The sequence below is a fragment of the Dermacentor silvarum genome, chromosome 9, assembly GCF_013339745.2.
Source record: "Dermacentor silvarum isolate Dsil-2018 chromosome 9, BIME_Dsil_1.4, whole genome shotgun sequence".
Taxonomy (NCBI): Eukaryota; Metazoa; Arthropoda; class Arachnida; order Ixodida; family Ixodidae; genus Dermacentor; species Dermacentor silvarum.
In genome coordinates, this window is record NC_051162.1 from 60,730,148 (window position 1) to 60,844,142 (window position 113,995).

Below are 113,995 nucleotides of genomic sequence, written 5' to 3' on the forward strand. Positions count from 1 at the left end.
CGGACTGTCTTCAGCGTGCATCTAAGTCGAAGTACACGTGCATTTTCGCATTTCCTCCCGAAGAAGTGTAGCTGCCGTGGTCGGGATCAAACCCTGGACGTCAAGTCACGCCATTGGGCAAAACTACCTGGTGGATACACAAACATTTATTTCATGGAAGGTCACTTCCGTAGTGTCGCCGAGACGCTGCGGTGCTTTAGTGCGGCTTTGATTCCACTATCGTTCGTCAGTTGTCCACTTCACAAACTAAACGGTGTTTATGTTTCAGATTTAGCAGAAACTTACCGAAGCGTTCAGAGACAGGAATAGAGTGGTGTGAATCAGAGTAAACGGTGATAGGGGATATTATAGTGCACACTACGAGAAAAAAAAATAAAGCTGAGCAGCCCATGTAATACGAAGGGTAAATAATAGGTGGACCATTAAATTACAGAACGGGTTCGAAATAAAGAGAAGCGCAGTCGAGAATGCCATAAAATTAGGTGGGGTGATGAAATAAGGAAATTTGCAGGCGCAAGTTGTAATCAGCTAGCGCAAAACAAGGGTAATTAAAGATCGCTGGCCGCGAGAGAGAGAGATCGCGAGAATGAACAACTTTATTAAGTCAATGCTGCTTTGGAGAGGTATCCTCTTCCTAGAATGCTTTGATCTCGGGCTTTGTCCTGAGCCCTTGCGATAAGCTGTTGGAGAAGGCCTTCGTCCTGAAGTGGACATAAAGATAGGCTGATGATGATGGTGATGATGCCCATACCGTAAATTGGGTATAAATTTACCCAGTTTTTCAGTAACTGCTGCTATGGCTTGCAGTAGCAATTTCTTGCTTTCTTACGCCTCTTCCCTCTCCCGCTCTCTCCCCATACATGCGAGCTACCGCGAGCGAAAAGTGGCAAGGCTGTTATAGTCACTCGTTTCCTGACTAAGTCGGTTCTAACCCATTCTTTGGCCTTCACTGTCTACCTCATATCCACTATTCTATCTGCCTCCCCTTTGAACTGTGCGGCACGTTAGCTCGAAGGCAAGCGTTGGAGCTTCTGCAATGTTTTTCTGGGTGCCCACAGGTAAATGCAGCAGTTTAAATGATATTCTGGCGATGCCCAGGGTGCTCAAGAGGACCGTGTCGCGACGCGATGGAAAGGTCGAAACGATATCCTCGCGTCGGCTTCGGTCTCTGCCGTGATGCTGCAATGTATACAATTAACGTCAACCGATTGTAGCCTAAGCTGGACGCCGCCGCTGAATGCCAGGAGCAAAGGCAGCTCCGTACACGTGAATCAAGTGGGGTGGTGTGATAAACTTTTAGTGCATGTAAAAATGAATCACTGCATGTTATCCCTACATGTGCCTGAGATCTCCAAACGAATGATGAATATACCCCTGCCACACAGGTATTGCGGATTGCAATCAAGTCCCATTCAGATCGGGTGCTTCTACGCAGACACTTTTCATCATGATTTTGCACAATCCGCATAAGTTGATCGTGATCGTAGGCTGCTGTCACTACCGTCATGCTGAGTGAACTCAACTCAATACGGAATGCTGGATTCGGCAGCATGGACAATTCTTGGTCGCAATCCAAACATTTGATCCTGACCGGGCTTGATCGCTATCGAAAGTGCCCGTGTTGCACTGGTAATATATAACGACCGCAAGCCAAAGCGATTAGAACCGCCATTGCCTTCCTCTCGATGCCCAATCCTCGCAGTCAATATGTCGCACAATACGGTGCGCTTTATTAACGGCACAGCTGTTTAAGCCGGGCGTAAAGTGTCCGCTGAATCTAAAAAATGGCAGTCAATCCTGGCCCAATGGCACATACCCCTGTGAACTGGCGAAGCTAAGCCTGGTTAAGTCTAGCTAAGCATGTTTGGGACTACTTAAGGTTAGTCAGTCATCGATAGGCAATTGATAGCCAATCAATAGCTAATCGTTAATCCATCAATAATCAACAACTTCCGGAAAAAGCTGGGGATGACTCGGTAGTGCTTAGCCGAGCCCAAATACGTGGTCAATGCCTTGAGATAGCCAATCATAGCTAATCGATATTCGATCAATAATAAATAAATTTCGGAAAATGCTGGGGATGACTTGGTAGTTCTTATCCGTGCCTGCCTGCGTTGCTTTTCGTACTATTTACCCGGGAAACTGCAGAACATGACAGACAGATATCGAATAACGACAGGATCTGCTTGTACACCGGCCTGGTTATTTAAGACGGGGGAATCCTTCGAACTGTACGGCAAGCGACGAGACAGGAGACACTGAGCACTTTTTGTGGTCCTGCCAGAAACTCCAAGATGAAAGGGACGCTCTCCTGAAGAACCTACAAAAAAAAGGACCTTCCGCATGCTTGCCTGCAAAACCTTATATTTCCCGAATGATCAGTTATAGCCCACAAAGAAACTTCACGCCTCCCATAGAATTCTTAAGAGGGCCTGGTATGGTGGACATATGGTGAAACCTTTGAGCGGCATTGTAAGAGACGCTCGGGCGGAGCAATTGCCGGCCTTGATCACCAGGTTAAACCTGCCTGTTGATACAATTCACCACCACAAGTTTAAAGTCCTAAAAGAACAAAGTAGCATTACATTTCAAAGAGAATAAACAAACCTAATAAACTGAATGATTATTTAGAGCGAAAAAGTGGCAGTTTAGACACTGATAGGTACTAGTGACTCCATAGCTAGCGCAAGATTACACCTACTAGTCTTGCATTGTTTTGTGTGGTATTGGTTGGAATAGATATTTATTTTTATCTATTTATTTATTTGAATACCCCGCTCCCCCTCGGGCCCAAGTGGCGTTACAGATGGAGTGGGTACATTCTGTTTATACAATTGCAATAATGTACACAACAACTTTGTTATATATGGACAAAATAAAAAAATATTACAGAGTAGGGTATTCTAACAGGTCAATACCAAAGGCCTTGAATGACAATACCGTAAGCAACATAACTGTACATGTAAAATAGAAAAATTATTAAATTAACAAATAGCTGCGCAGGTTATTCTGAGAAGTGGTCAACAACTGCGGCCTTGAATGACTGTACACCTTCAATGCTGGTGATGGCACTGGGTAGGTGGTTCCAGTTTGAGCTAGTCTTTGGTATAAATGAATCAAGAAACAGGTTAGTATGGCAATAAGCAATGGCGACATTATATAGGTGATAAGTACGGGCTGAAAAAAACGATGGGTGTGATAACAGTTCGCGTTTCCAGTGACTAGTTCAAGAAAAAAAAACAAATTAAGAGCCTGCTCGGAAAGCAAAGATTAGATTTCACCAGCGAAACACTGGCAGTACGGGTGTAGTTTGAAACGATAGATCGAGCTGAGCGATTCTGAACAGACTCTATTGCATCTGCAAGGTTACGTATGCCTGGATCCCAGATAGCCGACGCATGCTTGAGTTAAGGTCTAATTAGCGTTTAATATAGTATTAATCTTAAATGGCTCGGTGCTCCAGCAGAATTGTGGCACAGGTATCCTATGACGTAATTAACCTGATGACCTGATGACGTAATTAACGTGAGTATGGCATGAGAGGGCATCCGTTATGTATACACCAGGACACTTATAGTAGGTTAATTGCTCTAATAATGTGCCTTAGATTTCATTTTCAAATTTCATTATTCGCAGACGTACTCAGTCAATGTGCTTTGGGGACAAATATTGAAATTTCATTCAGTGTCGACACCTAATTTTCTCTCTTGTGAAGGTGGCCTACTTGGCGATGGAATGACACTGGTTATTTTCTTGTATTCTCTATACTACGCTTGCTTCATTGTAAACACCGGCTTAGTTTAAAATATTTCATCTCGGCTTTGGTTTAAATATGTGATATGGAGCGTAGCCTTAACCAACCACAGTTCTCGAAGCTAGCGCAGATCACTTTAAGCTATCGCAGATAACTTTAAGCTAGGGACGCGCGGCCGTGCTCAGTGGCTCCATACACAGCCGCCGCTGACGTAAAAGCCCCCTCCCCCACCCCCACTCCCCTGGTGCCGTGTGCGCAATGGAAGACGGTGCACGTCTTCCCCGCCTTCCTCCCTTGCGTTCGCGAGATCAAGCCACGATTTCCGGCTCAACGTCAAACGTTTTCACAGGCATCCACAGCATACGGCGCATGGCCGCGATGTTATCGCACTCGAACTCTATACGGAACATCACGGCGACGCCAAGGCTGAAATGCATCTGTAATATCCATATGATTGCTATGGCAATCAAATTGCTATTACAGGCTATTCGATTCATATTACATGTGAATCGAACGACCTTCAACAAGTGAGAATAAAAGGTCACCGAGCAAAAAAAAAAAAACAACAAAAAAGAAAACAAATGTGATACTGTAATTCAACATTTTCATTCATTTAAAACGACGAATCCATTATGTGCAGCAACTGTGTGCAATCCTTTGCAATGAACACATTATAATTGTACTGTAAATGTCTCGGATAACATGCAGGACCACTTTTGAGTGTGGTTTCTCTCAATTTGTAGGTTTGCATATATCTTTCCTTGACTTTTCGCACTGGTGCACTGTTCCTTCTTTTAAAATTTTAATTCGGCTATTAATATCTTGCAATACAGATATGACGACTTGTGCCATGTACGTTCGTGGAGTACTTAATGATACAATGCCCCCAGATAATTGCCAAATCGCATTCCAAGTGCTCTGCTTCTTCTCAAATATTTACCAACCATACAACCGAAATTGCTCCGCAAATAAATAGAAGCTTCACCCATATGGGAGTAAGTCGATAATTCCGAATAAACCTTCTTATTTATCATCCTACCTCCTGTCCACTTGTTCACGATTTATATGAATCTAATGAGCCAGACACTAATTCATGATCATGATGATGATGCACATGGTTTAATGGCACAAGGGCCTGACACCGAATTCTCAAAGCTTCTTGGTGGTAAGTGATTTTCGGCAATGGGCGGCCGCCCTCGCAAATCGTGTATGCAGCACTAGAGCACTGCACGGGCTCGGGCTTACCCGAAAGCCCGAGCCCGGGCCGGCCCACGGGCCGGGCCGGGTCGGGTAGAACATTTTTTTCACGGGCTCGGGCCGGGCTCGGGCATGACGTGTGCTTTTTGACCAGGGCCCGGGCCGGGCTCGGGTTTTTTGACGCGGGCCCGCGCCGGGCTCGGGCTTTCTGGAGGTGTGCATGTAACGTGCAGCGAGTTATTCTCGGGCGTCTCAACTTTGAAAAACATTATTTTGCGGTCTCGGGCCGGGTTCTGGCCGGTTTCGAGTCGGGCTCGGGCCGGGCTCGGGCCTAAGGTAAAGGGGTGGCGGGCCGGGCCGGGCGGGTAACGTAGATTATTTCCGGGCCCGGGCCGGGCCCGGGTCTCACCATAAAAGTTTTGGTCGGGCTCGGGCGGGCCGCCCAACGTAAAAACGGGCCCGGGCCGGACCCGAGCTGAAAAAATCGGCCCGTGCAGTGCTCTATGCAGCACCCGCCGTGGTTGCTCAATGGGCTGCTGAGCACGAGGTCGCGAGATCGAATCCCGGCCACGGCGGCTGCTTTTAGATGGGGCCGAAATGCGAAAACACCCGTGTACTTAGATTTAGGTGCACGTTAAAGAAACCCAGATGGTCCAAATTTCCGGAGTCTCCCACTACAGCGTGCCTCATAATCAGATCGTGGTTTTGGCACGTAAAACCACATAATTTCTTTAATCGTGTACCCAGCACCATGTCTGGCTTAAGTTTTTTCTTACGAATAATTTTGTGTAACATCTCTTTGCCAATATACGCCCAAGTCCGGCCAAAGAGTGCCAACTGATTTTCATGAATGATGATGATTGTTGGGTTTAGTGGCGCAAGGACCAGGTATGGCCAAAGAGCGTCATGACAGTATTAGTTCGCAGTGAAGTGATGAATTGAGAGAAGTAGATGTGACGTGGCTGTAAAGGGGCCTAAAATAATCGCTGTAAAGTGCGTAAAATCTACATGGAATAAGATAATGGCAATGACAAGTGACGTCTACTATGAAGGTAAAAGATGCATTGCTAAACAATGACATGATATACAAGATATGTCAGATATAAAAATTGTCAAAAAACACTACTGCCTAAACAGAGCCCTTGAAACACAAGGGGCTGGAGGCATGCGCTGATACAAAACTATCACAGCGGCATCCTCTGAGGCGAGGATGCGCTACGAATTTGTTGGGCTTATAACACGCAGGACCACTTCGTTTAAGAAACCGAGGACTGCTTTGGTGTTAAACAGCGGTTCTTCACCAATAAACATCATAGGATGAAGAGGGATATGATAGTGGTATGCTACAGGGAAATGTTTCATTCTCTCTACTTCGGCTTCCCGACAGTCCAGGAGGACATGGAGGACGGTCAGCCTCTCACCACATCTACCACAGGTTGGTGGTTCATCACCTGTCAACAAAAAACTGTGGGTTCCGTACGAGTGTCCTATTCTCAGCCGACTGAATAGGACGTCAGTTCGCCGTGTTTTCGTTACAGGGGGCCAGAAACCTAAGTGTGGTTTAATCAAGTGAAGCTTATTACTTGTTTCAGCCTCCCACAAGCGTTGCCAGTGGCTTCGCAGTTTCTTTCGCAAGAAAGGTTTCAGATATGTTAAAGGGACAGCAGCTGTAGGGTTAATAGCGTGTGATGTTATTGACGTAGCCATTCGGTCAGCTAGCACATTACCCTCAATGCTTCTATGGCTAGGCACCCAGCATATAATGACATGCTGGTTACATAAATACGCTTGACAGAGGACGGAATAGAGCTCAGTAAGCACAGGATTTTTGTGTTTACCGAGTGGCATCAATGCTTTTACGACGCTTAGGGAGTCCGTGAATATAATTGCCTTTTGAAATTTTGATTTCCTTATATGCTTCACAGCCGACAACAGTGCATGGGCCTCAGCCATAAAAATACTCGTTTCCGGCTGGAGTACACCGGATTCCGAGAAGGATGGGCCAACGGCTGCTTAAGACACCCCGGCATGTGACTTGGAAGCGTCAGTGTAAAGCTCTGTACACGAGTACTTGTATTGAAGCTCTAAGAAATGCATTTTAATGTGTGCCTCTGGCGCGTGTTTAGTGACCACTACTAACGATGTATCGCAATCTATGAGTTGCCACTGCCACGGCGGTAACAGTTTCACTGGAGCCATAGGACGATGATCAAGCAACGGAACACCCATTTCCTCACTGAGGTTCCTCACACGCAAGGAGAATGGCTTTCTCGCTGCAGGTCGATTATGGAAGAGTGTGGCAGCGGTGACGTCATTTATGGTTGAATAAGAAGGATGTTCATTGTTTGCTTGTACTTTCAGAAAATATGCTAAACTGCCATATGAACGCTGCAGATGGAGTGACCACTGGTTAGACTCTACATAGAGGCTTTGGATCGGACTTGTTCGGAAAGTACCGGTCGCGAGGCGGATACCCAGATGGTGAACGGGTACTAGTATTTTTAATGCACTTTGCGTTGCAGAATTATAAATTATAGACCAGTAAACAAGCCGTGAGAGGACAAGACTGTTATACAAGTTAAGCAAACACTTTCGATCACTGCCCCATGTTGTGCGCGACAGAAGTTTTAGAACGTTCATTGTCTTCAGGCATTTTGCCCTCAGATACTTAATATGAGGAATAAATGTAAGCTTGGAATCTAAAATGATTCCTAGAAACTTATGCTCGCTGCTCACAGAGAGCGCATCTCCTTTGATTTGTATACTTGTGACAGGCGTTACGCCTCTCTTGTTTGTAAAGGGCATGCAAGTGCTCTTCTGAGCCTTAACTTTAAAACCATTCTCCTCCGCCCATTTGGACAATCTGTTTATTCTCAGCTGTACCTGTCGTTCGCAGATGGAAATATTACATGACTTAAAGGCTATCTGCACATCGTCGACATAAACCGAATAAAACATTGTGCGTGGGATGACTGTACGCAGGGAATTCATTTTTACAATAAATAGTGTGCAGCTAAGCACACCACCCTGCGGCACACCAGTTTCTTGTGTGAATGACCTAGACAAAGCTCTGCCCACCCTTACGCGAAATGTGCGATTAGTGAGGTAACTTTCGATTGTGTTAAGCATATTGCCACGAACACCCATCGCCGAAAGATCTCGGAGAATTCCGAAGCGCCATGTGGTGTCGTAAGCTTTATCTAGGTCTAGAAATACAGACAGACAGAACGGCTTATGTATGAAAGCATCTCTAATATATGCCTCAATGCGGACAAGGTGGTCTGTTGTAGACATACCTTCTCGAAAACCACACTGGAAGGTGTCCAGAATTTTGTTATTTTCTAGGAAGCATATTAGGCACCCGTTTATCATTTTATCATACAGCTTGCACAGGCAGCTTGTTAGAGCTATTGGCCTGTAGCTGCTGGCCAGGGACGGGTCTTTGCCTTGTTTAAGTATAGGTATCACTATGGCTTCTTTCCATGAAGACGGAATACACCCAGCCGCCCACATGGCATTAAAAAGAGACAAGAGTGTTTTCAGTGTTTCGGGGTGAAAGTACCTAATCATTTCGTACATTATACGATCCCCACCTGGCGCTGAGTTGTTCCAACAAGCGAGAGATGCTTTAAGCTCAGCTAAAGTAAATGGGGAATTGTAGGCCTCACTCGATGAGCTTTTGCGATTTAGGGGTCGCCACTCTTCGTGTTCTTTGATTCTCAGGAATGTTTCGGTATAGTGCGATTCACTTGACACATATTCAAAATGTTCGCCTAGACAATCCGCCTGATCTTCCAGGCTATCACCTTGTGTACTTACTAAGGGCAGGGGATGCGACTCCCGACCTGTTAGTTTATTTACCCGATTCCAGACTTTTCTTTCATCGGTGTAAGAATTTATACTGGTGATGTACCTGTCCCAACTTTCCCTCTTTGCACGTCGACCTGTTCTCCTGCCTTGTGATTTGATCTGTTTGAAATTAATGAGGTTTTCAGCGGTTGGAGAATTGCGAAGCAATCTCCAAGCTTTGCTTTGATTTTTGCGCGCTTTCCGACATTCGTCGTTCCACCATGGAATGCGACGCTTATTAGCTAATCCGCTAGTTTGCCTAATACATTTAGCTGCAGCGCTAATAATGAAACCTGTTAGGTATGCTACAGCGTCCTCTACATCAAAAAAGTTGTCGCAATTTCACCTGAAAGGCGAAGCATCAATTGCGATAGCAAATTTGTAGAGAGCTATACGGAGTAATGATAGTAGCTTTATCAGCTGTATAAACTTGGACATGCAGCAGCACCGGCAACACGCAGAACTGTTGTCGACGCCCTCGGCGTTTTGCCCGCGTTCGCACGAAATGCGTGCGGCGTTGGTGACTGTTGCCGGAGCCTCTGATATAAATAGGCACTTGGTGCCGCAGATAAACGTCGCCTCCCTTCCCTCCCCCTCCCCCCACGGCCTTTCGTGCGTCAGAAGAAGGCGCGTTTGCTCTACATATATGGTGATGGTAAACGAGGAAACAGACGCGTACTTCTGCAGCCCTTAAGGGAGCACGGCACAGAACGCGCGTTTGTTCTCCGCCGTGCGTTCACTCCCCGTGAAAGCGCGCGTCCCTCGCGCCCTTTCACTCGGATATACAGCGTTCGGCGGCGCGCGGCGACGATTTCATCTCCACTGACGTCATATGGAACCTCACGGCGACGGCGACGACGACGGCAGAAATCTGCTTTGGAGTGTCCATATAATTGCTATCGCAATAAAATAGCAAGTTCATCTCCACCTAAGTACGTAAGCTCTCGGAACATTTCCCAGTTGGCCGAGTCCATGTTCCATCGAGCAAAATGTGGCAAGCATGTATCTTGTTTTGTTAAGTTTAGCATAACTGGGAAATGGTCGCTCCCAAAAGGGTTCCTGAGAACAGACCATTCCAGATACGGAATTAGAGTACTCGATACTGTACTTAAATCAATGGCTGAGTATGTGTTATGTGTAACGCTGTAATAAGTTGGCTTTTTCTTGTTAAGTATAGATGCGCCTGAAGAAAACAGAAAAGTTTCTATAAGGCGTCCTCGCGCATCTAAACGAGAGTCGCCCCATAAGGGGCTATGAGCGTTCACATCACCAACAACTATGTATGGCGGAGGAAGTTCATCAATGAAGCTTTGAAACTGTGTCTTGGAAAGTTGATACCAAGTAGGGACGTAAATCGAACTAATTGTGACTAGCTTACCTAACAGTATTGCTCGGACAGCAACTGCCTCAAGGGAAGTTCGGAGGTTTAACTGCCGACAGGCAACACCTTTATCTACTATTATAGCGACACCGCCCGACGAGGCGGTAGCGTCGTGACGGTCCTTGCGAAAAATGGCATATTGCCTTAAAAATTTTGTGTTCTCTGCTTTTAGATGCGTCTCCTGGACACACAGCACCCTCGGACTATATTTAAGAAGGAGCTCTTTGACATCATCAAGGCTATGAAGGAGATCCCTAACGTTCCATTGTAATATTTGCGTGTTCATATTGAAAAGGAGTTTGTGCTGTGCGTTCAGAAGATGAAGACTAGCTCACGGTGCCCTTTCCAGGCGCCGTGACGCGAGGTTTCTCTTTTCTGGAGCGGTCGAGAGATTCCCGCCGCTCCTTAGGCGCTGGCGGCGCCGTCTGGCCGGTTGTTGTATCCATCGCCTCTTGCGAGGCGCTGGACACGCGCTCTTGCGAGCGGTTAGTGTGTCGTGACGGCCTCGTCTCGTGGGACGAGACCCTTGAGGCCACCAGCCCGGAGGTTGATGGCCCCTTGTTCTGAGATGGCGGAGCAGCACTAGCTGCAGCCGCCGAGGGGGCGGATGGCGTCACCGCCGGCTCACTGTGTGTGGGCCTGACCGCCACCGGAGGCCGTTGTGGCGCTGCCCCCTGACCCGCCACTTCGGCAAAACTATTCTTCGGCAGGTAGGACACCCGCCTTCGCGCTTCTCTGAATGATATGTTCTCTTTGACTTTGATCGTTACTATTTCTTTCTCCTTCCAAGATGGACAGGAACGCGAATACGCGGCGTGCTCCCCATAACAATTCACACAGTGTGGCGCGTTCTCACAAGATTCAGATGGATGTTCATCGGCACATTTGGCACAGGTTATTCGGTCTCGGCAGTTCTGAGAACTGTGGCCAAACCTCTGGCATTTGAAGCAGCGGAGGGGATTCGCGATATAGGGCCTGACTCGGATCTTTACATAGCCTGTCTCGATAATCTCGGGAAGTACACTTGAGCCGAATGTTAGGATTAGATGCTTGGTTTGAATCTCTTTACCATCACGCCTCATCTTAATTCTTTTCACATTGATGACATTCTGGTCACTCCATCCCTCCAAAAGTTCAGTCTCAGTTAGCGCCATTAGATCATCATCGGAAATGACACCACGAATGGTGTTCACAGAACGGTGTGGGGTGACACTCACTGGAATGGCCCCGAAAGACACAAGATTGGGTAGCTTTTCGTATTGCAATTTATCACGGAGTTCAAGAAGTAGATCACCGCTTGCCAACTTGGAAACTTTGTAGCCTGGGCCAAAAGCCTCTATCAGTGATTTCGCAACCAGAAAAGGTGAGACGATTCTTGCTGACTTTTCTGCTTTCTCAAAATGTATAACATGAAATCTTGGGAAATTATCAACTTGGCGGCCAAAAAACTTAAAATCTTCTTCCGGTGCGCCCTCGTTTATGAGGGCGATCAGGGAGTCGGGGGAATGACGAAAAAGCCATAAAGGTAACGATGATTTCGGCAGCTATGCCAGCCGCCCACCACCGAGCCCAACAAGGGGACGCTACGAGACCCGAAGGAGACGCAGACGCCAGCTGTACATAGCCACTATAACCTAATAGACCCAAGGTTGGATAGATTACACCAGGTTAACCCTTGCTGCCTGGAAAATTGGAAGTAAAACGAAGCGAAGAGAAGACAGGGGAGATGGCAAGTGAGAGAGAAAGACGAATGTTGGAGGGAGAGAGAGACAGGAAAAGGCAACTACCGATTTCCCTCGGGTGGGTCAGCCCGGGGGTGCCATCTACGCGAAGCCGAGGCCAAAGGGGTGTGTTGCCTCCACCGAGGGGCCATAAAGGTCCAAGCACTCAGCATTGGCTCAACCCCCAGGATCCCCTTTTCCCCGGACACAGCTAAGCCACGCACGGTTAAGCATGGGAGGGTCCGACCCCCATGTGCTCGAGTCCGTAGTGTCGCAACCCACCAAACGCCTGCTTACGCAGGCGCCCCTGCGGGGGATTTTCATGAATTTAGTGGGTGTAACATAAATTTATCCGAGACGAATACGTTCGCTGCAACGTTCCCGCAATATATATGTATTTGAACCATGGCAATGCTACGGGAGGTGAAACTTTTGCATAAAATATGCGCTACGAAAATACTATATACGTAAAAGATATCTGCGCCAGTAGCAGTAGTGCCTCACCAGGACCCTTCAACGGACGGGCCTGGAGGCAATTGCTATATACAGCGTGGTTGGATGGATGGATGCGATGAGCGTCACGTGTGAAACGCTGCGACGGGTTCAGCTAACGAGGACTGGCTCTCATTTTGCGCAATGTACTACCTAGCCATAGTGGTAACAGCTTCACTAGAGCGATGAGGTAATTAGTAAGAAACGGGACATCAACTTTTACAGCGTAAGCTGTTATGGGCTCATTCCAATTGCGGTTTCGGTTCGCGATGGTGTCCGCCGCTAACTCCACTGCCGCCGTTGGTGACCGTAACAGCTATCACCAGAAATGCGAAAAAAGTACCCTGTTTCCCGCGGGGATAGAACCCGCGCCCGCTGCGTGGGAACCAGATACTTTTCCACTAAGCCACGCAAGCGCTTGCAATCGGGCAGCGGAAAAATGCCCTATAAACGCTCCCTGGGCAGGCGCACAGGCGCAGACGACCCAAGCCTCCGCCAGTATGGTGGTGCCATCTAGGTAAGGCGCCTGCAAACGCAGCGTGCCCGACATGTAAGTTGCATATAGCAATTGCCTGCTGCATGTAACTGGACCTGGTTCACTCAAGCAGGCTAGGTTACTATTTGTCACCAGCCTGTTTTGAAAGTTCCAATAAACAGTCATGATCATCAACATCATCAACAGCAACGACGTACCATGCCACGGGTCAAGGGATGTGAGATTTGCGCCACGTATTCTGGATACCCCTTCGGTACACGCTATGGTGTTTCCTCGCAAGGTACGAATCGCTGCTGAAGAAGCGAATTGTAGAACGACGTGCGCAACTACAAGCAGGCTTGAGTGGGCTCAGCAGATTTATGTGCAGAGAGCATTACAAGCAGCCGCTCGCCGTCGACTCCAGGTGGACAGTTCAGATAGTTCAAATCATAGGCAGTGGTACAAGCTAAATTTTTGAAAAAGAAAGATAATGAGAGGGTATACAAAAATGCTAGATAAGGAACATGTGTAGTATACCTGATTAAATCAAGCAGGCTAGGTGACTATTTGTCGCCACCCCGTTTCAAAGGGGATGCTAATAAATCATCATCAATCATCATCATCATCATCATCATCGTCAAAACGAGGCGATAACAATTTGCTGCGAAGACCCTGTTGTGCGTTGTGCAGAAATTGGAACTACTCTTGAGCCGCTCCACCAGCTTACGCTGTGACTGTGCTGCGTGTGCCGCGCAGGCCTGTGACTTTTTTCAATTATTTTCCTTACGCACAGCCAGAAAGAATTTATCATTGTAGGACAAATATAAAATGGTGTGGTAGCCGATCGTATTTTTTACGGTTGCTAAAAATAATAAGTTAACGCTTTGCATTTACTTTCAGAAAATATGCGTAGGTGAACGTGCCACTACACTACGTTGTGATGGATGAAATTTAAGAAAGTTTATTGCTATTTAGGTATTTGATCTTCTGATGGGAGTTGAAATGCTTTCGTTTACAAGGTGCGAACAAAACGGATGTGTTATTGCGATGACATGGCCTCTGTGGCGATAAGGAAAAAAAAAGCACAGCCAGCGGTCAGACATTGTCAGAATCCCTGATTTTCTCTGACGGCTGCAAGTCATCGTGAGTGACGACCCAGGGAGGTCAATGCGGGCCATTGCAAAAAAGATTCAAGTCACATAGTCGACTGTCAGGCTCGCTGTGCACGAGGACTTGAGGTACCACTCCTACGTCATGAGGAGGGGGCAATCCATGTCCGATAAAACTCGGGAGAATCGTCTGCTCCGGCCCAAGCGCTTCCTAAGCAGACTGAAGAGACCCGAGGAGCCTGGAAGGCTCCGTGTTTTTTTTTTCAGATAAAGATAACTTTGACCAAGACCAAAAAGTTAACCGCCGTAACAACAGGTGGCTTTGCACATGTGCTGATGAGGTGCCTACAGTGATGCACACAAAATTTCCATCGGCTGTGATGGTGTTAGCCGTCGTAAACAGGAAGGGCTAACTGATATATTTCCAGCTAATGGCAAACTTACCAATGACCATCTCACAGAGCTGTTTCCCTTCCTAAAACACGAATCTGAGCTGTTTTTTTTTCGATGCACAGTGTAGATGCGGTGTGGATTTATATAGAATTACTGATATGCTTGGCTGAAGTTACAGTACCTGCTTATTATGATCCTCACTACTTTTATCTTTCGTATTTTGACTCGAAATCATCACAAAGAAATAGTAGTGGCGATGAATGAACATGGCTAAAAGGTGAGAAATTGAACTTTCCTAGATCTTCAAAATTGTTCCTTCCGCAAACTGTATGTATGGATCTAAACTGGAGTAAAAAATACATTTAGTTAAGACACGTTTTAACATTTATAGGACAGTGAATTCAAGGTGGGCTTAGGTTTTTCTATTTAGACTTGTTGTAAGTGATCATCGTCATATGAGCACCACATAAAGTACATGTCTTAGTTGTGCGTACATGCAGCCCTGCTATCACTTTTGTGTTCACGTTTCCAGTTTACGTGCCCTAAGAGATTCAGACAAGTCAGTACCAGGCCACCAGGCTATAGCTCTTTAGGAGGGACATAATAAAAGTACAGGACATATCCAAGTTCCTCTTCTTCTGCTCTTTTTATATGCTACACTGATGTGTTTACACAAAGACAAGTCAATAGCGCACAGGAGACCCACATATTCAGGCACCACCCTTGTAGTAAGCAATTTTTAAGGTACTGTCACGCACTGGTTGAATTGCTACAGTGGTTATAAAAGAAAGGAACAAATGAAAATAAAGCAGAAGCTTTATTTTGGCAAGCTTGTGCCCACACGGAAAGCCAAGATCGATTCAGGAGTAGTCAGGACAGCAAGTGTACTCGGCTGTCATATGAAATCCCATAGGCTTCCGCTGTCGTTATTTATCTCTGCATCATCACACTTTCAGAAACAGTGCCAGTGATGGAGTAAATTCCAGAACATGACACAATCATATCCGAGCTTGGACATAAAATGATATAACGGGGCCGCTTCCCTTGAAAGAACGAGAGTACTGAAGACATGTGCACGATCTAAGTTCACTAGTGCATCATCAAACGACAGCACACACCAGATAACAAAGCGGCACTGCGAAGGCTACTGATCAGTACTGGAAAGAAACACGTGCAGCAATATGCATTTTTCGAGTGGAGTAACGTGCCTGGACATTGCATAATATCGGCGTTACACAAGCTAGAGCCCATGTGCCACGTGTCACCCACATGGAATAGTATATGAGCACAATGTTTAAAGTAATGTGGGCAATGGAGGACGGAACGGCATGCCGCCAACTATGTCAAGACATAATTTAATAGCAATATGATGCGGCAATTAATTGATTAGCAGTTGAAGAACAAAGCTGAGGGAAGTTCTCGGCAGCGCATGATATGAGATACATGCAAAATGCGAGTTATTTCAGTTACAGGACATATTTTGAGCAATGAGAAAGAAACCTGCCCCTACAGAGTCAACCAGGTATTACTGATATAAAACAAAGTTAAATTCAAAGTAAACCACAACATCCTCACAACTTATATCTTCTAGAAGTTGAATAGAGTAAATTACTCTGGAAATAAGTCTGTAGCTGGCTTTTTGTCTCAGACTACCGTCAAAGCTGAGGTTCAGCACAATTCCAGAAAACCAGTTATTGGTAATATTCAATTTTTAGATGGAACAGCTTATCTGAAGTGAGTAGTAAAAAATAATGCATTTTTATTACCTCATGAACCATTGCTTATTAGCGAGATGAGGTTAGAAAGCTAACACACCTTCAAAATACACCGAAATAAAGCTGACAGGTAATTATATGCTGCCATTTGAAGCAGGAAGTGCGAAATGTAACTGCAGTGAGAAAATAGAATGGACATAATAATTATTAGCAGCATTCTTATTAAATGTGCTATCGCCTCTTGACAACAGAGAGAACTTGAACTTTCAAAGGTTTGCCCTACATAATTCAGGAAAAGTTACCATAAAGTGGGGCTGTTTATTGTCGACTTGAACTTAGTTCGACATTTTCGATTTTCATAGATTACTAGGAACTAGGTATGACAAGGTCTCTGCCCAGCCGTAAGCGATATAACTTAATGATATATGAGAAATGCAAAATTTTTATCACTTATGCTTTAGCGAAATATATAAACTTTTTTTTCAAAAGGTTCGTTCTCCTACAATGAGATATAAGAAATTTCAATCATCATCTATGCTTCACCGAGATGTCTTCTCTTTTTTCAAGAGACAAACCGTTGACCACAGAGGTTGAATATAGTAAATTTAAAAAAAGAAGCCAATGAAATCAATTTTCGCACAGCGTGGTACAAAATGATGGGACTCAGTATCAGTAATAGGGGCATCATTCACGAGTGAAATAGAGAAGTCTAGCACATATGTTTGTAGATGAAACGGCAAGAGTATATAGAACGAAGGCGACTTGTGATACAAAATTCCATAAGAGACACTAAATTCACAACACGAATCAATGGGACATAAGGTGGGAAAGACCATGGCAAGAACTGCCTCTCCCCTATATCCTCCTTCACTATCTGTTTATGGTTACCCGATATTACGGACCAAGTATTTTCATCAAAACGTAGCTGAAGAGGTAGCGGTTATGCAGCAGGCCAATTTCAGGATATAGGCTCTATTACACAATAATTAAGGTCAGATTTTAAAGAAATGGTAGCACCACCTGCTCTGCGATGTCTTGCAAGCCGTCTTGACCACATTACAAATGGGTAATACTTCCTCGGCATCTATACTATCATGCAAGTTGCACAAAGCAAGCGGCTAGCTTTAAAATTTAAGACGTGGAGCTCCAAGCCAAGTTGAGGGTTCTTTGAAGCGGTAACATTCATTGTCAACAAATACGTAATCAGAAGACATGTGAGCAGTACCGCTGTTATTGAATTTTACACTAAATATTTACGTCTGCGCACATCATGCGCTTCCACAGAATGATTTCATCAACGATACAGACGTTGAAGAAATTGGCTCCGTTGCGTAGTTTCTTCTAATGACATATGGACACATGCTTTAGAATGCAGAGGAGAGTCTCAATTTTTCAGCACCTTACCTCATCATGGAAATGAAGAACTTGATCACCACAGGATATGAGAATCCAAATTTCTAGAGCTTGCATCTGGCATTCCTGCAAAAAATAATGCTTCTAAAGGAATGTCGCAGTTTCGCCCGCAAGGCGAAGCATCAATTGGATAGCAAATTAGTAGAGAGCTATAAGGAGTAGGGATAGTAGTTTTATCGGCTGCATAAACTTGACACATTCGCATACTAACTGAATTAAAAAGCGTGGTGTCAGCGCGCACAAGGAAACATGAATAGATTCGATGACCGCAGACAACCACTGTCAAAACGCGGGCGTGGAGAAGCGCGGCCGCCGCAGCGAGCGACGGTTCGTGCGGTCTATCGCTTCAACGGAAACTGAGCGGCGTACGCACAGCCCATACAAAGGTTAGAGCCGTGTGGAGATCGCTTTCTAGATACGGTGCGCGCGACAACACCGACACTCGGCACAGGCGCAAAGTAAAAGAACGCATTTGTTGGCAGATTAGAAGCCGCCCCCCCCTCCCTCCCCCTCTCCTGCTGCTTTCCCGCTTTGCTTATTTCGCATGGGAGATTGTGTCGCCGGTTACCCTTGCGCCCGGTTGCCAGATAGGCATTTGGTGCCGCAGCACCTAAAATAAACCTTGTTAGCTTGATCAGGTAGAGAGCAATTTAAATTGTTAGTTTAGTGACACTATTTAAGGGACCTTTGAGAGAACTACCCTGAGAGCAGTGATGCGATTCCAGCACCTCAAATGAGCATTAACAGGCTAGTCTACGAAGAAATGTATAAAGAACTTGAAAATCGTTCAACACACTGCGTATACCATTCCCCTTGGATTACAAGAACACCATCAACAAATGTTAACATGCCCCTTAAACTCGTTACAAGAACACTATCAACAAATTTTAACATGACCCTATGGTATTCGAAATGAAGTTGGGCGCGTTAGCAACTACAAAAAATTTTGGTGGCCTGGTCTGTCACAGCGGCCATAATTTTCACACCCTATTTGCGACTTCAGTGAAGCTCAGGCACCATCATCAAACAAAGGACGCGTACGTTTCATTGTTTGAAATTCCTGCTTTCTTCTCCCAGCCCAGACCGCAGCAGCAAGACGCAGCCGCTACACATGATGCCAGGATATCACACCACACGTGCAGGAAAAAATCAAGGAAATGCTAACCTCTCTATACTCTCTGAAGAGCGCAATGTATGCGCAAAACAACGGGCTGTTGCCGGTGCTAGCATGTCGCCGGCATGAAGGAGGCGGCGTCGCTGAAGGCGGTGTTGAGATGACCTGGCTGTGCACCGAGGCACAGACCATGTCCCTAGTCGCAAGGGGCGTAAAACCAAATCACCTAGACGGATCTAGGGAGCGTGGCTCGGCGATTGGGCGAAAAAGTACCTTGAAGCGTGGTATGCGCTAGCGAAGCATGGCGGTGCAGCGGTCGAGCACCGGACTTGGGCGCAAATAGAAACACGCCATGCGCGGGATGGCATGCGGAGGCTAGAGTTAAGCAGCTTCGCTATAAAAAAAACACCGCGAGCCCAGTCTTCTCTTTCAAGAGTTTATCTGATGCTTGCTGATTTTATAAACAGATGTTTCAAGCGCAGGTGACTGCGCAATAGGCTACACAATGTAGCGCCATATGATGTTAGGGACAGATAGTACATTAAAATGAAGTAGAGAAACAGAATGTGCTTCTCAGCAACACTTTGTGTAGGCGACGGTGCCAGATTTAGGTAAGGAAAAAGCCAAACTTAAGTCAGCAAATAAAAAAAAAAGAAATTCATGCGCTTTAAGCTTCCGAAAAAGTAAACCCCATTACTCTGTTTCACATTTTTTTTCTGAAAAGGTGTAACAGACAAGAAAAGAACAGGTGATTCTCCAAAAACAATGACTTCATACGTCTTATGAGTTGCCACCCTGGATCTATGTAGTGTGTTCTTCGGTTATACGACATTGTTTTAAACTCGTGCACCGCGCGCGCTTGAACAGACATCCTCGCCTTTTCAGCTATCTGGAAGAAAGAGCATATGCGTCTGTATCTACCCGCAGTCGCTTCTACGTGCAACGTGGTCAAGCCGACCAATTGCGACCGTTTGTGCTGTTGCAGTGTCTTATTATCTTATGGCATTGTTTTCGTGAAAGGAAGTAGGGAGGGATCTCTCTTTTTTTGTGTCAGGTTTCCAGTTGATAAGCATGGTACGAGCAGTGAAACAAACCCCGAAGGCGACAAGAAATCTCTCATTGCCGCATGCTGATTTTTGACAGCTGTACAAAGCAAGAAAAGTCACAATAATATTGTATAGCTGAATGCATAAAAAGAAGAAGAAACTGCGTAGCGAGCAAGCTCATTGTGCGTGTTCTGCGCATAGAAGAAGGAAACTCCAAACTAGTATATACAGACCAGTTGCATCTAATATGGAGAATTTAGCTTCTAAGTTAGTAGACTGGACACGCCTTACCCTCTTGATAATTTGCTGTTCCTACTGTGGAGGTAACTATATGAAAACCTACTCTTATGATAAAAGCCTCAACTTTCTAAAGGTAAGCACAGTGTTTTGATATTACTTGCTCAGCTTGTCTTTGCTGCAGAAGCTCATACTGGGGGTTGGAACAAACTGCTGCAGTTGTCTTCAGCCTCCTTCGCACACTATGGGAGAATAATTGCTTATTGCATATTTTGTTCAAGGTAACCCCACGCGATTATGGGCAAAAAAAAATAATTTTACGCGATTGAACAAGAAATGTCAGCAAGTCATAATTTTGTGTGAAACGTGTCTGAAACCAGTCGCAGTATTTGATCTTCACCAGGGAATGCCGGTTCAACAGTGATATCACATAAACCTTTATTACGAATATGGCGCACATTTTCTAAACACACATGTTTTTTTGGTGAGGGTGTCGAAGGCATGTTGATGAGAAAACGTGATAGAGAGCTGTAGCAAGCGTATATTTCAAATCGTGGATAAATGCGCATTCGCGTTCAATATGAGCTGCAACACGGTGCCCGGGGTCGAAGGAACCCAAAGACTGCACTGTGGCGCCCATATACCAAACATTGGAGCATGACAAATACTCTAATTACTGGCATTCATTGAACCAATATTTTGTGTATTGGCGCCACCAATTATTAGTATTAGTATGACTTGGAGCTCTTCCGGCTGCGGGCACAGTAATGCAGCTCATATTCAACGGCACCGTGCCTCACCGAAAAACGGGAACACTGAATGTTTAGCATGGAAGATTGCCAGGTTGATCGAAACTCAGATGTTTCGAGATGGTAAAGCAGGTATTATGTGTTCAGTTTACTTAGGATCTCAATACAAAATCTGATTCATTCAGTGGATCTATTGAAGCAACATTCATTGGTAGCAATAATATTGGCAATTATGCTCTCGCAATATAAAACGCTGCATGTTCTATCGTTTGCGTTATAACAGCGCAAACGCAATGCGGAGAAAAGGAACAAAAACGCAACAACACGGCGCTGACTCACAACGAATATTCTATTAATGAAGCTCATACGTATACAGGGTATCCCAGCTATTATGCACCAAGATTAAAACATATGGAAATGCCACGTATCCGGACAGAACCAAAGTAATGCTGTTGGCTGTCGCTTGAAGATACTCAGGTTATGCATTGCATCGCGCCTAATTACATAATTAGTTTCAAATTAATTATTAAACTTCTCCAGTATTATAATTAGATGAAAAGTATTAATCAGAAAAGCGTAGAGAAACATGAAAAACCCCCGATACGGCTTCCTGATGCTCCATACGTGCTACATAAAACTATTTTTCCTAGCGTGAAAGAAGCGCGAAAATACACGCAAAGTGCCTCGAGCGGCCAGTCACGCGGCTATCTGTCTAAATTAGTTCAGTCGCTATTCTTTTGACATACTATTACCTGGGCCCGCACTGTATTATCGCCTTCATCACCCTGGGAAACCGCTCCCTGCACTTTGTGCTCAAACAAAGCGTTCCTACGTTTCTTGATTTTATTAGCATGGTGAATAGTTGTTTCGCGAGCATACGTGTCCGTAGATGCATTTGTCATTTATGCAGTCGCACCGTTTGCATTTTATTGACAAAGAAAGGCTCAATTTTGTGCCCATGACACCAATGCCAATAGCTACACTAGCGGACAGATTCGAACGTTCTGAGTCGCGGTGTCATGATGTAGTGACCGCACGCCCGTTTGCAACATACCTGGCGTAGTGCAAACGGTGACAAACAGTACCACACTTGCTGCTCTCTGTAAACTTTTAACGATCGGAAATGTTTACCTTGTCACGCGACAAGCCTCGTACACAGTATTGTTCTGGCCTCGAGAAGACAAAATGTATAAACACGCCCGTAAAGCATTACAAGCTTTCTGAAAATTCGCAGAGGACGCAATCGATAAGTTGGACTCAGAGTCAAACTAAATAAGTTTCTTTTCGAATGAATGTATTCGTCCGTGTCTCGTGGTAAATTACAGGGCCATTATTTGCACAGCGAGCAGGCTCTGTAAGCTTCGTAGTACCTGGCGCAACCACTCGATGCTGGCACTTGCCTGGATGAAGTGTGATAGGCGACGAACCCAAGAAACCACTGAGCCGTGCTGTCATCATGTACAGTAATATTGCAAGAAAAAAGCACAGACAAGAACGGAAAAAGCAAAATCATCTCGTTCACAGAGTTCGTTTTACTATCAATGGTAGGCTTTCTATAAACTTCCAAATTGGGAGTTCCGCGCCTGTCCCGTTGCTTATTTCACTCTAGCCGGTGCCTTTTGTGAGTTGTTATTTAAAGTGAAGGCAAATGAACTCACCAAATGTCAGTGCTGTTAAAATTCAGTCTTGGATATTTGAGGTTATTCGATCTTTTTAAAACGCTCTACGAGAGATAGCATTCGGGACAATAGAAAGGGCAAGTATCACGGATATATTTTGTGATTAGTAGCCGTGATGTGCGCGTTTGTAATCGCTACTCCCATAAACGACTCCACTAGTAGTATACACAACCATCATTTGCGCGTAGTTATGTATAAACATAGTCTCGCTTGTCATAACCGCTTCCAATTCTCTGCGCTAATGGTACGCAACATTCGCTTAAACCACAATCGTTCATGATTACTGATAAATATACTGTTCCCGCCTAATTACAAGCAAGAAGAGAAGAAGGGGAAAGAGAAAGGCAGAAGGTAGGGAGGTTAACCAGAATAACGTCCGGTTGGCTACCCTACACCGGGGAATGGGAAAGGGGAACACAAAGATGACAAAGAGAGAGAGGAGGGAAGGAAAGACGGGAAATGAGCATTGAGTTCAATGACGCGTGTGTTATTGCACTCATGTCACAGATGTTCACACAAGCCCATCGACCTCAAGAAGCACAAAAGTGCCTTCACCGCTTTATGGGCCGACGAGCGAATGGAGCGGTGTTCCAGCAGCACCTGCACGGAAAGCGTTCGATTGTCTAGTTTTTTTTAGCGAGTTAGCAAGTTCTTGGCTTTCTGAGGCATACCGTGGACCGTGGCACAGCAGGTGGTTGATAGTTTCGTCGGTGCCGCAGACCTCACATGCTGCACTGTCGGTCACTCCAATTAATGTAGAGTGTGCCTTTGTGAAGGCCATGTGTGCACGTGGCCTAACCAAAGGCGACAGACAAGCGAAGCTTCGCGTCGAGAAAGTCAAAATGGAGGTCGGAGTTGCAGTGAGGGGTTTAATCGATGCAGTCGTGTAAGTCTTAAGTTTGGCGAGTTCCAATCGGTCAGTGAGTGACTGCGTGCCAGGTGTCAAGCTGCCTTGCGGCGTCTGTCCTCGAAAGCGGAATTGGAACGCTGTGCTCTTCTTGGTGTGATGTGCGAGCAGCGTTATCTGCGAAGTCATTGCCACTGATTCCACAATGACCAGGTATCCATTGAAAGACAACCTCGTGGCCTTTTTGCTGCACGTGATGGTAAAGCTTCACGGTTTCGTATGTCAGCTGTTCAGGACATCCGCGCCGGAGAACTGACTGCGTGCACTGTAATGCCGGTTTTGAGTCACAAAACAGAGCCCATTTCTAGGTCTTTCTGAATCAATGAATCCCACTGCACGACGCAGAGCCCTTAGTTCTGCCGCCGTTGAGCTCGTGACATGCGATTTCTTGAACCGCTGTGTTATTCCTCGCGTTGGTATAACTACCGCACCACCATCATTGGACGACGTAGTCCATCCATCGGTATAGATGTGCACGTGGTTGCTGTACTTTTCATGCAAGAGGAGTAAACTCAGTTGTTTTAGAGCAGGGGCCGGTAGCCGCTTTGCCTTAAGATGGTGTATCTCTATCGGTAGATGCAACTCTTCGTGATGCTCTTTGATGGCGATGTCGTCGTCGCCTGAGAGTAGCGGCAGCCTCTCTGTGTGTAGAATGGTCCCGTACCATATGTTTGAGTACCGCTCGCTCGTTCCTGACCCGCGGGCAATCCTTGAATGAGGCCTCATGGGTACCATGGCAGTTAGGGAACTTTAACACAGTTGCGCGGCAGGCTTCTTCTGAATCAGATTCAGAGCACCGTGGGCACACGAGATTGTTCCTACAGACACCTTTTACGTGTCCCATCTTGCAGCATTTGCAGTATTGCAGGGGCTTCGGTACGGATTGGCGGACTGAATGGCGGACGTGGCCAACTTTGACGTGTGAGGGAAGGCTGTCTCCCTCGAACACAAGCGTCAGGCGACGTGTGTTGCCAAGTCTTGTGATGTGCGTGATAAGAGCTCCTTCTGTCGTTGGCTTTGTTAACATTGGCAAGTCGTCCGTTGGTATAGAAATACCGACATCATAAATGACCCCGACAGTGCTATTGCAGCCTGTAGGAATCATGGATCGCACTTTCACTTTGTCGATCTCCGTTACGTGCCGCAGGCTTTGCAGCGCACTATGGTGTAAAACGTCTACTGCGAGGACATTCTTCCGTGCGTTTATTATCACGTCTTTGATCTCGTTTGGTGCGATCCCCTCAAGAAACGCAGAAAGGACTTGCCTGTTTAGCAGTCGCAGATTGGACACAGAGTCCACGGGCATGAAGAGCATAGTGTTCGGCCAGCGCTGTGGCGTTGTCTTCACGGTGGAGACACTTGCCGATGAGGACCTCCGTAGCAGTCTTCTTTTTGTAGTTCGGCTCATGACTAGCATGAAATCGTAGTCCGACGAGTCGATGCTGTCTGAGTACGAGTAAAACTCAGTTGCCTCGCTGTCCGTATCACTTGACGCCTTTCCACGTTTCCTGGACGCGACCCGACGTAATGGTTGGGCGCCAGGAAGGTCCTCGAGGGTTTCTTCATCCATTGCCGCAACATATTTTCAACAACAGTGGTAAGCTGCCAGTAAGGATTTGGTAATGCCTGCAGCATGCACTCCAACGAATTTTCGTTATTCCACGAATTCCCTTCTCCTGATCACTATCGCTTTGAGTAATTTCCCTAGGTTAACGTATTTCTGCACCGGCTCTAGAGGCTGACGGGCGATCCTCAACTTTTGTTCCCTTGCCAGGCTATTGAACATTACAATCTCTACCTCCTGCATAAAAATCGTCAACGGTATTCTTATACTTTCTCGGTGTAGGCCCTAGTGAGGTTGCTTATAGAACCAATGAATTTATTGAAGCAATTACACGCTGTGGGGCTGTTGTATTTAAATATTATTTTGCATTGCTGATAATCACGATGCTCTCCTAACTGTTGTTCGAGAGTGTACCTCATGCGCAGGAGTGCACCTATATATGTCACTTCTGTCGTCTCTCGTCTTTTGCGGCGCCACCATTCTGGGAATTATTGTCTGTCTGCTCTCGCGCCCGGTACGTACGGTGCTCCTTTTTTATCAACATGACACTACTAAGTTCGTCGCGACGGATGAGACTTGTCAGCTTGCGTGTCTGCACACATCCGCGTCGCACGAAAACTCCAAGGCGGACTATTACGCATGATATTCACCTGTTGTCACCCTTATGGCCTAGTTAAGTTGTGGACTCGTATCTCTGCTATGCATACAGTCAATTTTCTATTTCTCTCTCTTTCGGACTGCTACATCGAAGCCGGGCTTGTGCCATAACCTTCTGGCAAACAATAATAGGCCGTACGTTGTGCTTCCCCGGTTTGTAAAGTGTTCCAGATTCTCGCGTGCCTCATAACAAGTGGCCGGCTTTGCTTAGAACAGGCAACACATGTGTCCGGTTGAGGTCATACACACAAAGACAGGCCGGTTGACTCACGCCGAGCTTTGTCGGCTTGGGGATATATGCTCCATCAACGTGCATAAGAAAACGAAACATAAAAACACGCGCAGGTGCAATAATGGAACGAAGTCTGGAAATTGCTCTGTGCCCATTTTCTCTTCGAACCCTTCAAGGCCTTAAGAAATATTGTCCCGCGCTCAGAAGACTACTTTAATTTCTAAGCGAAGGTGCAGAGCACAGCAATTACATTTTGAATTCTTTTAGGTATCGAGCGTTAAGAAAAGTGAGTGCGTAAGCCATGTGGCAGCAGATGCTAAACAATGTCAAGTCTTCTAAGTAAAACTGCACGTAAAGGCCACACCTAATGTATCTTTCGACTGCCTATCTAGCGCATAAGTGACGCATAACGCCAGTTGGCGCCTCTCAAATGGCCTGTTGAACAATGGCCACTTCGCATCCTTCCGGGGCCTTCACCAGAATTCGTAAAATTTATGCATTTCTGTGCTCCTCGTTTATGTGTCTCTAAATATTAAGATATGTATGGAAAAACTTCAGTGAACATAGCCTGCTCTGTTTCTAGAACACGAAAACTTGACGTCTAAAGCAGATCTACAGAAGAACACATCTAAACTTTTGTACTAAGCGCCAAAATGTCCATTTGAATTGCAAGCATTTTTTGCCATCGTTGGTAAGAAGCGATTGAAACGCGAAGAGGTGAAGAAGGCGGGGTTTGAGGAATAAAAAAACGTGAAAATAAATGGAATGATGAAGGGTAAATAGGGAAGTTCCCATCAGCTATATCTCCAATATATTTATATGCCTCTGTGCCACACCGCACCTTTAAAGCATCGCACACTCACGGCCAAAATAATCTCAACAAGAGCCGTTCTAACAGCCGTTTGTATGCTCAGCGTAGTGGTAGCAAGTGCGGAAATGCAAACAAAAAGATTAATGTCGAACACGTAGGGCAGCGCACAAAGGTTTACTTTGTGCGGCCAGGTGCTGCAGAATAAGAATGGGTTCGCCAAGATTTATAACTTGCAAGACCTGCGTTAGCCACCTCATAGCAGGTGCCTGCCTTTCCTGAGCAGCGGATCTCACTTCACGAGCAGAAACAACCAATGCGTACGGCACAGCAGCGCCTCTGGCAGCGGCTTACCGAAAGAGCTTGAAGCTCCTCTGTGAACTTGCGCGCCGCATTCGGCCATTTTCTAGGCGTTCTCGGTCACTTTACTTGCGTGTGGGCACAAATTGAAGAGCACCAGGCCTTAGCAATTGAGATTGGCAGCGTTAAATCTAGATGACATCGTGGAAATTTTTGGTGCGTTCTGCCGAGGCAGTGAATCAACTGACGGTAAAAATAACTTGTTTCCCGCTCATTAAAAACACACACACACAGCGGGCCGAGTTCACAAAGCTTCTTGTTCGTTGTGCTCTTTGGCTTTGGCCTACTGTCTTCACTAATAGTATGTCGAGCAAGTGGATTGGCAGCAATTTCCTCTTGCGAACAAATCTACCGCGACAAGATTTTGTAAATATGGCCCTGGAAGTATTTGAAGACCAGCCGCCCCTATTCACGAAAAAAAAAACGTATCATGCTAGAATGGTTCCTAAGAGAAAATTCCAGCCAATCGTAATGTTGGACGCATCACCGAAGATGGCTTACCACTGGCAGAGAACATGTACGAACAAGAAGTCTTGTGAATTCAGCCCCAGATTTGGATCGATATAGAGGACTAAATCAGCAGTGGATGACTAATTATTAAGCTTCCAGTAGTAGTAGTGTAAGCGTTATTTATCTTAGTGGTTTTGGGTGGTGGGTGGGTCCCTCAGTCCAGGGCTCCTCTGGTCCCTGCGGCTCCCTGGGCTTGATCCAGAAGAGCTCTCTTGCTCTCTAGATGTTCGCTACCAAGTCAAACCTCGCACTTCCTGTTACTTGGCACTTGCGCCGTAAGGGCGAATTGGAATTTGGAATCCGTAGTCTACACGTCCACATTAAGTGGGCAAGGGTTGGCTGCTCCCCGCTCCAAGGACATGTATCTTCATAGAGAGCAGGGTGTATCTTTCTGAATATTTGGCGGTGTGGGTATGTGTTTGTCTGTATACGGCGCCACTCCGTGACATGTTCTACCGCAAGGTCGGGGTGTGGATGGCTCAATTTTTGTCTCTCTTTTCTTTGGTTTTCGAGGATATCGTGCGGCTGAATGAGGGGTTCCTCGAAAGGAGCGACTAGTGCTCGGATGCTCATTCCTCGAGCATTTCGGTACGTCTTCCCGTTTACCCCAGAGTCCAGAGTGCGCCGGGCACCACATTATCGCTTCGTGCAATTCTATGACGGTGCGTAGCATTCTGTAGATTTTTGGGGGGATGGTAACCATCATAAACGAACGGCACCATGCTGCCTGGTTATCCGTCATGACCAATCATCATCGTTCTTTTGCCTCTGCATCTCGAAGGGCCAGTGCTATGACTGCTGCCTCCGCGGTGCAGGTCGCAGGGGTCCGAATGGAGGCCGTTGCACGTAACCCGCGTTCACGAAGTGAACATGACTTATTCTTAAGCCTTGTCCTGATGTTGATTACGTTCGCAGCATACTCTGCGCGACCGATGCAACGGACAGAGCGCAGATACATCGTATGCCCACGTTTGTCACGTGCGCACGCAGGTGTGCCGCAGTGCAGTATATGCCCTCATTCTAGTAGACCCTCCGCCTGGCGCAAGTGCTTTATTGAACTTATTCAGTTTCTCAAAGTAAAGTGCTTCACAAAATTCGTAAAGTACGACATACACAAAACCTGTAGATATGATAGCATCGGACTGTAATTTCATCATACTAACAACATATTTCTTTTACGCGGAAAATCAAAACTACACTAGCTTAGGAGACGAAATGTTTCTCTGTCGACGCGACGGGGCACACGCACAGACGCAGAAAATTTGCCGGGGTAGCCATATAGGCGTATAGCTTCGCTGTAATATTTCGAGCCTACCCGTAGAATCGTTCGGAAAGCTTGGGAAGCGAAGGCTGGCGCCGCGCCTGATATTTCTAAGGGTAAACAGGCAATCATATACCGAGTGTGAAGTCTAAAAAATACCATCAAATTTGAGAATTCCACAAACGTAAGCTGAGTAACCATCAGCAATGTTGCTTTGCGAATTCTTATACTCATATCACTGAGTCGGAGGAAAAAGTTCTATTCAAATGTTTTGTTCAACCCTTAGCGTGAACGTGCGGTTGTGAATTTTGAGTATGTTCGTAATAATTACTACGCATCTCAATGACATGGCCTAGAGCAATCAGCTTTTGCCGTTGAAGAAAGCGAAATAAAAACTGGATTTCCTAGTGCCATATGGCACATGCGGTAATAAATGAAGCAGAAAAAAGAGAGTGTCTGTGAAGTCAGGATGTGAGCTCGAACATTCAAGCATTCTAAGTTTGGTACGATGTACTCAGTTCTAAGACGAGCAGAAGAAGGCAATGCCATAAATATAAAGATATTAGTGAACATATACCTGAACTAGTTCGGAAGCAGAGAATGCAAGAAAATTTTGGGCAACCTCGACTTCTCAAGGCGTCACATTTGCGCGCTGAAACCTGGTACGGGCTCCGTCAGAGAGAACATGCCGGTGCGTGAATTATGATGCAGTGCTTCGCAGTCGGCATTTGTGCCATCATTTAACACTTCTAGGATCATTATAAGCATTTCTGAAGAGTGTATATCTGGCCATTAAACCCACAATGTTGAAGCACTGTTGGTTGGATGTAGAAATTTGGACCCAAATTTGTTGTCAATGATGCCTCGCAACGAAGTTGGCAGAGTGGAAATGGGTTACTCATTTCCAAGACGTCTCCGGGTAACCCGACTGAAATATATTTTGATGTGCTTTGCAGCAGAGTCGTTTATAGGCACTTCAGCTCGGCTTTGATAGGTGCACATCAAAACGCAAACGGTGCATACTTGATGGTCTATAACCGGCTGCGTGTTCATGTCCACAACGGTGTCTCAGTTTGAAGTTATTTTAGTTCTGACAGTAGCCATGATGTTCCCACGGGGTGGGGCACTGATTTTCCCTTGAAGGACTATGAAATTGACAGGATGCAAACATTTTTCTTTAGTGGTTCTGATTGATCTATTGACAAAGTAATGTATTTAAATGCACGTGAATCACTGCGCTGTTATTGCTCAGAAAGTGCACTTCACAAGTTAAAGTCGCTAGCGCACAGTTGAGGATGTAATGTGGATATAATAACAATGATAATGTTTAAGATGTGCAATGAGCACACTCTCAGAATTGTTGGTAGAGTGTTATGGAGAAGCGGCTCCATAAGAACTTAATTTTTATTGCGATAGCAATTATATGGACACTCAAAAGCAGATTTCTGCCGTCGGCGTCGCCGTCGCCGTCGCCGTGAGGTTCCGTATGACGTCAATGAAGATGAAATCGTCGCCGCGCGCCGAACGCTGTATATGTGCGAGTGAAAGGGCGAGAGGGGCGCGGGCTTTCACGGGGAATGAACGCACGGCGGAGAACAAACGCGCGTTCTGCGCCGTGCTTCCTTAAGGGCTGCAAAAGTAGGCGTCTCTTTCCTCCTTTACAATCACCATATATGTAGAGCAAACGCGCCTTCTTCCGATGCGCGAGAGGCCGTGGGGAGGGGGGAGGGGGAGGGAAGGGAGGCGACGTTTAGCTGCGGCACCAAGTGCCTATTTATATCAGAGGCTCCGGCAACAGTCACCAACGCCGCACGCATTTTGAGCGAAAGCGGGCAAAACGCCGACGGCGTCGACAACAGTTCTGCGCGTTGCCGGTGCTGCTGCATGTCCAAGTTTATACAGCTGATAAAGCTAACATCATCACTCTGTATAGCTCTCTACAAATTTGCTATCGCAATTGATGCTTCACCTTTCAGGTGAAACTGCGACAACTTTTTTTTTTGCACCAAGCCCTACACGGTCTTCACGGCGAAGTTTTTTCGCGTCGTTTTCACGAGATCGATTTGAACGTTGCGAAAGTGGATGTCATGCGAAGCTGTTGAAAACTACTCCTGCAATTGCTGATGGCGGTATGGTTTAAAATAATGCTTTCTTGGTTTAAAATAATGGTAGTAATGGTAGTATTGGGAGTAATGGTAATTTTGGCAGCATGCCGCCGCTGGTTGTACTGCCGTTTCTTTGGCCTTTGCCGCTTTTCGTATTCACGCTACTCCTCGGGAGTCCCGACTATGCGTTGCGTACCAATAGCGGTGCTACATTCTTTACATTCTGCTACGTTCTATTCTACGTTCTGCTACGTTACATTCTGCTACGTTCTTTTATATACGAAATGCTAGAGATGTTACTCCAAACGCCGCAAGGTGCCGTCGCCGAGGCAGCTTGCGCAAAAGTAAGCTTTACCGATAACGGTATGCGGGGAACGCTTCGTGCTTCCCATTGTTATCAGCAGCGCCTTATCATCAATTATGTGGTTCAGATGCTTGTGTTGTGCAAGTTCTTTCTTGAAATGAATGCTGTTCGGTATGTTGCATTCATGATTCCAAAGAATGCATGCACTTTTCGCGTCACTTTGAAGAGTGCTTGAAGCGTCTGCCTACAGGGGGTACGAGACACTGCTGCAGCCCCGCCCGCCGTCGGGATCGGGCCACATTTTTAATCAGGGACGCGGACACGAAAACTGCCGACCACCGAGAGGCTAAAAGCTTCTCCGTAAATTGATAGGTTGCCAATAAATTAGAACGAGCCGCTACCCTTTACAGCACTAACTAATCAGCGAATGTCGTACGCGGACACAGACAGGGAGCAGTGTGACATTTGCTGTAATTGATGTCGCAGAACATGATAAATTTGAAGCACATATTAGGTCTTTGAGGTAACGCCTTGATGTAGTATTTACACAAGTTATGAGCGCATAAAAAAGCTAGCCCATATTTTTTATTTGAAATAGCGCTTTTTAAGCATCTGATGCAAGTAATCGGTGGCAGTTTATGGTTAATGTTATCGAGCCTTATATATCATTTAATTCTTACCTAGCACTTACCATTCCTCTCTTCTGTGCAGGTACTCAACACATCGGAACCACTGTTCTTGTTTCTCTGGAAGCCTAAAATTCCTCCAAACAGAACATGCAAAGGTTATGACTGCATGAATCGCACTGTAACCTGTGAGCACATGCGAAAAATGGAGCTGGACAAATATGAATACAATCATACTGTGTCGAAGCTTACAACAAATGGGACTTGGTAACGACCTTCTATTTAAATGCAACCAGCTTTAGTGACTCAGTCGCTACCGTTCTGTGTTGCTTGCTCTCCGCGCTGGGGTGGGTCTACTTCGAAAACGGCAGCACGCAAAATGACTTTTGACCATACAATTAGGAATAATTTTACAGAGCCTAAGGTGGCCTAAAGAAATCGCATCGCGAAGTCATAGCGTATGCCTTAGCAGCCGCTTGGGACAGAACGTGAAATCATTGACAAGTTGTCTTCTCGTTGTACATTTTTGCACAATTGCACCTAAAGCTGGGACTGACAATATTTGTGATAATATCAGTTGAGGATATAATGTGGATATAAGAACAAGGATAATGTTTAAGATCTATAATGAGGACACTAGCAGAATTGTTGGTAGAGCGTTATGTGAAAAAAAGGAAGTCATGCAGCACAGTCACAGCGTAAGCTGGAGAAGCGGCTCCATAAGAGCTTCATTTTTTGCATCAAGCACTACACGGTCTTCACGGCGAAGTCTTTTCGCGTCGTTTTCACGAGATCGATTTGAACGTTGCGAACGTGGATGTCATGCGAAGCTGCTGAAAACGACCCCTGCAACTGCTGATGGGGGTATGCAAGGGCTTCTTGGTTTAAAATGATGGTAGTAATTTTAATTTAGAGTAATGGTAGTATTGGGAGTAATGGTAATTTTGGCAGCATGCCACCGCTGGTCGTATTGCCGTTTCTTGAAATGAAATGAAGTGAAAAAAATATATGATGCATTTCCATGTCAACTATTTTACAAGAAATGACCTGCACCATGTATTCGTGCCAGCGTCTTCTTAATTATACATGTCATTAAAAAAACAGTAACCTACAGTACTCAGCTTGTCTGGGCTTTTAACCATTCACTCGGTTAAAAAGATTATGCAAGAAGGACAAAGTACATCCGTTAAGGAGACCGATTAGTCACTGCAGCACCTCTATATCATTATGCAGCAATAATTTACGCAGGCTGTCTACCAGTTTCAGGAGGTATCTCCACATAAGTGGACGCCACCTACTTTCACCAGTTCTGTACACTGATAAAACTGAGTTGCTGGTGGATTGGACTCCATGTACACCTAATTTGCTTTATTTCACTTCACCGAGCTGCGATTTATTACATACAACTACTTTTCTGAAGGCACCACCTTGTTTGACAGGACATTCGATGTGCATCGCTGCATGATTGAAAAACTGTTCTTGATATGAGAGCAGTTTTTCTTCCCTCGTAACGTAAGCAATCAATAATAGTTGTTGCTGGATTAGGCGGACCATAAGAACTACGGCCACCTAGCGAAAAACGAGAATATTAAGAGGAGGAAGGGACAAGGTCCTTTCCTCCAGCACCATTTTGTCCCTTCCTGTCCTTATTTTGGCAATTTGTGCTGAGTGGCCATAGGACATATGGGCCGTAATACAGGAAGCAATCAATAATTAAAATTTTCATTTACTATGAGCATAAGATTGAATTATTTTCATGCAAGACTCCAGCGTAACTTACTGCACAATGAATACGCAATTTTTATTTTGTAATTATTCTGACTCGTTAGAAAATGCACACCTACACCTTGTCTTTATTGTAATGACATGTCGGACACTTTGGATTAAGTTTTTGTAAATTTAACGCATTTTATCGCACAGTTTACCATAATTAGGGGCTCAGGGGTTTGAAACACTCTTTGAGGCAGAGAATCGGCAGCTAATTCAGCCGTGGCATCAGACGGCCTAGTGTTTGTACAAGTAGGTCTTTCTTTTAGGAAGTCATAAGCTGGTAATGATAATACCGTTTGATAAGGGGTGACGGCCACTACAGAGGGAAAGGGGCCAATTCCTACGACTGCAGACACACTGCGACAATGTTTTTGTTTTGAAAGCAACGCTTGCGTTGCCTAGTATCCCGTAGTTTGACCTAAGTTTCTCGGTCAGTCGGTGGCTGGTCGGATTCTCGCCGAGTAAATTCCTTCTCACTTAAAAAAGAAGCACGTACGGCTGTGGCCAAGTGGGGCACCCCGAGTGCAGCAGCCTAATTCTCTAACCAGTAGGCCACAATGGCAGATTTACTTTTATCGTGCCAACACCAACAAAGTCTTCGAGATGGTCGCGGCATGTTGGCGATGATTAAGATTTTCATACTATGGCACAAACGCACAGCAGGGGATCGGCCTAGAAGCGCGTTCAGGAGCTGATTTCGATGACAATTTCCATTCGTTGGCACATGCCCACAATGTAAGATAATAATATAATATAATATGCCGCAATTACAACGACATTAAGACATAATATTTTAACAACGAAAGCGAGAGGTAAAATATCTATTTACAGGAGCCTATATACAGTGTGTTTCAGCGAACACTTTCAAAAATTCTTAAAGGTTGCCTGTGGCAAATAGCACAATTCTAGTTCATGAGCTGTTCTACTCAAAGAGGCCGACATTACATGCGCAAGAAATTGAAATGCATAATCGAGGAATTAACAGAAATCCAGTAATTAAGTTTTTTAAGTAATTACCTGATGGCCCATATTGCAATTTACAAACTGTAGCCGTGGAGTTCGCAAGGCGGATCCACTTGGAACGAATTCTCGGGATGACACCAGTTTCGAGATATTAATTCCCGAACTTTGCGGAGAAATGCATTGGCGTTCCAGTTAGGTTCTTAACAAAACGTCGCTTTATGCATTGAAGCACAAAATTAACTGGAACGCCAGTTCGGTTTGCGACAAGGACGCTGGATTGAAATGGGCAAATTTACAGCATTTAAATAACCGCTTGATGAAACCTTCACTTAACATAAGGTTTAAAATGTCCGTTGCATCAGCATAGTTTTTCCTTTCCACTCGTCGTGAATTCCACTTTTTTTTTCACTGCGATGATATGCAATTCTACTGATTACCTCCTTAGCTTAGTAGTATAAAAAGGTGTTGAGCTCTAATGAACGGGGTCACCGGCCCCCACCACTAGGGTGGTTATAAGTGTCAGTGGGTCTAAGCCCTGATTCCTGTCTTTTAGTGACTTGTAACTTGCTAAGCATACTTCAGAAATGAGATAAAATGGAGAGAAGCGTTTATTTTACCAAATTTCAAAAAGTTGGCAAGCACACAAAGAGCCCAATCTACTTGATTCTCCAAACCATTCGTTTGAAACATTGACTTTCCCAAAGTCCCTCGACCAAAGAAAGAACTTGGTGATATAATCTGTGCTCAGTGAACTAATCAGATTTCTTATTGCTGTTAGCATTGGGAGCATACTTCGCTCACTTTCCGGTATCTTTATATCTAGGCCGGTCTCCAACTGTTTTGTCGCCAACTTGGGTCACTCGGTAGTCCATGGTAGTCTATATTAATGAGTAGAGCTTCGGGGTGACGTGATGAGGGAGCCGGATTTGAAACTAATCGTCAGGTCACCTTGGATGACTGGCTTCACATTGTGACACTGGGTACGTTCCTTTCTTCAATGAAAATCTTTGACGCATTTTTGGGTTACTAGGTATGTGCTACTGAGCGCGTGACAAAAAAATGTGGTTGATCGCTCCTTTATAAGAACCGGAAGGACACGAAAACAATTACACCATCTTCCCGTAGGGGAACCCTGAGTAGTATGCGAAGCAGCCATGGGGTCGACTCAAGTTCCCATTAGTTTTCAGATCGGCCTGTCGCCGCTGCCGTTTCGTGGCAGCGGCTCGAGCCCTCTTCTCCACGGCGCTGACACTGGCGTTGACGCTGGCGCTGTCCATGGCACTCATCGCGGCGTTGCGGGAGGAGAATGAGAGGACGAAGTGAATGATGATGAGTGGGCGAAGCACACGGGGATCATTCGGGCAAAACGCCGGAAGCGTTCTCCAGAAGCCGGAAGCTGGCTTCCGGAACCGGAAGTGGAACCGGAAGTGGACGTCGCACGGCAGAGGGAGGGAGGGAGAGAGTGACATAGCCCCGAGCATAAGATGCTTCGCATCTAAAAGAAATGTGTCTTCACAAAAGCTGTTGCATATTTGCTTCCTGAAATCACGGTCTGCTGCAGCGAAAGGCGCAGAATTTGTGGGCCGGCGACAATGTTGCAGGTTTGTTGGCGCGCGGCGTACTGTGGGCGAGCGCCGTTCAGCTGGCGAGTGGTCGAGTACGTACCGTGCGCCGCGAACGCTCTAAGGTGTTCTGATTCACGCTGGAGTGTCTCTCGCCGGAGCAAAGCGAGATTCGCCCGGCGACATCGGTGCTTGTCTGCGCCGCTTAGCGCAGCAGTTGTCTCGCATCTACTGCATCGCAAGCGAAGCAGTAAGCGATGCACTGCTGATGCACGTTGAAGCCGCAATCCATAGGCGATGAGGCGCCATAGACTAATCCGACGCGAAAGCGAAACCACACAACACCTATATGGCCAAACAATGTGCGGGAACTGCCTATAGGGGGCCACCTATTCTGGCGTTGCAATCGTTTAGCCACCATGGGATTGATGGGAGGTACAGAGATTTGTCTGATCTTTTTGCTTGTGGATTTAGACTTGTGACTGTTTACTGCGCTTCATATGCCTTCATTATCGTAAAGTTTCGAGCAATTTATACTTTTCGAAGTGCAGAAGACGCTGAGAACACGCAGGATCGCTACTAATTACAACGGTTCAGCTTGGCGAGGTGGCCAAATTGAAACGCGCAAAGCGTCTCAATGCACTGGCTTGCCCGTGATAAATTCAAAAGGGCGTTTTGTGGCGCGTGTCGCGGCGTTCTCGTATAAATGTGCAAAAAATTCACAGAGTTTTTGCAGTGTTCATTTGGGCATCAGAATGGCAGAGATGTAGCCGTAAGCGAGTCAAAGACGGGGGCCTAGGCCTGTCACATCTTTTCGTTAAACAGCTGGGGAACAGGGTGCTATGCAGGATGCACCGAGTTTCTCGTTCGCAAGAGTTTTACCCGAGTTTGCTCGATGGCAGTCAGTGAACGGGGACAGCAAGGAACGTGCAATAACAGCAGGCAAAAAGAAATGTCGAGATAAAGCCGCGTATGACAACATGAGCGCACCCTGCGCTGCACAGTGCTTCCGCGCTTCAATCACAGAAGACTGCGCAACAAAACGCGCCAGCGCCGCGTATTGTTATCAACGTATTATCGCAATTTAGCAATACCGTCACTGTCCCGCTGTCTTTCTGCACACTTGCCGTGAGCTGCTTGCCACGCCTTTCTCGGGCGCGTCAAGGGCGTGCCTCCTCTTTCGGGCATTATCTTTCTATCCTCCGTCGAATGTGAACAGGGCACATGTGGTGCATTCTTGCACCTACACTTTCCCTCAACCGAATGCATTGAAATACAGCAAATAAAATAACAAACATTTTATTTCCTAAAGTGTCGGTTTTTCGTTTTGAATGCTATAGATTTCTGATGACAAATAGACATCGAGTGAATTATTAAATTTTGCACTTTTTTTGCCGCGAGTGGCGACAGTGCGGCGAAAGCTTACAAGCGGATACATTCTAGAGGGTCGCACGCACGAGGGAGTTCATACGGGGAGCAGTCGCCAGGGGCGCTGCAGTGCTATTCACGATAAAATGTATGCAATAATGACGCATAAAGTCAGTCATGCCAATGAACTGTCCATTCCCTGTCTATTATAGGGAATGGCAACGTAGCGCTGCGGTATGGCTGCTTACCTCAGGTGCTTTCACTGAGGCGGCTATTAAGGCCGCCGCTTTACCAACTGAAACGACACTCTAGCCATAGAGACGGAGGCAACGGCTGTCGCTGCAAAATTGCTGTGCGGTATTGTAGGGTCCGTAGTGACGCAGCACAGTGAAAATGCACCAGTTTATCTGCGTGCGCGAAGTCTCCGCGATGCATTGCGAAGAAGAGCGTGCTGCCCAGCGACACAATTCATCGCTTGTCACCGCTTGCTCAGTGCCTCCGTCCGCATGTACGCAGAATTTGAGTGTGTTGTTCACTCCAATGTGCTTGCCGATTGCCTCTGATGCTGAGCTAACAGCGATCGCAAATGGATATCGTAACGACAGCGCAGTTATCGCATTTTGGCGGGTGAGGGATCTTGTATGCAGTTAGGAAATTAGACTTCGAATGCAAGAAAGTGTTGCAATTGTTTAGTGTACCGTGCTTGTGACGAAGAAATGCCATCGCACTGGGTGCGTTTGAGCGGACCGCTGACCGTGTTTGCGACACTGCGGGTCCGATACATCACTGATGACAGAGCCGCCATCTCAAATGACCGGTGCGATACGTTGTCGTTGGAAAACACTACGCACTGCTCAGCATCGTCATCCACCGCGGCGCATCGACGCCTTGCAAGCAGCTACAGTGACTTGCCGATAATTATTTGCTGTGCGCTACGTCACCACAATGCAGGCAATGAATCGGTTTGTGGGGCCATCACGGCCCAAGATTTAAGCATAAGCCCGCGAAAGTCGACGCTTTTTTTTTATAGTGGTGCTCAGTACATCACCAACGACAGTGCGTTGTGCGTGTTTTATTTCGCCGGTCAAGATTGTTAATGCCTCTCAGTTCCGCACCACGTCGCTGTTGCCGAAAAATAAGTTGGGCGTGGCCCAACCGTGGTGGGCGCGCACAAGAGTTACATGCCTCGCGCGGGGCGTGACCTATGGTTTTGATTGACAGGCGAACTCGTGCCAAACTCGTACATCGCGAAACCCCCGTCGAGTTGAACTCGTGAACATGGCGGTGGCAGCAGCAGCCTGTGTCATCGCATCCAGCGGCAGCAAGCGTCCAGCAAGCGGCAGCAAGCAAGCAATTTGACCGTCTGAACCCGTTCACCTGCATGACCGACGTAGAGTTTCGCGTCATTTTTGCCTTTCTAAAACGTCAGTGCGCTGGCTGTGTGACGAGTTAGGAGAAAGCCGTCGTCTGCGGAGACAACGTGGCGGGCAAATTGTGCTTTCCGAGCGCAGAGTGGTGTGACTAGGCTGTGGAGGAAAAGTTCGTGCGATCGCTTCAGCTTTCTCCTGTTTCAAGCACTGCTCGTCCACCGCGCCCCAGCCCCAGGCCAAGTCCAGCATCGTCATCGGAGTACTGGGGCACCTGCGAGCACCTGGGGTTCTACCCGGACCAACCAACCGGCGCAGGCGAAGTGGTCACATTATATTGGAAGGCTCAGAATGGACGCCGGGCTGCCTTCCGGTGCCACAGCTGCCGAAATCAGTTTTCGCAGTTACACGGTACCGCTGCACTGCATGAGCAGAGAGGTGAAGTAAGTTACTTCACCAACACGGACCGCCTCGGCCGTCCGAACGACCACCTTTCCAGGCGGCAAATGATTTGGCTCACGTACTGCCTGAGCCAAAGCGTAGACATATGGCTGTTGAAGGAGATGGCCGGAGACTTGTTTCCTCTATCGGCGCACGCCATCGCCGACTAGAGGAACTACCCCCGTAAGTTCGTGAGGGATGAGCTGCTGGCGCAACCTCCACTCGGTGTCCCCGGGGAGATAGCGCAAATTGACGAGTGCCTTCTTCACGGCGAGCAAAAGTGCAATCGAGGCTGCCTAATGTCGGGCGACAACATTCCGCCGAGCCGCCAAAATTACGGCGGTGTTAAAGATGGTGGTTCATGGGTCTTCGGCATGTTCTGCGCGACCAAAGGGGTGCTGCGACTTTCACGGTCGACCGACGAAAGGCGGCGATGCTAGGCGCCATTATTGCCGCCAATGTTCAACCGGGGACCATTATTTATAGTTATGAATTGGCCGCATACAAATATATCACAAATTTAGTGGATGCTAACGAGGCTATGCCTGAATCTCCAATGGAAGATAGTCTACTACAGCGTGAACTGTGCTGACCCCATCATGGGCGTTCACACGCAAAAAATATACAAAGTTATTGTCAAAAAGTGATGCGCCACCTCGTCAGCGATGGGCACCGGGTAACTGCACCGTTGCTGGAGTCCCACTTGGGATGGATGTGGTGGCACTCAACGGCCACGTGCGCTGCAGAGACCCTCTCTTGCGTTTGTTCGAAGCCACGGATCGCTCGGGCTACCCAGTATAAAGACTCTTTCCTGCGGTTGTTTTAAGCCATCGCTCGACGCGTGCCAGTATGAAGGTGCATCGCAAAGAAAAAGAAAATAAAGCGTAGGTTTCTGACCCTTGTATGAGTGCTTTCCGGCGTACCTGAGGGCTTACACGGTAAGCGCGCGGCAAACCACTTCTGCGCTAGCCGACGCTCACTTCGTCTCGCAGCCTTACTTTAGCGCGAGCAACGAGCGATCTGTTAAAAGCCCAGTGTGAAAACCAAGCGCACACCAATCTGTGCTCGGAAATGCTAGCGCATGTACGTAGCGAGCCGCACCAATCCAATCGAGAGGAAAGAGAAGAGCAACGAGCGATCTGTTGAACCCCAGTGAGAAAAACAAGCGCACACCAATCGGTGCTCGGAAATGCTAGCGCAAGTACGTAGCGAGCCGCGCCAATCCAAGCCAGAGAAAAAAGAAAGAGGAAGATGAGTGTCCCCTCGTGGTATAACGCGAAACCTATTATACTACAAATTAGTGCACATTCAGTGCACATCTGGTAAACTTTAAAATGCTTATAACCCACATTAATGTGACTAATATTATTGTACTAAATGCATTTATTTTGTAACTTGTTTGTGCCTGTAATGCACTCGGTGGAACGACAAACAAGTGAAAGAATGCACGACCATGCACCGACGGTATGATCACGTGAGCCTCAGTTTGTCGACCGCCCATATGGCAACGCCCAAGGGTTGATAGCCACCCAGAGTGAATATGGATAAACCAATGAAACTGGAGGCGTGCCAACAGACAAACTTTGTCTTGTTGCCATTAGTTCTTTCATCTTGGGGCGTCACCAGAGCTCGTGAAGATCCCGAGTTTCGCCAAACTCGGCGCATCCTGCATAGCACCCCAGGTTTACATTCTTTCGAGACGTGCGTGACCCCTTTCTGCGCACAATGTGCCAGTTGCGACTGAGCAACCATCTGCCGGCTTGTGTGGTAAGCAATTTAAGTATGCCTGGTGCTCTTCGAGGGTACCTAAAGGACGTAGTTGACAGTGTCCGTTTGCTGTCCGTACGTTTTTCTAATGATTACCTTTTTTGGTGTCACGGAAGAAATTATACAGCGATACACTTGACATGATCGTACCGGTTCCTATGTACAGATCCATAAACAGTGGAGGACAGGGACATGACGTTTTAAAGCGTGTTAAAAAAATGCAGATGCAGCCAGGTAGAAAACATTTTCTTTAAGTTACATACCGTGACTTTGCCGGTATGGGCCTTTTCACAAGAAAAGGGTTTTTATTTACCTTGGGGAGCTAACTGCCTTATACGTAAACAACTTGAAACGATTGATCACGTTTTTTGTGCATTGTTGGGAAGGGGTTTATTTTTGGGATGTTCCTCAAAGAACACTACAGAAATAATTGCGCTTAAATTCATTAGGTATGAGATTTTTACCTCTAAAAAATGAGGGCGGAGTGCCTTTGGACCTCATTATGCTAATGGGCCTGCACTGTTTGTGGCGGGCTCGAATGGCCGGTTTTTCTTGTGAGGCTGACCGAAGGCCTGCGCGACCACTCTTCCCGGGAGGGCGTTTCCAAATTCATCGACGTAATTAAAGATCAGGAATGCCCCCCCCCCCCCCCCCCCGGATTGGCTGACGAGGATTGAGCCCCTCGCAACTTGAAAAGAATTTTATATCTGACATGACAGTGCCAGCTAAAATGTGGCTGACCGCACAACATGTATGTGTGCAAGTTTGAAAGTATGTGTATATGCATAATCATGTATTGTTTTCTTTGGCAAAATTGTTGCAATTGGTGTCAAAAAAGTAGAAGTTCCGGCAATAAAGAAAAAAAGCGGCGTTCGTCCGTCGCGAAATGGTTTCAACATCGGGCTTCTCTTCCAGAGTTCCTGTGTTGGAATCCTGGCGTCGGACAATATTAATAATGTTTTTTTTATTGTATGATTGTTTATTGTATAATTATTGTATGAAACTATGCACGATAGAATACTCGGTTGTTTATTCAATGGCTACACCGCGTTGGACCCTCCGCTGTGCTCTAAGTACCGAAGCGCACCCTGTCGGCGCTCGTTAGTGTCACAATGCAGTGCTTCCCTTCACCGCTCCTAGATGGCGACTATCACATCCGTTACATCCGTTGCCGGAAATCAGTCGTGAAACCCAGGATAAAACACTTTCATGTCACAAAAATTTTTAAACATTTACCGGAGCTCGGCGAATGAACTCAGACAAACAATATGTATTCGCCCACGCGCCGCGCGCGGGCATCATGGTTGCGCCACTGGATGGCGCCACCACGATGTCGAGATGGTTGCCTGAGGACAAAAATATTCCGGAGCAAATAATCGCAGCATGGTCAGGCACGTGTACGATGCAGCAGAAATCCGGTGACAGCTCATCAAATCCTAATAGAATGCGAAGGTATTCAGCCAGCGATACCTGTAGGAAACGTCCATCTTTCAGATGCGCTGGGATTCATAATGAATGGAAGCATTAAATGGTCAGTGGTCGAGGTAAGCTAGAGAAAGAGTATTGATGTCAAAAAAGCCAAAACGAAATTGACAGGGCCGGTTATCGTACAGGTATAGGTAACTATAGAAGGTAGAGATAGATGTCTCAAAAAGGAGAGAAAAGATTAAAGAGATATAGAGAAAATGCTAGTGCCAAATACCTATAGATTACTTCCTTAGCTCAAACAGGCTAGGTGAGTATTTGTCGTCGCTATGACATTGACTTGTATAGCCCCACTAGCTCTCGGCGATATATATATATATATTTTTTTGCTGGTGTCAGACGCCACTCCATGTCTGAAATGTAGTGGACTCGAGGAGGATTCGAACTCAAGGAGAGAGAGCGAGAGAGAGAAAAATACGAAGAGGGAAAGGTAGGGAGGTTAACCAAGGACGTGCCCGGTTGGCTACCCTACACATGGGGAGGGGGAAAGGGGAAGAATAGATAAAGAGAGAAAAGAAAAAAAAAGAACTCAAGGAGAATTCGAAGCTGGGTGTTATAGCTCTGCTTCACGCCGCCACGTTAAGCGCACTGTAGAGTTGCGCAATTATATTGCCCCTGGCAAACCAATAAAGGCAGTCAACTAAAGCGACTACATATTGCCCAGAGAAAGTAAAAATGCATACTGCAACCATTTACGATTTCGTCATCACATTGCGGACTCGTTAAAAATTCAATTTGATAAAGTTCTCCTAAAGCATGCGCCAATCGTAGGCACCCAGTTTAGCTACGTGACTTTATATTGCAATGATTAACGAGAAACGGGTGTACAAAGTGGGTCGCTTGGTTGTTTCATTTTCTGTTTACTCTATACTGTTGCATTTCAATGTTAGTGATAACAGGGAAATTCAAAATGGCCACATTTTCCTGTGTCGTTCGCGTAATTTGTCCTAGACTTTTGGTATGTTAATGCATGCTGAATAATCTATAGTCGGATACAACTTTAGACGGCAGCGTCATTTTCCCCTCAAAGGTGGATGCACATGAGCATCCACCAATGGGTGCAAACTCTAGACTGACGTCATGAGCCGGGCGGCCGGTGACCCCGACGACGGAGAGCATGCAGCTGCGCTTGGAGCGGGACCGAGTCGCGTCAGCGGGACTATTTCTTTAGTCGCGAAGGCAATCGGCTACAGCGTTTCGGTCATCTGGGCGGGGCCTCTCCTATCTCCTTAAGTTGTACCCGACTATAAAATTGGAACGTTGTTCTACATTACTGTATTTTTAGGGCAGTGTCGACTTTTTATTATCGCGACGGGCGTGTGGTATGAAGAGATATAAAGTAGCTATCAAGCGAGTTTGCTGAAACAAACGCTTAGATTTTTAATGCGATTGCAATTCATTGAGTGCTTCACCTAGCTTCCTGGCATATCTGTCTGTCCGTGTGTTCGTATGTCCGTTTATCCTCATCTAACCTATTTCACGCCAAAGTGGGTCACTGAGCAAGTGCACTAGTTGAATGGGTAGCGCATCGGGCTGCTGTGCTGAGAGAACCGGGTTTGAAGACTACCGTCGGACCAACTTAGGTCACTGCGTAGGTGACACATGCCACGTTTCGCTCGTCAGTGAAGATCTTTCACGCCAGTGTGGGTCGCTGGCTATGTGGCACAGGATATGTGTCATTCTTCAACGTAATTCTTTCACGCTAACTTAGGCGAATGGTATATGCCACATGGTGTGTGCCGTGCTTCAATGAACGTGCTTGGTGGTCATTGGTTATGTAGGTATGTTTCCAGAGTGATGCGCGAGATATCTAGAGTACACACCTCATACCTGACGTATTTCGGCGGTGGCAACGCGGTGTGTGATGAACAAATATGAGTCAGCCGATATGGCATGGGTTCTACCGTATTTACTCGCATAATGAGAGCACTTTTTGTTTCGAAAAGTATGCGCAAAGTTGGGGAGTGCGTTTATTATGCGGGGTAAAATTTTCAGCCATTTTTTTTTCGTGGCCACCTCTAAAGAAGTCGCACTTTCGTCCGAAAGGCGAACCACCGATTGCGATAGCGAATGCGTAGACAGCTTTACTAAGTAAGGATAGTAGTTTTGTTGGCCTTATAAACTTGTAAAGTAATTTAACCAGCATGGTGTCAGCGCGCACAGGCAAACATGAACAAATCACACTCGATGACCGCAACCACTCGCTCTCATGACGCTGGCAGTGAGGAAGCGCGGCAGCAAAAGCGACCGATGTGACCTTCGTGCCGTGTATCGCTTCAAAGCGAACTGATAGGCGATTACCGAACACGCACAAAGGTATAAGCCGCCGTCGCACCTAGACACAGCTCCCGACGCAGATCGCTTTCGAGATAGGGAGCGCGCGGCCGCGCAATGCGCAGTTGCTGCGCCACCCTCCCCTTCCCCCGGTGCCAGGCGTGCGACGAAATACGGCGCGTTTCCTCCCCGTTTTCCTCCCTCGAACGCGCGTAAAGCCGCGATCGTCGGCGCAGACGGAACAAATGCGCCTGGAGTATCCATGTGATTGCTAGTAGGAGACACATGGTACGATTCTGCGTCTGATACGGCGTCCAATACAATCGTACCCGCCGGACGCCATATCAGACGCCGAATTTTGCCATGCCTCTCCTACCTCCCGGCAGCAAGTTCAGGGTGCGTTTATTAAGCGGGAGAAAAAAAATGTGGTTGATCCCTCTTATATAGGAATCGGTATAGAACACGAAAGTGAAACGTGTCTTCACAGAAGTAGTGTAATGCTTATTGCACATTGATATATAATGTCTATTGGTGTTTTGTGGCTAAAGCGCCCTTAGGCGTTGATGCACCCACGCTGACGCCTGGTGGCACGTCTCCTCCATCACGACTACCAACGTCGATGACCATGAGCAACCGTCGTGCATATGGAAGCTGCACTACGCTGCACACGCTAGCACAACGCGAAAGACGAAGCACGTAACTGACACACTAATACAACGCGCAAGACAAAGCACGTAACTGAATCGTCACCGAGTCAAATCAGCGCGTACAGCGCGTCGTAATTGCAGCCTCCGCGATCAACTTCAGAAACATTTTCAGAGCTAATTGCGGAGGCCACGCTCCGCTGTGCTGAGTACGGTGAACGCCACCTAGGTGGCGTTGGTAGTGCTTCTTGATGCCAGCGTCCCTTCGAATGCTGGCATCGAGGCGTCGTAGTGCTGAGACCACCGAAGCGTTCACTGTCGGTGCGCGTTAGTGTCATAATGCAGTACTTCTCTTTTCTGCTCGTAGGCGGCGGCACCGCCCCGAGCAAGAGCGCGGGTACACGGAGGAGTGTTAGATATATAAGGCGCGTCTGTGTAGCTCTCTGCAAATGCGTTTGTGGCGCAATGGGTTAAACGCTCGGCGATCTATCGTCGCGGACCGAGAGGTCGTGGGTTCGATTTCCAAATTTTGCATGTTTGTGGAACTTTTCCTTCTGGTTTCTTTCTTTGTATTATGTTCTATGACGTATTTCCGTGACGGAAATACGTCAGTGAAGTCTTGGTGGACCCCGGCATAAAACACTTTCGTGTTAAAAAAACAAACCAGCCCTTCCCTTGTCGAGAAAATGGGGGTAAGCGAAGCTTGTGCGTGTATCTGACCTTCGGCAGGGTAACGTTCGGAAGCCCTCGCCTCGGGATCATGGGCTCTTTGCTGATGCTGAGCCTCGGCAACGAAAGCTCTCACGCTAAAATCAGCACGTTGACGACGAGACCTTTCCCGAGCGAGTTCACACCGCCGTCCATCAAACGCAGCTTGCTCCTTTGCACAACGCACCACGCATGGCCTTCCCATCTGTTCGTAGAGACTGATCTGAGGTGAGGGAAGCTCGGAGGAGCGCGACGCCAGCCCGATTTCCTTCCATGTCCCTCCTCGAGACACACCAAAGTAATCTGATTGGTCGCACATGTGACACGTGATCCACGTGTCACCTGATCCCGCGTGTAGCATATCCAATGCGGGTGTGCGCCACACGTGATTTCTTTCTTTCTCTATTTCTTTCTGTCTTCCTTCCTTTCTTTCTTTCCTTCTTTCTTTTGCCTGGTATGTACCATTGAGTTTGAACCCTTTCTGCACTATCGCCAGAATCGGCTCTCTTGTCGGCGTGACACCACCACCACCACTGACGACACTTGGGAGCCTATAAAGCTTCGCTTTAAAAATCCAAAATTTCATGACTAAAGTTCAGGGTGCGTTCATTATGCTAGTGCGTTCATTATGCGAGTAAATACGGTATAATGCTTCAATGGTGCATAAAGCATTATTCGGTCTTTTCAGCGCGATATATATATGTATATATAAATCTGCAATCTACTTTATTGAAATTATTATACCAGATGCCGCTACACCGGCACAAAATTTATTAAGTGATTAGTATTACTGAAAAATTATTCCTCTTTCGCCATCCTGCGGCGGTCGCAAATGAAGCTATGGCGTTGTATGTCTATGCCACTTTCAAAGTTTGATGACTGACAACAGCGACCACAATTCGCTTGATGCTGAACAAAAAACGACCTGACTGACGCGATCTTGTTGTTCGTTACAAAAAGCCGTGGGCGTGAAAGTATGTAGAAAAATTCATTAAGGCTCCTGCTAGCTCTTTTCTTAGCGCGCTACGCCCCGCAATTGCCTCAGTCTATTTTGGAATCGTTTTCTCTACACGTGCGTGCAGCTCCCACAAGGTATAATCGCCTTTTGTTATTTTTTTTAGGTTGTGCACATATTATTACACCAAACTGAACCACTGCGCTTTTGTTTTGACCTTCCAGGTTCAGCGAAGCTTTAAACGGAAGATTTGTGGGGTACACTGGGTCACCCACTAAAATGAATGTCTACAACGCTACGCGTAAGTGTAGCCCCTCTTCGATCGAATTTCCGTTTTAGCCCTGTGGAAAACTTCAGTGCATGTGGTAATATACGCTAAGCAAGCTGTCGCAACAGAACTGCAGATGGACATCCAGAGGATGTTGTATTGCAACACTATTTTGGTTGTAAAAAATGGCATCGATAGAATTCTAATAATAATTGCGAGGAAATGGAAAAGTTATGTAACAGACATGTTTAAAATAAATTATTCGTAAAGGAGAAATCACAAGTATGATGAAGGTCTACATATAACACCAAAAATGTTATACAGGTTTAACAAAAATGTGAATTTCGTTTTTGAATATAATCTCTGGGGACGAATTTTATATCGTGTCCACGTACAAGGGCTCCCATAATGAGTTTTGGAACAATAATTAAATGGCTATTAGTGAAAAGAAAGCAAACATTCGCGGAAAAGAAATGGGGACAGTTTTTCTACCCCTAATGAGGAAGGAGGTACAGTTCTGGCGTTAAGAGTGATTAAAACGTGAATCTTTAATAGTAGTAATTTTCAAATAGGCTCCAGCTGTTGAACACGAGCTACTTACGTCGTGCAAAAGTGCGAAACCTGTCCCACCACGTTGCAAACTGTAGTTGGTGATAACTTCACCGATCAGCTATTGTTCTTCTGACTTGGACCAATGTCCCAAGTGAAACTACTGTTCCTTCTTAAGACGTAGCCATGTGTACACGCCTCACCAATACAAAAGGGAACACTTCATAAGCATTCAGACAGTGCTTCTCAAAACGTGCTACTGCACATGCTGCTATCTGTTATGCTCTTCACGTGTTGAAGGTTCCCCGCGCATGCAACGTTAACATCGTAAGCAGTTATGGGCTCATTCCAATACCCACATTTCGGTTGGCGCTGTTGTCCGCCGCCCCCGCCGGTGTCCGTCGCCACTATTGCGAGGAAGGAGAAAGGAAATACGCCGGGAATGAATCCGGGCCCTCGGCGCGTAATCAGCTACGCTACCACTGCGTCACGCCGGCGCTTGCTATCTGCAGCGGAAAACTGCCCTAAACACGCGTCTTAGCGCACGAGGAGTCACGTGATGTGAGATGCGCGCCGCGTTGCGTCGATACGTGCCCAGTTTGCATTGCAGTTGCATGTTATTACACCAGCCAGCACGCCACGCAACAGTTGCATCGTATCATGGCACTTGTCACGCGATATGGGATGCGTGCCAGGTATCGTCGATACGGCAAACCTTTGATTTCATTTCACTTGCATTCTACCAGGTGTCACGACATGTAGCAGTTCTTATCCTTTCGTGCCGCGATATATACAACACATTGCGATCCTATCGGGCGCCGTGTAAAAGGGATGTGACATGTTCGTTGTCGTGAAAACGCAAATAGACGATCTCCAATGGAGCCGCTCCTCCAGCGTACGTTGTGACTGTGATGTGTGTTTAGCCAGAAAATGTTGGCATCATTGCTTGCTGAGGCAAAAATTTAGGTCAGAACTGTAGTATGGTGCTTCTGCACAATGAGCGTAGTTCGCGTTTGATGCAAGTGACATCAAGCCATGCGCCACAATATTGCACTTAGTGTAGTAAACCACCTGTTTTCATTGGTTACCAAATACTTCTTCAAATTGAACCTTCAGCATATAGTATTCAGTTACAACTTCCACGCATTTCAAGAGTGCAGAAAGTCAAGTAAAGAGCAAGACCACATAAAGACGTGGCACCGTTTGTGAAATCTTACGCTTGAAGATGCACCAGCGGTGCACACTTATAATTTATAATGCTTATTGAAAGCAAGCGATCTGACCACAGAAAGATGCCATAAAGTGTAAAATGTCAAGTGTAAAGTTCATTAGTGCAAAGGGCAAGACGACATAGGCGTAAACAATTTAGGTAATGCACAGATAACCGCGTTCGCACGCAGGTGTCCGGGCCAATACTATAGGAACAATTTTCTATTATCTTCATCATTAACATCATCCTAGTTCTGTACACTCCTGGCCAATGCCCTCTTCTAGCGATTTCAGACTTCTCTTCCATCCTCTCCCACTATTTTCCAGTTCTCTCCCTTCCGCGACTCGACGACCCTTCTTATAGCCCCCATTCTGTAACTCCAATACATGACCACTTGTCTGCTGCGCACATTACCTGGCCTGCAAAGTCAAATTTCTGCCTTCGAATGTAAACTAGAATAAAGCCTACTCTAATTCCATCTGTAATCGACACTACTGTTTTCATGCATCTGTACTCGCCGTGGTGGCCTAGCGGCTAGGGCATTGCGCTGTGAAGCTCGTGGTCGCAGGATCAAATCACGGCTGCAGCCGCCGCATTGCAATGGAGGCGAAAAGTAAAAACACCCACGTTCTGTGCTTTGGGTGCACGTTACAGTTCCCCAGGCGGCCAAAACATTGCGGCGTCCCCCGCTACGGCGTGCCTCGCAACCAGATCGTGGTTTTGGCGCGTAAAACCTTAGAATACATTTTGAATGTCTCTGTACATTAGGCCTAAAAGTAAGGGCGGGTGCGAGAGAGTAAATGTAGGGGCTTTTGCTCATTGAATATCTAACTTTGCCTAGGTACTGCGAAGTGGTGGCGAGGAGCAGAGGTAGAACACCCGGCTTCTAATCTGAAGGTCGTAAATTCGAATCCTCCTCCAGTCCGCTACATTTTCAGGCATGGAGTGGCGCCTGACACCGGCAAAAAAATATCGCCGAAATCTAGTGGGGCTATACTATTCCCGGTGCAACCAAATTAGGAAGGCCCACTAAGCTTTAACTAAGTCACTCCCTCACCAGAACAGGAATTGGCCTCCCTGGCACAGTACTCGGCCACTACCTCTTCCACGACTCCTACAATTATTTGTAGGCGCAAGTTGTAATCAGCTAGCGCAAGACAGGGGTAATTGGAGGTCACAGGGGAAGGCCTTCGTCCTGCAGTTAAGATATATCTCTATATATATATATAGGCTGATGATGATGATGATTATGATGTACTACGGAGGAGAAGCTTTCTTGTCCGTTTTGTATGCGTTTGTCCCCTAGTAGGCGTGCCGGCATTGCGGAGTGAGGTAGACTTTGTTCACTCTCGCGCGCTGGTTGCCGGCGCGGTGAACCAGGTGAAGCAGTGAGCACTTACGCCCCATTTGTGTGATCACTGTGTCTAAAGGTACGTGGGACGTACGCAAATCCCTGAAGTTAAAAGTACGTCGAAAAGACTTTCTCGCGCCTGCGGCGCGAATGCTTAGTCAGTCGTGCCGGGTTATGCATTTCCCGTGCCTTACGGCGCTCTACCTTCAAAATAACATCCCTATTTTCCCGGGGGAGCAGTTGGGGCCGTAGTATAGACCGGTCCTGCTTTCCTGAAGCAGTATCTTTGCTCGTGCCAGTCTTTCCGTATGCTGCCCTTGTGACTTTTCAAAAGAATTTTTAAAAAGTCTGGCCGGAGTTCTCTTTCAAAAGAGTTTTGGAAAAGTCGGCCCCTACTACGGCCTCCACTGCTCCCCTAGGAAAATCGGTGATGCCATTGTGAATGTAGAGCGCCGGAAGGCGCGGGGTAGGTATAATTCGGCATGACTGACTCAGCACGACCGCCGGAGGCGCTTGAAAGTCTGTCCTTCGTACCTTTAACTTCTGGGATTCGCGTACGTCCGAAGTACCTTTAGACACAGCGACCACCAAATTGGGCGTCAGTGCACACTGCTTTACCTGGTTCACCACGCCGAAGTGTAAACAACCTCGCGAATGGGCGCGGTCAGCGCACAACCTCACCCCACAATGCCGCCACGCCTAGAACAAAAGCACACAAAACGAGCAAACAAACTTCTCCGTAGTACCGAGGTTCCATAGTACCGCGCTCCCCGGTTGGCGGATTGACGCAAAAAAAAAATATTTTCACGCCGTGACCATAATCTGCGTTTACATGCATGCGACAGCAGCGCTTCGCTGTACATGTACGCTTTCCCTGCAGTTACCTTGCAACCTCCTTAGCAAGTAGTACGGGCGAATGCCCTTACAAGTGTTCACCTGCGCCACAGCGTCTGCTCGATGTGTACATGGAGTTCTACCGTCATCAAGTACCATGCTAGAGCGGGGTAGTAAATTAATGATTTAGTGAACAATTAGGCTTTTACAGCGTTCCGCGCCGTCAGAACATCACCCATGCTGATGCTGTGGTGCCTCACAAGCAAGAAATTGGACGTAGCCACTGCCTCTATAGTGCTGAAGGGGACTGAGTGTTTTTCAAGACGCAAAAGGCAGTTCGAGGACACAGTCAGGATGCAGTCAGCAGCGATACACGTGCGTCCATAGAGGTATCACGGCTGTGTCACGGGAAGTCGTCTTTCAACGCGAGAACTGAGGGTCACTATGAGTCACGGTCACGACGTAAACTAAGGTCATGACGTATGTGTAGTCGGCGGCAGGAAGAGGCTGTGGAGTATATCCGTTCTTACTTTCCACATAGAGTACATTAAGGGACGACAGAATGTGGGCGCAGATTACATGAGTAGGGCGATGGACTGACTAAGCAGTGACAACATAACGCGGACAAAACAAGTGTACATATGTGAAGTGGTGCGAACAATGATCTCGTGAGTGCTGTAAGCACGGCCAGCGGCCACACAAATGCCAAGTAGCGGGACCCGGCCGATGAATGAGAGGATGGCTCATCGGGAAGCGTGGACGAAAGTGTCGCATTCAGGGACCTCTGGCCACCAGTCGAGGAACAGGAAAACAAGTCATGACCACGAGGTGGGTTAGGTGGTGGACAAATCATCGAATCAGCGTGGAAAGTGGTAGTCTATGGCGGCACAAAAGCCGGCTTTGAAGGTGCCGGACTTGAATTTGCATTCTTACCGTGGTCGCTGCCTGTCCTTGTTGGTAAAAGAAATACCGTTAGTTCGTCTACATGCTCGCAAATATCAGAAAGAAGCAGGCGGAGAGGAACCAGTAGTTTGTGATCGACCTCCAGAAGCAGGCTGGAACTCTGTAACCAGTCAAAGCAACCGAGCGTAGGGGCGCTATAACGTAAAATGATTCCAAATTGCTTTGATTCCAATTTCTGCAATGAGCCTCCCCAATTGGCCAAAACATTTTCGGGCCACTCCCAACTTCGACTGTCTGTCACGCGACGGCACGAAAACCGCGATAGCTTCCCATCTGATATAACGTGTACACATAAATTATGCGTGATTAAACCGCACAAAAGAAAAATAATCATTCCTGATTCGATGCCTTGCTGACTTCGCCTGTCTGTCACGCGACCTCACAAAACCGCGAAAACTCACCAAATCAAAGTGACGTGTACGCGAAAAAAGTGGATTAATATGCCGCATAAAAGTGAAAATATTTTGAATAGCCACAGACTGCCCCGTTCCGAAAGGAATAGAAGATGGCTGCCCGCCGATTGCTCAGGCCCTCGCTACTCGCACCTCGCGGTGAGCATGTATTTATTTGCGCATGATAAACCTTTTTGCATGGCAGTAAAACGTTATCGAGCCCTTTCGGCATGCATACGACATCGCTCTGCCAACTCTTCATTGCTGAGGATCCTTTTTAGCGGCATTCTTATCCCTCCGTTGCATGGCGCCGCCATTTTCGACCAGCCACCGCAGGCTACGTAAGGCGAAGTGGACCAATCGGAGAAGCTGGCACCACCCTCTTCATGCGGTTATCTATTTTCACTGTGCTGGCTCGGCCCCATCGATACCCTCTCCACTAGAGCGTGCTCCTCGCCTCTTGTCGGCCAATTAGATAAAAAACCGCTGAGTGTAGACAATGTTATTGGTTTTGAAAGCAAATAGAGGTGACCCCCTAGAAACGAGGAGAGTTTTTGATTGGGTTCTTCAGACAACGCTGCGGGTCACCGCCCTATGCTTGCGTCGGTGGTTACGTAAATTTGACGTCAGGAGATTGGAATCCAAACAGTTTGGAATCATTTTACGTTATATCGCCCCAGCTCGCGATAAGGCTGCGGGCAGGAGGACTGCATGTGAAAGAAGTGGAGTATCTTCCGGTTGCGCCGTGATTACGCTTTCGAGTTCTAGGATAGCGTCGAGCTGCGCGAACTATCCTCCACGCTTTGGTCGAAATGGTGAAGCAGACGGGAAGAGCAGCGGAATGTCGAAGGTAGTGGGACACTCGGCGGAAGGCGCGTTACTCCGGGTCACTACTGCGTACCGCTTGGCGGAACCCGTGTTTCCGTGTTCGCCACTTTATTACGACCTGACGGCTTCCCAATGTGGCGAGCCGTCAACTGCACATTTATTTCCGAAGGTGAAAAGTGAATTAGTGGGTGGAGCGGCAGCTGCTAGGTGAAGCCCAGCCGAGAACAAAATCGCGTTCTAATTGCCGTTTGGCACTCGAGCAACATTCCCATGCGCGGCGCTGTTGATGAAGACACATCAGGAGAATGCGTGGCGGTAAAGTTAATCCTACGTGCAGGTGTTGCCTTAATATCTTTTTTTTTATTATAAAGCGCTGGAGCTGTAAACAATTTGTAATCTAGACAGTAGGCAAGCTGACGCTTCTTAGCCGCAAGAACCGAACAAGAGTGGTGTGTTTCTCGCCTTAATCCAAAGAGGAATAACAACATGCAGAGTTAAAAGGATTTTTCTTGAGAGCACTCATGTCTGAAACTTCACGAGTCACTACTGGTAAAGTTGAAATAGTATTTTTACCTTTCAAGTTCCTTCAAACTTTCCTTAGCGTGAATGCGTTGTGGGGCAAACTGCGTTTAGGTTTGAGCCTGCTGTCTTTTTTTTTCTCTGTCATCAATGACCCTTGATTTTGCAGCCCCTCATCCAAGGATGTATTGCGTGACCCTCTTATATAACCAACCCGATACGTATAACTGCAGCGTCATGCTTATATCTGAAGACATATCCGGAACGTGCGGTAAGTATTCTGCTCTGAAAAAGTTTGCTTATCTTGTATAGAGGAATGGACAACTGAATCCTTTAGGAGTGAGCTCAATCATAGACTGGCCGTTCTTGCCATTTCAATACGTTATAATAGTTTCACCTACTTGTTAGACCACCCCGAATTAATATTTGTGTGCAACCCGCCGTGGTTGCTCAGTGGCTATGGTGTTGGGCTGCTGAGCACGAAGTCGCCGGATTGAATCCCGGCCACGGCGGCCGCATTTTGATGGGGGCGAAATGCGAAAACACCCGTGCGCTTAGATTTAGGTGCATGTTAAAGAACCCCAGGTGGTCGAAATTTCCGGAGTCCCCAACTTTGGCGTGCCTCATAATCAGATCGTGGTTTTGGCACGTAAAACCCCATGTTTAATATTTTTAATATTTGTGTGAATAAATGTCGCAGTTTCACCCGAAAGGCGAAGCATAAATTGGGATAGCAAATTAGTAGAGAGCTATATCGGGTAAGGATAGTAGTTCTATCAGCTGTATAAACGTGGACATGAGCAGCACCAGCAACCCGCTAAACTGTTGTCGACGCGGTCGGTGTTTTGCCCACGTTCGCACCGAACGCGCGCGGCGTTGGTGAGTATTGACGGTGCCTCTGGCGGCTGTCTGTCTGAAAAAAAAAACACCGCATATCCACGGGGTGAATGATGATGAGTGGGCGAAGCTCCGAAGGGAATCATCGGTAAATCGTGAATCTTCCGTGTAATTCGCCCAGTCTCGCCGCACTAAATCGAACGATTGACTTCCACCAATGACACGCGCCATATGTGACGTCATTCCTATTTTATAACAGCGCCCTTCATTATAATTGCACCATCTCCCGCTTAAGGGGACGCTAGCACAAACGCCTTAGAAACGTTCAGTACTCTCTAGTAAGGGGGAGAGGCCACAGCGTCTTACGCAGCCGTTTACACATGCCGGAACGTGCACCGCGTTTGCCGACGCCATCACATGACTGCTGAGAGAGTATAACCCCCGTATTCATAAACGCTCCTCGACTTGAACTTGACTTGCCACCGCCTTCAACGCGTTTCGAACGCGCTGCCCAAGGCGGTGGCAAGTCAAGTTCAAGTCGAGGAGCGTTTATGAATACGGGGGTAAGGCGGAGAGGCCACAGCGTCTTGCACCAGCTTCTTACACGGGCCGTAACGCGCTAGCACAAACGCGTTAGAAACGCGCAGTATTTCGTTAATGTTGGGTATTTATTGTCATCGTGGTGCGTGTGTCCATGTGCGCTTCGTGGCGTAGTGGTTAGCGCCGCGCGTTCGGAAGCGAGGGGTCCCTGGTTCGATTCCGCGCTACGGACACAACTTTCGGAATTTTTTTTTCATAAAAGTAGACGTGGCTACCTACTACGACGACGACGACTTACTACTACTACGACGACGACGACTACTACTACTACTACTACTACTACATACTACAGAGGAGGGACAGACCCACACCCTAAGGAGCTTCGCCCCTAAAACTTTATTTAATGTGCACGGAGGAAGCTTGAGGTGGCCCGGACGGGGCCACCTCTCACACTCACTAGGTGGGCTCCTCATTACAGGAGCCCATTGGCGGCCGCCGCGGCTTGTGCTCGGTCGACCAGGGCCTTCTGACTCGTCAGGTCGGAGCAGCCGAGCAGGGCTGCCTCCCAGTCCTCCCGGGTGGGGTTTGGTATTGGGGTGAGGTTCTGGGTTGATTGGCATGCCCACACCATGTGGAAGATGTCCGAAGACTTCTCCGCACAGTGCGGGCATTTTCCTGTACAGGCAGGATCAAAGTGCTTTAAAACTGCCGGGCACAGCAGTGTTTTGGTGTAAAGGCGGAGGAGTGTACGTTCCTCTGCCTTTGTAAGGCCCTTACAGGGCTTAGGATAAATTGCGTGGCCGAATTGGTATAGTTGAGTAATTTCTCGAAAAGTTAGGGCCGGATTGGTTTCAGGATCCATTTCGGAAGGATCTGAAAGCGTTGCCCGGAGAGTGAGCGCACGGGCAGCGGCGTCTGCCGTTTCGTTGCCTTCGAGACCCATATGAGCAGGAGCCCATACGCTCGTTCGAGACGCGGGGGCCCCGAGGTAGTCACTGTTTTGAAGGATACGAGACGCAATGAGAGGGATCTACCCCTATTCAATATTTCTGCAGGCCCCTCTCGAGTCGTTAATGAAGACGCGCGAGTCCTTGTCTGCGGCAGCTAGCGCGATGACAACTTCCTCCGCATGTGTTATGTCTTGTGCTCTGAATGTTAGGCTATTCACCGCGACGTCTTCATGGACGACTGCGGCCGTGTACCACCCCCCATGGTGAGGGCCGGAGGCGTCCACGTAGAAGATTCCGTGTTTGTTCCCATAGTGGCGAGCCAGTGCCTCCGCCCGCGCAAGGCGCCTGCCACTGTGGTCATCACGTGTCATGTTGGCCGGAAGAGGCCGCACGTGCGGGGCGTACCTCCAGACTTCTGGGATGCGTACGCGCTCTTCCGTCAGTGTTGGGTGCTGGATGTGTAGTCGGGCTAATAGGCGGCGTCCCGACGGCGTCTTTGAAAGTCTTGTAGATTGATTGGTCAAGTGTGCCTCCCGGAGCTCCGCGAAAGTGTTTACCATCCCCAGGCCCATGAGGCGGTGGTTGGACGTGGTTATTGAGAGATCGAGGGCACGCTTGTACATCTTCCTGAGAATCACCTGGAGGGCGTTCTCGTCATACTTGCGCAGGTGGAGGTAAGTAGTCGAGTAGAGGACTCGACTGGTCACGAATGCATGCGCCAGCCGCAAGGCGTCTTTGCACCGTAACCCCCCGCATTTGTTGGAAACCCGGCGGACCATCCGGCCCACCTGGTCCCCCACCTTATGCAATTTGGCTGTTGTCGTATCAACTCGTTTGTGTTTGTGGATAAAGAGACCCAGTACTCGAATCTCATCGTGTTCGGGTATCGGGCCGCTGGCTAGGAATAGCTCCATTTTGGTGGTGCACTTAGGTGATGGGCGAATGTGCACAAATTCGGATTTGAATGGGGAGCACTGAAGGCCGCAGCGGCGGGCGTAGGCGTCCACGATCTCCGCCGCTTGCTGCAGGTTGGCCTCAATGTCTCTAACCGATCCGTGTTTGGCGCAGATGGTTATGTCGTCGGCGTACAGCGCGTGCTGGACTGCCTTCGACCTTCGCCAGCTGAGCCGGAAGCTTCATCATGGCCAGATTGAAAAGTAACGGCGATAGGACCGCGCCCTGTGGGGTACCTCTCGTTCCCAGTTGAGAGGGGCCATGTTCTTCGTCTTGTATTCGGTTGAAAGATTGTCGATCCGAGAGAAATTTCTTGACATACTGGAATGTGTTATGTCCACAGTTGGTCTGGGAGAGATGTGCAGGATAATTTCGTGTGTGACATTGTCGAAAGCCCCCTTCAAGTCTAGGGCGAGTACAGCCTTATCGTTGAGGGGGTATTCGAGAGGGTTGAGAATTTCTCGGTCGAGTTGAAGCAGAACATCCTGCGCGGACCGGTGCGGGCGGAAACCAAACATGGTGTCTGCGAATGCATTTTGGGTTTCCAGAAACCCAGACAGCCTGTCCCGCACCATGGTCTCCATCAGCTTTCCCGCACAAGACGTGAGGGAGATGGGGCAGAAGGTTGTCTGTGTTTATGGCTTTGCCGGCTTTTGGAATGAAAGTTGCCAGAGCGGTCTTCCATTCGATTGGGAGGCGTGCCTCACCAAGCCAGATCGAGTTGATGAAAGCGAGGAGGGTATCGTATGTGGGGTCGGGAAGATTGGCAAGCAGTTTCACGGTTATCTTGTCCCGTCCCGGTGCCGTTCCTCGTTTCATCTTAGCTAGGGCCGCCTTCAGGTCATGCAGCTGGAACGGCTGATCCAGCTCCGCGTTCTCCGAACCTGCATACAAGTACGCGGGCCCTCGGGGGTCCTGTTGAGTGCAAAGGTACTGGTCACGTAGTTTGTACGTTAATTTTGAGGTATATTCCATCGAAGCTATGAATAGCTCGTTCGAGATGTTTTTGTGTCTCGACGCGTGTTTGAGTCGGGTCAATAAGGGCGCGGAAGAGGCGCCTTGTGCTCCGGCTAGACATTTGTCTGGCCGCCGTTTTAGAGCGGTCCACCCAGTTCGAGTCGGCGAGCTGGGCCGCGTACTCTGCCGCCCGCTGGGTGAGCTCGGCAATGCGAATTTTGAGCTTTCCATTATGTTTTTTGCGGCGCCATCTGCGGACGAGGCCGTGCCGCGCCTCCCAGAGGTGCAGAAGGTGGTTGTCTACCTCCGGCGTTGCCTTCGAGAGTTGAATTTGGGTTTCCGTCGAACGAAGGTGTGTAACTAATTCTTGTGCCCACGCGTGGTATCCTTGTTCGTGGATAGAGGCTGAATTGATGTATCTTTGCCGGAACTTATTCCAGTCGGGGAGCCCAGCTTGTGCGTGTGGTCTTACCAATGGCTTAGTCATTACGGTGGTAGTGATAAGGCAGTGGTCACTCCCGAGGGTTTCCTCGCTGGTGGCCCATTCTGCGTGTCTAATGTTTTTGGTAAAGGTTAGATCCGGACACGTATCCCGGGTCACGGAGTTACCCACCCGCGTTGGAAATGCAGGGTCGGTGTGGAGAGTCAGGCCCAGCGTAGACGCAAGTTCCGCTAGCTTGCGTCCACGCTTCTCCTCACGCACGTACCCTCCGACAGTACTGTGGGCGTTGAAATCGCCCACAATCATCAGGGGGTCCCTGCCCGCAGCCTTTAGAGTGCGGCTAAAGAGCGCTGCGAACGTTACATTTTTGAGTCTGGGGGAACAGTATATGTTAATTATGTGGAGTGGTGCATCGTGTTTCTTAAGCGGAACAAGTGTTATCATCACATACGAATATTCAGTTTCAAGTTCGATGTCGACTAGATTAGCTGTATAATTGTAGCTTGCAAGGGTAGCGCCGCTCCCTGGCTCCTGGAGGGCAACCACCGCCGGAAGCGAGTCGAAAGTTGAAAGGAAATGTCGGAGATTCGCCCGCTTCGCGCTTGACCGGAAGCCCCGACAGTTCCACTGGACAATGTGAACAGGGGTGGCCGAATTGGTTTTTGGGGAGCGCCTGATCTTAGGGCTGCTCGCCATGGTCAGTTAGGCTGAGGTTGGATTGTAGTGACGCTGCTCCGGAGCCAGCACTCACAAGGACGGGCGGAGTCCCCCATACCGGAGAGCGAGCAGATGTCGTCATCGTCTACCTCTGGGGTGCGTCTAGAAGTTTTGAGAGGGCGGCCGGATACGTCCTTGTAGGGACCGCCGGGCCTGCGCGAGGGGCGTGAGGAGTGCGCAATTTGTTGGGCAATCATCTGCGGGGATTGTATCTTGCAATTTTGAGATAGCGGTAACCATCATTGAAATTTGATTTTCCAAGGCGGCGAATCGGGCGTCTATGGCCCTGAAACGGGCCTCGAAGCGGGCCTCGAATGCGGCCTCCGCGCTTGTTGCCGCCTTCGGCTCCACGAGCTCACTTTCCATTACCTCAGTCGCGGGGAGGGAGGGAGGAGAAAGAGGCTGGTTGATTTTGGATTCCAATTCGTTAATTTTATTTAGCAGCATCTCGTTTTGGGCCCTGAGTGCTGCTATTTGATCTTGCTCGGCGCTCCGCGCGCTTAGGGGGGGAGTAAGAGGGGGGGGGGGAAGAAGCCGCCCCACCCGAATTGCTCACCTGGCGTCCGTTTTTGACGGCATTGACCCAGGCCCCGGTTTTGCCGTGCGTCTCCGCCGCTCGTTTCTCCAGGCTGCCGTGTGGTGGCGGCTGGTCGCTGGGTTGCCCAAGATGGCGGCTTTTGTTCTTGGGCGTCATTTTCTTTTTCCCGCCCTTTTTGGCGGCCATCTTGGGAGTGCGGAATTTTGCCGCACAGTCGCGAGAGTTGGTGGCATGGGCACCACCGCACACAGAACAACGGGGAACACAGTTGTGAGGGGCCCGCACTCCCTCCACTAGGGGAGCATGGAGTCCGCAGAGTCCACACGTGTTCAGCTGCAGGTTTGGACATGCATCCGCGCAGTGCCCGACAGCCCCACACTGGCCTCAGGCGGGGATAGTTTTGTAATAGTTTTGCACAGAGATGACCATGTTGTCATAATGCACGTAACGGGGCTTCTCCTTACCCGCGAATGTGATGCGTGCCTTGTTGGATGTTCCAACTTTTCGGAATTCGACGATGGTGCCGGCACGCTAGCACACTCGGTGTTGAAGAGTTTCCGTGGTGTCCGTGTTACGGACCACGATCACTCCGTGGCACGTGTTGCCGCCGTCTTGTCTCAGGTAACCCTGAAGCGGGACCGATCCCTTCTCGGTATTCACTGCAAAGTCCCCGATGAGGCGGTCGGCCGCCTCGATGTCCGGGGTATGCACGATGATGAGGTTTTGGTCTCGCGATGGCAGAACGGAGGTGGCGCGGGCCCGTTCCGGCCCGAGGTACGCCGAGATGGCGGTGCCGTAGCCGGTTTCCGTGAACGCCTCGTGAAGAGAAACACGTTCTCTGGGATTGTTGACTATAACGTAGTCTTCGGGAGCGGGTTTGATCATTGGGCGCGGCTTCCACTTCGTGAACGCCTTGCCGTTGCCTCCCGTGGCGCGCATCGCGGGAGCGTTCATGTTTCCGACCGATGAGCCGGCGGCCGGGGTGGCGTTGGACGCCGTCATCTTGGCTTTGTCCTGGGAGCGGCGTTCGGCCGCTTGAAGTAAAGCTTGACTCCGAATTTTCGCCAAAACCGTCGAATTTGCGTCACCGGTGGTGGGGACCGTGGTCCACGCCATCGCCTCTGGGTCGTACGCGCGCAATTGGAGCACGGATTCCGCCATTTTGCCCTCGGAGGGCCGATTCCATCCGGCCGGGCATCGGCGTCGCTAACGACGGCGCCGACGTGGTCGGTCGAAAAACGGCCGTAAATTTGGAGAAAATGGGCCCACCTGGAAGACTTTGGTATCCAGCTGTTCGACTCGATGTTCCGGATCGGTCGATGCCAGTTTTGTCTGGGTAGGGTGATTTGGGCCGCGGCCCCAGCCAAAAATCGGCGGAGCCGACACAAAACACGTTTGCTGGCGTCGCGCGCTCGCCCCTCTGGCGGCGGCTCGGAGATTTTCGACAAGATCAGAACGGGACACTCGTTGAGCAGCGTCGTAAGTGAAATACGCATTTGGTGCCGCAGCTAAACGTCATCTCCCCTCCCTCCCTTCCGTCTCCCACGGCCCTTCGCGCGACGAAAGAAGTAACGTTTGCTCTCCGCCGTGCGTTCGCTCCCCGTGAAAGCGCGCGTCTCTCTCGCGCTTTCACTCGCACATACAGAATACGGCGCGGCGACGATTAATTCGCCATTGCACTTTATACGAAACCTCACGGCGATGGCGACGACGACGCCGAGGGCAGAAATCCGCTTGGGGTGTCCTTAGAATAGCTATCGCGATAAAAGGAAATGTCAAACCATTTTACCTGTTGTCACAAGACAATATTTGTATTTGAATAATTCTAAAATATTGTATTATTACAAAGCCTAAAATTAAACCGTGATGCATACACCTTAATAAACTCAGGAAAAAAGAGCCGGCAGGTCCGACACCCTCTGGAATCGATGTTATGCGAAGCAGTGTACGGGTTGTCTACCAAGTTAACGAAACGAGTATTAGAGCACCAAGACGTAGGCAGCTCTTTCATGACCTCCATGACACGCATGTCATGACATTCATGTGAAGGGTCCTCAAGAGTCCCTTTAGCTACACCTCGGAGACATTAAGGCGAAAGTCTTAGTCATGCTCATGACTATAACTTTGACCATCAACCTATAGCCTTTTCCTTCACTTAGTACCACATCTCAACACATTTCAGTGGCTTTTGAGTGTTAATCTTTTTCGCTGAGTCATTGTCATTTGATGAGTCATGGTCATGACTGACTTCTACCACAATCCTTTAGTGTTTCCTTCACTTAGTACCCACGTCCGAACCCATTGCAGTGGTTTTTCATCATTAACGCTTTCGCTGATTCATTGTCATTTTTGCTTGGTCATGACTATGACGTCTACCAGTATCCTTTAGTGTTTCCTTCACTTAGTGCCCACGTCCGAACCCATTGCAGTGGTTTTTCAGTGTTAATCATTTTTCGCTGAGTCATTGTCACGACCTACATGACATCCATGTCATGACATTTATGTCATTATCTTTCACTTATGTTCGTCATACACTCCTGTGATAACATGCCAATTTTGGTACCTACCAAGTTAACGCAACGACCATGAGAGCACCAAGACATAGGTGGCTGTTTCATGACTTACATCACAGCCATGTGATGATGTTCATATCATCACATATCATTTATGTTCGTCATATGCTCTTGTCATAGTATGCCAATTTTGGTACATACGAAGTTAACGAAACGACCATGAGAGCACAAAGACGTAAGCGGCTAGATCGATAGATAGATAGATAGATACTGTCAAAATAGCAAATGTTCGCCAAGAAATGTTTCGCATTTAAAAACAGAATGGAGAAACATTATTATGGTTGGGATAAAACGATACTGGACTCATATAACTCACCGCGTATTTTACTTATTTTTGAAATTAACTTTTGAATGTGCCGTCCTTGCGGGAAAATTGTGCGCTCTATAAATTGACACACAAATTCGGAAACCGCCGATCCAAGACATCTAATTGTGAGCATGCGCAACGCTTTCTTGAGGTGTAAAAACACCTAAAATAGCAACTAACAGGTATCAAATCAGTGGTTAGTGGTTCCTCTTGGTCTTCATGTTGCAGCGCGACGTGCTGCGCTCGGCGCTGTCTCTCGTGGTGGCGGGTGGAATGCGAATGGCGATTAACAGCTATTGAATTGGTCGGAATCGCAACTGTGACTCACAGATCCGAAGAGCTTTGGCAACCGAGATTTTCACGTTAATACGTTGTTCCAACGTCGGGCGTGGCCACTACTCAGCGGAGCGTGTGCTTTTCGCCGCTTTTGTTATAGCGCTCGCAGGTTCAGCGTTTCTTACGGATCCGCCACGCTGGCCTGCTACTACCGCACGGAGGGGTTCGCTTGACTACTCGGCTGGTCTTGTTTTTGTTTTTGAGCCTTTCGGTTTATTTAATATCACTACAGAATTTGCGGACACGTTCTACAGTCGCCACCTGACTGCAGGGTCTCAGGAACATAAAATTGCCATTACCCTGACATGGTAAAAAGATTCGCCGGTGCTGCCAATAGAGATCTACTTGAACTGCATGACGTACGTGTTTGGGAAATCATCGCAGGAACGGTAATATATTTGTAGCACGCCTGATAACTGAGAAATGGTGGCCGTTTTTGTAATTTCTTGAAATTAAGTACGCTGACCTTTCTTTCGAAATTATTATCGAAAATGAGCTATCGATGTATATTTCTTTGCAAAGCTTGCAAACGTGCTGAGCTAACACAGTTCCTCCGTCGAGCCCAACGGCAATCCTTTCTGAAAGCTATAGAGGCTGGTTTTAAAACGGAGCCAATGATGACATAGTTTAGAGTGCCGAAGATCCCTGGGATACAACTGACCAGTAAGACCTCTAGCACTTCCGGGGAGGTTGCAGGTTGTGGGGTCGTTGTAGCTTGACTTAGTGATATGACTTGACTTGTTGCAGCTTGACTTTGTAGCCGAGCTTACGGTAAATAAAGGTGTGTCATGTTTAAAGTTTTTCGTTTTTCTACAACATATCGGTCGACCTACATTTTAATTAACTTTTCTTTTATTTGTCGGGGAGTTAAATATATAGGGTCAACTTATATGCTTGCTTGATCTACTTTCCAGTATGCACGGTAAGCACTTCATTAGTGCTCGACCATAATTTCGCAATGGAAGGTTGCGCCCTGAAATGAATCATTAAAAAAGTAACGAGCGAACATTTGCCGTTGCTAGCTGCCTTTTTCATATCGGGAACTTCGGACCCTTTCAGGGCTGTGCCACAGCGGTTTCTAGGTATGCGCGGTCAAACTTGCGGTAAAAATGCATTGCGGTCCCACTTACTTTCCTAGGGAACGTTGTTTTATTTACTGAAGCAAAAAGCTAACTGCAATGCCAGTCTTTTTCATCGGACACTTGAAAATAAATACCTCGAAACTGGCGTAGCCCTCGGAATGCGTCCTAAGTTGATATGCCTTGCTACATACAATGCATCTTCAGAAAAAGTCAGATTTATCACCGTCTGCACTAAAACAATTGAGCTTACTCCTGTTGTACGAGAGATACAGTAGTCACGTGCACGTCTATACGGACGGATCGACTACATCGACCAGTTCTGGCGGTGCTGTGTTTATACTGACGAGAGGAGTAACAATGCGATTGAAGACCTCACAAGTCACGACGTCCACGGCTGTAGAGCTCACGGCTCTGCGCAGTTCACTTCAATTTATAGACGCAGAGAGTCCTGGTACATGGGCCGTGTTTTCCGTTTCGAGACCGGCTTTACAAAGTATGCAGGCAATTCTCCGACGTGGAGCTCACGAACAACGTACGAAATTGTCAAACTTCACCACGACGTCAAACAGAAAGGCCACGAAATTATTTTTCAATGGCTACCTGGCCATTGCGGGATCGGTGGAAACGATCTCGCTGACAAAGCTGCCCGAGAGTCACATCAAGAACAACACAGCGTTCCCATTCCTCTTTCCAGGACAGACGCTGGAAGGCAGCTTCGTCACCTGGCACGCAATCTCTCTTTAGCAGAGTGGAACACCCCAAATATAAGGCGCACCAGGCTACACAAACTGAACCCTTCGCTCCAACTTTGACCTCCACCCGGGATTCACCGACGTGAGGCATCGCTTCTATACCGGCTGTGGTTGGGAATGGCTTTCACGAAGGCGTACTGTGCTTTGATTGGAATGACCGAAAGTGCTTTCTGCGACGTCTGCGGCAGCGAAGAGAACATAGAACATTTATTGTGTCACTGCGATCGATTTCAGTCGCAAAGACAAATGTTCTCGAACGCATTGCGACGACTTGACGATCGACCGTTGTCCGTGCAGGTGCTCCTTGAAGACCGTCCCCATTGCTCGTCGGCCCACAAAGCTGTGAAGGCACTGTTGTCTTTCTTGAGGACGACTGGCCTATGTGAACGTCTTTGAATTGCTCCGGCCCTCCGCGTGCGTGCGCGAGCTCACTGTGTCCTTCCTCCCCCCCCCCTCCTCTCTCTATCTCTTCTTTCTATTCCCTCTTTCCCGTCCCCCAGAGTAGGGTAGCCAACCAGACTCATTTCTGGTTAACATACCTGCCTTCTCTTTCTCTCCTCCTCCTTCTACAATTCGTTGATTGAAATATGTGCCGTAAAGTAAATATTTCAGGATGTATTTAGCATAGTTATATTACCTAATAAAATATGCATTTATATTTTTCGTAAAATTATTGGCCGCCTCACCGAGTAATTTAGATCAAGGTGACATTTGTGATATCAGCCACAGGCAATTTCGAAAAAGGAATTGGTGCAACTAAACATTACCCGGTATAAATACATTTGTTAAAATAATCACCTAATATACAACTAATGTGGGTTAAATTTTTGCATTAAAAACAGAGTAAGATGTTCAGCACCGCATGCACAATTGTGGTAAAACAAACGTATCTTGTATTACATTCCAATTATTCTTTTTAATGTCACCTTCAGGAAGTGAAGCTTCATAAAATTTGAATACGCCTAGTTTCAGCATAGGGGTAAATGAAATGCGTGTCGTGTATATATATATATATATATATATATATATATATATATATGCTTGCCGTCGTTATTCGTTGTAATTTTTGATGAGAATAAATTTTTGCTAAGCACGAACCGCGTAGTGTTTTGCATTTTCCAGAGGATTTAGCAGTGGGCTGATCAAATGGCAAATGCTTTTGTTGTTTAAACATATGCAACAAATGTTATTTATTCTACAACATTGACCACTTGTAACGCTGTAAGTCTGAAGCAATTATTGAGCATCACTGTAAGAGCTGAGTGCCAATATTTTATGCATCAATTTTGCTTAATTTTCAGCCAATCAAAATGAGGAAACGTTGGGTAAGTTACGCTAGCATAATCTTCTGTGTTTTCTCTGAGATTACGTGATAAGCCAAAATGCCATAGGTACGAGATGGTTCACAAAGTGCCAAGTAACTCTGAATATTGTGGGGCACATTTAGCTTAGTCATGTTATCCACCGTGATGTTGCATTTCTTGAAATGTTCGATTAGGACACGATTGAGCGCACTAGAGACAATGATAAATTATTGGTGAAGGAGAAATAGCGAAAATATGTGCTCAAATAAATTCTACCAATGCAAGGATTTTAAGTTAAGAAGTGTTGCAGATCCAACGAGCTGGAATCTATATACAGCGAAGCTTTAGGTCAGTGCATAAATAGTCGAAACACAAGTACATGCACGCATACACACACGCAGACACAGCATACACAACATACACAAACACGCACAAACACAACTTGTACGGAGCCTTTTGTTAAGCGGAATTGCTGACTACTAGAGAGTACTACAAACGCCATGAACGCATCACGGTTTTAGAGGCAGCACGGGCAAACATACGTAGGGCAGCTCGAATCCATTGTATCCGCAAGAAGCGTGTACTTCCTCGTTATCGTGCAGCCGAGGATGCACGAAGGCGAGCTTTCTAGTTTATTTAAATTTATTTATTTACAATACTGTCAATGCCTGATGGCGTTACAGGGAGCAGTGGTGAATTATCATGCAATGTTAATTACAGCAGTCTGAAATGATGAATGAATCGGATTGCTGGCGACCGAGGCGGGGAGGTGGTTCCATTCGGATGCACCCGCATATCCGGAGCCGCCGCTGCCACAGATGCGCGTAGGCGAGCGCCAGCTGCTGGTGCTGCAAGGAACTCAAGGGCAAGCGTGCTCAGCTGTGGTTGGTTGGCCTAATTGTCAAGGGAACAGGCAGGCCGCGGCCACACGTTCACGAAAGCCGGCGAGGTTCGCAGAAAACTTCGCTTTTATAAAACAGCTGCCAATATTGATGACTGTTCAATGGTCAACGCACAAAGCTCCCCGCCACAGTGGCCGACTGTGTCATGGCATTGTGCTGCTCAGCAAGAGGTCGAGGGTTAGACTCCTTGCAGTGGCGGACAATTTTCGATGCGGTCAAAATGCAAAAACCCTCGTGCACCGTGTTTTAGTGCAAGGTAAAGAGCCTGAGGTGGTGAAAATCTTCCTATATCTCTCTACCAGGACCTTCCTGACAACCCACTGTGTAGTTTCAAGTGCTCATTTATATTACAGCGAAGCTGTTAAGGGCTCACCTTTCGATCGTCGCGTGCGGCAATAGAAAAAAACTCTCATTGGCCGTATGCTTTATCTGCGAGTGAAAGTGCGCGAGGGCGAGGGACGCACGCTTTCACGGGGCAGTCAATTAAGTCGTTAGCTTCTAGCAGCAGTAAAAATAGACGTGGGAAAGAACATTGCATGACTCCTATCTTTTGGAGATTTCTTTAAAATAAGCACACAAGACAATATTTGATTTATTTGAAATAAAAAAAAAGTTGCAAACGGAACGTTCCTTATTTCCTATAGCTTGACCCTTGCAAGGTGATTAGGTGGACACGCTAGTTAGGAGCTCTCGTAAAACTACAAAAAAGACAGCCCCAGTACTGAACATGGGTAAAGAAATGGTTTCCTGTCTTCAGGAAGAAAGCACTGAGACTCGACCTCGTAAATTCGAACAAAATACCAAGAGCACGCACCATAAGAGCCTTTATCATGGCTTGGCAAGGGTACTTGAAAGTTTGAAGAACCTTAGCTACGTCTCATACTTCAGTCTTCTTTGTCTGCCACTCACGTTTCTCAATGTGCCAACCGGTATGGTACCGGTTGGCACATTGACAACACCTCAACATAATCGTGCCAACTTCAATGCGCAAACCCGTCAACACTTTAATAAACACGTTTGAACGCAGTAAACTTGCAGTACTTGAAGTGCTGCCACCTAAACGCGTATCGACTACATTAACTCCTGCCGATAATCTAAATGCTCCACAGATGTATCATTATATGGTACATGCAACATTCATAACAATCGCTGTGCAGGCAATGTTTCACAATAAATTAGACTCACTGGGCTGCATGTGGTAAATGTTTTCTAGAACACTTGTTGGTGACAAAGAAGGACAATGAAGTTTATTGCGACATCCAGCGTGACTCTGAACATTTTCGCGTCATAAGCTGCCAGCCCAAAAACATTTACACTACTTCAAATTACGAGTAAATTAACTTGGAAATATTTCGTTTTCTAATAATTACACTCAGTAGTGTAACCAGCGGAAGCATCTGTTCATGATTGACAACGTGGCTTCAGGTTAAGTCGATTGTGCCAACCATAACATTGCTGTTATGTGCAAAATTAATAAGAATATTAAACGACGTTATTAGTTCGAACGCTCTTCGAATCTTTAGTCGATAAAGAAGAGCAACATTATTAGGATTGCAAATTGGACAAGTTTGTCACAGTCCATCTTCAAGATTCCATTTTACAGGGACCAGCAAAGAAAACTGAGGACATGACACATGTTCAGTGAAGTAGAGCAATATTGCACGTCGTTTTACTGCATCGGACCAATAGGATAGGATAGGAATAAACTTTATTTGTCCAACGGTTATGGCTGATCATACACGGCATATTAATGTAAACAGAATTCCTAAATATATAATGCGTCTTCAGAAATAGCACATTACAACGTTAGGTTTATATCTCTTTCGTGGAAAGAATTGTTTCTTTATTACAATTTATTGCATTAATACTGATTGCGTGTCCTTTATTGCAGCTACCGCGAAGTGCGCCATGTACATTCGCGGAAAGCTTCCTCTCAGGACGTACCCTCCGGTGGCTTGCCACATACCGTTCAACAAGTGCAGCAACTCGAGAATAACTTACATGCCATACAGTTCAACATGTCCAGTTATATGAATGGGCCATGAGGGCTGCGATACTTACGAATTGGCGAAATATCGATAAATATATTTTTTTGCACAGCAATAAAAAATTCACCTGCTTCCAAATGTCTCAGAATGATTTTTTAAATGTTCAAGCAATGTATCTTAACACCTACCTGCCAAGGTGGCGTATGGTATTTATCGTTGCACTGCTAAGCCCAAGAGCACGGATTAATTTCCCGTGAAGGCCGCATTTCGATGGGGGCGGAACACATTGATTGATGTGTAGTTTTTATTGGCGCAAGGGCCAGATATGGCCAAAGAGCGCCATGTACGTAGTGATGAGTAATCAATGAATGGTTTAACAGATTAAGAAATTAGTTAAGAATGGTGGATAAATGTGGCTGTAAAGGGGCCTAAAATCAATCACTAAGATGTTTAGAATATAAATATACTAAAATTATCGCAATGATTTGTGATGTGCGCTATGATCATAAAATATTTGCGATGAAGAATGGTTAGCAGGACCTGGAGGTGACAACAGCACTAGTACCTCACAGAGCCCTTGGGGGCAAGGACTGGTAGGCACGTGCTTACAATTGTGCTTGTATTGCAGCTGCAACCTCCAAGAGGAGGTCGTGCTACAAGTATCCGGGCCAAATGACTTTTAAAATGTTGGTTTCAGCTAAAAATTTCAGTACTGTTTGAAATTCAAAAAGCGGTTCATTGCTAAGAAAAAATGCAGGGTGTAAAGGTAAGTGATGACGATATGCGAAACGGAAGTACTTTTTCCTCTCTGCTTCTACTTCAGGGCACTCAAGAAGAACATGGAGGACTGTAAGGCTATCGCCACACTTTGTACATGTCGGAGGATCACTTCCATTCAGTAGGAAAGAGTGAGTGCCGTAAGTATGCCCTATTCTTAATCTACAGAGGAGCACTTCCTTGTGTCTTGCTGTTCTCTCAGATATCCAGTTTCCTAATTTTGGTTTATGGTGTGCAGTTTATTTAATACTTCGTCATCCCACTGGCTTTGCCAATACTTCCTCAACTTATGGCGTAAGAAGGGCTTGAGGTCTGTAGCTGGTATGGGTTTATTTACGTCTGTCTCACTAAAAGTAACTAACGAAGCAGTTTCATCAGCAGCTACATTGCCTTTTATTCCTCTGTGGCCAGGTATCCAACATAAGACAATGCTTTGGTTTTGCACATATGCTGAGCATAGTGAGGTGTAGAGCTCATTAAATACAGAGTTTGTGTGTCTTCGGAAGCTCATTAGGGCTTTTACAACACATAATGAGTCTGTGAATATGATAGCCTTATCGAGATTAGTCTGCTTGATATGCTTTACCGCTGAAAGTATTGCGTAAGCTTCAGCTGTGAAAATACTTGTGTTTGGATTTAGAGCACCGGACGTCGAAAACGACGTCCCGAGGGCTGCGTATGCGACACCAGAAGATGACTTCGAGGCATCTGTATAGAATTCTGAGCGGGAATACTTCGCCTGAAGTTCAAGGAAGTGCGAGCGTATGTGTGCCTCAGGCGCACGTTTTGTTATTTCGACAAAAGAGATATCGCACTCTATGGTCTGCCATTCCCACGGCGGTGGCAGGCAAGTGGGAGCCATAAGGGTATTTTCTGCTAGTGGAATACCTATTTCTTCTGCCAATGCTTGCAAGCGTAGGGACAAAGGTGTTCTAATAGCTGGGCGGTTACGATGAAGTGTGGCAGTGGAGAGGTCCTGGATAGTTATATAGCATGGATGCTCAGTATCTGATTTTACCTTCATGTAGTAGGAGAAACTGAGATATGTTCTTTGAAGATGCAGAGACCATTCATTGGACTCAACATAGAGGCTTTGAACGGGGCTTGTCCTAAAGGCACCTGTTGCCAGACGAATACCAAGGTGGTGGACTGGGTCTAGGATTCTTAGGGCACTGCGTGTTGCAGAATGGTACACCACGGCACCGTAGTCAAGGCGCGAACGTATGAGACTCCTATACAAGCTAAGGAGACATCTTCTGTCAGAACCCCAGCTTGTGTGTGACAGAAGCTTCAGCAGATTCATCGTCTTCAGGCACTTCGCTTTCAAATATTTCAAATGGGATATGAATGTTAGTTTAGAGTCTAGAATGACACCTAAAAATTTATGTTCGCGACTCACAGATAGGCGTTCTCCATTTAGATGAATAACGGGGTCTGGTAATATACCTTCTTATTAGAGAAGAGAACAGCCGTACTTTTCTGAGGGTTTAGTTTAAATCCGTTCTCGTCCGCCCACTTAGACAGCTTATTTAAACCAAGTTGCACTTGTCGCTCGCAGATAGCCAGATTACATGATTTGCAACCGATTTGTACATCATCCACATATACAGAGTAAAACAATCTACGTGGAATGATGGTATGCAGCGAGTTCATTTTTACGACAAAGAGGGTACAGCTTAGCACACCGCCTTGTGGTACACCAGTCTCCTGCGTAAATGGATGGGACAGGGCGTTACCGACTCTAACGCGGAACGTGCGATTGGAAAGATAACTTCGAATAACGTTCAGCATATTGCCTCGGACTCCCATACCAAACAGATCACGGAGAATTCCGAAGCGCCATGTGGTATCGTATGCTTTCTCCATGTCAAGAAATACCGACAGGAAGAACTGCTTGTGTACAAAGGCATCACGGATGTTAGCCTCAATGCGAACCAGGTGATCTGTTGAAGATCTACGTTCCCGGAACCCACATTGTAAGGGGTCTAGTATTTTATTAACTTCGAGATAGTGAAGCAGGCGTCGGTTAATCATTTTCTCGAACAGTTTGCATAGGCAACTTGTCAGAGCAATAGGCCTGTAACTGCTGGCCAGGGATGGGTCCTTGCCCTCTTTGAGAATTGGGATTATAATTGCTTCTTTCCAAGAGGAAGGAATGTACCCGGCAGACCACATTGCGTTAAAAAGTGATAATAGTGTTTTCTGGGTTTCAAAGCTTAAGTGTTTTATCATGTCATAAATTATTCGGTCGGTTCCTGGAGCCGAATTATTGCAGCAGTTCAGTGAAGCTTGAAATTCCGCCATGTTGAATGGATGATTGTATGGTTCAGTCTGTCTGCTCTTTTGAACCAGAGGAACTCGTTCTGCTTGTCGCTGATAGCTCAAGAATGTGTCAGAGTAGTGGGAGGAACTGGAAATGTATTCAAAGTGTGCTCCTAAAGTATCAGCTTGTTCTTTAAGCGTGTCTCTCTCGGTGTTAACTAAAGGCAGAGGCTGAGATTGCCGGCCTTTTAATTTTTTGACTCTGTTCCAAGCTTTCCTCTCGTCTCTGTAAGAATTTATACTTGAAATGTATTTTTGCCAGCTGTCCCTTTTGGCACGGCGGCGTGTTCGTCTACCCTGAGCCTTTATTTCCTTGAAGATGATGAGGTTTTCTGTTGTTGGTGAGTCGCGAAGACGACTCCAAGCCTTATTTTGCTTCCTGCGCGCTTTTCTACATTCGTCATTCCACCAGGGAACACGACGTTTTGAAGGCGTCCCATTAGTTTCCGGAATACATATTGACGCTGCATCGACTAGAAATGCTGTTACGTATGCCACTGCGTCATCAATATGGAGTGTACAAATATCATCCCAGGTCAAGTACGTGAGCTCTCTGTATCGCTTCCAGTCGGCTGAGTCTACCTTCCACCTTGGAGCATGTGGAGTGTTTTCATCTTGTTTTGCACAGTTTAAAACAATGGGAAAGTGGTCGCTTCCATAGGGGTTCCTAATAACACTCCACTCCAGATAGGGAACAAGAGTACTTGACACTATGGTAAGATCTATCGAGGAAAATGTTTTGTGTGCAAGACTGTAGAATGTAGGTTCCTTCTTGTTAAGTAAGCAGGCACCCGAGGAAAACAGGAAATTTTCTATTAGGCGCCCTCTCGCATCACAACGACAATCTCCCCAAAGGGTACTATGCGCATTGAAATCTCCTGCAACTATATAGGGCTCAGGAAGTTCATCGATAAAGTTCTGGAGGTCTGTTTTCAATAGTTGAGAACCAGGAGGAATATATAAGGAACTAATTGTAACTAATTTGTTAAATATCACAGCTCTAACTGCGACTGCCTCAAGAGGCGTTTGCAGCTGTAATTGCTGAGCAGCAACTCCCTTGTCGACTATAACTGCTACACCGCCGGACGATGCTGCAGCATCGTCGCGGTCTTTGCGGTAAATGGCATATTTCCGGAGAAAATCTTTATGTCTAGAATTAAGGTGTGTCTCTTGGACACACAGCACCTTTGGGTTAAACTTATGTAGTAGTTCTTTAATGTCATCAAGGTTCCGCAGAAGACCTCTGACATTCCATTGTAATATTTCAGTATTCATGTCTAAATAAAAAGAGGTTTGTGCTGTGTGTCTAAGAAGATTACTTAGCTTACAGAGCCCTTCCCGGGCGCCGTAATGCGGGGTTTGTCTTTCTTGCCGCGGTCCTGAGACTCGCGGCGGTCCTTCGGCGCTGGCTGCGCCGTCTGGCTAGGATTAGTGTCCATTGCCTCTTGAGAGGTGCTGGACATCCGCTCTTGTGAGCGGTGTGGTCGTCGTGAAGACCTCGCCTCAAGAGACGAAGCCTTAGAGCCTATCAACCCGGAGGTCGATGGGCCTTGCATTAGGGACGGCGAAGCAGTGCTGGCTGCTTTCACCAGGGGGGCTGGTGGCACTTCCGCGGCCACATTCTTTGTGGACCGGGCAGCTGCCGGAGTCTGCTGCGGCGCTGCCCCCTTGCGCACCGTATCAGCATACTTTGTGGAATGAAGAAATGATACACGCTTTCGCGCTTCCTGGAATGAGATGTTTTCCTTTACTTTGAGGGTGATTATATCTTTTTCTTTTTGCCACGTCGGGCACGCTCTAGAGTAAGCTGCATGTCCACCGTCACAGTTCGAACAGTGGAGTGCGCCATCACAGTCATCTGAGGGGTGATCGTGGTCACCGCACTTGGCACTGGTTTGTCGGCCTCGGCAACTTTGTGAACCGTGGCCATACCTTTGACACTTGAAACACCTTCGAGGATTCGGTATGTATGGTCGGACACGGACTTTCGTGTATCCTGTTTCTAACGTTTCTGGCAGCACACTGGACGCAAAGGTGACGATCAGATGTTTAGTTGGAATTTCTTTGTTTTCCCGTTTGATTATTATTCTCTTAACTATGGTGACATTCTGCTCCTTCCAGCCCTCTAGGAGCTCTTCCTCGGTCAGGTACAGCAGATCATCGTCGGAAATCACTCCTCTGCTTGTGTTCATGGATCGATGTGGAGTCACTGTGAGGTTCACACCACCAAGTGAGACCAGATTTGGGAGTTTGTCATATTGTTGTTTGTCGCGGACCTCAAGAAGGAGGTCACCGCTCGCCATCTTTGTAACTTTGTAGCCGGGACCAATTGTTTCGGTGAGATTTTTCGCAACAGTGAAAGGTGAAATCATTCTTACGGTCTTTCCAGGGTTTTCACTATGAATGACATGGAATCGTGGGAAGGTTTCTTTGCGTTGAAAGAAGAATTGGGCTGTTTCTTCGGTGCGCCCTCTTTTTGAGAGAGGACGATCAGGTAGTTTAGGGAATGATGCTAATGCCATACAGGTTTATTGATTTCGGCAGCGATGGTAGCCGCCCACCATGGAGCCCAACAAGGGGACGGTACAAGGTTTGAAGATTACCTGCACACGCCAGCTATACACCGCCACTATAACCTAATGTACATACCCAAGACTGGATACATTACACATGGTTAACCCTTGCCGCCCGGAAATTTGGAAGTGAGAAGAAGTGAGTAGGAGACAGGACAGATGGAAAAGTGAGAGAAAAAGACAAAAGATGAAGAGGGGGACAGGAAAAGGCGACTGCCGATTTCCTCCAGGAGGGTCAGTCTGGAGGTGCCGTCTATGTGAAGCAGAGGCCGAAGAGGTGTGTTGCCTCCGCTGGGGGGCCTTAAAGGTCCAATCACCCGGCATTGGCTCAACCCCCAGGATCCCCCTTTCCCCAGACACGGCTAAGCCGCGCACGGCTACACGCGGGAGGGTCCAACCCTCGTGTGCTCGGGTCCGTGGTGTCGCAGCACACCAAACGCCTGCTGACGCAGACGCCCCTGCGGGGAGGCGGAACACATGAATGCCCATGTGCCGTGCATTGAGTGCCCGGCAAGGAACGCCATGTGGTCAATATTATTATTGGTTTCCCCACTACAGCATGCCTAATAGTCAGATCGTGCTTCTGGCACGTGAAACACCAGAATTCAATGCACTACAGCTTTAGTTAAAGTGAGTGAGGTAAACAAAGTTATTCTGTACGAGTCCGAGAAGAGGTTTACTGCGGCGTGCCTATGTAAGTGACGGCGCCTGCTGCTGGCGAGGTGCCACCTTCTGCCGCTGCTGCGTTGACGCCGCTTCGAGTAGACGCTTTCGATTTTCAAGACGCAGGCCAATGGCATTTAAGGAAAGCCGTATCTCAGGAGTCCTGGATTAATGTCGTGAGTAAATGAACACGAGATTTTGATTTAAAATTTTTATCTCAACCGCAGGCCCCAGCAAGAGGAATATAATGTCATCATCAGTATCAGCCTATATTTATGTTCACTGCAGGACGAAGGCCTCTCCCTACAATCTCCAATTACCACTGTCTTGCGCTAGCTCATTCTAACTTATCCATGCAAATTTCCTAACTTCATCACCTCACCTAGTTTTCTGCCGTCCTCGACTGCGCTTCCCTTCTCTTGGTATCCATTCTGTAACTCTAATGTTCCACTGGTTATCCATCCTGCGCATTACATGGCCTGCCCAGCTCCATTTTTTCCCTCTTAATGTTAACTAGAATACCGGCAACCTCCGTTTACTCTCTAATCCACACTGTTCTCTTCCTGTCTCTTAACGTCAGGCACAAGATTTTTCGTTCCATCGCTCTTTGTGTGGTCCTTAACTTGTTCTCGAGTTTCTTTGTTAACCTCCAAGTTTCTTCCCCATATGTTAGCGCCGGTAGAATGAAATGATTGTACACTTTTCTTTTCAACGACAGTGGTAAGCTCTCAGTCAGGATTTCGGAATACCTGCCGTATGCACTCCAGCCTAATTTTATTCTTCTATAAATTTCTTTCTCAAGATCGGGATACCCTGTGAGTAATTGACATAGATAAACGTACTCATTTACAGACTCTAGAGGCTGACGGGCGATCCTGAATTCTTGTTCCCTTGCCAAGCTATTGAACATTATCTATGTCTTCTGATTAATGTTCAACCCCACTCCTACACTTTCTCGGTTAAGGTCCTCAATCATTTGTTGTAACTCGTCCCCATTGTTGCTGAACAGGACAATGTCATCTTAGCCGTGGTTAAGCTCTCTTGGAGGCACTTCTAAGCTGTACACTTATCAATTTTGCTAAGAACGTGAAAGCACCAACAAAGATGTTCCTGCCAGTGGTGTTTAACCGCATGCATACCACAGTAACGGGGGTGAATGTTTTTTCTTTGCTTTGGTCACCTACACATGATGTCAACTACGCGCAAATCTGGAAATTGCAACCGCCGATTGAGGGCAGGATAAGCTCTGCATATGTAAAGTCCCTATATTGATAGCTTTCACGTGACGTCACGCACCCACCTTATCACCGTATCTGTGCACCAACATGGCGACTACGAGCACTTCAGTCGAATTAGAGTGTACTAGATTGGGGGAGTGGGTCCAGCAGAGGCCACGGCAAGCGGAGACAGTGAAGCAAAAAAACGCGCAAATTTGCGGTGGCGCTGCCATCGCCTTCTTCCTAGGGTGCCTCGATGCCCAGCGCCACCGTCCACGGTGGAGACAACCCCGCTGGCGCCGCCATATTGAGTCACACGAGCTGAGACTCAGCTACGCTTGCGTTCATAAATAGGGTTACTCGCGGCGCACTTCCAAGTGCTTTGCCTTGATGAGGATTTTTTTATCGGTATTGCATCTGCACATCTTTATAACCAATAGCCGTTAAGTCGTCGAAGGTCCAAGACGTAAATGTATGGCGCCGGGAACATGCCCCAAGTTGCCTAATTCAATTTACATTTAATATGCCGTGTGTATGTTTGAAATACCCACTATTTTTTTTGCGCTCCATGCTTGGTATGTAAGGTTTGCGACCCCCGGGTGTGTAAAGTTTTTCTTTTTCGCTGTTGTATTTTGGTTTACACGTCACGCCTCCTTTACCGTAGCCAGCCACTCGCGCACGGCGGTTAGTTTCCCTTGCGTTGCGCGTGCTCTTCGCGTTCGTTGGAATTATTTGACGATATCTACGCGCAATTTTGCTTTTTTTTGCCCACAAAACTGTGTGCTGACAGGATTAAGCTGGTGTAAAAGTAACTGCGATGTGAAAATAAGGTTTAGTTAGTGCTGTAGAGAAACATGTAACGTAACTTGTCTGTGTCAATCTTGCGTAGTACACACAAGAAACCAAACGATGCACAAGATACATTTACTTATAATGTCTAGTACAATCAATCATGAAAGAGATGTGTACGTGAAAAATTATATGTACTGTGTGGCGCCTGAAGGTTATGTTGAAAGACGAGATAAAAAAAAATTCGCAAGGTAGGCTCGACACACAATTCGGGATAGTGAGAGTTTTTTTTTCAATTTATTCATTACATGGGGGGGGGGGGTTCAGGCGAGTACATCAACCTTATTAGACAATATAAATCGAAAACAAGAATGCAAACAAGAAAACGCAACCGCGGGTAATATTATTCAAGATATCCAGCCAGAATACAGCAGCTACAATCGAATACGTCGCATCAGCCAAACACATCGATGGCGAGTACAGAACATTTTATAAATAACCATTAGAACACTGAACACTGAAAAAATAAACAACACTGCATACATATCGCGTACAAAAACCGTAAATGAAACTAAGACAGTCAAATACAGATTAGCAATGTTTTTCACTTCGAAAATATAGTCCATGATGTAGGGCTGTTGACTTTAACAGACGGCGCCCATCCTGTCGATTTCCCTCGTACTGGTCCTCTTCAAAGTGTTTCTGAGTACAAGTAAAACAACAAAAGTGATTATTGATATGAAAAGTTGCCTTGTAAATACAGAGAACCCATTACAGTGCTTAAAAATATATATAGAGAGAGATAATTTATTTGAACGAAGGCAGAGAGGTCGGCCTGAGCTAGCATGCTCTAGCCTGCTACTCTGCACAGGGGGAGGGGGGAACGGGGACATAAAGGCTGGATGAGGGCTGATGATGACATAGAAGAAGGATGTACAACGGTAAAGGCAAGTTCAGCATCCTCATGGCTATCAACAAAGTCCAAAAAAGATCCTTCAAATGTGTCATCTACCTTCTATAGAGCATGGACGGAGTCACAAACACAATTGAAAGCTCACAAGAACTCGCCGCGAAGAAGCTTGTGTATGGGCTTCTCCTGCGTGAGCACCACAGGTGCCAAGCAAGGTAATTAAATTATGTAAAGAGCAGCGATCAGCTGCTCCAGTACGGCGAGGACATGCACGGCGCTTTTAGCGGCCGGAGTCTGGAGACCACAGAGAATCACGCGCATTGATTCTAGCAGGCATTTAAGCATTTTTTCAACGCTTTCTTGGTCATTCTTTTCAGCTCCTTGCTTGCCTATAGGGTTATCGGCTTTACTAGCCCTAGAATCCACTTCTTGACGTAGAGGAACACTACGGCATGGTATCGTGGGCATAGATCTACTGGGTAGCGAAGGCCACTCCGTGTCTGTGCCACCCAGGGGCGACGAATGTGCGCCCTGTGCTCTCGGAGATCCTGAATTTGCTGTAGGCGCGGTTACCGTCCTCGATGCCGGCAAAGGCCGAGGTTGTCGAGGCCCCTGCGGCCCACAATCCAGTTCTCCTGAAGTCATTGGATGGCGCTTCTTATGCGAGCGTTGTCTGTCTCGGCGAACAGATTGAGCAGCCTGTCTATGGGAAGACTTGTTTTTTGCCATTTTTCGGAGAATACGAACTTCCTGCTGCATCTTCGGGCAATCCTTCGACGTTGCTTCGTGAGAGCCAGGACAGTTGGGACATTTCAATGAAGGTGCATCACAGTCGGTGGTATTATGTTGCCCACCGCAACGCTGGCAGGTCACTTGATTTCTGCACACAGCGCTTACGTGGCCAACCTTGAGACATTTCCGACACTGCAGAGGCCTCGGGACGAATGGTCGGACGTGGTGTATCACGTACCCCACTTTGACAGTATTTGGCAAAGTTGACGAAGCAAATACTAGTTTGATGCACCGGGAGTTCCCCAAGCGGTGAATCTCAAGAATCTGCACCGATGAACTCAGTGAATTCCTGAGGTCAACATTCTTCATGTCAAGGTCGACATCAGAAATTACACCAGTCGTTGACTCCTTCCCGTAAGTAAAAAAGGAACGGACGGGAATTCCGCTTAATGTTGGAATAGTCTAACTTCTCTATTATAGTTGAACTCTTGGCATCTACCGTCAGGATGTTTTTTCGAGAGTTGATCCGGATTTCGTTGATTTGACCAGGGGCCACACTTTCAAAATATTCATATAAAAACTGCCTACTTAAGGAGTTCAGGTTGTGTGACGCCGTAAGCGGCACGTAAGAGACCATGAAAGACTGCTGCTCCCTCTCGTTAGATGAAGTCTGCTCACTTGACATCTGGCGCATCCTCTTCTTCATACGACGGCCCATGACTACGGTGTATTCGTTGTCGGAGTCCATGGCTTCGGGCGTTGAGCTCTCCCGGGTATGGAGCTGGTCCGAGCTGCCAAAGTCACGTTGCCTAAACATGAGCGATGAAGTAGACGGCTGACCTTGTTCAGGTGGTCGTGCGAGCGTCTTCCTGCTTAGTGTTGATAAGCATACGTTGACGAAACTGGCAGAACCGTAAAAGACTGCATAATAGCGAGAGGCCCAGAGCACCGGTGAGCCCTGAGCACTTCTTTCTCTTCCTCTCCCTTTTCCATAAAAATAAATTTTCGCAGAAGTAATGCTGTATTACCTCGCTTCACACGTTTCGAAGAAATGCACAAGCTACAACAGACACCATGCCAGAAAGCGCCGACACATTCTGGTCCCATGATGCCCCTTAACTCTACTACACCTGGGCATACCGTGCACAGGCATTTAAGGACCGTCACAGTACCCACTACGATCGGGAATGAGCACGAATGACCATCGGCTTACGAGCACCACGCTACAAATATATTCGTCTAAAAATAATAGCTATATAACGTAACAACCTGAGATCCGCAAGATATCTGCTGATAATAGAGAAAATCACAATGCTTCGCTTCCCACGTACACAACAGCCGCTCTCCCCAGAAGAAGCACTGCTTTCTTTAGTCCCAAATAACCAGTAGCGAAAAAAGAAACTGAGGGGAAAAAAAAGAAACAAGAGACACACGATGTGTGCTTCCCGTGAAAAAGTAAAATAGGTGGTTTACATGACAATTTGTAGCTAATGTAAGGCTATTTCGCGGCGAAGCATTTTCGTCTGTTCTTAAAATAAGGGTATTACTCGCATAGACTGCGCCGATCAAAACGGCAAAAGCCTATGCGACGCGCGCTCGCAAACCATAGGCTACTCAGCATCGGTGCAGTGCTTAGTTCGTGAGCGAAGGTAGGTACGTGAGCGAGGATCAGAGAATACTTTCTTATTTAAATGAAAAACACGATGCGATAGTCTAAACTTTCTTGACACTTACCTCGCAAATGTAGGAGCTATCCGTTGCCTTCCAGTGATACCGCTTTACTTGGGCTTCCCATCTCTTCCTTCGCTCTGGGTCCCGGGGGAAGCGTAAACAACGAAGCCCTTTACGCGTCGATCCGGTGCACTTGGGAACACAACCGCCGTCATGTCGACTCGATGCACTTGACAAGCTTGTCATTCATGCGGCTGAACACTGTCCAGCAAGTAGAAGCGTCAGCGAAGCATCTGCGCGCACTGTGTCTCGAACTAAGCACTGGCACCAAGCACTCGCAACCGCTCGCTGTGACTCAAGATGGCGTCGCAGCGAGAAAGCGGCGGCGCGGGTGCGGGCAAAGGATGGCACCACCCTGAACGGCGGCGCAGGCATCGAGGCACCCTAGTAGTAGATAAAGCCCCTATATATAAAAAGTAGCGCCATCCGCTTCCCTCCTCCTCCGTTCCGCTGTCGCGCGCGGCGTGGCCAGCGAGATCGAGGTGCGATATCGACAGTGGCGCCGCGTACGTCGGGCCGGCCGTGGCAGACGACAGCTAACGCGCTACCAGAGGAAATCCGCGGAAAACTTGGATCGCGCCCTGCGGAGCAGTTATTGAGGTACGATTTTGCTTCGTCAGTCAGTAACTGGCCTTAATAATGCCGTTTTGGAAGTAGCAACGCGACGATGCGAGACGGCGCAAACACCAAGTGTGCAGCAAGTGTTTGCGCTCGCCGGATGGTAAACAAAAGAAAAAAAAAACACTTAGCCCGCGCCTTGTCGGTTGCGGCAACTTAAGGCGCAGCAGCATGCCATCACAACGAAGTTCTTGTCCCTAACACGTTTGATCCCTTTGTGCGTGCAGCACTTTCGTCGCACAAGCCCGAGAATGGCGGTCGGAGCGCGCTGGAAAGAAAAAGATATACAAAAGCGCGACGCGTGCTTCTACGTGACACCGATTGGCCAGTGGGGGAGCGGAGAAGGCTGGGGCGACAGCAGGCGGCGAGGAGGAACCGTCGGGGTGAGCGCGGTGGCGGCATCATCTAAGAATGGCGCTACTTTTTATATATAGGGGTTTTAGTAGTAGACGCGATCCCTAACACACCCGGGCAGGCCTCGGAAACTCGGCATGGTTTTCTGTCCACGCGAATTGCAGCGCCATCCATGAAATGGATGCGACACCAAAATCGCTTTTCCTTTTTTTTTTTTTCTTGTCAACCCTCTCTCAATTGTCGTTTCTCTCGCGCTTTCAACTCACGGCGGCGCGCTGGCGCGGCCCGTGCTCGCCGTCGGCCGTGCTGATGACGGCCAAAACGGCAGCAATTTTTTTGTTCTGGCATTATGCGGTCAGTTATGCGGTTTTCGCTTTCCTGGCTAGCAGTGTGGTGCGTGCGGTACCCTACCATTGAACGTTTATCGGCTTTTTTTTCCGAAATGTCTCGCAGCTGTCGCTGTTCGTGTATCGTTCGATGGTGTACGAACACATCAAGACGAAGTGAGCCATACGACGTTAAATTCTACCGCATCCCTAAAGACAACAGGTGAGCACTTTGCAGTTTACTTCATGGTTTTTATTTGTGATAGTAATTGTGCGCTGTCGTACATGGCTGTCCAGTGGTGAGGCAGGAGCTAGTTGATTTGAAAACACCTCAACGATGCAGTAAATCGTTATGCCACAAGCAGCGAACATAAAGCTCCTGATAAATATAGTACCACCTGTGCGTATCGCAAGGGACACGTGTGTTGGTGTGCGCTTTGTACTTATTTCTAGCTGATTGGTCGCCATCGTTTAAAATGCGTTTCTGAGAATTAAGGTTGATATATCACAACTAGTACTCTGCCGCGACGCGAAACGAGCTCAGTTTTGTATGTTCCAACTGCGATGTTGTAATTTATGATCCTCACTGTTCTTCAGGATGGAAGCGTTCTTAAACTACGCTGGAAGGACGGACCTAATGGGTTTACCCAGAGCTAAGGTCAACAACCGCGGGATATGCTCGGTGCACTTCACGGAGGTGGATTTCATGGACCGAGCGACAATCAGTCCGGGAAAAGCTATTCTGCGCATTAGCCATTAGAGCAATTACAATAAATGTTTTTTGCATGTGCGTACATGAAACACCACCCGCGTTTATAAAAAAAAAGCGCTGCTCGGAAAATGAGGGGAGGGGAGGCGAAACATGCGAGGAGGGATAGGATAGTCATGAGGGAAAGGAGAAGCGAGGGAGCAACGTTATCATAAAAAAGGAAGAAAAAAAGTGCTATAACGAAAGAAGGAGAGTAAAAAAATGGCGCCGCTTTCCTTTTTTTTTTCTTCGCCGTAGTACCATCAGCATTCTATGTATAGTGTGTTGCACTGTCTACTCCAATTCAAGTTTTCGCATACAAACACAATAAAGTGATTCCAAAGAACTGTTGTGTTGTAAGTGGAATTATTTTTAATATATAATTTAGGCACATGCTTGCTTGATCGTAGTAATGAACGGGATAGCGTGCATGAAAACGCAGACAGAACCCACTGCGGACAAGCACGAATGCACGGTGTAACGCTTGGCACAGCCAGGGGACTTTAGGCCAGACAGGAGAGAGCGCGCGCTTCGGTCCGGCGGTGCGTCTGATAACGCCCGTGACAAAGAAAAAAAGAAAGATCGCGTCGCGGACAGCTAAAGAAATAAAAAAAAGCACTGCTCGGAAAATGAGGGGAGGGGAGGCGAAACATGCGAGGAGGGATAGGATAGTCATGAGGGAAAGGAGAAGCGAGGTAGCAACGTTACCATAAAAAAATGTCACAGTTTCGCCCTAAGGGCGAAACAATGAATGCGATAGCAACACAGCCATGCCATGCGAAGTAAGGTGAGCGGCTTTGGTAGCAAGATGAATTGTAGTAAACATGAGCTGATTAAGTAAGCAGGTGTGCTGCGGCTTAAGTAGACCGACATGAAGAGAGACTCGATGACCACGAGAAGGCGCGTGTGAAACGGTGGTGTTGATGAGAAGCGCTTCCCGTGGGCAGCGCGTGCGATAAGGGACACACCTGTAGCTCTGCACTGCCGATCCGGGCAGCATTGCATGTGTAGCGTGCGTTGGAAAATGTGGCCCGACTATTACTAACTGAATGAACAAGCGTGGTGTGAGCGCGCACAAACAAACGTGAATAGATCACACTGAATGACTGCAGACAACGACTGTCAAAACGCTGGCAGCAAGCGCATATATACGCCGCAGCGGCGAAGGTACGTGTGCTCTATCGCTTCAACGGAAACTGAGCGGCGAATGCACGGCGCATAAAGGTCAGAGCCATGGGGAGATAAGAGACGGTGCGGGCGAGACGAGCGCGGTTGTTGCCAGAGTAGAAGTGCGCCCCCCCCCTCCCCCCTGCTCCCTCCGGCGCTGGCTTCCCGCTTCCTTGCTTGCGCGTGGGAGATTGAGTGCGTTCGCTCTCCGTGATAGCGCGCGTCCCCGCACGCTTCCGCTCGGGCATATGGCGCGCGGCGAAGATTTCATCTATAGGGAACCTCACGGCGACGGCGACGGCGACGGCAAAAATCCGGTTGAAGTGTCCATATAATTGCTATCGCAATAAAAGGAAGAAAAAAAGTGCTATAACGAAAGAGAGTAAAAAAAATGGCGCCGCTTTTCTTTTTTTTTTCTTCGCCGTAGTACCATAATCCGTCCGCTAGGGCCTAACTGAAGTGCTTATTCGCACTAGCATCAACTGAACGTCTGCTATACAGAACCAATGGGAGGTATAGGAAGATTCACCCTCCTGACCCAGGCTCCTAAATAATGCGTCCTCGCATTACGCTAATCTGTCACGAAATCTTCGAGCCAACGTGGTGGCTTTGTTTGTCTGGGCCGGTCATAGGAAGCTGTTGGTGCTTGAGTAGTTTGGGTGGTGTCGGCTTGTGTTTGGGTAAGGACTGCTCCAAGCGCTGTGTGGGAAGCGTCGACATGTACTTGTGTCTGCAGACTTGGTTTGAAAGTCGCCTGGATAGATGCCTTGGTTAGTCGTTACTTTAGTGTGTCCATCGCATTCTGGCATTCAGATGTCCACTGAGCAATTGCGTCTTTCTTCGTGAGACGTGTCAATGGTCGAACAATTTTTGCGAAGTTTTTTATATACTTGCCGTAATGTGGCGCAAGTCCAAGAAGGACCTCACCTCACTTTTTGTTTGTGGCCCCGTGTAGGTCGCTATCACTGCAATGTGCTGTGGATCGATGGTCACTCCTTCTTGTGATATCAAGAGTCCAAGGAATGGTATCCGTTTTTCTGCAAACATACACTTGCTGTACACAACATGCAGTCCTAAGTCGTGAAGAGCCTTCACTACCTTGTCAAGCACTTTAATGTGTTTCTCAATGGTGTCTGTGAAGACGCACACATCGTCTATGTAGACAATCACTTGGCCGTTGTGAATGAGCTCTCGAAGACCTTCATTCATGACACTCTGCATTGTTGCGGGAACGGTGCATAGGCCAAATAGCATTTGTAATGGTTCGAAGTGTCCATCTTCTGTTACGAAAGCGGTTTAGAAATGTCTTCTTCACGTAGTGGTATGTTCAAGAAGGCTTTCTTAACATCAAGCTTTGACAGATATCGCAATCCTGCAACTTTTCGAATGAGTGTGTCGACCTTTGGCATCGGGTAGGCTCGCTTCACTGTCTTTGCGTTTAAAAATCGGTAGTCCACACACAATCGTTTTGGTCTAGTCTCGTGGTGCGGTTGGTCAACAACAATTATTGGTGAGGCATAGGTAGACCTTGATGGGCGGATGATACCTTTCCTAATCCACTCTTGTGTCTCTTGCCGTATGAACCTTATATTGGCATCACTTGTGCTGTAGGGCAGCATCCTTACCGGTTTCCGGTCGGTGAGTTCAATTGTGTGTTCAACGTGTGTGCACAGACCCATGTCGTTGTTAGGGTGGGTGAAGACATTATTGTTGTTTTGCAGAGAAGCCTTCAACATTTCTGTTTGACTCTCCGTGAAGTCAGTCGGTACAGGTTTATGTTGAATCAGTAGGGCGATTTCTTCTGCTGATGGTAGTGTGGGTGCTTCCCGTGCAAATGTTGCCTTTGTGTCAATGGTTCCACACATTTTGATGGGGTCTGTCGAGGAAAATTATGCCTGATTACAGGTTTGCTTCGATATCTCGATGCTTTCATTTTTTGTGAACTTGTCTGGGCTTTGAAGTTCTGTTACAAAAATAGACATCGATGGCTGTGGTTCCAGAATATTTTTGTCAGTTCGTACACATTCTTTTTCATTTTCCGTTTCGGAATATATTCGATCGTGTGGATGCCGTTGTCAAAGCGCTCAATGTAGTCGAATGGAATGGCTTGTCGCCAGTCGAGGCCTACCATCACCTCATAGGGAAGGTTCTTGATTACCTTTGCTTCCACTGTCGCGCAAGCGGCACCGATAACAATGTTCAGTTCAGTCACACCTGTAGGTTTGCACGAGTTGCCAAATGGACCGCCCAATACACAGTCCACGTTCGTAGCAACTTCAACGTTGTGGTCTTGTGCGAACTGTTCATCTATAAGCGTTATTGACGAGCCTGTGTCCCAGAGTGCATTTGACGCGATGCCATTTCCATTGGCTTGCAGCAGTATTATCCTGCGCCCACCTGTGTCTGGGATGGCGACACTGTTGGTGCCTTGTGCTGAGCTTTTCGCTTAACGTCGTTGCGCTGCTGCTTTTTCGTCTTCCGTGCGTGTGTCTGGGTCGGGGCAGTCTATCGCTCTGTGTCCCTTCTTTTTGCAACGGGCATATGTGTCGGCCGGTAGACGTGTGTATTTCGGCACCGTAGTGTTCGCAGAGTCGGTTGTATTTATTGCGGTCAACTTCGAAGTTTTGCTGAGTGTTGGAGGCTTTCTGTCGTCGTTCAGTCCAACATTTCGCCGGTCTAGTTGTTGCACGTAATGCAAGAACTGGCTGATTGTTCCGCGTCGTTGATCGTCAAAGACTGCCACCATTGTCTTTGCACTTGCTGAACGCACTCCCTGTACGAGCCAGTCGACCACGTCGTCGTCGGACAGTTTATATGAACCAGGTCTGATGCGCTGGAGGCGTGCGTACATGTAGTCCGTCATGCTTTCGCTTTCTCGCTGTGCTCTTACGTCAACGTTAGCAACCCATTGGCAAAATAGTAGTGGCTTGTCGAATTCCATTTTCAGCGCAACGTCCAATCATTGTAATGGTTACCTGTCGTTTGGTGCCAAGAGGCTGCACGGCCCCTATGTCGTGAAATGCCTGCGTTTAGCGTCGCTGCTTCCGTCCATGCGCAATGATCGCGCATTGATTCCAGCGCGGTTTTCCACTGGCCGACTCGGTTCCCGAGTACGTCGCCAAAGTTCCTGTTAGGTCCGGTGTTGTCGTTATTTGCAGGGGACCCTGGTAGGTACCACTGTCGTTCGGCGCGCTGGATGGTGTTCCAAACTGTCTTTCGAGAAGTCGTGCCATCATTTGTCGCGTTGTTTTGAGCATCGCGAGCTCCGTCGTTTAGCTCGAGTTTGGCATAGTTCCGTTTTCGTCGTGGTTCGTCCGCACCGCCAAGCGAGTTGTAAAAGGACTGTCTTCGAAGTTACCTTGTGGCGTCGTAAGCTGCAGATCGTTGGTGCCCGAGCCTGCTTCGTCCGTGATCAGCGTAGAGTTTTTCACTTCAGTGTGATCGTTTTCCATGCTGGTCGTCGTTGCTGGCTGCACTTGCTGCGGCTCGCCTCGGTGGGAACAGCCTTGCCTTCTCGCTACGTCTTCAGTTTCCCGTCCACCTCAGGTTCGTTTTTGGAGTCCTCGTCGCCATGTCAGCCGTGTGTGATGACGATGACACGCTTCAGTTTGAACACAAGGTTATTTATTCAAATAGAAAACTGGAACTTAGCGATGCCATTTGCTTCAGCTCGGCGCGTTCCTCTCGAATCTCTCTGCGCCCCCTCGTGTCCGCTGTCACATGCCAGAATTAAACGGGCTCCTTGATGCCAGGTGGCGCTAGTCGTCCGTAGTAGACGCGGTCTCTAACAACTTGAAGAACTTTTGTAGATACAGAGCTTATATTTGCAGGCTGATTTCATATGGCCGTTTTGTTGAAAATGTATATTTCGATTTTTTAAATATTCTTTTTATGCACAGCAGCATTGATGTTTTTATCGATATTTCTCGGTCTTGTTGCGATTTATTTTTGCTTTGATGATTTTTTCGTACCATTTTTAATAAATAATATGTTCTTTGAAATTATTACCGTTGGAAAGATAATTTATTCTTCTACAATTTGATATTATAAACTATAACATGAATCATTTACTGTGGCAGGAAAAAAATTACTAGACTCCCCGAAACTACCGATTTTACCGCGGTCAAGAAAGTGCTGAGAAAGTGTAGGAGTGGGGTTGAAGATTAACATGCAGAAGACAAACAGAATGTTCAATAGCCTGGCAAGGGCACAAGAATTCAGGATCACCCGTCAGCCTCTAGAGTCTGCAAAATAGTACGTTCGTCTAGGTCAATTACTCACAGGGGACCCTGATCATGATAAAGAAATTTACAGAAGAATAAAATTGGGTTGTAGTGCGTACGGCAGGCATTGCCAGATATAGACTGGGAGCTTACCACTGTCGTTGAAAAGGAATGTGTACAATCATTGCATTCTACCGGTCCTAACATATGGGGCAGAAACTTAACAAAGGGGTTAACAAAGAAGATCGAGAACAAGTTAAGGACCGCACAAAGAGTGATGGAACGAAAAATGTTAGGCCTAACGTTAACAGACAGGAAGAGAGCAGTGTGGATAACAGGACAAACGGGAATAGCCGATATTCTAGTTGACATTAAGAAGGAAAATGCAGCTGGGCAGGCCATGTAATGCGTAGGATGGATAACCGGTGGACCATAAGAGTAACAGAATTGATACCAAGAAAAGAGAATCGCAGTCGAGGACGGCAGAAAACTAGGTGGGGTGATGAAGTAGAAATTTGCAGGCGGAAGTTGGAATCAGCTAGTGCAAGACAGGGGTAATTGGAGATCATAGGGAGAGGCCTTCGTCCTGCAGTGTACTTAAATTGGCTGATGGTGATGATGATGACTCTAAACGCCTCTCGCTTAACTCGACTGCTGACCGGTTGACGGTTCCGTCCACTTAAAACCCAAGTGCTTCTGGAAGGTGTACGTTACCTACGGTACTCACAGGGTGAATCCCTTCGCATTCCATTAGGATGTGCTGAGTGGCCTCCGGATTTTGGCTGCAGCATCCACATGCCTAATCTAGTTCAGAATATTTGCTCCGGTATGTTTTTGTGCTTATGCAACGGACTTGAGCCTCAAATAGCATGGCACTGCGCTTTGTGTTATCGTACTGATTTTTCCTTCTAATTTCGTTCTTCCCCAATTAACACCCAATTAACTGTCTCTGTTTCTCTCACTTTCTGAAGACTCCTGGTTGTCTATTTACAGTTTCAATTGCCCTGTACTTGGTTGCCAACTTTCTTGACCTCTTCCTCTATTCTGTGTCTACGCTTTTCACGTAGAGATACTTGTGCACTTTAGCCGCCAATTTATTTTCATTCTTGTTCCTGAGTCTTAGACTGAGGAACATGAACCAACTAAACTTAGAGACTTAGATAAATTACCAGGCAAAGCGGCCACGCGAATGACTGTGTCGGGCAACGTCCTTTTCCGGTATATTTGGAGAAACGGATACCTGGCTTCGCTACAGACGTTGCACTAGCTGTATAAGAGGCGGGTGTATCGTGAGCAGAAACGGTGAATTTCGGTAAATAGGAAAGGATACTATCATCATCATCATCATTATTGACAGAAGCTGAGCCCCCCCCCCCCCCCCCCCTATAAAGAAACCTGGATCCGCCCCTGACGCAAGCACATAATTTGAATCCAGCGCTTAACGTAGCTCCAATCCTGCTCACATCATGCGCTTGTGTAGTTCGAAGCAACTGTCAGTTACCATAGGGGAAACACGGACTTGCGAACCTTACTATATCGGCCAAATGTGCCGATGTATAAAGACACGGTTAGCAGGAACACTCTTCCAGATTTAAATAACGCAGGTCTGTCACATTTGGCAACCCATTGCTCGGCTTGTGCTTGCACGCCCACATTTAATTGCACGAGATCGTGGGATCGCATCCCGGCCGCGGTGACCGCATTTTGAAGGAGGTGAAATGAAAAAACGCCCGTCTGCTCGCGTATTAGTCCACGTTAAAGAACCCCAGGTGGTCAAAATTATTCCGGCGCCCACCACTACGGCGTGCCTCATAATCAAAACTGGTTTTGGCACGTAAAACCCCAGAAAGAAGAAGAAGTAGTAGCGTGGAGAAATAAATATGAAAAAGCCCGCCTGACTTCTCAGGCTTAGAGATAAATAAATGTGGTCACAAGTGCATCAGCAAGGCATCACTTCCGCTGCACAGCAACGAAAAATCTTTCGTGATGTATATAATCGTTAAATCCCACTATCTCGTGATACGAGTCTTCTGTCATGTTTCGCGCTTTGGTTGACGTTAAATGGCTCATGTACGGGTGTACGCATGCGTTAGTTTTTAATTTATGTAGTGTTTGTTACAAATAAACTTTCAGGCGCGAATCAGCGCTCCTGTTACGTCGTTCTTCTTGGTCCCTGTTGGTTGGTTCACGCTGTAAGTAAACATGCAGTTGTACCTACGCGCCCATTTAGGGCCCATTCACACATGCGACTAGGCGAAGTCGTGCGACCGATTGCGACTGGCGACCAGAAAGCTACTCAAGACGAACACTGGCAAACGCGACCGACGAGTCGCTAAACCGCAGTGTCTCGCGATATGCCGTTCACGTCTGCTTGCAAGGTTATCGCCGCGTAAAATAAGCGTCAGCGTATGCGGACGTCCTGTTCCTTCGCATCTGATTGGTTCAGCTGTTCTGCGACTGCGGTCACGCGACTGAAATATCGAGCAGTGAGCGACTGGCCCGAAACGCTCGCCTTTCCAGAAAAGCGACCATTTGCGACTGCTCGCGACTGGTCGCGCGACCTCGCCGAGTCGCAATTGAATGGGCGCTTAGCTACGGTACTTCTGCCCAGAAAGAAGCGCGCGACTGGAGCCCGGTTGCCGCATGACGCGTATTTCAGCGTTCGCAGGAACTCTGCGCCAGGCATGTTGGATGCCTCGCGCAGGCTTTGCTGCGGCAACGCTAGATCGCGCCGAGTGTTCTCAGGGAAGCACGAGATAAGAATCCCGCTGCAGTAAACGCATCATACAACACTCTTTTCGACGGTGGCAACACGTTGGGTTGTTCTATTGGTTCAATGCTAAACATCATTACCGTCAACAGTCGTCGTGAGATCTGCGTCATATGCTCGTTTTTTCCGCCCATGCTGTCACAATGCCAGTGCGGTAACGAGGTACTAGGGCGTAAATACGTTAAATGTCCCACAGCTTGCACACTGCAGTGGTCTTATACTGCTTCAGACCGCACAATAACTTGCCGTGTTGCCGTATGCTTTCTTTACGGGACATTTGCCGCTGTCAGGCGGCAACCATTTAAGCTGTGTTTTCTGCTGTAACAGAAAGAGACTGGCAGAAAAAGTGAGCGTACGTGGAACCACAAATATAGGATTGTATGTTAAGCAATCTGCCGCTCAACAACTTGAATTTCTTCCAGAAAACAGAGTGAAGGCAAAAAGATATTGTTTATTTTTGCAGCTTTTAGTGGTGGAAACCGATGTATACAGTGCCAATTTTTATCAAATCTCTCTTAAGACCGTCGACTTTATCTATATAACATACTTGGTGAGTGCAGTGTTCCGCGAATCATCTGTGTCAATCGGTGATCTCTGAGTAATGCGCCACGTGTTGAAAAATAAAACACAAACCAATTTCGCGTTGAAAGAAGTGTATAAGAAAAGAGAAAGGTCGCATTAGTGGAAATGTTGATGTATTGACGTCAAATAAAAGGGATTCGTGCCGGACAACAATCAAAGGTCATTTGACCATATCAAGTCAGCCTCATCGCCTTAGCTTTTTTCGTTTTGATCAGCAGACGAAGTGCTGATGCCGTTTCCTCGAGGGTGACTCGGTCAGGCCGTACTTACTCTGCCGTTAGCTAGGACAATGCGAGGGTTTGTGGCACACCGTCAGTGCTTTCTGCCAATATTCGCAGCCATATCCCGAAAAGAGACAGTCGAAGTGCTTTAATTAATGATACAGATGCTGATATAATCTTCCTGACTGAAACTTGGATATCTGACAAAATTTCAACCCGTGAACTTTTTCAGTGCGAAAGACGATTCACCGTACATCGTTGTGACCGCACTGGCAGAACGGGTGGCGATGTCCTCATTGCCGTGAATGAATGCTTTCGATGTGCTCTTGTGAACATTCCATGCAATTTAAAAATAACGTGGTGTTGTATAACCATTTCTTTTACATAGATGGTTTTTGGAATTTGTTACCGCCCGCCTAACTCCAACGGCTCGTTTTCCCGTGCAATTCATGATTGCCTAAGCCAAAATTTCAGCCCGATTTCCCAGTATACCAGTTTTCCTTCTAGGTGATTTTAATTTTCCATCAATCCAATAGTCTCATTTATGTCCGCTTGCAGAACCTGCTTCCGTAAAACTAGTAGCTTCCTAAGCACATGCTTGAATTTCAACCTATCACAACTAGTCAGTATTCCCCCGACACGTGTTACTTCTAGGACATCATCCTTACTAGATTTGGTACTAACGTCATCCCCTGAAATTGTACAAACAATAACTCACTTGCCCAGGCTCAGTGATCACGACGTGCCACATCTTGCTATCTCTGCACCAACCGCTACGAAACAATCGTCAGCTACTCACAAGTGGTCCGCTTATGCCGTCGCAGCAAAAGTCTACTCCAATGCTTTAAAAGAAACTAAATTTAATTTCTATAACACCACGCCTCCATCGTTACTCAGAACGAATCCCAAACGCTTTTGGAACGTCGTGAAAAGCCGCGATAGTCAAGCTATAACTCTTACTAATGAATTAGGTGAGATAATCTCAAGCCATCATTGTGCATCTATACTTAACATCGCTTTCACCCATTCATTTTGCCCCACTCACTCTAAAGAAGAGAGAGAGAAAAAAGGTAAAGGAAAGAGAGGGAGGTTAACCAGAGGTTATCTCCGGTTGGCTACGCTGTACCGGGGGAGGGGTAAAGGGATGCGAAAGGAGAGAGAGAGAAAAAAATAAGTAAAAGTAAAAAAAAAGAAAAGAAAGAAAAGAAAATCGCGCACACACAAAAAACAACCGTTTCTGTGGGCACTGTCACGCAGTCTGCGAAGGCGTTCTCGTGTTGCATAGTGTCAACGTTTCTTCCTACGTAACACAGTGCAGAGTCACAATTTGTCACCGAGTCCGGTGTCTTTTAAATAATGCAGCAATGCCTTCAGGGAGGCTCGCGCCGTTGTTTGTGTAGGCCAGCTACCAAGGATGTTCTTTTCTGTTATTGGGCGTTTGTCCAGCTGATCAATCGTTGCTGAGAGTGCTGCTCTCTGCGGGTTGAAACGAGGGCACTCACAAAGAAGGTGTGCGATTGTTTCGTTGCAACCGCAGAATTCAGAAAGTGGGCTATTGGCCATTCCTATAAGAAAGGAGTACGCATTTGAAAATGCTACTCCAAGCCACATACGGACTAGAAGTGTGCAATCCCGTCGTGGAAGGTTGAATCTAATACGGAGCTGTAAATTAGGGTCCAGGGCATGAAGGCGTGCACTTGTGCAATCAGATGAATTCCACTGCATCAATGTTAGCTCACGCGCAAGCGCGGAAAGTTTTTTCGCTGCGTCGGCTCTCGAAAGAGGAATGGCAACGCAGTTGACACCATCATGGGCAAATCAGGCCGCTGCGTCCGCTCGATTATTGCCATGCATGCCAGAGTGACTAGGCAACCACTGATATATTATATCGTGCCTTTCATCTACTATGCGATAGTGTACTTGTCTGATCTCTGCGACGAGCTGCTCATGTGATCTATGGCGCAGTAGTGAGAGTAAACTCTGGAGGGCTGCCTTGGAGTCACAGAACATTGACCATGGATGGGGTGGTTCCTCCAGAATGAAATGAAGAGCCGCACGGAGGGCTACCAGTTCAGCAGATGTCGTTGAAGAGACATGTGACGTCTTTAGCTGTATCTTTACGGAGCTTGCTGGAATCACCACTGCGGCAGCTGAACTTGTAGCTGTGACTGAGCCATCGACATAAACATGTACGCGGCCACTGTGAACCTCATGTAAAAGTCCTAATGTGGCCTGTTTCGGGGCAAATGATGGCATGTGGGCTTTCTTCGTGGTTCCTGTGATGGTGAGGCGTATGTCAGGTTTGTGCAGGCACCATAACGGTGAGGATGGTCTTGCTGCAGGCATGTAGTTCGATGGCAACGAGGTACGATTGGCAGCAATTATACGACTGAAAGTTGTGTGTGGCCTTTCTCTTGGTAAAGATGCAAGATGGTGGGAAGGTAGTGGGGCACGTGCCGAATATGCGCCCTGAGCGCGTCGGTGGCTAAGTACGTTGATATTGGGTGATCTCGCGCTATGACAATCGTTGCCGCCGTAGACGCACATTTCGGAAGACCGAGACATGTCCTTAGGGCTTGAGCTTGTAGTCTCTGGAGTACACGCAGGTTTGTTTTGCAGGTGTTTCCTAGCACCGGGAGGCCGTATCTTGCGAAACCGAGGAGCAAGGCATTATAAAGCTGCAGCATTGACCGTACCGATGTGCCCCATGACTTTCCACCGAGGAAATTGAGGAGGTGTGTTATGGTCGTTAACCTCTTCTTTAGGTATGAAACGTGCGGGCTCCATGATAGGTCACGGTCGATAATTACCCCTAAAAAACGGTGTTTCCGTGCGTTTGCAATTGTTTGCCCATTGACACTTACAGAGTAAGGCCTCATTGCCTTCCGAGTGAATGGAACAAGGCAGCATTTCTCTCAAGACAGCTCTAAGTTATGTTTTCGTAAGAACAATGATGTTAACGTAGCTGCCTTTTGTAGCCTTGCTCGTACCTGCAGTCGTGTTACAGCAGACGCCCAGATGCAGATATCGTCAGCATAGATTGATACTCCAACGGTGTTGGGCAAGCATCTGACTAGGCCAACGAGCACTAAGTTGAATAGTGTCGGGCTCAACACCCCACCTTGTGGTACTCCACGCAATGTTTGGTAGTGAGTCGTGGCGCCATCCTCCGTCATCACGAAGCTATCTGTCTGTCGGTCAGATAGCTACATAGCCACTGAAAAGTGGCTATGTAGCTCACTCACTCTGGAAGCTGTACACCATTCATTGGACCTAGCTTCTTTCCAATAGAACCGATTTTACTCGACTGATCTAGTATCCGCTCCAATATTAACAATCTAAAAAGACCACCTTGTGGTACACCACCTTGTGGTACTCCACGGAATGTTTGGTAGTGAGTCGTGGCGCCATCCTCGGTCATCAGGAAGAAATGTCTGTCGGTCAGATAGCTACATAGCCACTGAAAAGTGGCTATGTAGCTCACTTACTCTGGAAGCTGTCCACCATTCATTGGACCTAGCTTCTTTCCAATAGAACCTACTTTCCAATAGAACCAATCAATAGAACTGATCTAGTATCAACTCCATTATTAACAATCTGAAAAGACCCTTTTAGTGTGGTATTGATAGCATTACGTCCAAATTCTTGCAGGCTACTACCGTATATAGTTCGATGATATTAAGCCTGACTTTTAAAAATCACTGAACGATAGCTCCTTACCCAGAGACTGGAAAAAAGGCAAGGTGGTACCACTTGATAAGTCCGGCGACACCTATAACCTATACAACTGCAGACCTATTTTCTTGACATCAGTACCATGTAAAATATTTGTACACATCATTTTCTCCCATCTTGTCAACTTTTTGGAATCAAACAGGTTCTTTCATAACAGTCAACATGGGTTCCGTAAGTCCTTCTTAACGTTTTGTAGCGAGCTCCATACTTTTCTAGACGGCGGCTCTTTAGTAGACTTTATATTTTTAGACTTTGCAAAAGGCCTTCGAGAGATTTAACCACCACTTACTTCTACTAAAGCTCGGCCAGCTAAACATTGATGCCCTGGTCTTCAACTGGATTCGAGAGTTTCTTTCTAACCGTACACAATATTTGGGCATTAATGATAATGACTCTCCTCAAGTTCCGGTCAGTTCAGGGGTACCTCAAGGCTCTGTTTTAGCACCCTTACATTTATTTATTTATATCAGTGATCTTCCTAACGAAATCGCAAGTTCCATGTGTCTATTTGATGCCGACTGTGTTATATACATGAAGATTGAAAGCACGAACGATACTTTAGCACTCCAGCATGATCTCAATAACACCACTGCAAGGTGCACGCTTTGGCTAATGAAATTAAACACGTCTAAATGCAAAACAATGAGAATTTCCCGTAACCAGTCAGCTTGCCCCGTCTACGTACTCAATCATTCTCCCCTTGACCCAGTAGTTTTTTTACAAATATCTCGGTGCGCATATTAGTAGCAATCTTTCTTGGAAAACACACATCGAATACATTACGGCTAAAGCCAACCGCATGCTTGGCTATCTCAGACGTAACTTTTCTGCAGCTCCACCGAAAATAAAACAATAACTCTACGTCACTTATGTCAGACCTAACCTCGAATACGCATGCTCGAAATGGGACCCTGGGCATGCTTCTCTAATAAACATCCTTGAAAGTATGCAAAATCGATCGGTCAAATTAATGCTTAACAATGATCATCTTACTGCTAGCGTTACTAACATGAAACTTGCTCTTGGCATTCCCCTTCTCTCTTCGCGAAGAAAATTATCTCGTCTCTTCCTCTTTCACAAAATCTACAATCATAACCACGAGCTCAATTCCCGGTACATTACACCAGCATCTTATATCTCCGCACGTGTCAATCATCGTTTCAAAGTTCATGTCCCTTCGCAGCGCACCGTCACCTACTCATACTCATTCTTGCCGAGAACATGTCTCGACTGGAACCGCCGTTTTCACACAGCACTTTATACAGGCCGTTTTCACACAGCACAGCACTTTTATACAGACCGTTTCACACAGCACTAACAAACGAATTATAAAGCTACTTCCAAACAGCGTCACCACCGCGTTGTCACCTACTGCTATTGTTTATTTTATTGCTTTTATTCCCTGTTTACGTTTTTTTATTCTTGTTACTTGATTTTTAAGTGTTTTTTTTTGCTTTGTTACTATTGTGCTCATTTACCTGTAGTTGCAGTATTTTTTGCGATATAACTGTATTCTTCACTTCTCCTTGTGTTTACTTTATATACTTTATATATACTGACATACTAAAGCCCCTCCTTTCTATAATGCTTCTTGTAAGCCCTGGGGGTATTAGTAAATAAATAAATAAATAAATAAATAAATAAATAAATAAATAAATAAATAAAAAGTGCGCAGGTTTCCGGACTGTTATTTTTGTGTTCTTCGCGGGGCGAAAGGATAGATTAGTTTATACCGTATAATTTGATGCACACCAGCGTGCATACGCCTCTCAGGCACCGCTGCACACTTAATAACCGTCTGACGTCTGCGAGTTTGTTTGACCACAGGTAAACTTCTTCTTCCTTGACTCATTCCACTGTGCGGCGTAGCTGTTTGCATGGTTTTGGTTATCGATATGTGAAAAATTAAGCGAGGAAGATAACCCACTTAGCGGCCTAACTATGTCACCGTCAGTAACTCACATCCATCCACTTGCACAAAAGCTCGGAAAGGGGCACCAGAGAGCACCGTGCAATCAATAAATTGGAAAGTGGAGCTTGAGGGCTCCGTCAATAAAGAATTTGTTATCCATCTCGGTGGTGCCGGCAATTCTTTTTTTTTTTGCGGTGCATAAAAAAAGTTTTTTTTTTTACGGTGCATAAAGCTCCATATTTCAATTTGTTGAGCACATGTGCGAGTCTCTGGTCCATGCATGTGCGTTCTTTGCTTTCGTCTTTTCATATTTTGTTATATAATAAACCTGCAGTAGTATGCCAAGTTTTTGCTGGGCTAACCTCCCTAATTATCGTTAAAATGTCTCTCACATGCGCGCACTACTTTCCCTATTTTTTTGAAATTACACTTTCGTTTTGACGCTTGGTCAGAATACGTAAATTAAATACGTGGTGGGTGAGCTACGGCGGTGTGAATAAGGCGCGATGACAGTTCGTCTTTAAGAGGCTATTGCCCCATGTTAGCGGTATTGCATAACGTAGCATTAACATTCTCACATGACCCAAATGCCAAATATCGTATATTTTGTTCATAGCATAGTGTTTACTCAAGCCTCCTTGATCACTGCGATGGAAAAAGAATTTCGCAGATTGCTTCCAATGAAAGAAATGCTGAGATCGATGTGAACCAAGCTGTGCACCGGAGTTCTCGCACACCCCAGCAGTACCAGCGGTCCATTTTGTAACTGCCGAAAATCTACCCAAGACATTGCGTGCACTTGACTATATATCCTATGCAAGAAATTCACAATATAGGAGCTTTATGCTTCCCTATATATCAGCTTTGTACTTCTCTACTCGCCGTTGTATCCGGGGGACGTTCTTTCTCTCTGCGTTGGCTCCGACACGGGCGTATCCAACGCCAGCGTCTAACAGTGCGCTCCGAGAGCGCATTGCGACAGCCTGGTTTTTCACTGATCTTTTGCATTCCATACCGACCATGCCGCCGCTGCCGCACGAAAACCGCACTAAACTAGTTTGAACTCCATCAGCTATGGTGTCTCTTGCCCAGCAGTGTTGTAGACAAAGGCTACCTACGGAAGGATGGCATCCCACATCTTGTGTTTTATGTGAGCGGGTATCGCTATAATGGAGGTGGTAATCTTACTCAGGCTATGCGGCAGGCCACTTATCTGTGGCTTGTAGGCGGTTGTCCAGGGCGGTCACTTGTCTGGCTATTTTGCAAGCGCGACAGAGTAACCTCCGCATAAGAGCCTTCCTTCGTCGGTATTCATTTTTTTTCTGGCGCACCATGTCATAGCCATCGACAGCAGCTGTCGGAGTTGAATGTTGAAGCGCTACTCTGTTACCTAATAGTAAATGTGCCCGAATGCCAAAGAACGTAGTTATGGTGAAATGCTGAATTTTCAATTATTCATCCATGCAGTATCTGAGCCGTCGGGCAGCGGAGGTCCCCATTAGCTTTGTCGGCGTGGTGTTCTTTTCAAATCTGGAGATTCCTCCTTTCCAGGAGGCGTCCGGGGTAACGACGTAGACCTGGGCCGGTATTTTGTAGCGATGCCTTTCCGGTGCTAATTCCTTTTCGCGCTTATCGCGCTTTGTCAGTGGTCAGAGCAACGGTCCGCTGGCGTTATCAACGGGATCAGCCGGCCGTGAGCGGTGGATGATAAGACTAGTATCGAATAAGTGATAAGGCATCACTACAAAATACCGGCCCTGTATCTCGTTCTGCTTGTTTGCCAGGCATAGTACCTTCATCAGCTGCAATGTTACCACTAGTTCTTAGTCCAGTGTACTTCGACCACTGCTACGTTTTTTCCCACGCCTACAAAACTAGCTCTTCGAGATAATCGCCACGTGTTTATTATGATGATGAATTGCATACCATGTCACGTACCCCCAAATGGGGATTGGCGATAAAGAAGCCAAAGATTTGCCTTTAAGCCAAAAATGTGGGAATAAAAAGCGCAATTTTATATATTTTCTTCAACCACTTTGCTTCACGTAGATTTCAAAATGCGGATTGGACCTGCCAAATTTTAAAGCGAAGCTTTCTTTGCATCTTCCCAGACTTTCTAGGCGCTGCTACTGTGATGGCCTTGCCGCTGTGTTGTGCAAGAAACCCAGTGGCACCCTCGGTTTCTTGCAACACTACCAGATGGCGCTCACCTCCAGGTCTCGCGCGCGCTGCTGGGTTTCTTGCAACACCACCAGATAGCGTTCGCCTCCGCGCATCACTGCTGGTGCCACCGTGGCAGCGTGAGTGAGTGCGTCAAATAACTTTATTTAGGTCGAGAGAAGACACAAGGGAGACCCCGCGCCATCTAGCTAGTCCCACGTATTGACCGCCAAGCCGAGCTTTTCACAGTTTCTGCAAGGCGCGTGCTGCGCTTGCTTTCCAATGAAACAAAAATGCAGGCGCTGGGCTGTGGAGGTCGCGTGCCTGTGACATTGTAAACATTACAATCGCCCATAGCCTGAAGAGAGCGCTTGGAGCTGGCGCCTGAACAACGTGCTGGTAACGTATGCAGAAGGAGAACGTAGACAGCGCGCCAGCAAAATGGCTCCAAAGCGTGCACTCAGCGTCAAGGACATGTGCACCCAAACCCGTAAGAAGCGTCACGCGGAATAGAGCGCCTTCGCTAAGCAGTGAACCGTGGTGCAGACCGCGAATGTATATATAAAATATATACATACAATTATGATATTAAATTGGTGGTTATTCACTGTCACAACAATGTTACAATGCCTTCCTTTCTTTACCTTCATTTTATTGCGTTTATTTTATTCTATTCCTTCCAGTGAACCTACCTCGGCTTGTTCTGTTTAGGCTGTCTTTTTGCTATCCATCCTTTTTCATATTTTTAAGCCGTGTTTACATGAATGCGAGAGTGGCGCATCGCATAATGCACCAGAGAGGGTAGATTTAGGGGCACGAGTCGACTCACCCGTTAGTTAATGCGCTACATGTAAACGGAACCGCATCGCCTTCTCAAATGCACTTGGAAATGCCATGCGCTTCTTTCGCTTTCACGTAAATACGGCTATAGAGATTTAAGGCTTTTGCCTTAAAATAAAGGCCTCATAAAAAGGTCAAGTTGACCATGAAGCCAAGTAAAGGAAAATTATGACTGACGTCAGATAAACGTCAACTGAGCGTATTAGTTCGGCGTCATCCCGCTCTTTATACATCTGTCGTCAGCATCAAGGAATGTGGGATGCCAGAATGTGTGTGTCTCTGTTTATATTTCTATCGAGCACACCACGTGCAAATACCCTATAGCTCTAGGCTTGACAGTGAGCTTCAGAAAATGTACTGCGCATCGATTTCGCCGTTCGTTTTGCATACAAGGACCTGGAGCAAGGAATTGAGAATTTCATCATCGGCTTGCCCGATGGAGCTTCTTCGACCCCGTATAACCTCCTTTTTGGCCGCATATAGCCCTTATTGTTCTTCAGGACCTTATCCATCCGCGACGAACCATTACCAACCACGATGAGACCCATAGAACCCCTGCTCACTAGTTAACAAAATTATCAACTCACTGACTGCTTATCTGTCTTAGCGTGACGTGAAGCGCATGCACTCTCAGAGATCGGTGGCATTTCGGTCGGTGAAGGAACGCCATGGAGTTAATATAAGCTACTCTAGAGGAAAAGCTCCCCATAGCGCACATGTATTGAACTCAGGAACCACAAGGGCGCCGCCATGTTGCTACTCTGTGCAGGCGCGCAGGCGCAGAAGACGAGATGCGACTCAGACGAGGCGCGCATTCAAACCGACCCCGAGCCTCTACGGTATGATAGCGCCATCTAGTTAAAGCACCTGCAAACGCAGCCTTTTAGGCACCGTAAATGTTACATAAAGTTTTTTTTAAAAAACCATTCGTCCAGCAGCGGCAATACGACCAGCAGTGGCAGCACGCTGCTGCTGGTCGTATTGCCCTTTCTTTTCCCTTTCCGCCCCTCGTATTCACGCTGCTCCTCGGGAGTCCTAAGTATGCGTTGCCTACCCATAGCGATGCTGCAACAACAATAAAATCAGTTGCTAGGCTCGTTTATTTATATATGAAAGGCTAGTGACGTCTGCCCCTCCCGTCACAAGCTGCCGTCGCTGCAGCATCTTGCGCAACAGTAACCTTCACCGTGAAACGTCTGCGGAGAGTGCTACGTGCTTCGCATTGTTAGCAGGAGTACGTTATCATCAATGTCGTGGTTTGGATGCTTGTTTTGTGCTTGTTTTTGAAACGAATGCTTCGCTGTATGTTGTATGCGTGATACCAAAGAATGTAGGCACTTATTGCTTCAAGTGCTGGAGGTTTTTTTTTTTCCGTGAGGACGACGCCGTGAAAGCTCCCGACCAAGCAGAGTCTAACCGCTTCGCTGTAAAAAGGAAAATATTGTCTCGTTGAGTGACGGTGAACCACCCCAGGGGTACAACGGAAGTCACGAAACTAACTGTTTATATGGCCAACCTGTGCCCAGAAAAACGAGTAACACAATAAAAGCGGTGACCACAGTCGTGAATTGTCTAAATTTAGTGAATGGTTCAAGCGCGTCCGCTTTTGTACATGACTCGTCGAAGGTTCTAGCATAATCGCTGGTGCTCTAATACCTTCAAGAAAGACAACACGATTCGAGTCCCGCATACAGTCTGATCACACAATGTCCGGCGAGAACATAGACAACAGATAGAATCAATGATAACGTTCGAATAAGTTTGAAATCATGCAGGAATGCCTTGCGCTGAGCGATAACTTAGGGCTGTTAGCAGGTGAAATATTGTGCTCGGAAAAGTAATAGACAAGAATACGTGTACATGTTCTCTTTTTAAACGTATCGGCCCGATGCCAAGCTTTTTCAGAGAAAATGATTCATCGCGTACAGAAGGTACGACGATACATCGCAAACAACATTTTTAGCATCGTATTGGAAATGTCATCCAGAGCTAGGGCTGAGATATGTAAAAAAGTCATGATATTTGAAAGCTCAGACATCGTGATTTTCATAAAGTCATCAGCGATGGCAGGCCTGTAGTGTTCATAAGGCCATATCTATGTAAACATCGTTCAAGGCTCTTTCCCAAGAATTTTAGAGAAGCAGATCTCTGATAAGGCAAGATAATTATAGAAGGAAAATTTGACAGGTGTTGGAATAAACTCTCAAGACCGATCGAATTTCAGAAGTGTCTTTTACTAGTAGTCTTAGAGAGAAAGTCTTGACCTTTTTCATCTCGCTCATCTTTGGCATTCAAAATTGTTCACTTGAATGCAGCAGCTACGATTATATGCCCAATACAGTTATTCGAAAATTTTTTGTAAAGAATATTTTTTTTCAATATGCCTTTCCTTGTTTATACTATTGTGTGCTGTGTAATTTTAGCCACATACAAGAATAATTTGATGGGCGCCGGTCAAAACACAGGCGAATAATCATGTACACTCATAATATGGCTTCGCTTCGTTATTCCTCCAGATTGTTCGGTTTAGGTTCCACCCCGCATGAAACATTAACGCGCTCAAAGCCGTTTCAGATCATTTCGAACCGGTTCAAATGGTCATTGTTCTAGTTTGAGACATTTTCGAAAGTTCTTTCGGTTTGTGTAGGCTAGAAAATAATAAATTTGTAACGTTATATTACGTAGGATCGAAAGCGATATCAAAGTTTATTATTGCGCTGAAGCTTTTCTTATTGCTTTCTACCAATGCGTGGGTGTGACACCTCGGAGAGAAGCAGCACAGTAGGCAACATGTGCTGTACTGGAGAGACAGCACCCTGGTAACTAGCAGGCATCTGCGAACGCTGAGGTGATGAGGAACGTTGCTACCTGCTTTGCAAGCGTCGAACCTTGATGGCGCACGAAACGAGACCAAAGGAAAATGACTTGCTTTTTAGCTTGAAGTTTACTGTCGATTTCTCTCAGACCAGTATGCACATCACACAGGCATGCACACTACTGTTCGAAATAACAGCGCTCCTTTCAGCAGCGGGAGGGAGAACGCTGCCCCCGCTGTGGCAGAGTCGATTGAACGGAATGCGCCGGTGCCATGCGGTGCATCTCAGGATCAATATTTCACTCTGTAAAGGAACACGCGTTTTTCGTAACCCTCCAAGTGTGGGCTAACCATGCTGCGTCCATCCCAAGACTGCAGAACGGCACGTACGCGTTTCGAGTGTCTGTATCTAATACGAGTTCCTGCGTTAGCAAAAGCTCGCAACTACAGACGTTCCTAACACAGAAAGTAAAAAAATACAAACAAACAAAGGAAATACTCAACCCATGTACTCTGGTATTTGGTTTAAGCGAGGCTTGTATTGATGCTGGCAAAGAAGGCTGTTCTTGTTCATCGAGGAACACATGCATACAGTACTGGGGGTGGAACCGGCATAACGTACATGAAACATACATAATTGAAATGCGTGTCACTAACCTGCGCGAAGAGCAATAAATGCGTGAGCGGCAACGCCATTTCGGTATCGCCGGTTTCACGCCCCCCGTTCATAGCATAGTCTCGAATAAATGCTCTGAAATGGCCGGCTAGTCCCAAAAACTAAGCGATGTGAATGGACGTCAGGTGGCTTCAGAAGCTTAGCGATGCGTGCCACAGACTCTTCTTTGGTATTCTTAGTAGTACCATCCAAAACTCGACCCAAAAAAAGTTACTTTGTTTTTGGAGAACTCACGTGAAGTTTACCATTAGCGTGGCATCGGACAAGGCACTGAGAACGTGCGGAAGGTGCTCTTCATGTTGCTGTTCGCTCTTAGAGTGTACAATGATGTCGACTACATATACATTGCAGAAGCGACCAATAAAAGGGTTCAGGACTGTATTCATCATCTTCTGAAACCAACTGGGAGAGTTTTTCCAACCAAACGAACGACGATTATATTCACAAATGTCAAGTGGTGTCACAAAGCCGGTGTGTTGCTTGGCTTCTTCTTGAAGTGGCATTTGCCAGAAACCTTTGCAGAGATTTGTCGTGGAAAACCAGGTACAGCCACATGTTCCGTCAATGATGCGGTCTATTCGAGGCATTGGAAATGGCATCAGATGCGTCTGGTTGTTGATCACTCTATAGTCAGTGCACAGGCTGAGGCTACTGTCTTCTTTTGGAGTGATGGTGATTGGCGATGCAAACGGCGATACAGATGGACGGATGATATCAGCATCTAACGTCTCTTTAAGCCATGTCTTCTTTTCTCTCGATAGGTTGTATGGCTTCTTCCGGACTATAGTAGTGTCGTGTAATTTAAAGAGGACTTCAAACTTGGTGGTACCAGTAAGGTAGCCTCCCAAGCAGAACAATTTCGGGTAGTTTCTGAATGCTCTCTCCATTTTCCGGCGTGCGAATTCGGTTTGCATCACTCAAAAGTTTGGAATTATCTTCATCGGGGCTTACAGACAGTGTAGTCCCAATGAATATTTAGCCTCAACGATTTCATGTCCGGGCGAGAGAGAAGTACGTCTTATTCGACACCTTCTATCACCAAGGCAAGAACTTCCGCGTACTGCGACTGATATTTTAGCCTTAAGCATATCCATTCGCAGTGCTCCTTCTCATAACCGTCATAACTTCGTACAATTACTGATCTGCCTGTGAATAAGTCTTCGGAATTTGCTCTGCTTCACTTGAGTATTGATATAGAAGCTCCACTTCGACAAGAGCTCGCAGGTTCTGTCCGTTCAGTTCAAGTTGTGTGTGAAGCAAACTTGAAGAAATCAGTAAGATGGTCACGTTTCGTTTCGATTGAACACGCTGGCGCTTTTGGGTCATTTGCTTCTGTTTGAATAGAGCTGATGACTTAACGGCGTCACAGGGTTCTGAGTCGGTCTCACGAAGTGTAATATTTGCACTATCTAAGTTGTGGCGACCTTGCATTGGAGTTGCTCGCCTGAGAATCGCACTGTCCGTGAAGATCTGGCCGGATCTTGCAGCTCGTCTTAGACCAGTAGTTAGGGAATACTTGTAGCATCTGTAGTAGAGCCTGGAGAGTTTCCGGTCCTTTTATTTGCGCATGCCGTTGCAAATCTCTCGAGAGACCATGAATTACAACCGCAAAGACAGATCTTAATGGCAACTCTGGTTCAGGAAGTCGAAGCAGTCGCAGCTTCTCAAGAATGTAGTCAAGCGGGGAACCATATCTAAAGCGCTAAAACAGCGCCTTGTCCCATCGCTGTACGTTATTTCTTCGGAATGTAAACAGGAACATCTATTTCCACATGCACCAAGGTTCGCTAACGTGCTCTAAGAACCTCAACTCATGCCACTTTCTCGCTACACCACTGAGAAATCGTCCCATGTTTAAGACTCTGTCTTAGTCAGACAGCCACCCGTTGTATTTTGCCGCGGCCTCATAAAAAGGGATTCATCTTTCTGGGTTATCAGAAGACACGTCAAAAGTTTCTGGCCGTAAAATTTCTACTGGGTGATTTCTCTTGTGGCGTAAAGCTGACACGAGAGTTGGCGCCATGGCATTCTGTTACGATAATTATTGTTGCATCGCTTTGGCCCGAATAATTGTTCATGTCTCGTCATATGACGCTGCGCGACCGAATGGTCTTCCGAGTACGAGCTGGTTAAACAGGCCCACCGGGATATTCACCTTCACCGAATCTCGTTTAACAAGCTCTTCGGGCGACAAAGACGCTCGATCCAGGAGCTCATCCGTTGTTCTGTCGACGGGGAGGTCGATCAGATAATCATCCTGGACTTGGTAGCCTTTGAATAGCACTCGGTAGTTGTACTTGTAGCCGAAAAGAAGTCCCGCACATATTTTGTTCACTTGTCGGCTGCGCCAAAATATGTAATAAGCCCGCACACATCAAATAGGTAAAACAAGCATCCCATGTCGCCATTACTAACTTCTTTATTCTCTTTTTCCATTCTCCCGCTCCCTCCGATGTTCTCAGACTTCTCCTTCGGTAGGCTTCAAAAGTGTTTGTCAGACAAAGTCCACTAAAAAGTTCCAGCCGACCTTACTACTTTCGCAAGAAAAAATAACGTCATTATAGAAGCTCCGCACATTGACGTGTCCATACATATGTCGCATATGGCAGAGAAATGTCAATCTAAGAACCTTAATAATGTATGCTTTGTATGCGGAAGATATTCTTTAAACAACACGTGGAATTATTTTACACACACAATATATATATATATATATATATATATTGCTAGAAACAAGTAGTAGAGAGCAGTTTGTTCTGCGAAAACACATGCCACTCTTCCTTGTTCTGAAAGCAAGGCTATAGTGAAGAGAGTGCTTCTGCTAGTGCGTACCTGTGACATGAAGTATTTTTGTGTTGGCGCATTAAATTTTACCTACTTTACTGTAATATGTATTTCATTTTGCTGCTGCGCAATATCTACGTATGCATCAGCAAATGGGACACTCGCAAGAGGAGGTCAAGAGCTTAATCTGTGGATGGTAAGCCTTTCGTAAACTTATTTTCCGTCCTATTTTCAGGATATGCCAGTTGCAGAAGCAGTTGGCTAAACTGGGCACTAAAAACGCGCAGCTCTACAGTCAGCTTCTCAATCATCATTAAAGCTATATATATATATATATATATATATATATATATATGTATATATATGTGTGTGTGTGTGTGTGTGTTGCGTATGACCGAGCAGAAAGGAAACCAAGGGGCCCGATTTGTATTGATCATATCAGAAGAAGCCAACAAACGATGACACCAAGGGCAACATATGGGAAATTGTACGTACTAATTGAATTACATGATAAATATAATGGAAATGAAAATGGATGAAAAAAACAACTGTCCGCAGGTGGGGAACGATCCCACGTCTTCGCATTACGCGTGCTATGCTCTTACCATTGAGCTACCGTGGAGCCGTTTTCGCATCCATTTTCTGGGGTATTTATGTTTTTGGAACTAGAACTAACCCTGGGAGTGTTAGCCAGCGCTACCACTCACAAACCTGTGACATTCTAGCCTATAGGTTTTAACATGATCGCCGAGCCATTTATTGTCAATTCAAGGATGTACCGAACTTTTACCCCTGTAGCACTGCTTCACCACCTATTAACCGAACAGAAACGTCTCAAGAAAAACGTTCAGTCAGCGGAATGAAACCATAATCGATCTACATTTAGATGGAGGCCTAGAGTATAGGCCACTCGAATGCGATTAGCGGATGAGTTCTCGCTGCGCTGCAATCAGCACTTTAAAAATCATACCATGGATTTTAAACGCGTCTACAAAAGTGCTTTAGAAGAAAGAATCTGCCAGCGGAATTAATCTGTTTTCGACATATTGCGTGACACTGTTGTCGGAATTAAGTGCCTAAAGTGCAATTTGCGATAAACGAGGCATCGCTCAGAGATCGATTTTTTTACAAAATGCTTCCCATATACTAACGCCGACCGCACCAACTCAGGGTGGGCTTCGCCGCAGTATTCCATGTTCCGGATTCCTGGACTTGTCCATGAAGTGTTGCGGAAGAAAAGCGTGCAATGAAGCATCTGCAAACTTGCAGCAGCTACACCAGTAGAGCTATAATTAAAAATAACCTATCTAAGTATCCTAAGAACATACAAATGGCAAGTAACGTACAAGACGAAACTGTTTCGCTAATATCTTGTTTCTGTATCACCAATACGTGTCACTCGAGTGTCTTCTATCTGTATAATGATACCAATGCAAATTACTTTAGCCAGCCCTGAACACAGCATGGGTGTGCGCGATGACTCTGGCGGCTATTTGGAAGCGCATTACTAAAAATGGTGTTGTCAGCCGTTGCAAGAGACAGATGAAAGCTATAGAGACGTATAATTATCCAGAAGCTCGATCACTGTACCGAAGCAACAAAGTGAAGTTCAAGGACGACACAGGCGAGGGCAGCAATAAAATGCTCCCCTTCACCCGTCTCATTCTAAGCACTTGCAGAGTGAAAACTGAGGTAGATTACAGGCTATACACAATAGGTGCGACGACAACGCATCGATTTTAGCATATGTCATTCAAAGTAGGAGGCAGGAGGAGTTTTCATATTAAAAGAAATATTTCTCATCAAGTCGTGATTCGCCTTCCATTATTAATACGCCGGCGGCACTAAACGCAGAAAAAACAGTAGAAGCACCCATAGGGCTTTTTATTTTACGCCCATAGTAACGATATAGACCTTGAGGGATCTTGTTAAGGATCGCTTGCTTGTGCTACGGATGACCGAAAGGCGTGTGACCAAGATCGCGAGGAAGTGCTATTGTTTCGGCATAATATTATAGAAGCATTATTATTGAAGTTGCTTCATCATAACCTCTTACCGCGCCGGCAATTTCTGCATCAGCCTCCTCCGTTCCAATCGTTAATTGTTGACCGTATATTGCCTAATACGATAATTAAAGCAATATGATCTAAGGTTTCTTGAGTGATTGTATATTTAAAAAAAACACTACCAGTCCAAGTATGAGTAGACGCCTAACTTTAGGACAGCGTTGGTGAGACTATATTATATGATGTGAACAAGCGCTTAATGAGCTGTAATACGACGGCTTTATCATAGCCTTGCGCAGGCAATCTGCGCGATGGTTGAAGACATCGGACGACGAGGCGGAGTCTGAACTGCCAGAATGCACCCCGAAACGGTCACTCGCAGTTGTTGAAAAATATTTCAACATCACCGCCTACCTTCAGTGCGCCGAATAAATCGTGACGCTTGCCGGCTTACGCATACTAACCATCGACAGCATCGACACGCAATTCTAAAGCCTCCGACGACACCGTCGGAAATCTCATACCTAGTGGCCCTTTTTTCGGCTTGCATGGGAATAGGTCGGGGACGGTCTATAGAAAACAAGCATACTTTTTCAGGCCATGCAATATTCTGCGAGAGCGTTGCACCCTATACGGCGAGTTTCTGCACGGATGGATTTTTAAAGGAAAACTTTTATTGCCTTTTCCTTCACTTGCCTGCTGCAGCTGCTTCTGCAGTATGGCTAGAAGTGCCTTGTACACACGCATCAGCGTACCTGCTAAGGAGCTGTCTGCTTAAAACGCAGGGGTGTATACAGCAGGCTAAGCACAATGAACATCAAGCTATCCAGACCCTTAATGGCGTGCTGACAAACAACCACAACTAAAAGCTTTCTTTGCCACTTCCTGCGACATATACATCGCTGCTACTGTTGCTGCTTTGTACCCTACATCGGGGTGTGGTTGAAACTGAGTGGAGTGTGCATGGCATGGGTGCGGGAGAGGTGTCTATACGAGACATTTCCAAGAAACTGCAGCGGCGCCGTCTCAGTTCCCCGAGGAGCTCCCTGGCCGTAGCCATAATGCCCTCTGGAATTTCCTGGTCGTCGACACAATGCCGTCCGGACGGCTGTAATTACGAATGAAACCCCATCAATCACTAGCTCAACGTAGAATGATTTGCAGATAAAAATTTCTCTACTTACTTTATCACGGCTCCTATCCTTTACCACAAGCAACATACATTCAAGCACCATTAGGACTTTCTGCCCGAACGAATAATAATAAATCAATACGGTCCCATCCCAGTCATAATAACACTTACAAGTACTCTTTATTCCCACAAGCCATTTCCCATTAGAAAATGCTACCCTCTGGTGTTGTAAACTGCTCATCTGTCAATGGATTTCTCGACAGTATTCAGAACCTGGAATTCGAGTAGTAGTAAAGTGACTGATGTTATCTGTATTTCATATGCAGCCTCTTGCCGCTGCATATTTGTCGTAAACGTTGCTTTTCCTGCTTGTACAAACCACTCCTTTAAGCAGAGCCTGTGTATTTACTGAATATGTTTACTTTTGTGCGTGCTTATGTTCTTTGTTTGGATATAGTGGTTGCATTTTTTTTTTCTCTTGCATTGCTTCTTTCTGTACTATATTCTATGTTGCAACCATTCCTGCATGGACCTGAGGAAGGTATGCAGAATTGTAAAATAAATAAATAAATAAATAAATAAATAAATAAATAAATAAATAAAAGCATTGCAGATGTTGCAATGCTAACCTCGGTACTCACGCGCAAAAGGCCTAAGCTACTCTCTGGCTCATACAAGCCAACTTGTAATAATGGAAGGATCGCAAGAAAAAGAAAGGCACTGTCAGAAAGCGTGCTTCGTTTGCGGTCTCTTCAATAAAAGAAACACGACTACTATTGCTGAGGAGAAGTCCTATCGTCTATGAAGCGAAGGCTACGGTGGCGGAGCTTCTGCACATGACCGTACTCGTAGGCAATGTAATCCGGGCAAGGTCGGCACTGGTTTTGATCTCTCCGACCTACACAATTCTTTACATCCGTGAAGGCAGAAATAATTGACTGGTGTGAATCAATCAGTCTTTATCCACATCTGACAAGTACCTAGTTCTGAACAGCGAGCAATGACAGCGTGCGTTAGAGCCACGACGTGGTCATGTGACGTCGCCATCGGTTTGACTTGGATGCGAAGTCGACACTTCCGTTGGTAGAGTCGGTGCCGCAGTCAGCTCGCTCACTCGTTTGTAAATGCCGATGGTTTCCATTTCCAGATGGGTCCCCTTGGTTTCCGCGTCGACGCTGCGATATTTGGTTTAAATGCGTAAGCATTTCTATGCCTACCCAATGAGAAAACCCGTCCGTCCGTCACGTAAGGCGATGGCTTTCCGGATAGCGCTCGCAGCAGCGAGGCAATTTACATCTGTGCTGCCTGTTGCTTCAACACAAACCATGCGGCGAGAACACAGCACACGTGAACCTATCAGTACTCGGCGGCCTCTGTCTCCGTCGCAGACCCCTTTCAGGACAGGACCCGCGCGGCCACACCACACGCAGCCACCGCCGGACTACGGTTGAGGACGGTTGGTAATGGTTGGACGCTGATGGGTAAGGTGATAATGGCTCATAGAGATCGGGACGTCATCAGCGCCTCTGGCGCCGTCACCTGCAGTAGTTTGCTTGCGGCATCAATTTACCTTGCCGCAGCAATTCGTGTCGCCGCTGCGCAGTCGCTTATACTCGTCGGATGGAGTTTCATAACACTGATAACTTCACCGAGCTGTGTGAAGATGACCAAGTTGCACACTGTTTTTATGCTTACTTAGACAACTCCCAGAAGAGTTTCTGCGTGAACTTTCTTTTTTTCACCATCGGTATAGGAAACGTCTACTTTTGCCAGCTTTTTGCAGCCTATCCACTGCAAAGCATCCATTTTGTGGGCTTCAACAGTCTTTTGTTGCTGAAGCTCGCCAACAACTCCTCAGAGTAGTTGATTGCTGTGTCAACAAGTGACGAACACTCAACAGAAGACGCGGGCGCCTTTCTTGCCTTTGAGGAATAGTGAAAAGTGCGGCGGTCTTGGGTGGGCGAAAACTCTAAAGGTCAAATTCAAATTACAATAAAATACCAGTAGCAGACTTGTTAATGTTCCGTATTGTTGAAAAATAGGCGCTGTAACAAAGAAAAAAATATATTTTTCTATTTCCCACGTAAGTGAACGTGAACAAAACGCGGGACTACGTCCAGCAGTGGTGAAAGAGGCGCGGTTTCGTTGCGTGAACTTCGCTTCATAGCGAGGAACGGTTGTCCGCGAGTATACGGATAGTGACAGTTGCTGATAACTCTGATATATAGCTTAAATATGAAAACCACGTACGTGGAAAGACGTCGTTTATTGTCTAACGTTTCTGCTAGCAGGAAAGCAGACTGTGCACACACACCACACACACACACACACACACACACACACACACACAATATATATATATATATATATATATATATATATATAGTAAGGGTATGCGAAAGTGTCGTGCGGTATGTTTCGTTCTGCTATTTCTGAAAAATATACGCTCGGCAAGGTTGTCCGCGCGGGCAACTGACGCATGGCATGCAGACGCAAAGCCACACTAAATGACCGCGGCGTGAATACAATACACAAGCGGCGGCCCTGCAAATCAACACTTCAGCCACGATGCCCCAACTTTGCAGCGCCGGGTGATAACACTGGCCACGATGCGTGACAGAATCCCTGGGGGCCAGCGAGCACTGGTCCCTCGGCCTTCCGACGTATGGGCCGTCCGAAACATCCGACGCTTCAATAAACAGAGTTATCCCTCTCAGGCATGATGCGATGCGCCGTGTGAGGCAATGAAAGCGCTACAGTTCTCGCAGGCAATGGCGTACAACAATGCCTCGAGCAAACACGTCTCGCTGTGCGCGCGGTGTACTAGGTAAAGACGCCAAGTGGTGCACGCAATGCACCATTTAACTTGTCACGGCTGTCGTATGCAGTCAATATCACCGCCGAATTTCGCTAATGAACACATCACCGCCAACAGAACCACATTACAATTTAGAGGGAAAGCCAGGGAAACAGTGGGATTGCTATTTCAATATTTGTTCCAGTATGCACTACTGGGGAGTATCCATAATTATTTGTGTTATATTTATGGACATGCATTTGCTAAATCTTAGGCATAATATTTCCACCAAGACTTCACTGACGTATTTCCGTCACGGAAATACGTCATAGAACATAATACAAAGAAAGAAACCAGAAGAAAAAGTTCCACAAACATGCAAAATTTGGGAATCGAACCCACGACCTCTCGGCCCGCGACGATAGATCGCCGAGCGTTTAACCCATTGCGCCACAAACGCATTCGCAGAGAGCTACACAGACGCGCCTTATATATCTAACACTCCTCCGTGTACCCGCGCTCTTGCTCGGGGCGGTGCCGCCGCCTATGAGCAGAAAAGAGAAGTACTGCATTATGACACTAAAGCCCGGGATACATGGAGCGAACTTTCTCGACGAACTTCACGCGTCAAGTAACGACGCGGCGACACGACGCAGGATGTTTGCTGTGTTGCAATACATGCGGCGAACGCCGCCGCGCGTTGGCCGCCGTGTTGGCGGCGGTCCCGGCCGCCCGCTTCGAACTGAATTTGGCGTTGTCCTTGTAGAATTCACTTAGTTGGAAGCAAATGACTGCGTAAACGGCTTTCGCTTAGTCTCAGGCCGCTTCGACGACAGAGTATTATGGATAACCTTGAGTAGTTTTCGAGATCGCTTCTCGTTTCGAACGCGTCTAAGCCTAGCGAAAGAAATATCCGATGCCAACGCCATCTATCGGGGAAGTCGGGAGATAGGCATGACGACAGCATGTGGCCTCTGAGATCAGAAGATTTCTGTTGAAGGTTGTTGTAGAGAGCTTGCACTGCTTGTCTGTTTCCTCGCAGATCAGCGGATATGGGATGTACAAATACAACGCGATTCCTGAGAGATCATACTAGGAACTACTCAATCGGTGCAGAGACATGCAGACACGGCAACACCAACGCGATTGCAGACGACGCGAAAAGGCGCGCGCGCGCGAAACACCAGCATGCATTGCGACCGGAACTAGTGCCTCCTGATTGGCTGTCGTCCACCGCTGCGCGCTAGACGCTTCCGGCGGCGGCGTTCGCCCGACGAAAATGTTTGGACAGGCAGATCGGCTGCGGACGGCAAATTTCTTGACGCCGGCCGTCGGACGTTCGCCGCCCGACGAAGTTCTT

At 46.9% G+C, this 113,995-nt stretch overlaps 1 protein-coding gene, 1 long non-coding RNA gene and 1 pseudogene across 2 annotated transcripts; 1 reads left to right on the top strand and 2 right to left on the bottom strand.

The window, feature by feature from the left end:
- The first annotated feature begins 19,671 nt into the window (after positions 1 to 19,671).
- LOC119464755 (uncharacterized) lies at positions 19,672 to 49,941 on the top strand. Its single transcript, XR_007463549.1, has 4 exons — positions 19,672 to 20,032; positions 31,744 to 31,925; positions 47,187 to 47,263; positions 49,316 to 49,941. It is a non-coding gene; the product is annotated as an uncharacterized LOC119464755 (long non-coding RNA).
- Positions 49,942 to 55,649: 5,708 nt separating this feature from the next.
- On the bottom strand, positions 55,650 to 57,117 carry LOC125940332 (uncharacterized). The gene is given in 1 exon segment (XM_049656390.1): positions 55,650 to 57,117. A coding segment is annotated over 1 exon segment (1,392 nt). The 3' UTR covers positions 55,650 to 55,725.
- Positions 57,118 to 57,342: 225 nt separating this feature from the next.
- On the bottom strand, positions 57,343 to 64,790 carry LOC125939831 (uncharacterized; annotated as a pseudogene).
- Between the last annotated feature and the right edge of the window lie 49,205 nt (positions 64,791 to 113,995).